Source organism: Diceros bicornis, chromosome 40 (genome assembly GCF_020826845.1).
Source record: "Diceros bicornis minor isolate mBicDic1 chromosome 40, mDicBic1.mat.cur, whole genome shotgun sequence".
Taxonomy (NCBI): Eukaryota; Metazoa; Chordata; class Mammalia; order Perissodactyla; family Rhinocerotidae; genus Diceros; species Diceros bicornis.
In genome coordinates this window covers 8,383,230-8,527,408 of record NC_080779.1, presented here as the reverse complement: position 1 = coordinate 8,527,408, position 144,179 = coordinate 8,383,230, and the positions used below count along the sequence as shown (strand labels likewise).

The 144,179-nt window shown below is 44.2% G+C and overlaps 2 protein-coding genes across 2 annotated transcripts; one reads left to right on the top strand and one right to left on the bottom strand.

Moving 5' to 3' along the window:
- The first annotated feature begins 64,701 nt into the window (after positions 1–64,701).
- GPR45 (G protein-coupled receptor 45) lies at positions 64,702–67,011 on the top strand. Its single transcript, XM_058534656.1, has one exon. The coding sequence runs from the start codon at positions 64,931–64,933 to the stop codon at positions 66,050–66,052; it is 1,122 nt and encodes a 373-aa protein (XP_058390639.1). The 5' UTR covers positions 64,702–64,930; the 3' UTR covers positions 66,053–67,011.
- Positions 67,012–78,727: 11,716 nt separating this feature from the next.
- Positions 78,728–143,956, bottom strand: TGFBRAP1 (transforming growth factor beta receptor associated protein 1). The gene is made up of 12 exons (XM_058534375.1): positions 143,897–143,956; positions 116,582–117,283; positions 107,353–107,547; positions 105,083–105,237; positions 96,415–96,497; positions 92,834–93,175; positions 90,990–91,047; positions 88,672–88,815; positions 88,065–88,211; positions 87,355–87,514; positions 83,517–83,950; positions 78,728–81,471 (listed from the first exon to the last, which is right to left on the bottom strand). Exons 2-12 carry the CDS (start codon positions 117,267–117,269, stop codon positions 81,295–81,297), a joined length of 2,583 nt encoding a protein of 860 aa, XP_058390358.1. The 5' UTR covers positions 117,270–117,283; positions 143,897–143,956; the 3' UTR covers positions 78,728–81,294.
- Between the last annotated feature and the right edge of the window lie 223 nt (positions 143,957–144,179).

The following is a 144,179-nucleotide window of genomic DNA, read 5'->3' as shown; positions in this document are numbered from 1 at the left end:
GAAATAATTGTTGTGCTTTTTAAAAAATGCAGCTGCCTGGGCCTCCCCTGAAGCCAATGCAAACAGAATGTCAGAGGGCGGGACCTGACCATCTGTATTTGTTGAACTCCCCAGGTGATTCTGCTGTGCCCAGGGCTGGGAATCACTGTGACTGCCAGGGCCTGGGGGATCCCCTGGAGAGCCAGCCATCCCTCCTCTGGGCGCTCTCTTAGCAGAGAGAGGAGGAAGCAAGTAATTATACTTGTACTTTTTCTGCACAGAAACTGGAGAAAAGCCAAAATGCTAGGAATCTTTCTGCCAATCTGAGATTTCCTGGTTCCTGGAGAGCCTCCCTGCAGGCGCAGGCTGCCTGCCAGCTCACTCCCGGCTCATCTCCGGCTCACCTGGCCCCCAACCTGGCCAGTCCTGAATCCAGCTTCTCAATGAGGCCGTTAGGCATCACTGGGCTTCAGTGTTGCCTGCTCTCCCGGAGACAGGACACCTCCAGAGTAAGGCGATTGTGAGGGACAAATTCAATGCAAATACCACCCATAGTGCCTGGAACACACTGAGGCCTCCACAAAGGCTGTTGCTACTATTACTAGTCAATGATAACTTTTATAACAGCGACATTGTGGCTGAATACGTGCATGCCTTTAGCTAAGTCAACACGTTCTGCAGATGCATTTGTTCAATGCCTTTGGGTAGATTTACTGTCCCCCTCTGGGAAGCTATGTTCATTTGGTCAGTCAGTAAATGTGTATTATTCACGTACTTCCAGCCAGGTGCTATTCTAGGCGTTGGGACAGGCTCGTGGGTAATAAAAGATCAAGTCCTGCCCTTCGTGGTGCATATGGAGAGACAAAATAAGTCAAAAAACAAACAGATCTATAAGGTAGTGTTAACAGAGGTGTGTGGTTGGAAGAGAACTAAAGCAAGGTAGAAGGACAGACAGAACCCGGGAGTGCTAGCTAGCCAGGGGTGAAGGAGGTGACATTTGAGCAGAGCTGTGAATGAGGTGAAGGAGTGAACCATGGCACGATTTAGAGAATATTCCAGGCAGGGAACCACAATGCAAACGCCCTGGAGTAGACACACTCTTGGCTCTTCTAGGAATGATAGGGCCCCGTGGCTGCAGAGAAGTGAAGGGGGCCCAATAGCGCAGGAGGTAAAGGGGTTGGGATCTGGATTTTTATTCTGAGTGCAATGGGAAGGCTTGGAAAGTTTTGAAGGAGGTGGGGGTAGCATACATTTACTAGAGGTAAAAAGGTCTAGTAAAGCCTAGTGAATTGTGGGGGACAGGGTGAGGGTGCTGCATAGAGGTCCCTGCTGAGGGGACACAGGGCTCTGCCCCGGCCACAGAAGCCTTCTACCCACTCCCTTTTCATCCTCCAGCCCCAGAAGTCAAATCACCTCTGAGAACACTTACCTGAGCCCAGTAGGGCCTGGTGTTGGGGGTGGGACTCACTGCTGTAAGAACTGGGCTCCCACAGCAGCTCTCGGTGGCCTGGCCAGGCCACCATAGGCATCCATGAGCTTCTTAGGGCCTGGCTGAACCTGCTGCCAACACTCTCTTTTCTCCCAGAAATTCTTTTCTCAGCCATCATATGAACTGCGGGGAGAGTTTAGCTTTTCCATTTTCTCTGTTAAAAGAAAGACGAGAAGGCCAGAGGAGTTAGAAGCAGAATTTCTAAACCAGTGGATGATTGAAATGATGTCAGTGTTCAGGGTGTTCACCTCCTCCAGGTGCCAAGCTTCAGTGTAAGGGATGCCCCTCTCTCCTGTCAGTGGTTCGACAGCAATTGCACACTCCGCTGTGGCTGGGGCCTCCTGTCCTCTGTCAGTGCTGGTTTTTCCCCCGGCCTGACATATTTACTCACTATTCTGGTACTTGCCAGTCTGTGCTCTGACGGAGCTCCTGGGATTAGGCCAGGCTGAGGTGGCCGTGGGGAAGCAGGGTCAGTGTCTATGGAAACTTCCTGTGTGCAGGCTCGGGAGGGAAGGCCAGAGCACAGGGCAGAGGAGTCGTGAAAGGATGCACAAATACGTGTTGTTAGGGACGGAATGTCTGTGCCCCCCCAAAATTCACGTGTTGAAATCCTAACCCCCAGAGTGATGGATTAGGAGGTGGGGCCTTTGGGAGGTGATTCGGTCCTGAGGGTGGAGCCCTCATGAAGGGGATTAGTGCCCTGATAAGAGAGATCCCGGCGAGCTCTCTCCCTTTCTTTCCACCAAGTGAGGATTAAGGAGAAGTTTGCAACCCAGAGGGGAGCTCTCATGCTGGCTCCCTGACGTCAGACTTCCAGCCTCCAGAACTATGAGAAGCAGATTTCAGTTGTTTATAAGCCACCCAGTCTGCCGTACTTTGTTACAGCAGCACAGAGGGGACTAAGACACATGTTCAGCCTCCACCTCGTGCCAGACTATCCCAGGTGTGTGGGGAACGCAGTGAACAAAACTGACTGGGGCCCCTGCCTTTGGGGTGCTGCTAGGCCAGGGGGAGACTGTACCCCAAGCTGAGCTCCTGCCACTTTCTGCCCAAGTAAAGTTTCTGCTGTCTTGACGAAGGGATCGGAGATGCTCCACCAAAGGCTTGCGCGCAGCCTTTCCCCACATCTTTCAAAAGAAGTCAGTTCAAAAGCATCACGACAACGATAAAATTGCTCTTCAGCATTTGTTCCTCAGATCCGCATCGTGTGTCTACTTTGTGCTGGGCACTGGTCTGTGCAGAGAGTTCACTGCCATTCATTTGATTTTTAAAAACATTATCATTTGATCTGTATTGAATTTGTATTTTTGCTGGGTTTTCTGGCTAAGAGACACAAGCATAAGTAGTTTACACCAACGTCTATATTTGTGCATATTTAATAACATCATAATTAAAGTAACTTAGGTCAAGGAGGGTCTGTACCTTCCTTGAGTCTAACAGTGTCTGAACTTGAGGGAAGAGCTTGGGGAGAAACTGCAAACTGAAAAGGGAGGCTGGGGCAAGGTTTCCCCCTGGCAACACCTTTTATTACCCTTCGATCGGACCTCTTGGTGAACTGCCGTCTCAGCAAAAACGGAGACAGCCCCGAATCTCAGGCGATACAGAGATAACTTGGAGACTTCTGCTCTCGTCTGGACTTTCCTTTCACTCATGAGGGTGCCCCAGGGACCGTCAGTGTACCAGAGTAGGGACAGATCCCTGACACCTTCACCACACGCCCTTCCCAAGAGCTGCTAACCTTGGGCTTTGTGCATAGTTAGTACCTAATGAATGCATGTAACCCGAATTTTACACATTTTTGTTTATTTGTTCTGACCAACCACAGGAGAATTCAGCCTTTGAGGGAGCTTCTGGAAAAGCAACCATTTGCTCTGTGAAATTATATCATCTTCACTTGTCTGTATCAATAGAGTATCTTCCCCTTTTTCTTCTAGCCTTTTCTGTTTGGTCCCACATCATCTTCTTATTGGGGAAATCAATCAGAGGTTGCTTTTTATAACCTTTCTCACTCTGGTTGATTTAGCTATTATTGGAACATTTTTATTTCTTCCTAAAGTATTCAGATTTAATTACATGTTTTTCTTCTGCCTTTGGTTCAAGTGTGCTAATTATGCAGTATTTAGTCTGTCTCAAGTTTATTATTAGACTTTTCATTGTCCCTGCATTTGCTAAATTGCAGAGAATTTGTATTTTTAGGGCTCTTTCCATTCATGGTGTTATTACTTGAGGAAAAATAATGTCTATAGATATATGAAAGCAGGCTTAACTTAACTCAGTATTTCCAATTCCAGATATAGAACTCTATTTACTGAACCGAGCTGGTTAATTCTGTTGTCAACCAGCTTATGAGCATCACTTTAGTAAAGTCAACTCAGTACTAGAGCTTTTTCTTACAATGAATGGTTGGAAAACCAGAGGAACTGAGATACTGAAATGTTTCATCACTGGCTTTTGTACCTTCGGTGTGGTTCCTGCTTTAAAACCTTGCCGTGAAGATGAATACACCACATAACGACGGTTAGGTCAACGATGGGCCACGTACACAACAGTGGTTCCATGACATCAGTACCATATAGCCTAGGTGTGTAGTAGGCTATACCATCTAGGTTTGTGTAAGTACACTCTATAATGTTTGCACAAGGACAAAATTGCCTAATGACACATTTCTCAGAACACATCCACTTCATTAAGAGACGCGTGACTGTGTCAAGTTCTCCACATGGATAAACGGTGGCCTGGTTCAGAACCTGTGACTCTACTATCCCACTGTGGGTTTCTGGTATAAGGAGGCAGTTGGCCGTCAACTGTTACTGTGGCCCTTCCCTTCAGCATCAAGAGAGCCCCGCCTGCCCACCTCTGCCCTGTTTTTGGCCATCTCATAGCTTATTAGCAGCTGTGCCATTGGACAGTTAGGGGACTGAGTACTGTCGCTACTATTCTCACTTGACTCATTTGTTCAGTCATTCATACCTTCAGTCAACAGCTACCTGCTGAGGGGCGGCTGTGTTGGGTGCTGAGGCTAGAACTGTGTACAGAACAATGAACATCCCTGCTCTCCTCAAATTATATTACAGTGTCAGAAAAAGTGAAAACAGTTGAAAATATAGTATGTCAAGTGGTGTGGTAGCTGGAGCATCGTTCCCCGGTTCCTCACACCCTGCTGGTGTTAGAGTCGTGTACCGCACTTTGCCTTGGACAGTGTGGATCCTTCCACAGGAGGTAGAATACGTTTCCCTTAATGTTGGGCTTGGCTGTGTGACTCCCTTTGGCCTTTGGGAGATTTGTCAGCCTGATGTAAGCAGAGGCCTGGAATATGCTTGTGGCGTTTGGTCTGCCTCTTCTACTTCTGCCATTGCTGTGAGAGCATGCCCTGAGTAGTTTCTGGTCTCAGAATAACGAGACACTTGTGGAGCTGACTTGAGCCCAACCTGCAGCCTGGACACGAGCCCAGCAGGCCTCCAGACAGAAGCAGAGCCGCTCAGCTGAGCCCAGCTCAGATCAACCCGTCCCAGATCTGTGAGCATGAGAATAAAGGCCTGCTCCTGGAAGCAACTGAGTTTGAGGGGTGATTTGCTACAGAGCATCATCACTGAAAGAGCTGACTAATTAATAGAAGTGGTGGTAAGGGCTAAAAGAAAAATAAAGCAGAGTAAGGGAGGGAAAGTACCCACTGCAGGGAAAGAGGAGTAATATTTTCTTTAGGACAGCCATGCAGGCTTTCTGGACATGGTGACATCTGAGCAGGAACTTGTGGCACTCACGTTTGTTGAGCAGTTATTACATACCAGACACTGAGTTGTCTCATTTATTGTTCATCTGTTGTATGTGGTAGGTACTGCTAATGTTGTCATTTTTTAGCTAAGGAAACTCAGGCACAGAGAGGTTTTGTGACTTGCCCAAAGTCTCACATATAGTAAGTGGGAAGACTGAGATTCTCTTCTGTTTCAACCCCAACTCGATCTATTGCAATGCAGTTCTTGCACTAACCACCTGAGGTAGCAAGTTAGAGTTAGTTGGACCCCACGAGTTAAAGGGCATGGTCCCCAACCAAACTCCCCTTGTTTCAGATGCCGGCTGCACTTTGGGGCTGCACAGGCCGCTGGCACTTTTGACTGATTGACTATGAGTTCAGGGGTTTACATGACCCCCTCAGGTTCAATAATTTGCTAGAATAACCCACAGAAATCAGGAAAGTGCTAAGCTTATGATTACAGTTTATTATAAAGGACATTAGTGAGGAGGACAAGCCAAATAAAAGGATTCATGGAGGCAAGTTCTGAGGGACTCAGAGTGTCTGAGCTCTCTCCTCATGGAGTTAGGGGTGTCACCCTCCCGGCACATCAGTGTGTTCACCAACTAGGAAACCTTGGTGTCCAGTTTATATTGAAGTTTCATTAGGTAGGCATGACTGATTGAGTCATCCACCATATGGCTGAACTCAATATCCAGCCCCCGCTTCCTCCCTGAATGTCGGGTGACTAAAGCCCCAACCCTCTAACCACATGGTTGGTCTTTCTGGTGACCAGCCCGCATCCTGAAGCTATCTAGGGACCTCCCATGAGTTTCCCCATTAGCATAACAAAGACACTCCTATCAGAAATTAAGGGGGTTTTAAAGCTCTGTGCCAGGAACATGTGAATGAAAAAAGTAATAATTGAAACTCCCTGGACAGATTAAATAGCAGAATAGACTCTGCAAAAGAACGACTTTGTAAACTGGAAGAAAAACCTGAAGAAAGCACCCAGAATGCACAACTGAGAGATGATGAAATGGAAAATGAGAGGTTCAGAGACCAGAGAATAAAGTAAGAATGTCCCTCAAGTGTCTAACTAAGGTGGCAGAAAGAAGAAAGATAAAGAAGGAGAAAGAAGCAAAATTTGATGACATAATGTTTGAGAATTTCTAGAAATGGAAGGAAAGCTAACTTCCTCAGCTTCAGGAAGCCTAACTAATGTCAAGTAGGATATTTAAAAAACCATCTGCATCTGAGCATAACGTAGAGAAGTCCCAAAGATGAAAGATCTTAAAATCATCCAGAGAGAGAGAGAAAAAAACAGATTACGCACAAAGGAGTTACGGTTAGACTGACAGCTGATTTCTCAAATTACAATGAAGCAAGAAGACTGTGGAAGGATAAGTGCTAAAACTGTTGATCTAGAAAGGACTAGAATGAGGAAGTGCCATCAATTGGACATGTAGGTTAAAGAATAGGTATTCTTCAAGCACAGTTCTAAGGTTTTCGTGTTGATTTCCTGAATTACAGTGTTGCCAATGTCAGAAATTGGAAGTCAGGGAGGACAGATTTGGAGGAAATGAGGATGAATTTAAGGACTTTGTTGTTGTCATTACTATCGTTTCTGATTTTAAATGTAAAACAAGATCTAGATAACGTACATGAGTGCTCATTTTAAAAATCTCTGTAATTTCTGTAGGCCGAAATCTTTTGTAATATCTTTTAAAAATAAAGTGACACGTCCAGGGAAGAACATTAAGGAATAACCAAAATACACCAAAGAAAAATTTAACCACTCATGACTAAAGGGTTAACTACTGTTAAAACTTTGTGGTTGGGGACTTTGCACACCTCGGTGTCCTGATACCAGAGGAACACCCAGGCAGGCGTTTAGCAGTACCAGCAAGTGTAGATGCTGATTAATTTTTGATGGTTGGCTGAGCATTTGTTTAATCTCTGGTTGAGACGTTTGCACTTCAGGCAGAAGGGGGAAAGCAGGAAGCGACGTTCCCAGCACTTCCCCGCAGGCCGCATGCCCCCTGCAGCGAACGGGCATTCACAAGGCAAACGTCAGTCATGAGCACGGTCACCTCGTTTCCCTGGGAACCACCGAGCGGAGGGGAGAACGCCGGTCACAGCCAGCAGCCTGCTACGTGTAAGGCAATTAGTTCCAGGACTTGTCAGATGATGGTTCTATTTTTGAGCACTTTGCTATCGATTAGGAGCAAAATATCTGACGTGCAGAGATTTCTCAGCAGCTTGGGTCGCGAGTTAGTTTATAAGCACCAGGAAGGCAAGTTCGGACCGCCTGTACAAAGATCGGTATAATTTGTTGTTCTCAGTGGAGGGTCTTGAAGGATCAACTCAGGGTGCGGATACAAGCAAGGGCTGAAAACGCTGATGTTCCTCTTGCGCTCCTCAGAAGGAAAACAGATTGTGCTGGACAGCTGCTTGACCTTAAAAGGTGGCACACACAGGTGTTCAGCGTTTTGCTCTGGAAATTAACAGTGGTGAAGATTATGAAGTAGTTCCATGTCAATCATCTGGGTTTGGGAAAGCTGTGAGCACGAATAATAAAAATAATCACAGCAACCGCAGCCGTGTATGGAGTACTATGTGCCAGGCGGTGGGCTATACACGTACATCCGTCGCATCGTCTCATCGCCCCACCAGCCCTGTGTGGAGGGTCTGATGAGGACAGATTGGCCTCGAGTATTAGCACGATAAAAGGAAGCAATGAAAGCCACGAAGAACTCCTAAGCCAGAAGTTCCATTTACGTGCGTATTGTATATATTTTAAATTTTCTGCATATTGTGATGTTTTGACATTTTAAAAACCCTTTCTGGCTGGGGAGAGACTACCCTTCCAGGGCTAGCCAGTTCTTCGAGACAGCAAAGGGCCAGCCAGGAGCAGGCCCTTGAAATGCAGACTGACCAGTCCAGAGCCAGACCTCCTCTCTCTGGCCCCTGCAGCCCAGCAGGTGATATTCCTCTGTCAATCTCCCAAGGCCAGGTGCCAGGCAACTAGAGACAGTCCTATGGTCCAAAGCCCACCAAAATTATTCAAACTAGCCAATCCCAGGATGTTCGCCCCACCCTGCCTTGCCCTTCCCGTGGAGACCCCAGTCAAGGCCATGGCCTAAACCTTCCCCTCCTCCTGTCTTCTGCCGCTGACCACTCTGGTGTCCTCCCCATGTGGGCCTGCGTAGCGTGGCATGCCCGCCCTCCTGTCTCTAGGACCTGTGAGCATCATCAACTTTGTTTTCCTGAGCCCCTCCTCTGTCTGTCTTGTGGGCACACCTGACTGACCATCTCATAGAAGAACAAAAAGCAGTGTGGATGATAGACTTTATCCACGAACTTACCATGCACTTATGCCCATTTTAAGAAAACTGAGACTTAAGAGCAGAAGGCTGTATAGTCAAGGGCAGAGCAGAATTTGAGCTGAGTTTTGTCTGTCTGCAAGCCACACTCAGTCTCCTTCCTGCTCACTACTCAGAGCGTGGGCCCTGACCAGCCACAGGGCTGCCCCTGGGAGCTTGGTAGGAGTGCAGAACTTCCGCCCCCCTCAGACTGAGTGAATTAGATTCTGCATTATAGCCAGGTCCCAGGCGGTCCCAAGGGAAGCTTGAGAGGCTATGCTCCTCACCAATGCAGGCCAGCACAGTTGAGAGGGGAGGTGGGAACCACAGGGCATCGCAGGGAGTGAGATAAATGAAGGGCCAAATAGAGAGGGCCTGCATCTTAGAGAAGGCAGCTGGTGTCGAGGGCTGGGATGGTCAGGAAAATCTACCCAAAGGAGGTAAACCTGGAGGGAATAGTTAGGATTCAAATCCATTAGCACTTAAAAAATGTTATAAGACATCCCCCTTACTGGACTACCCCCCACCTCCACACACAGGCGCCTTGAGGTCTCCAAATCGCCCTCAGCACCATGTTTTCCTGGAGTTCCCCATTTTTCCTCTATCTGGTGCCTGCCTTCACTGGACAGCAGTACTAGGTGGGCAGACAGCTCAGGGGACAGGAGGGGGACTGTCTCCCAGACTTGGTGGGACAGGAGGACGTCCACACTGCAGTCTCACGTCCTATTTGGAAGGAGGTGTGGTGAGGAGAGTTGCTCATCTACCCATCCCTGTGTCTCTCTCCAAGCCATCTAGGAGGCAAAGTTAGAAAAAGTCTGCTCCAAGGAGCACTTTCTATGTTTAAATTCAAGGATGAAATAGGCATTTGAAGAGAACATGCACATGTTTAGGCACAGACAATGATTTCAGTTCATCTGCTAAGATAAGGAATTTTTGTAATCACGTGATTCTTTCTCTGTGTGCATTGAAGAGTCCTGTCCCGCGTTTGTTCAGATGCCTATTTACAAAAGAGATAAAAGATGTATTGATGCCAACTAAACATCAAAAGGTCAAATCTAAGACCTCGGCCTGTTTCCTCAGCACCTGTGGTCCGTCAGCCTATACGGCCTGTTCCCTCAGGAAATCATCACCACGCCCCACCTCCACCAGGCTTTCCAGATGACCACCCGGTCACTCAAAGATCCAGGCCTTCCCATGGGCCTCCCACTCCTGCTGTGTCCCCTTCACGGCACTCACCTCCATCCAGCTGTCGTTGTCACGTGCAGTTGTCCCCTTTGTCTGTTTATAGTCTTCTCCCTGTTACTTTCTTGAACGCAAGGACTCTCGTGATTTTCTTCACCACTGAATCTCCAGCATCTAAAATAATGTCTAGCACAATAACACAGGTTGAATAAATAAACGTGTATGTAAATAGAAAACTAAAAGAACATGCTGGTTAAAAGTCACTGAATGAGTGAGTGCCGTTTAGATATTGGAATGCCAAAAAGTTCACGCAGTGTAGGGAAGAATGCGGTGATGACAGGGACACCTCCCCGGCCTGGGGGTTGGCGTGTGCCTTATTAAATGTACCCCTGCAAGAAAAAGCGATGTAGGCAGGAAGGGAAAGAAAGGGTAGGCAGAAGCATCTGAGGAGACGGCCCAACAGGTGTGTTAGGAAGCCTGCAAGAGCACGCTGTCTCTTTTTGGCTGCACATTGCTGCTTGTGCTGCCCCAGAAAAGCTCTCAGACTGCCATCTGTGGACCTGAGGAGAACCTCCTGGTGCCACTGCCGAGAAGTTGTTGATGTTGCTTGCGTTTGTCATGGCAAGTGGCCCTGGAATATGCCCCATGAAGTGGGTTGAATGAACTCATTCCTTCTACGAGGGAGGGGAAGGGAAAGGGGGTACAGGACACTTGCCAAGGCCTGGTGACACAGCCTTGGCACCCGCAGTGGGGTGCCCCTGCCCCTGATCAGGACAGAGTGGAAATGCTATAGGCCTCCCTGGAGAGAAGTCAGGGGGTGTCTCCCAAAGAATACTCCATGGCACAGTCTTGGGAGATGTGGTGCAGGAATTAAGCGTTCCTGGGTCAAACATGATTTGGAAAGCTTGAGTTAACCAAGTTACAAGGGTTCTTCTGTGCAGGACTTCTCAGAGCCTTTAATATGCTAATTCAGGTTGTAATTCCTCCTATGGTTGTGGTCTAGAGAGAAATGGACAGTGGAAGAGAGGCTGGGGAGAAAATCAAGGGCATTGGTGATGAATTAGAAGGGAGTCTGATGTCCAGCCTGGCTCTATGGTTCTCTGACTCAGGCAGTGGGTGGATGGTGTGGTTATTTGCTGAGGAGACTGGGAGAGAGGGGCCGCTGTTTAGAGGAGAAGAGGGTGAATTTGGTTTGGGCGTGTTGAGTAAGAGAAGCCTTTGAGAGATGCAAGAAGAGATGACAATTACAACAGTGGAAATTTTGAACTCAGGGGAGAGCCTTGTTCTGCAGAATTGGGCATGACTGAGGGGTCTCCTCTGGGGAACCCCAGTGCTGTAAATCATCTCTGTAGGGTGCCATTTAGGGGCTCAGGGGCTGCCTTCTCCCTTTACCTCAACCCGTCTTGATGCTTCAGGTAAATTACAAACTACAGCTTCAGAATTCGGCATGGGATCAAAAGGTATACACTGAACTATTTTTAAACTAGGGATGGCAAATCACTGTCATTTCACATGCCAACTCCATTAATTGACAGTGGCTTCCTGGTGAATCATGGAGACTTCAGAGACCACGCCCAGGGCCATGACTGAGTAGTAATGTCTGCCGAGATCTCAGAAGGGAAGTGTGGAAAAAATCCACACCACAATCTTGCCATCCTAGGCCTAAGTCTTGTTGGAAGTCTTCAGCCAAGCTATCGGGCACCTTCCTGGGCCACTTTCCACGATGAAAGCAAGCAAAATCAGTGCCTACATCTGGGAGCTTTTTGTTGATGAACAATTGTTTGGCAATGGCTCCAGAAAGTTCTTCCCAGGCTCAGAGAATGGCAGAGAGATTGTCAAGATAAATTTGCATTGACTTAGAAATGTATACTTTTCTAAACAGAACTTGAGTTACTTCAATTCTGTCATTTTTGTGTGACCAACTGAGGTTTTTATTTGTGTTTAAAATTTAGAACAGTGCAATAGAGTGCAAACTGCAAGGTGTAATATTTTGGTTTGATAAGTGCAAATTTTAGTCATGAAATATACTGAATTTGAATACTTTGCAGTGGAAATTGATTCTTTTGTAAATTGTTTTAAAACTAGAGAATGAATCGAGAATACAATGATTATTACTGAATATAATTCTATTGTATGGAGGAAGGATTGTTAAAAACGATCTGCTTGGGTGTGGAATATGCTAGGAACGCCTCTCTCTGGAGGTCACTGGGTGACCTCAAAAAAAGCAGTTTTGCTGAAGTGGGAACGATCCAATAGTGAGAGAAAACAGATGATGCAAGAGCCAGAAAGGAGGTTTGCCGGCGTCCTTTTGTGGGGAAGGGTCGGCCTCAGGACCAAGGACAGGTCCGCCATGGTTGGGGAGGGCAGTCTGTGCACACACGCGGTCAGCGTGGCCGGTTTGTGCGGCAGCCTGGATAGGCTCTATTCCCATTGCTTCTGCTCACTGATAAGTAGGAAGCAAGATGCCCAGCATAAGGATGGGGAGGGAGTGACGGGGATTTGAGCAGAGAGGAAAAGGATTCCAGGAGAAAGGGAGGCTGAGCGGACATGTGGAACGTGTGTAGTGGGCCCCCTGGAGGTTCAGTCATGAATTGACAGTGAGAGCTACAGCATCCCAGCGCTCCTGGGCTGTGGCCCCAGGGCTTCCACTTACCAGCCGTGGCACCTTGGGCAGGTTCCTGAATGGCTGTGAGCCTCAGTTTCCTCATCTGCTGGATAGCAGTTAGAACCCTGCTTCATAGCTCTTTTCTGAGAAGTAAATGAGCTCGGTAAAGCCCCTAACACAGGATCTATTATTTGTTCACTGACATGAATGCTGCTTTCCTTTTCCCCCTCTTAGGTGATCCAAATGTGGGCTGCTCAGATGATGGGGCCATAGGAAACTAACCTTTGATTTGTTTCTTCTGGCAACTGGGCCCCTCAGTCCCCACCACCCTCCCCCAAACCCTCTGCATTGACTTAGAAATGTACACTCCCTACAGTCCGAAAGGACTGACACTCATCCCTCGTTCCAAACTAACCAGCCTTGTAGCCCCCGCGTTTCCCGAGCCCAGCTCACCTCATGCTGTGCCAGAGGCTGAGCACCACATCTGGGTGGGAAAATGTCCCCCCAGCCCAGTTTCTCCTACTGCCCCATAATACGACGTGGTAGTTATGGGAATGGGCTTGGGTTGAGATCTCGTCCCAGCTCAGCTACTTATTAGCTGGATCACTGAGGGCACGTTATTCAACCTTTCTAAGTGTGTGGCTTGGGCACAATACTCGCTCTCTCAACTTTAGTTACTTCCTCTGCAAAACGAGTCAACTAATTGTCCCTACCTCAGCAGGATGCGTTGCAATGATTAGGTGAAATAATATAAGTAATGAGCTTAATCCGGCATCTGGCACATAGTCATCAATAAATGGTAGTAGTTTTTTTTTTTTTAATTTTTAATTGTGGTAAAATCATAAAACATAAAATTTAGCATCTTAATCATTTTTAAGCATAGTTTAATAGCGTTAAGTGTTAAAGTACATTCACATTTTGTGCAGCAGATCTCTAGAACTCTTTTCATCTTGTAAAACTGAAACTCTGTACCCATTAAAAAACAACTTCCCCTTTTTCCTGCCCCCAGGCTCGGGCAACCACCGTTCTACTTTCTGTTTCTTTGAGGTTGATTACTTTAGATACTTTGTATAAGTGGAATCATACAGTATTTGTCTTGTTGTGACTGGCTTATTTCAGTTAGCATACGTTCATCCGTGTTGTAGCATATCACAGGATTTCCTTCTTTTTAAGGCTGAATAATATTTCACGGCATGTATATACCACATTTTGTTTATCCATTCATCCATTGATGGACATTTGGGTTGCTTCCATCTCTTGACTATTGTGATCACGCTGCAATGAACATGGATGCACAAACATCACTTTGAGATCCTGCTTTCAATCCTTCTGCATATATACCCAGAAATAAGATTGCTGGGTCAAATGGTAATTCATTTTTCAATTTTTTGAGGAACCTCCATCCTGCTTTCCATAGTGACTACACCATTTTATATTCCTACCAGTGGTGCACAAGGTCCCAATTTCTCCACATCCTCACCAACACTTTTACTTTCTGTTTTGTTTTTGTTTTTCGATACTAGCCTAATGGGTGTAAGGTGATATCTCGCTGTGCTTTTGATTTGCATTTCCCTGATGATTAGCCATGTTGAGCATCTTTTCTACACTTGTTGGCCATTTATATATCTTCTTTGGAGAAATGTCTATTCAACTCCTTTGCCTATTTTTCAATCTGATTATTTTTGTTGTTGTTGTTGTTGAGTTGTAGGAGTTCTTTATATATTCTGGATAGTAAATGCTTATTAGATGTATGATTTGCAAATATTTTCTCCCATTCTGTAGGTTGTGTTTTCACTCTGATTATTTCCTTTGTTATACAGAAGTTTTTAAGTTTGATGTAGTCCTATTTGTTTATTTTATTTTAATTTTTATTTCATTTTTTTTTTTTTGTGAGGAAGATCAGCCCTGAGCTAACATCTATGCCAATCCTCCTCTTTTTGCTGAGGAAGGCTGGCCCTGAGCTAACATCCGTGCCCATCTTCCTCCACTTTATCTGGGACGCGGCCACAGCATGGGCTAACAAGCGGTGAGTCAGTGCGCACCCGGGATCCGAACCTGGGCCGCCAGCAGCGGAGCTCGTGCACTTAATGACTATGCCATGGGGCCGGCCCCTATTTGTTTATTTTTGCTTTTGGTGTCATATCCAAGAAATCATTGCCAAATCCAATGTCATGAACCTTTTCCCCTATGTTTTCTTTCAGGAGTTTTATGGTTTCAGGTCTCATGTTTAAATCTTTAGGTTGTATTTGTCATAAATATTATTGTTATTACTTCTACTAATGCTTATGCTAACCACAAAAGGTTCTTGCTATTGATGTGGAAAATTAAGAATTTACTATCATGCATTTTAATCTAATAAATACTGATTGTGCTCACTCACATATGAATCTCTCTACTAACTTCTGGAGCAGGAATACAAAAGAAGTAGAAAGACATGATCCCTTCTCTCAAGGTCTAGTCCACAAGATAAAATATTAGACTTGTATATTCACAGTGCCACCTCTCTGCTCCCTGGCAGGCTCTGCTCTGGCTGCGGTGCAATTATTAGTTCCGTTTGTTGCTGCTACTAATGCTTAGCTTGCTTCCTCCACAGTCACTTTGTGTGAACTGCAGAGGTGCCTTATTACCACTGTGGCTCCAGCAATTAAGAGGGCATTTCCATCAGGCACTTGAACAAAATGAAAGGGCTCTGAAGAAGACGCACAAATTACCAATGTTACGAATGCTGGATCAAGCCTCACCTTTCAGAAACAGTTAATAATGGCAGAGAAGGGCCATCCGTTTCTGCTCCGTGTGTGCAGTCTCTATTTCCATTAAGTCGTTGGCAATGGAAAACACTTTCTTTTCAGCTCAGAAGTCCCACTGCAGCAATCCAGCCCCAGGCTCTTCCCTATGGTGATTTCTGGAGTCTGTGTAGACCAGAGAGACCATAGCATTTTGGCTACCTGCTCTCTGCAGGTGGAAAGCCAGCCTGATTTTCTCTCCCCGCTGGAACCCCAGTTTTCGGCTCTCCCTCTTCCCCATCGCCTTAATGGACCTGGGCTTTTCTATACAGGACAGAGTTTCCCTTACATCTTAGACTAGAAACAATATAGACCTACGTGAATCCAAATCCGAGAAAGAGGCAGCCTTCTGGCGAGTTAACTCAACAGGCAAAGACTTCAGGAAGCAGTGCCCAGAGGGAGTGCTTGAGCCAAGACGGAGCCCGGAGACCCCCTGGAAGGACTTCACAGGGTCACCAGTCTTCCCTACAGGGAAAGCCTGAGGAGGGCCACAGCTGTGGGGAATCCTAGAGGTCACTTCCTTGGAACAATTCCGAAGTGCCCAAGATTCTGGAGGCCTCACAGGATGCTGCATGGCCCCTGTACAGAGCTTGTGTTTTATCTGCCCATTAACTAGTTGGCCGCCCACAGGAGATGGTAACTTCCCTGTTTGTATTTCTCTCAGTGTCCTGGCACAGTATCTGCTACAAGGAAGACCTTCAAGATGAGCAGTCCATCAAACTCCATCCTTCTCCTTTGTTTCTCTTCTTATCCTTATTTATCTGTTTGTTGTCTCTTCCTCCCTAGACTGTAGGCTGTAGGAAGGCAGGACCTGCTTTGCTCACTGGGGAATCCCCAGTGCCTAGAGAGTTCCTTGTAGTCAGGATGGGTTATGTGGATGATGGGTGAGTGGATAGACGTGTGACCCGAAGCTTTCAGAATCACTTTGCCAGCTCTGAGTTTGGTGGGAGCACAAGAATCTTCTTTGATTCTTAGTACTCAGATGTTAGCCTAACTCCCCCAACCCCATCAATAAATAGTGCAGGAGAGCTATAATGATCAAAGCAGCCTCCTCCTTGCCCTTTCTCTCCTTGGTCACCTTCTGTACTAATTAGGGTTCTCCGGAGAAACAGAACCAATAGCGTGTGTGTGTGTCTGTGTATATATATATATATATACACAGACACACACATATGTATATATAGAGAGAGACAGAGACAGAGACAGAGAGAGAGAGGGAGAGAGAGAGAGATTTATTTTAAGGAATTGGCTCACACGATTGTGGGGGTATAAATCTGAATCCTGCAGGGTGTGATGGCAGGCTGGAGACCCAGGGGAGAGTTGATGTTGCAGCTCAAGTCTGGAGGCAGAATTCCCTCTTGCTCAGAAAGGTCAGTCTTTTTCTCTTAAGGCCTTCAGCTGATTGGATGAGGCCCACCCACATTGTGGAAGATAATCTGCTTTATTCAAAGTTTACTGAATTAAACGTTAATCTCATCTAAAAAATACCTTCACAGAGACCTCTAGAATAATGTTTGACCAATATCTGGGTAGTGTGGCCTAGTCAAGTTGACACCTAAAATTCACCATCACACCCACTTTGGTGAACTGGAGGGAAGACTTACCCACCCATTCTACTTCTCCCAACACAATCGGCCCCCTTCACCCATCCTCACCCCAAAGTGGGAAGGCCAAGTGGGCCCCTCATTTTCCTTACTTTCACAAATTTCTTATAGAAACCCCCTGAAAATCTGACCTCCAGACTTTTCCTGAGGAAAACAAAACCATGTTTTGTGCATGTTTTATATTAAATGTTTGGAGAGATGCAAAGACTCCCTCGCATGGTTTATATTAGCTTTCTCAAAGGTATTGGGTAAAATTATTTTGAACAAAGGCGATGGGTATTCGATTTCCCTGGGTCCAGCTGGCCACAGCTTCCCGCTCATTTCCCTCCCGGCTTCCAGCACGTCAGGAAATAGAGAACCCAGTGTCCTGGGAGGCTCGTGTGGCGCTGGCATCAGATAAGCGGAACAACCGGAGGCTAACGGGGATGATAAAGCAGGAGCTACTGGCTCTTTAATTATTTCCTCAACCTGAATGGTCACTGAAGAAAACTGTCTATCGCTGGGGGGATGTTTGCCAGACACAGAAGCTCACAATATACATAAAGGAAAAAGAAAAAGAAACAAATGCAAAAAGTGCATCATGTGGATTAATGGTTTTAAAAAGTCCTCTTTATTTCCTTAGGATGCTTTGACCCACTCATTAGCCCCCCGGGTTTTTGACGGTTGCCTGATCCTGGTTCCCCACCCCCACCCAGGGCCCTGCCTAGTGAAGCCTTCCGGGGAGTTGGAGGACCCCAGCTCTGTCTCAGCGAGCCCCCTTACCCTTCCTCGTCACCACCGAGGGGATCGCCACAGCTGCCTCCCGGCTGTGAGCCCCTGTACGGGGAACCCACACCGTCAGCCTCAAGGTTGTCTGTCCATCCTTCCAACAACTCGGGCGCAGATCTTATCACCCTTTTCAGGTGAGTAAATGTGATTGGGAGGATTATGTGCCTTGAGCAGGGCGACCCAGGCAGGCAGGGGCAGGGCGAGGCTCGGGACTGGGGCCGGCCGACCCTGAAGCCCTCGGTCCCCACCACACTGACGCAGAAGTGGGAGAATATCCTGCCAGCCCCACTTCCTCCTCTTCCTTCTCTCTCAAACTTCTGGAATTCTCTAGTTCCTTCCCCTTGGGCCCAACACCATTTTATTCTAGAAAGAATTAAAAAGGAATGACTGTGAATTAATGAACTAATGAGGTGTGAATAACTGATGTTTACAATGTATTCTTTCTCCCCCGGGGGTAGGTGCTTCAAGAGCTTGGCAGTGCCCCTGTGTCTGGCTTAGGCCTGAGGAAAGACACCTTGTCATTGCCCAAAAATATTAACGTTCTGAGTAAATCATGGGTTTCATATCTATTTCATATGAAATATAAATATAATTTTCATATATAAATTTCATGTAAAATATAAGATTTCCATGCTGGAAATCACCTGCTGAAATCCAGCATGTGAGCTGGAGGAGGTTTTGTTTGGTTTTTATTTGGGTCACAAAAGAAGCTTCCTTAATGCGCTCACATCGCCCTGTAGGAGGCTTTGCTCATGAGCTAGCTTGTGCGTCCTTCCTCGTGATACAGCCCTGCTGCAGAGATCAGGGATGCATTATCCCCGAATTCAAGACAGTGACGCTGCCTTGTTTGTTTCTGTGTGTCCACAGGGTCTTGCTCATCAGAAGGGCCAAACAACCCTTGCTTAAATAACCCTTAAATTAATGAAGGGGCTCAACTGTTTGTTCAATCAACACGTAGTCATTGAGTACCTTCTGGATGTTGGACACTCTGCTTTGTGTTGGGGATAGAGGTGAAAAGGGAGATGTAACTTCTGCCCTAATGGAGCCAACAGCAGGAAAGCAGACACAAAACAGGGGATTGCACTACAGTGTGATGTGTGCCATGATGGGGAAAGACAGGATGTTGTGGGGACATACGGCAGGTGATGTACCTTTGCCTAGGGGCCAAGGGAGGTGTCTATGAAGGAGAGACACTTAAGCTGAGATCTGAAGAGTAAGAACTAGCTGTGCAAGGTCAGGGTGGGGCAGGGTTGGGTGGGTGCAGGGCAAGCCAAGAACTTCAGGGAAAGAGAACAGCATGTGCAAAGGACCAGACATAGCAGACAGCTGAGTGTTTGAGATCCTACATGTGACTGGAGAATGTTGGAAGGAGGGGAAGGAAGTGGATGCCTGGAGAGTTGGTCCAGGGCTAGATCAGAAAACGTCTTGTTTACTAGTGTGTTTCAACCTTGTCTTCACTACCACTCACGGTAAGAAATACATCTTATGTCATAACTCAGGACACACATGTGTGTGAAACAACAGTCCCAAACATCACTCGCTCGACCTGCACAAAGTGCTCCATTTCTATTCTATTCTATGTTTTTCAGTGCTGCTTATGACCCCAAAAGTTGATTTCCCAACCTTTTTATGAGTCTCCACACACCCTTGCAAATCATGGTAGGGAGTTTGGGTTTATCCCAAGGTTAGTAGCAAGCCATTGATGGGCTTCAAGGCGAGAGCAGCCTGGTCTAGTTTCCTTTGTGGAATGACGCTCCAGCTGCAGCAGAGTGCGGACTGTGGTGGGAGTGAGGACGGGCACCCCACGGCCGGTTGGTTGCCGTGACCTGGTTGAGAGATGAGGGCACCCCAAACGCAAGCAGTGGCAGTATGGACAGAGAGAAGTGGATTAATTTTTGATATTCTTAAGACAGAGAATAGAGGATTGGTTGGAGGCATGGAGTGAGGGGGAGGGAGAGGCCAAGAATGACTCCAGGATTCTGCTTTGGTAACTCGGAGGACAATGATGCTGATTGTGGAGATACAGAGCAATGGCAGAGGGCCCCATTTGGGGTTGACGGTGCTGAGTTCCGATTTGGGTATGTGGGGTGTGAGATATCCAAGAGTTGATGTTCCATGGACTTTGGAACTCAAGAAAGAGTGCTGGGTTGGGTTTGTGGAATTGGGATTGAGCAGTATCTTGGGGATGTTTGGAATCTTGGAAGAGAAGAGATCTCTGAGGGAGGATACATGAGAAAAGCAAAGACAGACCCTGGGACATTCACAGTTCCTTCTCTGGAATGATCTTTGTCTCGAGTAAGAATCAAGTCATCATCTTCTATATACCCCAGACTTTTGGATAATATTACTCAAAGGAGGTTAACACAGAACAGGTTTGTGTGTTTGAGCTGATTGTTAAACATTATCTCAGAAAACCTGAACTGAGCCTCCGTAATGGCAAATGAACCTTTTCTCCCGGCTGCATATGGAGGAAGCCCACATGGAAATGGCTAACCTGGGGGCTGGTTCAGCCCTATGGCTCAGCCATGTACATCAAATGTTTTCCATCTTGGCTGTTTTTGAACTAAATGTGTTCCTCATGCTGGAGAAGACATGTGTTTGATGTTATTAGAAACCTAAATAATAAAAATATGTTGGAAATTATTAGAAGTTGGAGCAGCTGGTATTGAATATTTTGGCCCTAGGTTTAAATTAGTACATTGGCTTTCTTGATAAGGAGCAGTATTAAATTCTAGCCCCTTGATTCAGCAGAGGATTTGGCTGTTGTCTAGGAGATGGCCTGAAATAACAGGTTCTGCCTGTCTTCCTTTCCCTCCCTCCCTCTCACTGTCTCTGTTTTCCATTCCTGCCCATCACAGCTGTGTATCTGCAGTTCAAAACAGAAATGGTATAAAACTGAGACACACAGATATAATGATACTCATTTTTTAAATTGACCTTTTTTCTTATTAGAAAAAATAGAGTATGTTACCTACAGAAAGCTTAGAACATAGAAATTAGCAATGGAAGAAAAGTAAAATAATTCATCCATTCAATAAATGTTTACTGAGCAGCTACTAAATTCCAGAAATTGTTATAGGTGCTGGAGATATAAAAATGACCAAAATCGACAGGCTCTCTACCTTCTTGTATGATAATGATAAGTACTAAGAAGTGGGGGATGGGGGCTATGAACAGTCAGTGGGAGTTGTTAACATTGTAGATATGACAGACAGGTAAGGACCCACTGAGAAGGTGACTTTGAAGAAAGTGAGGGAAGGAGGCATGAGGATATCTGGGGCAAGAATTTTCTGGACAGAGGGAAAGGCAAGTGCAAAGGCCCTGAGGCAGGAGCATACCCCATTTGTTGGAGGCACAGCAAGGACATCAGTGTGGAGGAGCAGAGTGAGGGAGAAGGGAGCAGGGGGACGTGGTGATGTAGAGGGAACTTGAGGCTGGGGGGCAAACCATGTGAGTCTTTCTAGATTAAGTAACACACTTGGATTTCACTCTTGTTTCCGAGTGAGTTTGGAGCCAGTGGAGAATTTGAAGCACAAAAGTGACTTGATCTGACTTGCATTTTCCCAGGAGTCTCCTGGCCACCGTGCTGAGGGGTTGCTGCAGGAAGGGGAGGCAGAGGCGGGGAGACCAGCAGGGAGATTGCCAAAGGGAACCCTTGAAAATGGTCTTTAGTTTTAACACATACATTTACAAATGAAGGATCAAACTCTGTAAACTATTCTTTAACCTCCTTTTATCACTTGCTATCTCATGAACATCTTTCCATCCGTCGAATATTTGTCTACAGCGTTATTTTTGAGCCTGATACAATTCTGTCTTGGGACATTATGTGGCAAAGCAGAAGTAATAAAGCTAGCCTGCACCCAGTGGTCAGCATAGTCGAGGCGCTGCGGCACTCCTCCCAAGAGCACTGTGGGAGACGGAGTCTCACTGTGCTGTTTTCAGAGCAGGAAACCGAGGGCAAGTAACTTACCCGGGTTCATAAGGCTCTCAAATGGCAGAGTCAATATTTAACCCAAATGCTGCAACTCCAGGTCCTGCCGTCCCCGCTGCTCCTAACTGCCTTACTGTCACTGGACTTACAATCCGTTTCTGCCTTTAATGAATGACATTGCCGTAAGCACCCCGCTGCTAAATCTTTGCGTGTATCAATAATTGTTTCCCTAGAATCCATTCTTGGAGGTGGAATTTCTAAGTCAATTCTTTTAAGGTGACAATAAACTATATTTGTTTTGTAAATTAAACAAGCATGAACAAATTGTTGCAGATGCTCCAAGGGAGCGTATATGGCACTGAACACGATGGACGATGGTCAGTTTGAAAGCAGTCATTACCACTGGTCTGTCAGGCTTTCTCTGAGACGGGACTCCTGATTTATCTCCAGAACAAGACCTCGCCGAGCCTTAGCAGGACCTCTCTAGATTCAGCTCTTTGCTCGAGCGTGCTCAAGGTTGGTGGCAGCACTAGAGCAGATGCTCACACCAGATCCCGTCTCTTGGCCATCCAGGCAGGCCTTTCCTGAGGGGAAGGAAGTAAGCTGGGGAGGAGGGGGTTGTGACATCCTAGGTGTCCCCCAGCCCAGGGACAAAAGATGGACAGTGTTAGGGTCAGTCGAAGGGGCCTTCAAAGACTGACTCAGCCACTTACCAGCGCGGCCAGCCTGGGCAGGCAAGTTGTTCAATCTCTCTAAGGAGAAATAAGGCCTACCTGTGGGTTTGTGGTAAAGGTTAAATCAGACAGTCTGCTATGCTAACATCTGGCCCAAACAAGGCTCTCGGTAAACTGTAGCTAATATCATCATCAGCTCCACCCAGATTTACCATCCTGAGCCCCTCTCTCCTCTTCTCAGGCCCACTTGTCTCCTCCCAGCCCACTCCTACCAGAATATCAACATGTGTTAAAACGAAATAATGTGTTTATATGAGGTTCCTAGAGCAGTCAAATGCACAGAAACAGAGAATAGAATGCTGGTTGCCAGGGCCTAGAGGGGAGGAGATGGGGAGTTGTTTAATGGTTACAGAGTTTCAGTTTTACAACAGGAAAAAGTTCTGGAGCTTGAACAACAATGTAAATACAGTTATATTACTAAACTATACACTTAAACACGTGTAAGATGGTAAATTTTATGTTAAGTGTATTTTACTACAATTTTTTTGAAGTAAAAAAAATTTTAAGGAAATAATGTGCTTATACCATAAATTTCCCATTGCAATGTTAATTTTGATGGTCAAGGCATGGACACACTTTATGTTTTCAGGTGATACTTTCCAAGCTCCTTCATAGCCTTCTTCTCGCTGGTCCCTCAGCAACCACAAGAGACGGGTCACTCTCCCCTCGTTTTGTAAAGTGCTGAGAGGCTCATCTGTCCCAGGCTGCTCAGCTCCTACACTTGGAGCTGGGCCCCCCACCCCACGCCTTCAGACCCCAAAGTCCCCTCTCACCTCTGCGGCATCCATGTCCCTTGCCAGCCATTTTTCACAAATGTAAATGTAATCGCAAGTCTTTTACAACTCTATGAAATAGATATTATTATGATTTAGAGAAAAACAAGACTTTTGCTGGCCCCCTGCCCCCAGCCAGCCTGCGGCATTTGCCCTGCTCTCGCCCACCACTGTTCACAATGCCCCACTCTCCAACGGCTCTCCCACGTCCAGCAGCCCAGCTTGCCTCTCCCCATTTTAAAATGTAGGGTTTTTTTAATCATCAGATAAGGTGAGGTCAACAGATCAGGAGACAATTGCCACTGAAAAGAGAGTTTGTTACTCACAGACCCCAAGAAAAGTGGCATGTCACACCACAGGGGCCACACGAGGAGGCACGTGGGTGGGTGAGGAGGCAGAGGGAGAGGGCGGATGGCGGGCAGGAACCTGTATTGTGGTTCCAGCGGAAGGAATGGGCGAGCAGGGTAAGCAGCTTAGGAATGGCTGATTTGAATGATTTCAGTGGGTGCCGGGGCATAGGGGCTGTCTCTAGCTGTCTGGTCTGGTCCTGGGTGGATTAGGGCAGAGTGGGAGAGCCAGAGCCTGGGGGGGGGGGGGGGGCTGGATTGGTTGGTTTGTATTTGGAAGGCTCAGTCATGCTGAGTCGTGTATCCTCTCTAGGAACTGGCAGAGCCTGACAGGGCCGTCTCCCCAGGGTCAGACGGTAAGGCCCAGATGCCGGAGCCTCAGAATACAGAAACTAAGATAATACAGTTAATACGCTCCCCACTCCTCCCCATTGTACTGAGGGCACTGCTGCTTCCTAACCACGAATCCACTGTTTTCCTCCTAGGGTTCGCCCTATTTGATATCCTCCATCACAGGGGTTCTCATCCCTGGCTGCCCCTAGAAATCACCGGAGGGGATTTAAAATCCCAATGCCCAGGTCTCACCCTTGTCCAATGACATCTCTCTGGGGAGGGGCCCAGGAGCCGGTGGTTTTACAGTTCCCATGATTCCCAAGTGCCCAACGTTGAACTTCACCCCTCTTCATTCCGACAACCTCCCTCTCTCTGTCTTGCTCCTCCTCCCACCACTCTCAGGCTGCTCCTTCCCAGGAGTGGGATGTCAGGTCCAGAGCAGCACAGCCTGCAGATCTGCTAAAGGCACTGCACAAGCAACGGGGGCCAGGAGTTCTCCTCACCGGGTCACTTAGGACTCACCTGGGTGAGTGCGTGCAGCCCCGGACCCACCCCAAGGTGCTGATCCCGGAGGGTGGAGCCTGGCCCCGGAATCTGCTCTTCTAGAAAGCACCCAGAACAGGTCCTGAGGATGTAACGTACAGCATGGTGACTATAGTTAATAATACTGTATTGTATATTTGAAGTTGCGAAGACAGTAGATCTTGCAAGTTCTTGTTACAAAAAAAAAATTTTGTAACTCTGTGTGGTGAGGGATGTTAATTAGACTTACTGTGGTGATAGTTTTACAATGTGTACAAATATCAAATCATGTTGTACACCTGAAACTAATATTCTATGTCAATTACATCTCAAAAAAGAATAATGAGAAATAAATAAATAGCACACAATTTGTCCCGTGCCACCCCTCGGTCCACAGTGTGCTTTCTGCCCTCTTCCTCTTGGAATCAAGGTACTACAGAGACCAAATGTTCTGCTAAAAACTTCATCAAAAAAAATAATAAATCCTTATCAGAAGTTGTAGCAAACACAGAAGCTTGAGTCCCAAACAGGGTGACTACACATTTCAAGACATACCCTTAAGACTGATATATTTCCCAAAGCTTATTTGCTCTTTGTTTCCTTCTTTTTAATTTAAATGCTTTTCACTATTTCTTTCAACTACAGTCACATCAATTGCTCTTATAACAGGCTTCAAAAGTTTGGCAGCTGGATACACATCAAATCATAGCTTGACCCAAATGCCCATATTTTGCTATAATACATTTTTCTGGAAAAAGTTATAGGAAAAAACTAATATTGTTTTCTATTAATTTTTTATAATTTTTCATCTCCCAGGCAAATCAGTGTACTGCCACTAACTCCTTATAAGAGCATGGAGAGATAGGGATGAGAAAGAGAAAACGACAGAGAAAGAGAGAGACAGAGAAAGAGAGAGAGAGAGAAGGGTGAAAGAAGCAGAGAAATTTTTTAGGAAATTAAAACTAAAATATTACTTTGCTCTTAAATAATAGTAATTTTTTTTTCTTTTTTCATTGAGGTCACATTGGTTCATAACATTGTGTAAATTTCAGGTGTATATCATCCTATTTTGACTTCTGTATAGACTGCATCATGTTTACCATCACAAGTCTAGTTTTTATCTATCACGGTACAAATGTTCCCCTTTTAGTCCTTTTGCCCTCCCCCTACCCTCTTCCCCTCTGGTAACCACTAATATGTTCTGTGTATCTATGTGTTTTTTATTTTTTATTGAGGAAATACTGAGTTATAACATTATGTAAATTTCAGGTATAGTAATTTTCTTTACATAGTAATATTCCAGATCAGGAAGATTTTAGGTGCATTCTTCTATATTATTATGAATTATCTGTTGCCATATTTCGGAGTTATTTTTTTTCAGTTGGGTTCTTTTCAACTCACAGAACTAAAGGGCAATATTTGTGTTATTTATTTCAAGAACATCCCCAGAAACTGTTCTTCGAACAGAGAAACATATATAATAATTCCAGAGGACATTTGTCCAAATTAGTTTGCATAGTTAGCAGTTTGAGGATTTTCAAAATGGTCTTGGAGTCCTGGTCGGCAGTAAAGATGTCTGCAGCACTTCAGCTGGTCCCCCCACCCCTCTGTGCCTCCCCTGTGCAGGGGGGCCTTTGGAGGATGGAGTCAGAGAGAGAACAGACCAGGTCGTTCTGACTGATGGTGAGAACTTGCTGTGCTGAACGTCAACAACTCTGTGTTGGGCTGAACAGTGTCACCCCCAAATGCATGTCTACCCAGAACCTCAGAATGTGACTGTATTTGGAAATACGGTCATTGAAGATGTAATCAGCTTAAGATGAGGTCATCCTGGAGTAGGGTGGACCCTAAATCCAATGACTGGTGTCCTTAGAAGAAGAGGAGAGAACACACAGAGACACAGAGAAGGCGGCCATGTGAAGACGAAGGCAGAGATTGGAGTGATGCAGCCACAGCCAGGGAACACTAAGGATTTCCAGGAGCCACCAGAAGCTGGCAGAACCAAGGAAGGATTCTTCCCTAGGGCTTTCAGAGGGAACATGGCCCTGCTGACAACTTGATTTCAGACTTTTGACTTCAGAACTGTGAGAGTATAAATTTCTGTTGTTTTAAGCCACCCAAGCTTGTGGTAATTTGCTACAGCAGCCTTAGATACTAATAGATTCCAAAAAGCCAAAGAGCACGGGCTCAGGTCGGGGTCTGTAGATGCTACAGGTGAGGCGGCGGCCTGTGACCGCCACATGGAGAGCACCAAGTCCTCTCGGATCACAGAGCCTGGGATGAGGAGGAGCAGGAGGAGGGTGATGAGGGGGAGGGGGAGGAGGACACAATATCGTAATAATAATAGCAAGAGTAGTGACAGTCACTCTGCTAAGCATTTTACAGACTGCATTATTTAGTTGATTCCTTAGAACAACTCCCGGGAGTGAACGTTATTGTCCACATTTGTATAGCAGGAGAATGTGGTTGGGGTAAGGGCTTTCCTCCAGTCCTGCAGCTGGTAAGGAGCAACTCCATGGCCCACCCGGCACTGCCCACTGTGCAGCACTTCCAGAGGCTTCCAAAGCAGCCAGCCTCCTAGTGCTAACCCCTCGAGAAACAAACCACGTAACGAGGGTCACTTCTCGGTGAATTTAGATGACCATTTAATAAGCTACATCACTGGGCACCCTACCTCTAGCTGGGGTGTTTCTAGAAGGTCCGGATGGATAGATGAACTCCAGAGTTGATGCTGTCTTCCCATCATTAGCAAACACCCCAATGTCACCGAGGAGGTCAGCCTGACATCAGCACTCTACATTTAAAATGATGGCTGTTTAAAAAGTGACAGTGTGCATGGTACAATCTGGCAGGCAGGTCTCCATGCAGGAGGGGCACGTGATCCCCCAGCATACCTTGTGAGTTACGTCTTTCAGAGCTTCTCATTTCCTCAAAAGTCTGGCACAAGTGCATCGTTGTATAGAATACAAATTCTCTTTGCAGGATGAGACCGATTGTGCAGCATGCGGTAGATCCCAGCCCACCTTCCACCTCTCTGTTATTATCTGTTATCATCCAATGCCAGTCTCAAAGGGTGGGAGCACTAGGAGTCCCCTGGGAGCAGATTCCTGGTCCCCAACCAGGGATGTTGATCCGGTGATCTGAGCTTGGGCCCCAGAATCTGCCCTCTCAAAAAGCAGCCTGTGTCGTCTTTATGCAGCTCATCCACAGACCACGCTGGGAGAAAAACAGATGAGACTATAAACCACTAAGGGGCAGAGCTCACTGTGACTCCCTAATGCCTGTCCATGGTAACTGCCCACTAAATATTTGTTAAACAAATGAGTAAATTAATTTCTTGCCCAGGGTTTTAGAAATTTGACCAAAGTTGGAATTTTACATCCAAGTTCTTTTTCTTTTTTGACATGACAGAAAAAGAAAATGGCATGGTGTGAAAGTTTCTAACATCTACTGAGACTAACATAGCTCAACTGTACTGATAAAAAATGTACATACTGGGGGCCGGCCAGGTGGCAGTTAACTTCATGTTAACTGTAGTTAACTTGTAGTTAACATGTAGTGGTTAACTTCATGTGCTCTGTTTCGGTGGCCCAGCGTTCACAGGTTCGGATCCCAGGTGCAGATCTATGCACTGCTCATCAAGCCATGCTGTGGCAGCGTCCCACATATAAAATAGAGGAAGATGGGCACAGATGTTAGCTCAAGGCCAATTTTCCTCAGCAAAGAGAGGAAGATTGGCAGCAGATGTTAGGTCAGGGCTAATCTTCCTCACCAAAAAAAAAAAAAATCAGAAAAAAAATGTACATACTGAATGACACGTGGCAAAGATGGTGAACTGACTGTATTCAGGACCGTGGCGATAGGAATCGGGACCTCTGCAGTGGGGGAGAGAGATGGGCTCAACCTCGAATACAACAACGGCAAGTGGGGATTATAGCCAAGGAGCAGGGTGGGAGTCAGTGGATGGGCAATTACTAAGAGGAAACATCAGCGGTAATGGGGGTTCCGGCTAAAGTGACTAACGGGATTCTTGATGAAGACAGGCCAGGTGACCAGACGTCACCTGGGGGATGGTGGAGGATGAAGAACCTGGTCAGATATGGGGGGGATCAGATATTGAGGGTGGGGGCTTCTGGTTAAACTGACTTAACCAGGTTTTTGCTAAAATTGAATTTTACAAGGAAGTGCACAGATGGGTCTGGGAGAAGGTTCAGGATCCGGTCTAAAGTTTGGTCCAGCAAAGAATCTTGTCAGTACTAAGACACAATTTTCTTCACATTCTAACATCTCTGAAGCTGGGATGCATCTTACAACCATGACTGTTGGCCAAGGTGGCTGTCGTCTACGTGCCGTCACCCGTGTGTGGGGGGATGTTGGAGTTCACGTTGCCATCACTTCACTTTACAGTTGAGTAACGAGCATCGCTGGCACCACCCTGTTTAAATTGTTTTCAGAAAGATGATATCCTAATTCTGTGCCAAAACAGAAGTTACTGGCGCGCATGCAAAGACACAAACGGAAACAACACAGTGGGGGGTACCTTTCATATTAGGAAAGCAGAAATTTGTCATTCGAGGAATGACTTCAATTCCACATTTTCTTGCAACACAAAAACCAAATGCTTTATGGGACCTAAGAAAGGAAGAAACGCACACACAGATGGTTCTGTATTCTTTTATGAGATGGTCAGTCAGGTGTGTCCACAAGACAGACAGAGGAGGGGCTCAGGAAAACAAAGTTGATGATGCTCACAGGCCCTAGAGACAGGAGGCAGGGCATGCCATGCCACGCAGGCCCACATGGGAAGGACACCAGAGTGGTCAGGGGCAGAAGACAGGAGGAGGGGAAGGTTTAGGCCATGGCTTTGACTGGGGTCTCCATGGGAAGGGCAAGGCAGGGTGGGGCGAACATCCTAGGATTGGCTGGTTTGAATAATTTCGGTGGGCTTTGGACCATGGGGGTGTCTTTAGTTGCCTGGTGCCTGGCCCTGGGAGATTAAGACAAAGAAATATCACCTGCTGGGCTGCAGGGTCCAGAGAGAGGAAGTCTGGCTCTGGACTGGTCAGTCTGCATTTCAAGGGCCTGCGCCTGGCTGGCCCTTTGCTGTCTTGAAGAACTGGCTAGCCCTGGAAGGGTAGTCTCTCCCCAGCCAGAAAGGTTTTTTAAAATATGAAAACATCACAATACACAGAAAATTTAAAATATTTGCAATATACAGATGAAGATATGTTGTGTTTTATTACCAAGATACATGCAAAAAAAAAATGCCTATCATACACCAAAATGATGCAATTGTCAGATACTCAGGATGGATGAAAGAAATCACAAAGCAAGGCGAGGCATGGTGGCCGTTCACGCTGGGCACAGGACTGCTGTTAAGATGCTGTGTCAGGGTTTACTCCACAGCATTTTTACCTTCTTAGTGTGTGTAAAACAATGAAGCATCTTAAAATCAATGGCCCTTAGAGTCACTGAAAGACAAAATGTGTATGTTTTACATTCTTTTTCTCATTTAGTTCTTACAACCTGAAGAGACAGGTATTTTTATCCTCATTTCACAGATCGTGTTGCTGAGGCTCATAAAACATCAATACTTTGAGCAACTGACACATGGCCGAGCAGGAAGATCAAATACTGAGTATGATAGACTTTGAAATCCCCAACACTTAAAGTCCCACCCCTGCCACCGTGTCACTCCTAATATCTTCAGCCCCAGAGGATTTCCCTCACAGGAGACACTGCATTTCTATCCATCATGTCACTCAAGCAACAATGGGCAAGGTCATGGACAAATTGGATCATGTCATAGTATGTGCCTTAAATACCAGTGGGCTGTGCCAGAGAGCAGTGCGCTCAAACGCTGCTAAGAGAAAAGTTTGATGCTCCTTGAAATTCTGGAGTCATGCTTTCTGCCAGCTGTAGGGTTCTCACCCTGTGTCAGAGAAGAATCACAAAGGTCAAACTTGAAGGAACTTAAAAGGGACGACTCAGGTGCCAAGTCCCAGCTTCACTACGCACGTGCTTGGTGACCTCAAGGGCATATGAATGGCACAAGTAATAGGGTCATGAAATGCTTTGCAAAGCATAGATGCCTTGCATCTAAAATTGAGTTTATTCAGAAGCAAAACCCTCAGGAAGACCTCAGGACAGCACCTCCAGGAACCCATACACCCACAATGGCTCAAACTGCCCCCCAAACCCAGTATGTGATTGGAACTGAACTCACCATCTGCCCTGATCGAGGCCCCTCCCTACCCTTGCCTCATGCCTTGTGATCAGCAAGGTGCTTTTCCAAATGTTGAATCTTCACCACAGCCCTGTGAGGTAAGTACAAAGGAAGGATCGGAGTCTGAGCAGTTGGGAATTTTTCCCCAGGTTATAAGGCTAAGAAGAAGCAGAGCCAGACCACAGTCTAGATCTTCTGGTGTTTACCTTACTGCCCGGGTCCCACTGCCTCCTGTACGTCATCGGTTCATCATGACTTTACGTTAGTTGGTTGGTGTTTTGGTGGAGGCATGGGTAAATAAGTTAAAATTTCCCTGCTCCCTGCCCAACTAATACTTGTTAATTCAGGGTCATGAATATCAACGTAGGCCAAGGCCCAAGGACTAAAATGATTTAAATGATTTTTCACCTCTCTTAGGAAGGTAGCCTCTTCAACACCACCTCACTCCATATGTCATGGGCCAGGTAGGAATGTAAAACTAGGGGCTTCTAGAACTCTAGAACCAGCTCTCCATGAGAATTGTCAAGTTCTCGGGTAGTATTGGGAATTCTGTTTTGGAAAATAAACTGAAACCTCTGTTAAAAAATTCAATCAGTTGACTGCAAACAGATATGAGAGATCTTTTTGGGGGTGATGGAAATCCACCACAAAGTGGATTGTGGGGACAGTTGCACAGCATTATAAATTGACTAAAAATCACTGAATTGTAAACTTACAATGGGCAAATTTTATGATGTGTAAATAATGTCTCAATAAAGCTGTTAAAAACATTAAAATATTATCAAAAATAATTTTAATCAAATACATAAGCTATATCTGTCTTCTTTATTACAAATGAAAAAGCATATTTTTGCCAGATTTAGGTTTGCTGGGTTTTTTTTCAGAATATGGGCATAAAATGTTAGAAAAATTGCAAAAGGTACAAAAAAGTTTAAAATTGTCTTTTGAGAAAGGCAAGTAAAGAGCGGGGAGGGGTGCCTGCAGATGTGATTTTGGAGAAGGAAAAAGTTTTTGCAAAGCAGCCTTGCTGCAACGATTTGAGTGAGCCACAGCTGTCCTGGGAGCCTCTAGGTGCAGGCTCCTTGGGACGTCACGTGTTCTGCCCACAGAAACTCAACATTGACAGGTCTTATTTTTTAGCATCTTGCAAAAGTGCTAAGTGTCTCAGATTTCATTAAAATATCAAGCTATATCCATTTTTAAACAAGCACCATATGCTTTGTGCCTCTAGCAAAATCTTCCTACATGGTTCAGGGACTTTAAAAACCCCACCTTAGACGCAACACCTCTAAACTACTTCAGAAAGGAAAAAAAAGTTGGCTTTTAACAGTTAACTGCACAAACAAAATTCTCAAGGATTCCCTTGGAAATTAATGCCCCTGAGTGAGTCATAGGCTTCAGCCTCCTCTAAAGAAAAGGGGTAACATAAAGACAAAAAACCAGCATTTTATGAGTGTTGGGAGGGTTATTTTGGACTTTTCAGAAGTACTTAAAATGCCAATTGTTCCTTCTCATAACTAGAGCAAGTGTAGGCAGTTAGTGGATCTGAATCATAATCTGAATTTGCAGAAAGGAATTTGTCCACACAATGGAACCCTGAATACACTGAGTGGGTGTCTCTGTCCGGGGCCGACCCAGGCAGAGGAAAGGAAAAAGGAGCCTAAGAGTAGGAGAAGACAGGACTGGACACCCTCTTCTTCCACTTGTAGCATCTTAAGCAAATCAATTAATCATATTGATTACGTTGCCTCATCTGTAAATGGGAATAATAATATATCCTCAGGTGGCTGTGAGAAAGACAGAAGAGCACATTTTTAGAACATTCGTTTTTTTTTGGTGAGATCAGCCCTGTGCTAGCATCTGCCAATCCTCCTCTTTTTGCTGAGGAAGACTGGCCCTGGGCTAACATCCGTGCCCATTTTCCTCCACTTTATATGGGACGCCGCCACAGCATGGCCTGACAAGTGGTGCGTCTGTGCGCGCCCGGGATCCGAACAGGTGAACCCCGAGCCGCCGCAGCAGAGCACGTGCACTTAACCGCTTGCGCCAGTGGGCCAGCCCTAGAACATTTTGCATATTTTAAAATCTTATCCAAACACTAGATATTACTGCTGTTTCTTTGGTCAGAGCAAAACTTCAGCCTGCATTAGACCCCGTATATGTACAAGCCCTAAAAGTTGGCTGTTTAAACTACTTTCCCAGCCAGGGAGCATGGCCCTGGAGCAGTGAATGGGCTCCTGGTGTGTCCCAGGCACTAACCATCTCAGCCCTCTGAGCCTTGTCACTCTGGTACACCACACAAATATTTTCTATCTGTGTCCTGTGGAAGCACCAAGGATTGAGCAGAAACTGGATAGTGGCCGAGTCCCCATGCTACCCTGCGTGTCTCACGGATCTAGCATTAAATCCTCACTCTCGACAGCCAGCAGATTTTAAATTTGAGGTGACAAGTAAGTCCCATCTACATTTGCTCCAGAAGCTTCTGTGAGAGCTCATCCATCTGGGGCACAGAGTGTAATACAGGTCAGAGGGCAGCCTGGTGTCCTGGGGCCTGTCCGTGACTGCCCGTGGCCCTGCTAGCTTGGCCCTTGCCCATCCTACAGAGAGTCCTTACACCCACTTCCCTCGCTTCTTCTGTTCTTGCTGAAAGACGTCATTGCTCTTGTTCTGAAATACTAACTCATTGCAAATATAAAAGTCAGACACGAACTCCCACTTACATCATATGGAAGTGGCATAGCCCAGGACTTAAACCAGACCTCTTGGGTTCTAAGGCTGGTGACTCCACTACTTTCTAGGTAAAGAACTGCTCATCAGTTTCCTCCTCTGTAAAACTGAGTCAGTAGCAGAGGTCAATGAGATGAGTCAATGGCAGGTTCAATGAGATAAACTAGGTCAGTAATTCCCACAAGTTCCCAGATGACGCTGATGCTTCAGGTCCAGAGAACCACTGAGCTATGTGAAGGGCTTAGCCTGGCACATAAGAAGCATACAATCAATTTTAGGCATTACTCAGAAAAAGAGTCAATACAGATTTGCTTAATTAGAAAGCTTCCCAATTCTGCTCTATTTGAAAATTTTCCCCCCAAGAGTGTTTCCTGAGTGGAGAAATAAAAAATCTGGTCTCTTTGAGCTCACTTTTCTAAGAAGTTGAGACACGTGGCGTAACACCTGTTTCTAAACACAGCTATTTGATGCATTACTTTTGGCAGGTCTTGCAGATTTTTTCATTGCCAATAAAGTTATTGAAATTGAAATATACCATCTGTTTGAGAGTTTGTAGCAAAAAGACAGGTGACAGGGCTGCAAGTAATGACAGAGTCAAGCTGTCTCCACAGAAAACTTTCCCGTCTGCCCAAATTGACTTCATTTCTTAGATGTGGCATTTGTGAACCAATATGTTCTTCTGGAATAGGAATTAAAAATCCAGTATCACAAACACTAATTAGTTACCTGAAGCAATATTAACCACTGCGGAGAGAGAGTCCACCAAACTTCCCTCCATTTGGCTGGATTAGATCCAGCAGTAACCGCAAATTCTATTGGAGATATATATACACACACATACACACATATGTAAATGTGTGTATGTATTTCTAAATCTGTGAATTAAAATGTAGATGTACCTGAGCACCTGACTTTTTTTAATGTTTTGTGTAAAATATTTCAAAAAAGACCCCATACCCCCAGGGCGGCGTAGTGGGCGTTTTGTTCTGGGGGGGGCTACTCCCACCCCAAGAACACACACTGGGCGGGGCCGCAACCCACACGGTCAAGGCTGGAGGGCACCCAGGTGCACAGGAGCCCCTGTGAAGCTTACCGCCGGGGGTGTTCCAGGAGGCTCAGGGACAGAGCCCTGTGGGAAGAGGGCAGGGACAACGACTGCTTTGCTCGAGGGGCGCGGAGCGCCTGCAGCAGCGACGGGAGGTGCGCGGAGGACGGCGCTGGGGATCGAAAGACGGGGGAGCGGCTGGTGGTGTGGGAAGACCCACTCATCTGCCTGAACCCCCCAACCCTGGTGCCGGGGGCTTTGTGCGCTGGACCGGACCTCAGACATTTAATCATGTGTGCGCTGCCTCTGCGCAGATCCGCCTTTTGGCTCTTCTGCTATAGAGGCATCAAGGAGGGAGATCTGAGCCGCCCGTGGAAAAGCCACGCTGGGGCTTGAGCGCCCCAGTGGCCAGGAAGTCGTCCTGGCACACAGGACACCGCCCGCTGCGGCTGCACCTGCTCCCCTGACGCCGATCTCCCTGAGCCACTCGCCTGTGCTGCCCGCCCGCCGCCCCCGGCTCCGCCGTTCTGGCTTCTGCCCACACGCTGCTCGCCCCTCTTCTCCCCAGGTGTTATCCCTCTGTTTCAAGTTTACAGCCTGATTGGTCCTTTCACAGCTGACCTTGAGGATGAGAAAGGAAGAAAGACTTTTCGGACTTGCTCCTTCCCACCGAGGTAAAGCCAAACATATTCCCAGCCAAAGACGAGATTTGCTGCCTGAAACTGGAGGTTTGCAAAACAGATGGCAACATGCGATCCGGGACCCATCTCTGGCGTAGGTGTATCATTAGGACAGGTCACATCCTTGGAGAGGCACCTTCTAGAACCCCATCTCCGTCTGCGGCCCCCCTTCCTCTAGGAACCTCTCCTAGAGGGGGCATTCGTCTCCTTGACCATCAGGGCACTCCTCTACCTCGCAGCCTGGCATCTCTCTCCAAGAAAACCCGACAGAATCTCCTCACCGTATTGGGAACAAAAGCCTGAACAGGAGGTGTTCGGGGACAAGGAAGGGCAGAGCTGTGCCCGCTTAAATGGAAGGCAGTGGGAAAAACATACCTCAAAAGCTTGGCCAAATGGGGCTCTGTTATACTAGTTTTTCTACATTTCTATAGGCTTGAAATGTACCATGGTAAAAAGTTTTTAACAGTTAGCAAAGAAAGAGACAAACGCAGAGATACAGATAGTGAGGGAGAGAGGATGGGAGGGAAGGGGGAGAAAGGGAGGGAGGGAGGGAGGAAAGACGGAAGGACAGAGTTGGCAGGGCAAGTCACCAGTGCTTCCCAGCAACCTGTCCCCACCCTTCCCCTAGGGAACTCCTCAGGGCGCCAGCTGGTGTTCCCACATAGAGGTGTCCTATTAGAGAGCAGAGAAAAAGATTCCTTCCCTCACCCTCACAGATTATTAACCACTGAAGCTGTTTTCAAAGTCCCTTCTTTGCCTACTGGAAATGAGAACAGGGTGTGACCTCATCTGAAGGTTTTCTGTACCTCCACTTGGGTGGTTTGGGGGTGAGGGGTTTGTTTTTCCTTTCTCCATGCTTGTCAGTGTCGTAGACATGAAACCACCTTCGCTCTCGCTGTGATGCTTACCACAGACTGGTCCCTCCTTTGGCGTCTCAGTACCAGAAACCTGGTTTCCATTCCTGCTTCCACTTTTTACTACTTTTATGACCTTGGGCTGGTTGTGGCTGTATCTGAGCTTCCCTTTCTTTATTTCCCTGCCTCTCTCCCCCAGCTGTGAGGACGACATGAGAGGGCGTACTTGGATGGTGTGGAAAGGAATGACCCGCTGTGCAGAGGCAGGGCGGCGGGACAGTGGGGTGGCAGCTGTAGTTGAAGGACTTCAGAAGACATTGCAGTAAACTCAGTGTGTGGATCGCGGCGTTTCCTCTTTGCGCACTGTCACAAGCTCCTTCTATCCTGTGCGTGGAGACAACTCAGTGAGGATATTGTCAGTGTGCTTCTGCTGACACCACAGGACACAGCCTGTGCACAGGCTGGCCCTTTCCTTAGTTCTTTAATTACACTTCAGTTCCAGATGCTTACTCATCTTCTACACCTGCACGACTGCCCAGTGCCAAGGTGAGATCATTTGGATAGGAGCTATGATAAGTACATTGAAACGGTTCTGTTCCCGACTTGGTTCTTCTCTGGCTTATAATTCACATCACGGCTCCCATTCCTCAAAGTGAAAACCACCAGAGAGATGGGTTTCAAACTGAAAGAATGGCAGGAGAGCATTTCTTGTTCACGTGTTACCTTTTACTTTGATCTTTAACATGCTGGTAAAGGTAAGTGCCTGGTAATAAAAGTGCTGTTGATTTGGATATTAACAACAGGACTGTGACTGAAACGCTAAATTAAAATATCGAAGACAAGTTGTTGCCCAGAAGCCCAAACAATTTTAATCTGATTCAACCTCAAGACACACGCATTAAAAAAAATTCCTTGCACTATTTGTTCCTTTGGTTAAGCATGAAATCACTCCCTGTAATTATAACTGTAGGCAAAATCCAACCCTACAGCATAGAGAAGGGTGCAGCTGAAGGATTCACCACCAGCTAGGATGGATAGGCACACGGACACACAAGGGTGTGCTTTTTACTCAGTGGCCCCTAATTCTGTGCTCCAGGAGGAGCTTAATCCGTGAGAGCTCCATACATGCGTGTCATTATATGCATGCTCTTTAATCCGAGAGAAAGAAATCCATGAACTTGAAACAATGAGGGATGTGGAGTTAATTTATTCATTAGTAGTTTATTAATTATTTATTAATGCCCTTCTTTGTAACAGGCATTGAACGTGTTATTTTACAACTCTGGGGGTAAATACATACTTATCTCCACTTCACAGATCAGAAAACTGAAGCACAGAAGTATCATACCATGCTAACATAAGCATTTGTGGTCTGCGTGAGAGGTATTTCTCACTTATAAAATAACACACCAGAGTTCTGATTATGCAACTCAGCCTCCGTGAGTTTGGATAACTGTACCCACCACTGAGAGGTGAACTCGTTCTGGCCAAATCAGGCTCTAGACCTGGAACACGGGGTTGGTTGAATCTCAACTGAGATAACACCACCAAGGCATTGCCACCCACAGAGCCTTTAGGCTAGCTTGCCTGGTCTGAGGTCTCCTGGATTTTTACATCACCCACATCCCTTCAATTTGAGACATCTGTAATACTGACCATAAGGGGCTTAGAAAAAGAGAAGCTTCTTGCAAGCACAGAGGAAGAAGTGGGCATTAATAAGGGGAAAACAGGACGGGGGTTCCAAATAAAAGCATGAGCTAAAGTATGTTCCTGAGACACCTCTGGAAGGCTAATTCTCATCGGCCTAATTCTCACCCAGTTCACGTGTTTTGTTTCTGATAGAAGACAGAGGAAGAAGAAACAGTTCGAGTGTCCTTTTAATGCTTTCATTCTGGTCGCATTATCTATGATCTAAGCTGATTCCTGCCCGTGGGATCCCGCGCCACAGCCAAGGGAGATTCTCCAGGTGACGTGGTGGGGCCAGAGCTGCTGCCGCCTCTCCCGCGTGGTTCCGTGGCCACTCCATTCTCCTTGCATTCTCAACTACATCTTTTTATTGAAATTATTATACATTTATTTCTCAAGGGAAAAGAAATGGGCCTATAAAAAGAAAATTTAATCAAATTGTTGACTCATTAGATTCTTACATTTTTAAATTTTATTATACTTTTATATAATAAACAAAGTACTTTTGAATGAAGTAACAAATGACATATTGTTAACAATTCAAAGGCTTCTTTCATCTTAAGGACGTTTTGCCGAGCTAAATGAATCCTCCATCCTTGTACCAAAAACAAATTAGTGGACATCAGCAAAATGGTGGTTTAGGGATTTCTAGCACCCATCTTCTCCTGGAAATATCAATTTGAACAAACATCCATGTACGAAAATACTTTCACAGGAGCTAAGGATTCCAGGTGAGGGATTGCAGCACCTGGATGAAGCACAGAAATGAGAAAAGATGCATTTAGGAGGGAAGGAAAGATAGATTCACATCACCTGCATTACCACTCCACGCCTGGCAGCCCAGCATGGAGAGAGACACCCTCCCCTTGGGAGAAGGAGCATAAAGTGAGCACCCATTCACCAGAGACCCCAGCACCAGCCACCCCAGCGCAGGCCAATTCCCGCAGCCCTAGGTGGCTCCTAGGGCACCAGGCTCCCAGCTCACCCCAGCACCAGGCCAACTACCGTGGACCCAGGCCCATGGCCCACCCCAGCACCAAGGTAGCCCCCATGGACTCGGACCCCACACTGGCTCCCACAGACACAGGCAGACTCAAGCCAGGCTCACCTCAGTGAACCCAGGCTCCAGGCTGGTCCCCAGTGTACCCAAGCGCCAGACCTGCCCACCTGCTGACCCAGGCACCAGACCTGTCTGCCCAAAGACTCCAATAGCAAACTTGCCAGCTGACACCACTAGACAACCCACCCAGAATCTCTGCATGGGCTGACTGCTGAAGAGCTTGGCCTGCTGACGCCAGTGTGTAAAGACCGGAAGTGGTGCCTGCTTCCTCAAATGCGCAGACACCAACTCAAGACCACAAGGATCAGGAATAATCAAGGAAACACCACACCACCAACGGAAACTGATAAAGACCCTGAATAGCCAAAGCAATCCTGAGAAAGGAGAACAAAGCTGGAGGCATCACACTTCCTGATTTTAAACTATATTACAAGGCTATAATAATCAAAACAGTATGGTACTGACATAAAAACAGACATAAACACCAGTGGAACAGAACTGAGAGCCCAGAAATAAACCCGTGCATATATGGTCACCTAATATTTGACAAGGAATACTCAGTGGGGAAAGGATAATCTTTTTAATAAATAGTGTTGAGTAAACTAGATATTCACATACAAAAGAATGAAATTGGACCCCTATCTTACACCCCTCACAAAAATTAACTTGAAATGGATTAAAGACTTAAATGTAAGACCTAAAATTATAAAACTGCTAGAAGAAAACATAGGGAAATGGCTCCTTGACATGGGTCTTGGCAATGATATTTTGAATTTGACACCCAAAGCACAAGCAACAAAAACAAAAATAAACAAGTGAAACTACATCAAACTAAAAAGCTTCTGTACAGCAAATAAAACAATCAGCAAAATAGAAAGGCAACCTATGAAATGAGAGAAAATATTTGCAAGCCACATATCTGATAAAGGGTTAATGTCCAAAATATGTAAGGAACTCGTACAACTCAATAGTGAAAAAACAAACAACCCAATTAAAAAATGGGCAAAGGAAGGGAGAGGTCAAGATAGCAGCCTAGGCGGACTCTGAACTCACCTCCTCCCCTGGACACAGCAGACTTATAACTACTCTTGGAACAATTATGCCTGGGAGAGAACTGAAAACTAGATAAGAGGAGCCCCTGCAACAAACAACAGTCCTGACTGAGGTGGAAGAGGCAGAAATTCCCTTCTGGAGAGAAAAAATGCCACCTCACAAGCTGCAGCAGTTCATGGCCGCCTGCCCGGGAGCAACCCAGAGGTACGCAGCCCTCCCTGGAGGAGTGGGGGATCTGAGCCAGGGAGCGTTGCTGCTATAAGCATTTTTTGGACCCAGTACAATCAAGACGAGTGTCATAATATCGGCCTTTTTTGGCTACTAACAACAACAGGGAATACCCCCAGAAAAACTGGGACATAAGGAAATTAGGGGCCAGCCCCCTGGCATAGCGGTTAAGTGCGCGCGCTCCGCTGCTGGCGGCCCAGGTTCAGATCCCAGGTGTACACCGATGCACAGCTTGTCAGGCCATGCTGTGGTGGCGTCCCACATAAAGTGGAGGAAGATGAGCACAGATGTTAGCCCAGGGCCAGTCTTCCTCAGCAAAAAGTGGAGGATTGGCGTGGATGTTAGCTCAGGGCTGATCTTCCTCACAAAAAAATTAAAAAAAATAAAAAATAAATAAAACAGTCACAAATTAAAAAAAAAAAAAAAGGAAATTAAAGCTGGCTCTGAAAGGGCACACACACGAACTTACCCATTTTGGAAAGCAACCTAACTTCACCAGAAAGAAAGGTGCACAGTACTTTGGTGAAAAGAGACCCACTTGATAGGCTCTGAGTGCATCTCAGTGAAAGGTGAGACCTCTTGAGGGACTGGGACATTGGCGGCGGCCATTGTTGTGACCTGGTGTGGGTGTGCTGACACAGACACTGGCAGATGCCATTAGAGTTCTGCCCCTGGCCTCTCTGCCCAGGGTCTGCCCCACCCACTAGAGCACCAATTTAATCCAGCTCAGCTAAGGAAAGCAGCCTGCCCTAGGGTCTGGCCCCACCCACCAAGCCCCCGAGCAACTTGTGGGCCTGCATAGGCTACATACCTGGATTGTCTGAAGCCTGGGGAGTGGGTCCACCTTTCCAGGGCAGGGCATGTGCAAGGAGTGGGTGGAGTGTATGGGGCCTCTTCCATGGGGTGACTGGGTCTGCTTCACGGGGTTGGGACACATGCATGGGGCAGAACTGTGTTGACTATGTTTGTGGCCCTGTTGGCACTGGGGTTTGTCAGCTGCAGAAGACTTGTGCTTCTCAAACAGCCACATAGGGGATTGGCCCCACCTTCCAAAGCTTGAAACAATTGGGTGCTCCTATGCCTCAATCCAGCCCCACCCCACTGCAATATTCAGAGAGCTGACAAGAGCCTTATAGGCTGGAGGCCTATAGCAATTGTAGGCCCCTGAGCCTAACAAACAGCCATGCTGGGGGCTTATCCACTTAATAGAAAAACTGCAACAGGATTGTGCTATTAGACCTTGCAACCAACTGTGCTGGGGCTCCCCCCACCCAGTAAAGAGACTGAATGGTCCATGATAACCACATGCAGCTGAGCATTAAAACCAGCCAGCCAGGGGGACAGCTCAGCCTCCCTCGGTACCTACAGCAACAGCAACCCTGCCACAACAGGACACATGTAACCCACACAGGGGTCACTCCTGGAACATTTGGAACTGGTGACGAGAGGGAAGCACACTGCTGGGCCTCATAAGGCATCACTTACATAAGGTCACCTCTCCAAGATCAGGAGACCCGTAGCTGACCTACCTAATATACAGACAGAAGCACAGAGAAAGAGGCAAAATGAGGAGGCAAAGGAGTACGTTCAAAGTAAGGGAACAGGACAAAACCCCAGAAAAGGAACTAAATGGAACAGAAATGAGCAACCTACCTGACAGAGAGTTCAAACAAAGAGTCATAAGGATGCTCACTGATCTTGGGAGAAGAATGAAGAAACTCAGTGAGAACGTCAACAAAGAAATGGAAGATATAAAAAAGAACCAATCAGAAATGAAGAATACAATACTGGAAATGAAAAATTCACTAGAGGGACTCAACAGTAGAGTAGAGGATACAGAAGAACAGATCAGTGAGCTGGACAAAAGACTAGAGGAAATCACCCAAGCGGAACAGATAAAAGAAAAAAAATAAAAAAGAATGAGGACAGTCTAAGGGACCTCTGGGATAACATCAAGTACACTAACATCCGTGTTATAGGTGTCCCAGAAGGAGAAAAGAGAGACAAAGGGGCAGAGAATCTATTTGAAGAAATAATAGCTAAAAACTTCCCTAACCTAAGGAAGGAAACAGACATCCAGGTACAGGAAGCACAGAGAGCACCAAAAAATATAAACCCAAAGAGGCCCACACCAAGACACATCATAACTAAATTGTCCAGAATTAAAGATAAAGAGAGAATCCTAAAAGCTGCAAGAGAAAGGGAACAAGTTACATACAAAGGAAAGCCCATAAGGCTATCAGCTGACTTCTCAGCAGAAACCTTACAGGCTAGACGAGAGTGACACAATATATTTAAAGTGCTAAAAGGAAAAAACCTACAGCCAAGAATACTCTACCCAGCAAGGTTATCATTCAGAATGGAAGGAGAGATAAAGAGTTTCCCAGACAAGCAAAAATTAAAGGAGTTTATCACCAAGAAACTAGTCCTATAAGAAATGCTAAAAGGACTTATTTAAGGGGGAAAGAGAAGACCACAAATAGGAAAAAATGATCTATTTCCATGATAAGAGGGTAACAGATACAAACGCACAAAAAAGAGGTTAGATATGATATCAAAAACATAAAATGTGGGAAGAGGGGAGTAAAAGAGTAGAGCTTTTAGAAAGAGGTCAAACTAAAGAGAGATCAACTTAATATAGATTGTTGTATACGTAGGTTATTATATAAGACCCTCATGGTAATCACAAGCCAGAAACCTACAATAAATACACAAAAAACTAAGAGAAAGGAACCTAAACATAATACTAAAGAAAGCCATCAAACCACAAGAGAAGAGAGCAAGAGAAGAAGAAAGGAACAGAGAAGAACTACTAAAACACCCAGAAAAAAAAGTTAAAAAATAGCAATAAGTACATACTTATCAATAGCTACTTTAAATGTCAATGGACTAAATGCTCCAGTCAAAAGGTATAGGGTGGCTGATTGGATTAAAAAACGAGACCCATATATATACTTCAGACCTAAAGACACTCACAAACTGAAAGTGAAGGGATGGAAAAAGACATTCCATGCAAATGGCAATGAAAAGAAAGCTGAGGTAGCAATGGTCATATCAGACAAAATAGACTTTAAAACAAAAACCGTCACAAGAGACAATGAAGGGGAATACATACATAATGATCAAGGGAACAATCCAACAAGAGGATATAATACACATAAATATCTATGTACCCAACATAGGAGCACCTAAATATATATAGCAATTATTAACAGACATAAAAGGAGAAATAGACAGTAACACAATAGTAGTACAGGACTTGAACACCCCACTTACACCAATGGATAGATCATCCAAACAGAAGATCAATAAGGAAACATTGGCCTTAGATGACACACTAGATTGGATGGACTCAGTAGATATACACAGAATGTTCCATCCAAAAACCAAATAATACACATTCTTTTCAAATGTACATGGAACATTCTCCAGGATTGATCACATATTAGGCCACAAAACAAGTGTCCATAAATTTAAGAAGTTGCAATAATACCAAGCATCTTTTCTGATCACAATGGTATGAAACTAGAAATCAACTATAGGAAGAAAACCAGAAAAGCCACAAACATGTGGAGCTTAAATAAAATGCTATTGAACAACAATTGGGTCAATGAAGAAATCATAGGAGAAATAAAAAAATACCTGGAGACAAGAGAAAATGAAAATAGGACATGCCAGAATTTACGGGATACAGCAAAAGTGGTTCTAAGAGGGAAGTTTATAGAAATACAGGCCTATTTCAAAAAACAAGAAAAATCTCAAATAAACAATCTGACAGTTCACCTAAAGGAACTGGAAAAGAAGAACAAACAAAGCCCAAAATTAGTAGAAGGTGGGAAAGAATAAAAATCAGAGCAGAACTAAATGAAATAGAGAATAAAAAAATAGAGAATAGAAAAAAATCAGTGAAACCAAGAGCTGGTTCTTTGAAAGGATAAACAAAACTGACAAACCTTTAGCTAGACTCACCAAAAATAAAAGAGAAAAGGCTCAAATAAGTAAAATCAGAAATGAAAGAGGAGAAATTACAACAGACATCTCAGAAATACAAAAGATTATAAGAAAATACTATAAAAAACTATATGCCAACAAATTGGATAATCTAGAAGAAACGGATAAATTCTTAGAATCATACAACCTTCCAAAACTGAATCCCGAAGAAATAGAGAATTTGAATAGACCAATCACCAGTAGGGAGATCAAAACAGTAATCAAAAACCTCCCAAAAAGTAAAAGTCCAGGACCAGACAGCTTCCCTGGTGAATTCTACCAAACATTCAAAGAAGACTTTATGCCTATCCTTCTCAAACTCTTCCAAAAAGTGGAAGAGGGAGGGAAGCTTCCTAACTCATTCTACGAAGCCAACGTTACCATGGTACCAAAACCAGACAAGGACAACACACACACAAAAAAATTACAGGCCAATATCACTGATGAACATTGATGCAAAAATCCTCAACAAAAGGCTAGCAAATTGAGTAAAACAATACATTAAAAAGATCATACACCATGATCAAGTGGGATTTATTCCAGGGATGCAGGGATGGTTCAGCATCTGCAAATCAATCAACATGATACACCACATTAACAAAATGAAGAATAAGAATTACATAATCATCTCAATAGACGCAGAGAAAGCATTTGACAAGATACAGCATTTATTTATGATAAAAACTCTGAATAAAATGGGTATGGAAGGAAAGTACCTCAACATAATATAGGCCATATATGACAAACCCACAGCTAATATCATCCTCAATGGTGAAAAACTGAAAGCTATCCCTGTAAGAACAGGAACCAGACAAGGATGCACACTTTCACCACTCCTATTTAACAGAGTATTGGAAGTCCTAGCTAGAGCAATCAGGCAAGAAAAATAAATGAAAGGGATTGAAATTGGAAAGGAAGTAGTGAAACCATCACTATTTGCAGATGACATGATTTTATATATAGATAACTCTAAAGAATGCACCAAAATACTTTTAGAAATAATAAATGAATACAGTACAGTTGCAGGATACAAAATCAACATACAAAAATCAGTTGCATTTCTATACACTAACAACAAAGTCGCAGAAAGAGAAATTAAGAATACAATCCCATTTACAATTGCTACAAAAATAATGAAGTACCTAGGAATAAACTTAACCAAAGAGGTGAAAGATCTGTACACTGGAAACTATAAAACATTGTTGAAAGAAATTGAAGAAGACACAAAGAAATGGAAAAGATATGCCGTGCTCGCGGATGGAAGAATTAACATAGTTAAAATGTCCATACTTCCTACAACAATCTATAGATTCAATGCAATCCCTATCAAAGTTCCAAAAACATTTTTCACAGAGATAGGATAAAGAATCCTAAAATTTATGTGAAACAACAAAAGACCCTGAATAGCTAAAGCAATCCTGAGAAAAAGGAACAAAGCTGGAGGCATCACACTCCCTGATTTCAAAATATACTACAAAGCTATAGTAACCAAAACAGCATGGTACTGGCACAAAACAGGCACACAGATCAATGGAACAGAACTGAGAGCCCAGAAATAAACCCACACATCTATGGACAGCTAATTTTCAACAAAGGAGCCAAAAACATACAGTGGAGAAAGGAAAGTCTCTTCAATAAATGGTGTTGGAAAAACTGGACAGCCACATGCAAAAAAATGAAAGTAGACCATTATCTTATACCCTACACAAAAATTAACTCAAAATGGATTAAAGACTTGAACGTAAGACCTGAAACCATGAAACTTCTAGGAAAAAACATAGGCAGTATGTTCTTCGACATCGGTCTTAGCAACATATTTTCAAGTACAGTGTCTGATTGGGCAAGGGAAACAATAGAAAAAATAAACAAATGGAACTACGTCAAACTAAAGCTTCTGCACAGCAAAGGAAACCATCAAGAAAACAAAAAGACAACCTAACAATTGGGAGAAGATATTTGCAAACTATATATCTAGTAAAGTGTTAATCTCCAAAATATATAAAGACTTCATACATGTCAACAACAAAAAAACTAACAACCCAATTAAAACATGGGCAAAAGAGCTGAAGAGACATTTCTCCAAAGAAGATATACAGATGGCCAACAGACACATGAAAAGATGTTCAACATCATTAACTATCAGGGAAATACACATCAAAACTACAATGAGATATCACCTCACACCCGTCAGAATGGCTATAATTAACAACACAGGAAACAACAAGTGTTGGGGAGGATGTGGAGAGAAGGGAACTCGCATACACTGCTAGTGGGAGTGCAAACTGGTGCAGCCACTATGGAAAAGAGTATGGAGATTCCTCAAAAAATTAAGAATAGAACTATCATACGATCTAGCTATTCCACTGCTGGGTATTTATCCAAAGAACTTGAAAACACCAATGCATAAAGATACATGCATCCCTGTGTTCATTGCAGCGTTATTCACAATAGCCAAGACTTGGAAGCAACCTAAGTGCCCATCAAGGGACGAATGGATGAAGAAGCTGTGGTATATATACACAATGGAATACTACTCAGCCATAAGAAACGATGAAATCCAGCCATTTGTGACAACATGGATGGACATTGAGGGTATTATGCAAAGTGAAATAAGTCAGAGGGAGAAGGTCAAATACTGTATGATCTTACTCATAAGTAGAAGATAAAAACAACAAACAAACACACACATAGAGACAGAAATTGGATTGGTGGTTACGAGAGGGGAAGAAGGGAGGGAGGAGGGCGACAGGGATGATTAAGGCACATGTGTGTGGTGATGGATTGTAATTAGCATTTTGGTGGTGAACAGGATGTAATCTATGCAGAAATAGAAGTATAATGATGTACATCTGAAATTTATACAATGTTATAAAGCAATGTTACCGCAATAAAAAATAAATAAATAAATAATGAATAAATAAATAAATAAAAACACTGATTCAAAGAGATGTCTGTACCCCCATGCTCCTTGCAGCTTTATTCACAATAGCCAACACACGGAACCAACCTAAGTGTCCATCAATGGATGAATGGATAAAGAAAATGTTGGACTGGAATATTATTTGGCCATAAAAAAGAAGGAAATTCTGCCGTTTGCGACAACATGGATGGACCTTGAGGGCATTATGCTAAGTGAAATAAGTCAGACAGAGAAAGACAAATACTGTATGTTCTCACTTATTTGTGGAATCTAAAAAAGCCAAACACACCAGGGGTTAGGGGGGTGGGGGAAATGGGGAGATGCTGGTCAAAGTGTACAAACTTTCAGTTATAAGATGCGTAAGTTCTGGGGAGCTAATGTCCAGCACGCTGACTGTAGTTAACAATACTCTATTATATACTTGAAAGTTAAGAGAGTAAATCATAAGCAGTATCACCACACACAAAAAAATGGTAATTATGTGAGGTGATGGAGGTGTTAACTAACTTTATTGTGGTGATAATTTCACAATGTATCAAGTCATCCCATTGTACACCTTAAACTTACATATGTTATATGTCAGTAATATCTCAATAAAGTCAGGAAAAAAAGAAAACAGATTACCAGCTCATGCACATGAACTGCTACTGTGTACTCAGCACCTCAAGTCCATTTCCTCACGTGCTTTTCACACTCTCTCTCTCTGGTAGGTACTGTTGTTATCCCCATTTTACAGATGAAGAATTGAAGTCTTAGAGAAATTAAGGAGCGATCACCAGTTAGTAGGATCTATCTGATCCAGGACTGGGTTCTTACCCCCTATTATATACTTAGGACTTCTTACAGGTGAGTGGTGAGGTTGGTATAATCCTTGTACATTATGTGAAATACTTATTTAACATCTGCACTGGAAAAACAGAAACTCATTCAAACCAATTTTTTTTTATTGATGTTTTAATGGTTTCTAACATTGTGAAATTTTGGGTTGTACACTTTTGTTTGTCCATCACCATATATATGACTCCCTTCACCCCTTGTGCCCACCCCCCACATCCCACCCCACTGCCCCTGGTAACCACAGTCCAGTTTTCTCTGTCCATGTGTTGGTTTATATTCCACATATGAGTGAGATCATACAGTGTTTGTCTTTCTCTTTCTGGCTTATTTCACTTAACATAATATGCTCCAGGCCCATCCATGTTGTTGCAAATGGGACGATTTTGTCTTTTTTTATGGCTGAGTAGTATTCCATTGTATATATATATCACATCTTCTTAATCCAATCGTCAGTCGAGGGACACTTAGGTTGCTTCCACTTCTTGGCTATGGTGAATAATGCTGCAATGAACATAGGGGTGCATAAGCCTCTTTGGATTGTTGATTTCAGGTGCGTTGGATAGATTCCCAGTAGTGGGATGGCTGGATCATAGGGCATCTCTATTTTTAATTCTTTGAGGAATCTCCATACCGTTTTCCATAGAGGCTGCACCAATTTGCATTCCCACCAGCTGTGTATGAGGGTTCCTGTTTCTCCACATCCTCTCCAACATTTGTTGTTTTTTGTCTTGGTGATTATAGCCATTCTAACGGGCGTGAGGTGGTATCTTAGTGTTGTTTTGATTTGCATTTCCCTGATGATTAGTGATGTTGAGCATCTTTTCATGTGCCTATTGGCCATCTGTATATCTTCTTTGGAGAAGTGTCTGTTCATTTCCTCTGCCCATTTTTTGATCAGGTTGTTTGTTTTTTTGTTGTTCAGTTGTGTGAGTTCTTTATCAACCCCTTGTCTGATGTATGTTTTGCAAATATTCTCTCCCAGCTGGTGGGTTGTCTGTTCATCTCGATTCTGGTTTCATTTGTCTTATAAAAGCTCTTTAATCTGATAAAGTCCCACTTGTTTATTTTTTCTTTAGTTTCCCTAGTCTGGGTAGGCATGTCATCCGAAAAGATTCCTTTAAACCCAATGTCAAATAGTGTGTTGCCTATATTTTCTTCTATGAGTTTTATAGTTTCAGGTCTCACCTTCAGGTCTTTGATCCATTTTGAGTTAATTTTTGTGAATGGCGATAGCACATGGTCCACTTTCATTCTTTTGCATGTGGCTGTCCAGTTTTCCCAACACCATTTATTGAAGAGACTTTCCTTTCTCCATTGCATGTTCTTAGCACCTTTTTCAAAAATTAGCTGTCCGTATATGTGTGGTTTTATTTCTGGGCTTTCAATTCTGTTCCATTGATCTGTGTGTCTGTTTTTGTACCAGTACCATGCTGTTTTGATTACTATTGCTTTGTAGTATGTTTTGAAGTCAGGGATTGTGATGCCTCCTGCTTTGTTCTTTTTTTTTTAGGATTTCTTTAGCTATTCGGGGTCTTTTGTTGCCCCATATAAATTTTAGTATTCTTTTTTCTATTTCTGTGAAGAATGTCATTGGGATTCTGATTGGGATTGCATTGAATCTGTAGATTGCTTTAGGTAATATAGACATTTTAACTATGTTTATTCTTCCAATCCACGTGCATGGGATATCTTTCCATTTCTTTATGTCATCATGGATTTCTTTCAATAATGTCTTGTAGTTCTCATTGTATAGGTCCTTCACCTCCTTGGTAAGATTTATTCCTAGGTATTTTATTCTTTTTGATGCAATTGTAAATGGTATTACCTTTTTGAGCTCTCTTTCTGTTAGTTCATTATTAGCATATAGAAATGCAACTGATTTTTGTAGATTGATTTTGTACCCTGCAACTTTGCTGTAGTTGTTGATTGTTTCTAATAGTTTTCCAACAGATTCTTTAGGGTTTTCTATATATAAAATCATGTCATCTGCAAATAGTGAGAGTTTCACTTCTTCGTTACCTATTTGGATTCCTTTTATTCCTTTTTCTTGCCTAATTGCTCTGGCCAAAACCTCCAGTATTATGATGAACAGGAGTGGTGACAGTGGGCAGCCCTGCCTCGTTCCTGTTCTCAGAGGAATGGCTTTCAGTCTTTCCCCGTTGAGTATGATGTTGGCTGTGGGTTTGTCATATATGGCCTTTATTATGCTGAGATACTTTCCTTCTATTCCCATTTTGTTGAGAGTTTTTATCATAAATGGATGTTGTATCTTGTCAAATGCCTTCTCTGCGTCTATTGAGATGATCATGTGGTTTTTATTCTTTGTTTTGTTGATGTGATGTATCATGTTGATTGATTTGCGGATGTTGAACCATCCCTCCATCCCTGGTATAAATCCCACTTGATCACGGTGTATGATCTTTTTAATGTATTGTTGTATTCGGTTTGCCAATATTTTGTTGAGGATTTTTGCATCAATGTTCATCAGCGATATTGGCCTGTAATTTTCTTTCTTTGTATTGTCTTTGTCTGGTTTTGGTATCAGGGTGATGTTGGCCTCGTAGAATGATTTAGGAAGTGTTCCATCTTCCTCTATTTTTTGGAATAGTTTGAGAAGGATGGGTATTAAATCTTCTTTGAATGCTTGGTAAAATTCACTGGAGAAACCATCTGGTCCTGGACTTTTATTTTTTGGGAGGTTTTTGATTACTATTTCAATCTCTTTACTTGTGATTGGTCTATTCAGATTCTCCATTTCTTCTTGGTTCAATTTTGGGAGGTTGTATAAGTCTAAGAATTTATCCATTTCTTCTAGATTGTCCAATTTGTTGGCATATAATTTCTCATAGTATTCTCTTATAATCCTCTGTATTTTCATAGTATCTGTTGTAATTTCTCCTCTTTCATTTCTAATTTTATTTACTTGAGCCTTTTCTCTTTTTTTCTTAGTAAGCCTGGCTAAGGGTTTGTCTATTTTGTTTATCTTCTTGAAGAACCAACTCTTTGTTTCATTAATCCTTTCTACTGTTTTTTTGGTCTCAATTTCATTTATTTCTGCTCTGATTTTTATTATTTCTCTCCTTCTGCTGGCTTTGGGCTTTGTTTGTTCTTCTTTTTCTAGTTCTGTTAGGTGTAATTTAAGGTTGCCTATTAGGGCTTTTTCTTGTTTGTTAAGGTGTGCTTGTATCGCTATGAGTTTCCCTCTCAGGACCGCTTTTGCTGCATCCCATATGGTTTGATATGGCATATTATCATTTTCGTTTGTTTCCAGATAGTTTTTGATTTCTCCTTTAATTTCATCAATGATCCATTGGTTGTTCAGTAGCATGTTGTTTAATCTCCACATTTTTGTCACTTTCCCAGTTTTTTTTTCATGGTTCATTTCCAGTTTCATAGCCTTATGGTCTGAAAAGATGCCTTTTATGATTTCAATCTTCTTAAATTTATTGAGGCTTGCTTTGTTTCCCAACATATGGTCTATCCTAGAGAATGTTCCATGCGCGCTTGAGAAGAATGTGTAGTCAACTGTTTTTGGATGGAGTGCTCTGTGTATGTCTACTAGGTCCATCTCGTCCAGTTTTTCATTTAAGTCTACTATTTCTTTATTGACTTTTTGTCTGGATGATCTATCCATTGCTGTAAGTGGGGTGTTAAGATCCCCTACTATTATTGTGTTGTTGTTGATTTCTCCTTTTAGGTTTGTTAATAGTTGCTTTATGTACATTGGTGCTCCTATGTTGGGTGCATATATATTTATAAGTGATATGTCTTCTTGATGGAGTGTCCCTTTTATCATTATATATTTCCTTTCTTTGTCTTTCTTAACCTGTTTTATCTTGAAGTCTACTTTGTCTGATATGAGTATGGCAACACCTGCTTTCTTTTGTTTGCCATTAGCTTGGAGTATTGTCTTCCATCCTTTCACTCTGAGCCTGTGCTTGTCTTTAGTGCTAAGATGTGTTTCCTGAAGGCAGCATATTGTTGGGTCTTGCTTTTTAATCCATCCTGCCACTCTGTATCTTTTTATTGGAGAGTTCAATCCATTTACATTTAGGGTAATTATTGATATATGAGGGCTTAATGTTGCTGTTTTGTCACTTATTTTCTGGTTCTTTTGCATTTCCTTTGTTTCTTGTCCCATTTGTTTTGGACTGCCAATTCAGTTTGGTTGTTCTGTCTTATGACTCTTCTAGTTTTCTCTTTGTTTATCATATGAGGTTTTGTTTTGATTATTTGTTTAGTGGTTACCTTGAGGTTTGGGCAAAAAATCTTGTTATGAGATAGTCCATTATCTGATAGCCTCCTATTTCCTTATACTAAGTCAATTCAGTCACTTTCCTCTTCCCCTTCTAAGTTGCTCTTGTTATACCTTATTCTATCTTGTGTTGTGGCTGTGTGTTTACAGTGATGAGGTTAAATTTATTTTTGGTGAATTTCTTCCTTTGATCTTTGAATTTAGTATTTAAGTGGTTGCTAACCTATTCCAGTAAAGATCTACTGTTTTTCTGAGTTTGTCTACCTACCTTTCTCCTTGCTCCAAGCTTTCTGTTCCCTTTCTCTTCTTTTTTTCAGGCCTGAGGGCCTTCTTGAGTATTTCTTGTAGTGGGGGTCTCGTGGCCATGAACTCCCTTAGCTTTTGTTGATCTGGGAGAGTTACTATGTCTCCATCATATTTGAAGGATATTTTTGCTTGATAGAGTATTCTTGGCTGAAAGTTTTTGTCTTTCAGTATTTTGAATATATCATTCCAGTCTCTCCTAGCCTGTAAAGTTTCTGTTGAGAAATCCGCTAGAGCCTGATGGGAGTTCCTTTGTACGTTATTTTTTGTTTTTGTCTAGCTGCCCTTAATATGGTTTCTTTGTCGTTGACCCTGGCTAGCCTTACCACTAGGTGTCGTGGTGAAGGCCTTTGTCTGTTAATATATATAGGTGTCCTGTTGGCTTCGCTTACTGGTATTTCCTGCTCCTTCCCCAGATTTGGGAAATTCTCAGCTATTATTTCCTTGAATAGGCTCTCTGTTCCTCTTTCCCTCTCCTCTCCCTCAGGAATACCTATAATTCTTATGTTACATTTTCTAATAGAGTCAGATATTTCTCGGAGTCTTTCTTCATTTCTTTTTAGTCTTAGTTCTCTCTCCTCTTCCATCTGGAGTATATCTGTATTCCTATCCTCTAAGGTTCTAATTCTTTCCTCCATATTGTCAGCTCTGTTCTTTAGAGATTCCAGATTCTCCTTTATCTCCTCCATTGTGTTCTTCATCTCCATCAGCACTGATTGGTTTTTCTTTATGATTTCAATCTCTTTTGTGAAGAAACTCCTAATCTCATTGAATTGTTTGTCTGTGTTGTCTCGTATTTCGTTGAGTGTTTTTTTTTTATTGATATTTTAATGGTTTCTAACATTGTGAAATTTTGGGTTGTACATTTTTGTTTGTCCATCACCCCATATATGACTCCCTTCACCCCTTGTGCCCACCCCCCACCCCCACTTCCCGGGTAACCACAGTCCAGTTTTCTCTGTCCATGTGTTGGTTTATATTCCACATATGAGTGAGATCATACAGTGTTTGTCTTTCTCTTTCTGGCTTATTTCACTTAACATAATACGCTCCAGGCCCATCCATGTTGTTGCAAATGGGACGATTTTGTCTTTTTTTTTGGCTGAGTAGTATTCCATTGTATATATATATACCACATTTTCTTAATCCAATCGTCAGTCGAGGGACACTTAGGTTGCTTCCACTTCTTGGCTATGGTGAATAATGCTGCAATGAACATAGGGGTGCATAAGCCTCTTTGGATTGTTGATTTCAGGTGCGTTGGATAGATTCCCAGTAGTGGGATGGCTGGATCATAGGGCATCTCTATTTTTAATTCTTTGAGGAATCTCCATACCGTTTTCCATAGAGGCTGCACCAATTTGCATTCCCACCAGCTGTGTATGAGGGTTCCTGTTTCTCCACATCCTCTCCAACATTTGTTGTTTTTTGTCTTGGTGATTATAGCCATTCTAATGGGCGTGAGGTGGTATCTTAGTGTTGTTTTGATTTGCATTTCCCTGATGATTAGTGATGTTGAGCATCTTTTCATGTGCCTATTGGCCATGTGTATATCTTCCTTGGAGAAGTGTCTGTTCATTTCCTCTGCCCATTTTTTGATCGGGTTGTTTGTTTTTTTGTTGTTCAATTGTGTGAGTTCTTTATATATTATGGAGATCAACCCCTTGTCAGATGTATGTTTTGCAAATATTCTCTCCCAGCTGGTTGGTTGTTTGTTCATCTTGATTCTGGTTTCATTTGTCTTATAAAAGCTCTTTAGTCTGATAAAGTCCCACTTGTTTATTTTTTCTTTAGTTTCCCTAGTCTGGGTAGGCATGTCATCCGAAAAGATTCCTTTAAACCCAATGTCAAATAGTGTGTTGCCTATATTTTCTTCTATGAGTTTTATAGTTTCAGGTCTCACCTTCAGGTCTTTGATCCATTTTGAGTTAATTTTTGTGAATGGCGATAGCACATGGTCCACTTTCATTCTTTTGCATGTGGCTGTCCAGTTTTCCCAACACCATTTATTGAAGAGACTTTCCTTTCTCCATTGCATGTCCTTAGCACCTTTGTCGAAAATTAGCTGTCCGTATATGTGTGGTTTTATTTCTGGGCTTTCAATTCTGTTCCATTGATCTGTGTGTCTGTTTTTGTACCAGTACCATGCTGTTTTGATTACTATTGCTTTGTAGTATGTTTTGAAGTCAGGAATTGTGATGCCTCCTGCTTTGTTCTTTTTCTTTAGGATTTCTTTAGCTATTCGGGGTCTTTTGTTGCCCCATATAAATTTTAGTATTCTTTTTTCTATTTCTGTGAAGAATGTCATTGGGATTCTGATTGGGATTGCATTGAATCTGTAGATTGCTTTAGGTAATATAGACATTTTAACTATGTTTATTCTTCCAATCCACGTGCATGGGATATCTTTCCATTTCTTTATGTCATCGTAGATTTCCCTCAATAATGTCTTGTAGTTCTCATTGTATAGGTCCTTCACCTCCTTGGTAAGATTTATTCCTAGGTATTTTATTCTTTTTGATGCAATTGTAAATGGTATTACCTTTTTGAGCTCTCTTTCTGTTAGTTCATTATTAGCATATAGAAATGCAACTGATTTTTGTAGATTGATTTTGTACCCTGCAACTTTGCTGTAGTTGTTGATTGTTTCTAACAGTTTTCCAACAGATTCTTTAGGGTTTTCTATATATACAATCATGTCATCTGCAAATAGTGAGAGTTTCACTTCTTCGTTACCTATTTGGATTCCTTTTATTCCTTTTTCTTGCCTAATTGCTCTGGCCAAAACCTCCAGTACTATGTTGAACAGGAGTGGTGAGAGTGGGCAGCCCTGCCTCGTTCCTGTTCTCAGAGGAATGGCTTTCAGTCTTTCCCCGTTGAGTACGATGTTAGCTGTGGGTTTGTCATATATGGCCTTTATTATGTTGAGGTACTTTCCTTCTATTCCCATTTTATTGAGAGTTTTTATCATAAATGGATGTTGTATCTTGTCAAATGCCTTCTCTGCGTCTATTGAGACGATCATGTGGTTTTTATTCTTTGTTTTGTTGATGTGATGTATCACGTTGATTGATTTGCGGATGTTGAACCATCCCTGCGTCTCTGGTATAAATCCCACTTGATCATGGTGTATGATCTTTTTAATATATTGTTGTATTCGGTTTGCCAATATTTTGTTGAGGATTTTTGCATCAATGTTCATCAGCGATATTGGCCTGTAATTTTCTTTCTTTGTATTGTCTTTGTCTGGTTTTGGTATCAGGGTGATGTTGGCCTCATAGAATGATTCAGGAAGTGTTCCATCTTCCTCTATTTTTTGGAATAGTTTGAGGAGGATGGGTATTAAATCTTCTTTGAATGTTTGGTAAAATTCACTGGAGAAGCCATCTGGTCCTGGACTTTTATTTTTTGGGAGGTTTTTGATTACTGTTTCAATCTCTTTACTTGTGATTGGTCTATTCAGATTCTCCATTTCTTCTTGGTTCAGTTTTGGGAGGTTGTATAAGTCTAAGAATTTATCCATTTCTTCTAGATTGTCCAATTTGTTGGCATATAATTTCTCATAGTATTCTCTTATAATCCTCTGTATTTCCATGGTATCCGTTGTAATTTCTCCTCTTTCATTTCTAATTTTATTTACTTGAGCCTTTTCTCTTTTTTTCTTAGTTAGCCTGGCTAAGGGTTTGTCTATTTTGTTTATCTTCTCGAAGAACCAACTCTTTGTTTCATTAATCCTTTCTACTGTTTTTTTGGTCTCAATATCATTTATTTCTGCTCTGATTTTTATTATTTCTCTCCTTCTGCTAGCTTTGGGCTTTGTTTGTTCTTCTTTTTCTAGTTCTGTTAGGTGTAATTTAAGGTTGCCTATTAGGGCTTTTTCTTGTTTGTTAAGGTGGGCTTGTATCGCTATGAGTTTCCCTCTCAGGACCGCTTTTGCTGCGTCCCATATGGTTTGATATGGCATGTTATCATTTTCGTTTGTTTCCAGATAGTTTTTGATTTCTCCTTTAATTTCATCAATGATCCATTGGTTGTTCAGTAGCATGTTGTTTAATCTCCACATTTTTGTCACTTTCCCAGTTTTTTTTCCTGGTTCATTTCCAGTTTCATAGCCTTGTGGTCTGAAAAGATGCTTGTTATGATTTCAATCTTCTTAAATTTATTGAGGCTTGCTTTGTTTCCCAACATATGGTATATCCTAGAGAATGTTCCATGCGCGCTTGAGAAGAATGTGTAGTCAGCTGTTTTTGGGTGGAGTGCTCTGTATATGTCTACTAGGTCCATCTCGTCCAGTGTTTCATTTAAGTCTAATATTTCTTTATTAACTTTTTGTCTGAATGATCTATCCATTGCTGTAAGTGGGGTGTTAAGATCCCCTACTATTATTGTGTTGTTGTTGATTTCTCCTTTTAGGTTTGTTAATAGTTGTTTTATGTACATTGGTGCTCCTATGTTGGGTGCATATATATTTATAAGTGATATGTCTTCTTGATGGAGTGTCCCTTTTATCATTATATATTTCCCTTCTTTGTCTTTCTTAACCTGTTTTATCTTGAAGTCTACTTTGTCTGATATGAGTATGGCAACACCTGCTTTCTTTTGTTTGCCATTAGCTTGGAGTATTGTCTTCCATCCTTTCACTCTGAGCCTGTGCTTGTCTTTAGTGCTAAGATGTGTTTCCTGAAGGCAGCATATTGTTGGGTCTTGCTTTTTAATCCATCCTGCCACTCTGTATCTTTTGATTGGAGAGTTCAATCCATTTACATTTAGAGTAATTATTGAAATATGAGGGTTGAATGTTGCTGTTTTGTCACTTATTTTCTGGTTCTTTTGCATTTCCTTTGTTTCTTGTCCCATTTGTTTTGGACTGCCAATTCAGTTTGGTTGTTCTGTCTTATGATTCTTCTAGTTTTCTCTTTGTTTATCATATGTGGTTTTAATTTGATTATTTGTTTAGTGGTTACCTTGAGGTTTGGGCGAAAAATCTTCTGTATGAGATAGTCCATTATCTGATAGCCTCCTATTTCCTTATACTAAGTCAATTCAGTCACTTTCCTCTTCCCCTTCTAAGTTGCTCTTGTTATACCTTATTCTATCTTGTGTTGTGGCTGTGTGTTTACAGTGATGAGGTTAAATTTATTTTTGGTGAATTTCTTCCTTTGATCTTTGAGTTTAGTATTTAAGTGGTTGCTAACCTATTCCGGTAAAGATCTACTATTTCTCTGATTTTGTCTACCTACTTTTCTCCTTACTCCAAGCTTTGTGTTCCCTTTCTCTTCTTGTTTTCAGGCCTGAGGGCCTTCTTGAGTATTTCTTGTAGTGGCGGTCTCGTGGCCATGAACTCCCTTAGCTTTTGTTTATCTGGGAGAGTTACTATTTCTCCATCATATTTGAAGGATATTTTTGCTGGATAGAGTATTCTTGGCTGAAAGTTTTTGTCTTTTAGTATTTTGAATATATCATTCCAGTCTCTTCTAGCCTGAAAAGTTTCTGTTGAGAAATCCGCTGAGAGCCTGATGGGAGTTCCTTTGTACGTTATTTTTTGTTTTTGTCTAGCTGCCCTTAATATTGTTTCTTTGTCGTTGACCCTGGCTAGCCTTACCACTAGGTGTCGTGGTGAAGGCCTTTGTCTGTTAATATATATAGGAGTCCTGTTGGCTTCGCTTACTGGTATTTCCTGCTCCTTCCCCAGATTTGGGAAATTCTCAGCTATTATTTCCTTGAATAGGCTCTCTGTTCCTCTTTCCCTCTCCTCTCCCTCAGGGATACCTATAATTCTTATGTTACATTTTCTAATAGAGTCCGATATTTCTCGGAGTCTTTCTTCATTTCTTTTTAGTCTTAGTTCTCTCTCTTCTTCCATCTGGAGTATATCTGTATTCCTATCCTCTAAAGTACTAATTCTTTCCTCCATATTGTCAGCTCTGTTCTTTAAAGATTCCAGATTCTCCTTTATCTCCTCCATTGTGTTCTTCATCTCCATCAGCCCTGATAGGTTTTTCTTTATGATTTCAATCTCTTTTGTGAAGAAACTCCTAATCTCATTTAATTGTTTGTCTGTGTTGTCTCGTATTTCGTTGAGTGTTTTTATGATAGCTATTTTGAAATCTCTGTCATTTAGTTTATGGATTTCTGTGTCTTCGGGGTTGATTTCTGGGTGCTTGTCATTTTGTTTCTGGTCTGGTGATTTCATATATTTTTGCATTGTGGTTCCTGTGTTGGTTTTGATTTTCCTCATCCTGGAAGTCTCTGGTTGCAATTTCCACCTGCCGCCACTGTCTGGTGGTAAAGGGCTGTGTAGTCTAAGCCCCCTGCGCTCTGCCCCAGTTTTTCTGCTGCGATCCGCAGTTTTGTTTTGTTTTGTTTTGTTTCTTTTCCCCACTGCGATCCACGGGTCCAGTCCAGTTTATTCAGGTCTGCCTCGGACCGCTAGATCTGGTCGAGCTGCAGACTCCGGGTTGCGGGGAGGGGGGAGCTCTCTCTTTTGCCCTCTGGGTCCCTGATGTGGGAGGCTTCTCGTTTGCCCCTCTTTATCCGCTCTCTGGGTTGCTCAGATGTTGATGGTAGCCCTGTGGCTCCTCTGAGCCCTCTGTGCGGGAGTTTCCCACTGGCTGAGAGAGCCCGAAGAGCTACAGTTTCCCGCCGAGGGCCGCCCCTCCCCCCTCTCTGGGAGCCGCGCGGACCGGATCGCTGATCTGATGGGGAGGGAGCGGAGTTCTCCTTACCTCTCCCCACTTCCTCCGGGGGCCCAGCACGTTCCGCTCTCAGATGTGCGGCAGTGTGGATCCCTCCACTCCAGCTTTTCACTGTCTGGGATTCCGTTGTTGGACTGTGGCTGTTACTTTTGTTGTATCTTGTGGGGGAAGAATTCACGGGAAAGCTCACTCCGCCATGATGCTGACGTCACTCCCGAGAGGTTTGTTTTTTAATGTAGCCCGTTCAGCATCCTGCCCTGTGCGAGTCCTGGTCTGCCCCGGGGGACGCTCCCGCCGGCGCTCAGTACGGGCGATTGGCGTCTTTGGGCCGCTTCAGCTGCACCTTGAGCCTCTTCATGCCGATCTGGAAGCCGTTCATGGCCCGGATCTTTGTTGAGTGTTTTTATGATAGCTATTTTGAAATCTCTGTCATTTAGTTTATGGATTTCTGTGTCTTCGGGGTTGATTTCTGGATGCTTGTCATTTTGTTTCTGGTCTGGTGATTTCATATATTTTTGCATTGTGGTTCCTGTGTTGGTTTTGTTTTTCCTCATCCTGGAAATCTCTGGTTGCAATTTCCACCTGCTGCCACTGTCTGGTGGTAAAGGGCTGTGTGGTCTAAGCCCCCTGTGCTCTGCCCCGGTTTTTCTGCTGTGATCCGCAGTTTTGTTTTTTTTCCCCGCTGCGATCCACTGGTCCAGTCATTTGATCTGGTCTGCCGCGGATCGCTTGGTCTGGTCTGTCGCGGGTCACTTGGTCTGGTCTGCCAGGATCGCTAGGTCTGGTCTAGTCGGTTGAGCTGCAGAGTCCGGTTTGTGGGGAGGGGGGAGCTCTCTCTTTTGCCCTCTGGGTCCCTGATGTGGGAGGCTTCTCGTTTGCCCCTCTTTATCCGCTCTCTGGGTTGCTCAGATGTTGATGGTAGCCCTGTGGCTCCTCTGAGTCCTCTGTGCCAGAGTTTCCCACTGGCTGAGAGAGTCCGAAGAGCCACGGTTTCCCCGCCGAGGGCCGCCCCTCCCCCCTCTCTGGGAGCCGCGTGGACTGGGATCGCTGATCTGATGGGAAGGGAGAGGAGTTCTCCTTACCTCTCCCCACTTCCTCCGGGGGCCCAGCACGTTCTGCTCTCAGACGTGCGGCAGTGTGGATCCCTCCGCTCTAGCTTTTCACTGTCTGGGATTCCGTTGTTGGTCTGTGACTGTTCCTTTTGTTGTATCTTGTCGGGGGAAGAGTTCATGGGAAAGCTCACTCCGCCATGATGCTGACGCCCCAAACCAATTTTTTTTAAAGGGAGATTCACTGTATGTGAAGTTCAGGCTACATATATTTATATCCTCCCCTAGACAAAAAGTAGGGGACTCTTCAATGAATGTGTTGAACAATGCTATTGGCGGTAGTGAAGGTTTACAGTGTGGATGATGGGATCCCAGAGGGAAGCCGTACTCTTCCTGGCACTGGGAAGCTCTCAGCTCCAAGGCTGGCTCCTCATCCATTCACCCTGACACAAGGCCTGACCTACACTGGGCTACCCATGGGCATGCCACTCAGTGAGAGAGCTTGTGGAGAAACTCACCCGCAGCAGCTAGCCAGCCCTTAGAACTTAGCCTGATCACTAGCCATGAGGAGAACCAGCAGTCTTAAAGAGAAAGGTGAGATAAACTGAGGCCCTGACTCCAGAGAAACCAAATAAAATTCAGAAAAAAGAAGAGAACCCAAAATAAAATCTCTAATAACCCCAGAGAGTTTTGAGAGTATAGTACATCCATAAACAAGAAGGAGTTGCTATGCAAAAGGCATAGAAAATAAGAACCCTATTAGATTTTTAAAATATGATCACCAAAATTAGAAATTAAATAGGACTAAACATAAGGTTTAAAAAATCCCCCAGAGCCTAGGGGGTAAAAAAAGGACCAAAAACTGAGACAAAAATAAAAATATACATAAAGGGAAAGAAATGAAAAATTAGGCCCAGTCACTGAGGTCTATCATCTAATTGGTAAGTGTCCCCCAGAGAGATGAGAGGAAGTAAACTATGAAGCTATGAAGAAGGGACTTTCCCAGAGTTGAGATGCACATGGCTTTGGATTTAAAAGACCCACTGAGTACCCAGCACTATAAATGAGAAAAGACTCAAATCTAGATACACCCTTGTAAAACCATTTTCAGAAAGAAAATATCAAATCTTTAAGAGACAAAAACTTGTCACCTATGAAGGAAAAGAATCAAATCCACTTCAAACCTAATACCAGCAACATTGAATGTTAGAAGGGTCAACCTTCCCAGTGTCTGAGGGAGCACTGTGTCAGCCTAAATTCTATAGCCCACCAAGCCATCCGTCAGTGGGATGGCAGAGGAAAGATTTTCAGATATGCAAGGACTCAGAAAGCTTACCTCCTCTAAGCCCTTTCTTAGCAAGTAATTTGAGGATATTGTCCAGCAAAATAAAGAAAACAAGAAAGAAGATGACAAAGGGTTAGGAACAAGTGGCCTTCTTCACAGAGGAGCCGTGAAAGGCGGTTCCCGATGGAGCTGTGCCACCCACCCAGAGGGCAAAGAGCCAGAGCTGGAGCAGAGGCAAAAGCTCCAGGAGGGATAGCCTTGGGAAGAAGGACCATCTGCAGAGAAAGCAGGACTGAAAAAACTAGATAAAGCAAAAGGAAAAAGGAGAAAGGCAACAAGAAACTCAAGGAAAACAACACGCTGCACAAGAAAGTCACGGGCCGCATAGGAAACAAACTGGGATATGGCAGGTTTGCAGCATCAAAGCTTCGAGGAGTCGTCAGGAAAGAGACTCCATTTGACCTTGCTGCTAGGACTGTGCTCCTTGCACGGATGACCCCTCTAGGATCCTGTTAAACCGGTCCGGGAGAAGTAATTCCAGCACAGACAATCCGTCCGCACCCCAGACAATATTACACAGTCATAAAAATGTAAACCCATTTAATGGGAGTTAAATTCTTAAAGTCAATGGATGAAAAAGCACAGAAGACCTCATTGTGGATGCAGAGAGAAGGTGACTATTGATGACCTAACTGGGTAAAAGTAAAGACGTGATTGATAACAGAATGGATGTGACAGGGAGAGAGGAGAGGTGGCAAAAGGAGAGAGGTACTGATTCCATGTCTTATAGAGTAGAGAGGAAGAGATACTGTCCATATTTCATGGAATACCATACAGACATTTAAGTATATTCTTTACAGTTACAATGGTAACTCAATTATTTTAAAAAGAGTAAGTCATCAATCATTAGGCAGTGAGTAATGAGGCAGTGCAGCACAAGCTCAACCTTCATCTTTCATATGGTGACGGCACAGAGCGTCTAAAGTGAGTAGATCAAGAAGTAAGAGAGAAGTGAATCATGTAGAGTTATGGGTGTTAGACATCAGCAAAACTGAAACCAGAAAACGTTCAAGAGAGGCTGTCTCTGAGAGGTGATGGGAAAGGTCGGCGTAAGAGATTAGACAAGAATGAAAAGCTCAACATTCAACTAAAAGCAAAGAAAGGAGCCAATATTGATATGAATGTGGAAATGCAACTTTCACCGGAAACCTGTCAGGAACTGAAGCAGATTTCTCTGTTTGTTTCCTTACACACACACATACGGAACTTTTCTCTGCCTCCTACCATCTGCTTACTCTCAGTCTCTGCTTCCTCATAGCTTCAACATGCCGGGACCCCTTGTATCAGTCAGGATGCAGAGAGGAAAGAGACCAGACCCTGATGAATAAGAGATTCTTTTTTTTTTCTTGTTATGTGACCTTGGGCATTTAAAAAAAAATTATTTTATTGAGGTCACATTGGTTTATAACATTGTGTAAATTTCAGGTGTACGTTATTATATTTCAGCTTCTGTATTGACTATATTGTGTTCACCACCAATAGTCTAGTTTTTATCCTTCACCATACATATGTGCCCCTTTACCCCTTTCACCCTCCACCCCAGCCTCTTCCTCTCTGGTAACTATTAATCTGTTCTTGTTATCTATGTGTTTGTTTGTTCATCTGCCACATATGAGTGAGATCATACGGTATTTGTCTTTCTCTGTCTAACTTATTTCCCTTAACATAATACCCTCAAGGTCCATCTATGAATTTGCAAATGGCACAGTTTTGACTTTTTTTATGGCTGAGTAGTATTCCATTGTGTATATATACCACATCTTCTTTACCCAGTCATTCATTGATGGGCACTTGGGTTGCTTCCACGTCTTGGCTATCGTGAATAATGCTGTGATGAACATAGAGGTGCATAGATTTTTTTTGAATTATTGATTTCATGTTCTTTGGATAAATACCCAGTAGTGGGATAGCTGGATCATATGGTATTTCTATTTTTAATTTTTTGAGAAATCTCCGTACTGTTTTCCATAGTGGCTGCACCAGTTTGCATTCTTGTCAGAGGAGAGGCCAGGTGAAGGGAAGCCAGTGAGGCCTGGAGCAGCACGCTGGGGCCAGCAGCGGTAGGGAGCCCATCACCCCTAAGCCTGCAAGCTGAGGTGGGAATAGTCAGGGAACTTAGAGAGAGGGCCGGGCGGAGGGAGGGCTGCCCTGGACGGGCTGAGACCTTGGAGAGGAATGAACTGCTGCTGACCACAACAGGTGGGAGGGAGCAAGAGCAAGAAAGATCCCGCCTCTCTCCCCTCCCACCTAAGGGTAGGGGGCCCAGTCTCCCAGGTCGAGGCCAGCAGAGAGAGTGGCCAGGAGGCTTGGAGGGGTAAATGGAGACTATCGGACAGACCTTTGTGGCCTGGCTACACCTTGAGGCTTCTTTCTATATACCCCTCTGTTACATCCCATCATGGGCCAGGCTACGGATTAGCTGCCCTTGGGTCACTGCCTGGTTCAATCAGCTATATTGGAAATGGCTGGGGGTGAGGGATTGGGAAACGAACCGGAAACATCCCTGCTCTGGATGGAGCCGCTTCACCTGTTGGCAGATCTAGAACAGAGCAAACATGCGTGTGTGTATAGCATATAAATGAAGCACTAGCCATTGTAACGTTGTAATTGGTTTGCTTCAGGGCTCAAATGCCTCAGGGCTCAAATGCCTCAGGGCTCAAACGCTTATTGAGATCCGCCTGTGATCCAGGCGTGGTAAAACACTTTATTATTCTCTCATCTACTCTTCGAAGCTCCTCTGTAAGTAGGCCCGATTATTACTCCTACCTTACAGAGGAAGAGGTCACACAAGCAGAGGTTGGTGCCCAGTGATAGTAAGTGGTGGGGGCTGGATTTCACCCTGCCCAGGCACTCAGACTCCAGACCTGAGCTACTGACCATGATTCTTGCTACATCTGAGAGAAACAAAATAAAAATTAACATTCGTCTTTGAAAAGGCCTTATCTTTGGGGACAGTTTTCTCCTTCCCATCAGCATGTCCAAAAGTAATGCTATAGCAGCACTACAGTTATCCAAGATTAGGGAAAACTGGGTGAAGGGTATATGGGATCTTGCCAGATTATTTCTTACAACTGAATGTGAATCTCCACTTATCTCAGAACAAAGTTAAACAAATGTTATTGTAGCAGCATCAACTACCATTTATTCATCAACTTCAACTCAACACTGGGCATCTCCTGTGTTCCAGGCCCTCTTCTAGGTGCTGGGGCTCCAGCAGAGAACAGACAGAACTCCCTACCCTCATGGGGCGGGCATTCTCAAGGAAGTTGGCTTGTCCAAAGCTTCACTCGGTCAGGTTGCTTTTAATCCAAGTTATTAAACACCTGCTCTTTACATAAATATCAGTTGCAAAGCACTCACTTCCTCATGCCCCATGAAGTAAGTCTGATTAGGTTTCCCTGGGCTACTTGACAAGACTCATGATACTGGTGAATATCAAGCCTCGTCTCAAATGGTAAAGAAATGAGTCATTCTTTCTCAACACTCTAGTGTTTAGAATACCTGGAAAATTTAAAACACCGCCTCCACACGTGCTTGGAAAGTCTAACTCCCTTCTCTTTCGTGCTCATCTGTGCTCTAGGCTACCAAAAGCCTCCGAGAACAAAGCGGTGGACACAATTGGTTGTCGTGGAGATGATGAGGATGTGATCAATGGATTGCAAACCCTGGCTAGTGCTCCCAAAGAAAGATGTTGCTCTCCACCATTCCAGTGTCCTAGAGATGCAAGACATCGGGGAAGAAGATGCAACCGGCAGACAGAAAACAGCAGCCATCAAAGCGCTGAGGGAGCACTTCCAGTCATCTCTGTCCCAGCTCCAAGTTTTTCTCCATGATGGCCTGTAACAGCACGTCCATTGAGACTTACGAATACTTGCTGCGGAATGGGAGCAATTTGTTGGATTTTGGGGTGACCGCAGCTCCCGCCCCCCTCAGGACATCCTTGGCAATAATCATGATGCTGATGGTTGTGGTCGGATTCCTTGGCAACGCTGTCGTCTGCATCATCGTGTATCAGAGGCCAGCCATGCGCTCTGCCATCAACCTGTTGCTGGCCACGCTGGCCTTCTCCGACATCATGCTGTCCTTATGCTGCCTGCCCTTCACCGCTGTCACCCTGATCACCGTCCACTGGCACTTTGGGAATTACTTTTGCCGGCTCTCGGCCACACTTTACTGGTTTTTTGTCCTGGAGGGCGTGGCCATCCTGCTCATCATCAGCGTGGACCGCTTTCTCATCATTGTCCAACGCCAGGACAAGCTGAACCCACGGAGGGCCAAGGCGATCATCGCCATCTCCTGGGCTCTGTCTTTCTGTGTCTCTGCTCCCTTGCTTGCAGGCTGGACGTTCGTGGAGGTGCCTGCGCGGGCCCCTCAGTGCGTGCTGGGCTACACCGAGTTCCCTGCCGACCGTGCCTATGTGGTGACGCTGGTGGTGGCTGTGTTCTTCGTGCCCTTTGGCGTCATGCTGTGCTCCTACCTGTGCATCCTCCACACGGTCCGGAAGAACGCCATCCGTGTCCACAACCAGTCCGACAGCCTGGACCTGCGACAGCTCACCAGGGCTGGCCTGCGGCGGCTCCAGCGGCAACAGCAGGTCAGCGTGGACTTGAGCTTCAAAACCAAGGCCTTCACCACCATCCTGATCCTCTTCGTGGGCTTCTCGCTCTGCTGGTTGCCGCACTCGGTCTACAGCCTCCTGTCTGTGTTCAGCAGGAGGTTCTACTGCAGCTCCTCCTTCTACACCACTAGCTCCTGCGTCCTCTGGCTCAGCTACCTCAAGTCTGTCTTCAACCCCATCGTCTACTGCTGGAGAATCAAAAAATTCCGCGAGGCCTGCGTAGAATTGCTGCCCCAGAGCTTCCAAATCCTCCCCAGAGTGCCTGAGCGCATCCGAAGGAGAATCCAGCCAAGCACCGTCTATGTGTGCAATGAAAACCAGTCTGCTGTTTAGGGGAGAGGCAGGAGGACCACGCAGTGGGCTCCAGGACCGAGCTTGTCTGTCCTTCCGCCCTGCTTCCTGGCGCTGTAGTTGCAGTCAGCATTTTGTGGTGGTGATTTAAGCGCAAAGGTACTCATTTGTTACCAGATGAGCTGCAGCTCCCAAGTTTGCAAGATGAATTGTTTTTATTTCTTATCGCAGAAGAACAGTGTGGGGGTCTGATGCAACTGGAAGGTAGTTAAGACAAAGTAGGAACGGGTGGGGGAGTGCGGAAGCTGGGCAGAAATTTAGGGAGGAGGAGGGGAGCAGGGAGTGAAGTTGGTTGAGTGTGGGACAGGGGGAGGGTTCTGTCTAAGGAGCTCCCTCCACATCTGCTTACGAGAAAGCCGGTGGGGCCATATTCCGAGGTGAGAAACCCAAGTAGGCGTCATCTCATGGGTTATCCTTCACTGTATTCGACGCCAGCATTCTTCAGAGGTGTTTATGTTTGTGGTGTATGGGGAAACGTGCAAGCTTCCTTATGTTGGTCATTTCTGACCATGCCAAATCATCCGTTCTATAAACCAAAGTCACGCCAGGGAGCAGTGAGCCCCATGCTTCTTAGTTCCTCCGTATGACACATGGGAGGCCTCAGTGGCTAGAAGCCCAGAGAATGTTTAGGGGCAGCTCAGCTGAAATGGGAAGCCCACTCAAGTTCTCGTGCATGTACCCACCCCTCCTGCCTGGCCCGGCCCACCCGGCCCTGCTCCCTGATGCCCGCCACCCTCCACTCTGCCGTGATAGTCCCTCTGCCCTTCCCTCTTTCCCTCCACTGCTCCCCACGCCTCCCTTTGTTTTCATTCTGTCTGTCCCAGTGCACAGAAAGAACACTCTCCTCCTGTAATTCATCTTCCAGCAAGTGTTTGTGGTGACTTGCTCTCAGTTTCAGCCGTGGTCATGGGCGTTATTGACCTTCCTCTTGCCCCCTGAGGCTGAAGTCCTTGTGAGTCGCAGCAGGGGGGATAATAAACACCCGGCAGGCTGGGGAGCTCTCCACCGAGCCCTGTGTTCCTCCTACCTCGTTCAGATCTGGGAATTTGACTGCTGCCATCTGGGCTGCCTACCTGGCCCCTGGTCCTCCGAGCTGGGCAGGGCTGGGATCTGGGACGGAGCTGCCTAGGGGGACCTTGCTGCTTTTGCCGCATGTACGGCCGCGCTGCCAGGGCCACCCCTACCACCGGGAGCTTCGGAGGTTGGGGGATGATTTCCCTGAATTCAGGGCCCGCCACTGAGTCCATTGAGCTCTCTCTACAGTTTCAGATGTGAAGAGAGTCAGAAATTTAAGGAGAAATTCAGAAAATCTGATTCCAAGTCTAACTCTATCAGGAACTAGTCATGTGAACTTGTTCGTTTCACTTCATGCTCTGGGCCTCAGTTTCCCCATTTGCCAAGCGAGGAAGCAGGTCTAGATGATCTCCAACGTTCCTGTCATCTCTCAAACACTCCGATTCTAGAATGTATATGTTTTCTACTTGTAGTCACCAGATACCCTGCATTCGTTCCTTTATCCATGCAATCAGCATTTGTTAAGTGCCTACTGAATGCAAGGCACTGTGGGGACATAGTGATGACTAAGGCGTGGGCTGTGCCCAAAAGCAGTCGTCCAACTTATCTCAGGATAATCGTAACCCAAATTCCGCCTAAGAGCACAGAAGCTCCCTTTGTATTTCTCCTCTCATTTCCTTTCCAAGGTTGTAGTAAGAGGCCAGCTCTCCATTTTCATGCTCTCTCCCCGGGGTACAGATGGTGACGGAGGCCGGAGAGAGCGTGAATGTCATTTACATTAGTCTAAGCCTAGGGAAGAAAGAGTTTGTCAAGAAAATATTTGACACCTTTTCTCACCAACTCCCCCCTCCTTTTACACCCAGACATGACAGAGACGCTGAGGGTGGGCAATTGGTGTGGGATTGATTGACGTGGGTCCTGTCAATTCTGTGTCCCCAGCGCACCCAGCAAGGCCAGGGTTTGCCTTCAAACCCACGAGGCAGAGCTGCATGGCCTCAGTGGTGTCCAACAGCACAGCCAGACCACCAACGGGACCAGGCCACTGGGCGCCCTCCCCTTAATGTTCTTCAAGAGCCTTGAGCAAAAGAGAAATCACAAATTGAATGAATGAAGGTACCAAAATTCACATCAATCAGTGTTCTTTGATGTATGCTGGACTGTAATATATATGTTTTAAAGTAATAATTTTGTATATATTTTAAATAAAATATTATTGCTCTTTCAGTGTATAAGCCTCTGTTCTTGCCAAAATTAGCACCAAGGCCATGAACAGTAAGCCAAGAATCTGGAGTCCGGCACCTCCTAAGATAAGACAACTTCAGGAAGTCTAGGACCTTAAAGTTACTAACCAAGCTGGAATGACTCATGAAGGACGTTAACGGTAAGACGACAACCAGGAGACTGTTTAACAATGGGGGTCACAACTGGGGTGCCCCGATTTTATTTTTAATCACGGCCCCACTAAGTAACTCCAGCCAGTTAGTCTTCACCTCTGACTCTGTTTGCCACCCTCAGAATTCTCTCAGCATCCTTGACCCTTTGATGAACTTGGCTTTCCTAAGATACTACGTAGATACGGCGTCTTGTTTTCACTTTCTCTTTAGCCCCAGGGTTCACTCAAACCCTGGGCACCTGAATTGTTTCTGTGGGGCCACGGGAGGTGACTGTGGTAATGGCTGCCATGGAGGCCGGCCCCGGCTCCTTGAGAGAGCCTAGCCTCGGAAAATAAGACACGAGTAAGGCTCAGAAGTGTCATCCTAATTCAGACTACCCGTGAAAATCCACCACCTTTTCATCTGGAATCTTGATCCCTGCCGTTGGAGTGAAATAAAAGCAAGGGTTCTCTAGGAACCAACTGTTCTGACAACCGAGATGAGCAACACAAATCGAGATCAATTCCTATTTTGCTATTCGGAGCCCTGAGTGTCTTTTCCCCAACATGATTGACAGCACACGCTTTTTTTGGACTGAAAACTCCACTATGTTAAGTATTTCCGACATTGCTCTTGTCACCTTGCTTGAGCAGTCGGCAGCCCTGCCTCCAGAGCCCCTGAAGGCTCGGGAATGCCCAGCACCCAGGTTTCTGCTCCTGTGGAAATGCACGGGCAGTGGTGCAGACAGGGCATGTGGTCCAGAATGGGCAGTCCAAACCCCAGGGCCGCCTTGCTCTCTGTGTGATGCCGGGAAGTCAGGGAGCGTTTTTGAGCCCCAGCTTTCTCATCTCCTAAACGGTGGAATTACTCCCAGCCAGAGGGCCCCGTGAAGAATAAGTGAAATAAGGTATATAAAGGATCTAGCCCAATGCCTGGTCCACGGTAGAAGCTGAATATACAGTGTTACTAATGACTACAGTTGTCCTGTCAACTTGCTTTATGGCCAGGGTTTGTCCTTGTTGGGCAAAGGTAGAAATGTGTTTCAGAAACTGGCTGTTCAGTCCATTTCCTCATCCTCATGTGGTCATAAGATTTCAGGGTTCAGTTGACAAGAATACAACACCCACTGAAGCCAGGAGCATGGATTTGACTTTAAGGAGCAAAATTCACGATGGCCTGAATGGCACCACTTAATTCCATTGGAAACTCTCCCTGGGCTGTAAGTTGGCCTCACAGGGCTGCCAGGGGATGGGATGGATGGGAGGGTGTAACGCCATTCCCATGCCTGGATAAACAATGGAATGTGCCCATCTCGCTGTTCTGAGGGCAGTTCTGAAGTCGCAGAGAGTAGCATAATTGGGAATGCAGGGAGGCAGGAGGGAGAAAGGAATGTGGATTAGGGTAAAAAGCTAAGGCTGCTATAACAAACAGACCCAACACCAAAGTGGCTTGAAAAAATAGCCTTGTTTCCCTCTCATTAAGGTCCAGGGCAGCTAGGTGGGCTCTCTGCTCATGCGGTTGTTCAGGGCTCAGGTTCCTTCCATCCAGTCTCCTATTAACCCCTGGGGCATTGTCCTCATCTTTGTGGTCAGTCTGGGCTGCAGCCAGGTCTGTGCTCCAGCTCCTGAGGAGGGAAAGAGTATGGAGGAGCAGTGGGAGAAGACACACTCACACTCTCTTGGTCTTCCAGGGTTGGGAGCTGAGTCACGTGACCACACCCAGCTGCAAAGGAGGCTGGGAAAGGGAGTCCCTAGTTGGAAGGCCAGGTGCCCAGCTATAGCTTTCTTAACGTGGAAGGAGAGGAGAAGGATGTGGTGATTCCCAGTAGTCTCTGCTAAAACACCATGATTTTGAAAAACAAGAGATCCTAGCACACACACAAATTCTGAAGTCTTAAGTACAAATTTTACAAGGGAGACTTTGCTCATTGTAAAACAGACACATCTCTATCACATCAACCCAAGATGTTTGCTTCTCTCTTTACCTCACATCCAGATACAGAAACTGCACCCGTCTATACCTGTCCTAAGGAGATAAAGTCACCACATTTAATCTTTTAGACACAAAAGAAGGGAGACATGAAAGCTAAACTGTTTGAAAATTTGCAGCCACAAAGGGATGAATTTTTCCCTTTAAGATAAGAAAAAAAAATTGCTATTTAAAACAACAAACAATCAACAGTAATTGAGACCAACTCTACCTAAGATTTCATTATGTTAAAGGCAAGAGGGTAATTTCAAAGCTTTGCCTGTTGAGAGTGGAGACTGGTTGCCGATGGCAAGGTGGACCACAACCGAGTGTGGGAGGGGGCTCGGGCCAGGCCCCGGCAATTTAACTTGTCAAGGGAAGGGAGGGCTTGGGGACCCTACCTGGGAGGTTAGCATCTGGATTCTGTAAAAATAAAAGGCTGTTTGAATGCAAAGGCATGGTGTGTGTGCATGCGCGCGCGTGTTTGTGTGCGTTATCTTGGCAGGCATCTGAGGTTACTGTGGCAGACAGTTCCAATTTACCTTCTGCTCTCTTGCCTTTCATCTTGGAGGAGCAAGGTGTCGTAGGAACAAGACAGGTGCCCGAGATTTCCTGGCTCAGAGAGGGAACCAAGAGTGGCTGTAGCTCAGATAGATTTTCCTAATTAGTCTGATAGGAACAGAAAGAACTTATCTGTATGAGAAACACATAGATGCAACCAGAACCTTACCTTCTGCAATCATGAATCTGAGGGCACTAATATGCAAGTTCAGCCACCTGAGGTGCTCAGGTAAACGCCTAAAGATCCCCAAAGCCTGGGCAATAAGAACAAATTCCGTGCGCTGGATCTGCATGTTCCATCTCCTCTGTGTGCTCTCCTGCTGCCTCTGGCATTGTTGTCCCTTTGCCAAGCATTCCAGTCGAGGAAAAAGTAGCCAAGCTCGTATTCAGAAGCATTTTTTAAAAGACAGGTTTGCTGCTCCTTATTAACTGTCCATGTGGGGACCATCTTTCTCGTTTCCTCCCTCATTGAAATGCTGCTGCCATATTCCCTCGTTACAGGCTTTCGCTGTGGTGTCAGGAAGACTTCGAATGTTTTATTAAACCATAAAGAGAGGGTCACTAGCCTCACCACAAAAGACAAACATGACTGAATAATTTAAAACATCCATATGGAAAAATGGAAAGCTTAATTTGCTTTCAAAGCATGAACAGAGGTGAAGGAGAAACACCATGGGACACAGGAGGCTTCTTCCCACGACTTCCCATTCCCTCTGGGATTTGCTGGGCTCCCGGGAAGCAGTTGACTAGGCTACTCGGAAAGTGCTTCCCCATCTCTGGGAGCTCTGGGGCTGCTGAACGCATCCACTTGCAACCTGCACAGGTGGTTGGGGACTCTTGTGGGTTTCCCTCCAGCCAGGCCCAGATGAGTGCCCCTGGTTGCTTCCCCATTCTCCACAGTGCCAGTGTCCCACAAGCTTTTCATCACGTAGAATCTAAGTCTGTCCTCCACCTCACGTGAGCTCTTTCTGCCTACAGGTCCTCTCCATTACCTGGCCCCCTCCTTTGTTTTCTCAGATCTTTCCTTCTTCTCAAACAATGAGATAAGCAGATATGGCTAAGCCCTTAACTAGACATGAGGTGACACTAATATATTAGAGTTTAGATCTAGATTCTGTAAAAGAATGGTGTATTTTCCATCCTTATGAATAAATTCCCTTGTCCTAAGAAAAGTTTTAAAAATATTATAATTTTTTTCAATTATAGAGGTAATTTACCACTTGTAGAAATAAAAACATAACAATTAATATGTTTATTGGATTTTTTTTACCCAGAAGCATAAAGAAAATTAAAGATTTTTTAGTCTTGTTTATTATACATAAAAAAATGTATATTTTCCTTTGCAAAATTCAGTTCATACTATACCACACCACAACTGTGTAGCCTAGATTTTTGGGTTTTTTTTGTTTTCATGTTTTGAAGTGATTTCTGATGGCTGGAAGTCTTCCATTGTGTGGATGCACCACAAGCTAAGTTATTTAAGTACTCCCTGTTTTTCAGGTTTTTTCTATTTTTCACTATTTTAAAAAAATCTTGTAATGAACATTCCTGGCATAAATTTCTTTGCCTAGCCACTGATTGTTTTCCTAAAATAAAATTCTAAAAGTGAAATGAGTGGCTTTTCATGCAACAATAAAATGTTTTTTACAGAAAGTTTGTGGCAATTTATTCTTTCACCAGCTGTGCTTGAGAACTATCAAAATCTTGGGAAACTGTTTGGATAGGTCATGAAGCACTTCCCACCAGCCACCAATGGGCCCTCCACTAACAGGCTGGGCCCTGTTAGTTCTTTTGGGCCACAGCTGGACTATGAATTGGGGCATGAAGGTACTGGGGTGAGAAAAAATACAGCCATTGATTGAGGAGGCATTATCCAAGAGCTTTATAGTTTTGCAGTTTTGCTATTAATATATATTCACTAATTATATATAGAAAAGTGTACGAGAAATAACTATTAAAGGTATTTTACACCCCTCCAGAAACCAATTTGGGCTGAAAGGGCTATTCGAGGCAATTACAGGCCAACTTGAATGATCCAGACTCAAGAAACCCTTTGAACACAGCAGAAGTCTGGCTGGCTGGCGGGCTGACCTACAAAGGGTTTCCAGACCATCCTATGTCCCATTTCTCACCCTATGCTCATCTGAGGCAAACTTTCCTACCCTGCTGTAAGAAGTATATTATATTTTTGATGTTCAATTCTCTGTCCTGAGAAGTACAGTAGAATACAATTGTGGCTGCCCCAGTGACCTGATCAAAAGGACGTATGGACCACGTCTTTTATTTTCTGTGTTCTAATGCATTGACATCAGGGGCCTTGCTGACCCTGGAGGGACTGCCCCTCCCCGGGCTAGCTAACTCCTAGAGAGTAAACCACATGCCTGCCAGCACACCTCTCAGATACAAACCAACCAATCCAGAGCCCACACCCCCACTGCCTCCATCTCCCTGCCCTAATCACCCCAGAACCAGGTACCAGACAACCAGAGACAGCCCCTGTGCCCCGGAGCCTGCTGAAATCATTCCAGCTAGCCAATCCTCAGCCTGCTTACCCGCCTCCGCCATTCCTTCCTACAGAAACCACAATAAAGACTCTCAGGCCCCTTCCTTCAGCCTCCTGACTGACCCTGGTGCTACCTCATGTGGCCCCGTGGCATGGTGTGTCCCCTCCTCTTGGGATCTGGGAGAACGAAAGCTATCTTTTCAATGGCTATCATCTCCTGATTTGTTGGACTTAATTTTCTATTAATACCGCTATATTTTAAAACAAAGGATTCTCCAAATAAACTGGCTGAAACATTTTGTACTCTGCCCTTTTCTGTGTGTGTCTGTGTGTGGGGGGGGGTCCTTTCCCACGTCATTAAAAACTACAAAAAGACCAAGACGAATGAGCAAAATACTAGATGGAATCGTCGGCAGCGGTTGCCCCTGGGTCGTGGGACTGCTGTATTTCTACAGCTCAAGTGCTTGCATTTTCGTCTGCTGAGAAGCGGGATGAAGCCTCAGCACAAGCCTCATCTGCCACCATCCTCTCCCTACTTCGCAAGCTTCAGCCAAACTGAACATCTTTCTCTCCATTTCCAAGGGGCCAGAATCCCTCTCACCTCCAGGCCTGGCCCCGCTGTTCCCTCTGCCCGGAGCACTTTCTTTCGCACGCAGGGCTTCTCCTCTGCTTCTGGCTTACCTGCACTGCCTACCCTTGGCATTTGTCCCACTGTGTTGTAATCATCTCCATGGTGAGCTCCAGCAGGGCAGAGACTAGACATGTCTTTTTCACCATTTTATCCACAGAACTTAACACAGTGCCTGGCACATAGCAGTCTTCCAACATATACTTGTGGAATGAATGAATAATTGAATAAATGAATGCATGAATTGAAAAAGGAAAACCGCCCCCTTAGCATTAAGTACAGCTCTTGGTAACGTGAGTCCTTTAGCCCCTCAGCTGCCTCCCTCTGTGGCAAGGTCAGCTGTTTCTGCAGTTGCACGAACATGACAGTAAACTTGAAGTAGGTGACGGAGGCTGTGACCAGCTGGGAGGGAACATGGCCACTCCCCACAGAGGACAGCCCCAGACAGTTGCTGCGTAGAGAGAGACTTCCAGCCTCCTGGCCCACTGGATGTCCATCCTGGCACAGCCATGGCAGGTTGGGAGTGGCTGACCTTCTCTGTCGGCTGCTAGGAAGCAGCTCATTTTCTAGTATTTGTATAAACACAAAATATCTGAAAATTATGCCAGTAGGTGCAAATTTAGCACAAATAGGAAATTGGCGCAGCCCCTGCACGTTTCCAGCCTTCAGTTGCGTGAAATTACAGTTCCGGAGGCAGAGATGATGAAGGGTTACAGAATGCTCACACATTTGATGTGTCAGGACATCCAACATTCCACATGTAATTAGATAACCTTTGCTGTGTGTTCCCCAGGAACCAGGTCTGCAGCAAAGGTGTGGAAACGTGTTAGAAATGCCCAGCACCAAGACTCCTCACAGCGGTGGAGGAAGGAGGAAGGAAAACAGGCCGGTTCTAACTCACTGTGGCACTGCTTCCTGGATTCCCATCTTTGGAAGAAGTGGCGACGACCGGCCCTCATGATCCCAGATCCAGACACACACACACACAATGCTGTCGATACTGCCTACTGAGTCACTTTCTTGCTCTCCCAGGAGAGAGAGGAGAATGCCCCCTTCCTACCCTGCGTTCAGCTTCATCAGGCTGTCGGCACTCCCGTAATGCCATTTAGTGACCACCTTGAGGCAGGAACTGGAGTCCTAATAACTGGAGTGGCCGCCTAAGCAGGGGCATGACCAGGGCTTTGAGGACAGGCACACCTCCTTCCCTTCCCGAAAGACGCTAGGTTGGAGAAGTGATAGAAAACGTGCACACCTTCGCCAGGAGGCCCCCCACGGAGGGGCACCCCCCAGATGCTCAGCCACGCACTCCGGGCCCCGGGGCAGCTGCCCCGGCTCTGGTCACTTCCTGTTATAGGTAAGGCTGGCCCTGGGTTCTGAACCAGCTTTCTGCAGATCCTTGCAGATGTCCAAGAGTCACATCGTGATGGGGAATCTTTGTGTCTTGCCTTGTGCTGATTTTAACCCATTTTCAAGGACCTGCATTAGACCATTTGCGAGCTTGGTTTGTTGCTCTGTTTTAACCCAATGGAAGAGATTAGGACAATAAATGGATGACTTCTAGATGGCTGCCATAGGGTTAGAGTTTACAGGTTGATAAGAATACATAAAATAGCAATGCCAATGTTATATAAAATACATATAAGCAAATCGTCTGGTATACACACTTTGGGGAACTACACTATTTTAAAGCCATGCAATGGAATATTATTCAGCCTTACAAAGGAAGGAAATTCTGACACACGCTACAACATGGATGAACCTTGAGCATATTATGCTAAGTGAGATAAGCCAGTCACAAAAAGACAAATACTGTGTGATTCCACTATACAGCTACCTAGAGCAGTCACAGTCATAGAGACAGAAAGTAGAATGGTGGTTGCCAGGGGCTGGGGAGAGGGTGATGGGGAGTTGTTGTTTAATGGGTATAGAGTTTCAGCTTTTGGAAAGATGAAAAAGTTCTGGAGATGGATGGTGGTGATGGTTGCACAACACTGTGAATGTACTTAAGGCCACTGAACTCTACACTGAAGAATGGTTAAAATGGTATGTTTTATGTTACGTGTATTTTACCACAATAAAAAAATCCATGATAATGACTAGAAGACTAACATACGTGGAAAATGTATTAAATATAGCCATACTAGTAATACAGTAACCTGTCCTTTTTGGATAGAAAATTGAGTTTCTGACCATGTTTACTCATATAAAGCAAACAAATTAACTGAAATCAAAGAAATCTAATACCTTTGGAAGTCTAAAGAACAACTGGGGAAATGCTCTCCTTAATTCTCAAGACAGGAAAAGTTTAACATTTCAGTTATATTTATTTACAAGCTTAAGTCAACAGTTGCCTGTAAATGTGCAGTGTACTGACAAACAATTTAGAAACAGAGCTGGGGGTTTTCCTGTAAGGTGCTGACTGCAGAGGAGGCGGGGGGTGGCAGCCAGAGTACCCTAGCTCTAGTGTGCACACCAGCTGCTCTGGGTAAATCATACACATGTGGTGACAAGACAGAGGTAGAGGCTGGGATGAGTCAGTCCGACGAGCAGCAGTGGTGCAGTGTGCTGTGTCGTGGAAGCTCACATTCCTATTGAGATTAGGTTGGAATCTGCCTCCTTGGCTTAGTCGGAAACCAACGGAATTGGAAATGGAAAAACTGGTATTTCAAATGAGATGAATGGAAAACATTCTCTAGAGAAAGATGACCATAATGGTGAAGGACTGTGGAAGCCAGAGCACATGAGGAAAGGCAAAGGGATTCTTAGCCAAGACTGGAAGACACTGGAGGAAAGGGGCGTCTGAAAGCCAGCTATTGAAAAGGGCATGTAGACCGACTCCTGAACCAGCGTGTGTGGGCTACAGAGAGACACTTTTCCACTAATTACAACAATGCAGCGAGATTGTGGGCGTGCTCAGACACCTCCTCGGGGACGCTGCAGAAGAGTTCCTGTGCTGGGTGCTATCCTGAGACCCGAGATCCTATAGGGCGGCATTTGGTTTCAAAGGCTGGACCATACCCACTACTTTGCCCTGATTTCCCACACTTGGAACAGAGGGTCAATGCCGGAAGGGTTCTCAGATACCACCCAGCTCCACCTCAAGTCTATGGATGACACCACCAAGGTCCAGGGGACGAGACTTGCAGGACCACAGTTGAGTGTGCCCGAGACCCAGCTTTTCCCGAATCTAGTGGTAACATTTTACTTTGCAAGTCACACTCGGCCTGTTGAGTTGTAAGTGTTGCTGTCTAATCCCTTCTTGCCATGTGCCTCGTTTAACTAATTTACGACTCTGGACTGCAGACTGTATTATAGCTATTTGTTTCCCTTCCCTAGGCTTCATTAATTCCGTGCTTATCTCTGAACAAGGTATTAACAAGCTTTTAGATGGTGCTCCAGCCATTTAGCTTTTTCGCAAAGGTGAAAGGGCCTCTGGTCCATATGGTCTGGATTCTTGTACATTTTCATTTCAAACGCTAAGCTTGACAGATCTGCTAAGAGCAAATGGGGTGTCAGTTAATATCTAATTACTCCTCACACGAGTCACAGCCCATTTACCTGAGTCAGGCGCCAGCCTCTGCCTCCACCAACAGACACCTTCAGTTCATCAATTTACACTCTTTTCTCTCGCAGCCACTTGGCCTGTATTCTTCTCCCAGGCAGTGTGAGTACACCACTTCTTCCTTTCTAGTCGGGCCTGTAAACCCAAGCACCCCCTGTTAATCTCTAATATGCTAATGAACCATGGGATACCAATGGTATAGGAATGAGAAAAGGAGAGTCAAGTTGATACTTTGTGATTTTCTGCTTAAGTACAGCCCGCCCTGGGTTGGTTTCTTGTTTTTCTCTTTCATTTGTGGTGGAAGCACCAGTTGGGAAGCCTGCGGGTGGGGACTCTAGCTCTGGCGTGGGGGACTCAAATGCCAAGAGAATCACGCCAGCAACCTGGGCCTCAGTTTCTTCAACTTGACACACAGATGACTCATGACACCTCACCTCCACTATCACCCACACATATTCAGAATTTACCAGCCCACCGAATGCAGAACAGGGAGAGCAGAGTCAGGGGCTGCCCGCTGTGTTAGCACCCTCGCCTCAGGGCCAGCCCAGCACCCCGAGGGAGACAACGAACCCGGGAAGTGCCGTGAAACTCACTCAACAGGATTTCTCAAAGACAGCCATACACAAGGTTCTCAGGGACGAATTAAAATTTAAAAGGTGAGATTAAAAAAAAGTTATATTCCTTAAATATATTCAGGGTTAGAAATCCAAGGCTTATTTAGGAGCACTTGACTAAAGGGCAAAACATGTAAGAAATAACCAGAAATCTCCTTTGCTCAAGTTCTCAGGGCACGATTAATCGGAAGGCAACACACGTCAAGGAGCGCCTTCAGAATATGTGGGAGATAAATTCAGAAGTGGATCATTTAAAATTCAGCAAACGACTAACAAAGAATTTAAGGAGTGCCACCGTAAGTCCTCTGCAGGTGCTGGGAAGAGTCGCCAGGTCCAGATGACTAGGTTCTAGAACTCTTCAGGCTAGGGATCATGAGAGTGGAAACCGTCATGTCACCAAGATAGTTTTTATTTAAAAAAAATTACAGAAGGAACCAAGAATTAAAAGAATTTTAATAAAATCAACAAGTTTACATTTGTACATCTTGGTTATCTGGGACCCAGCCAGGGGCGAAGGATAAAGTTGCAAGGACAAAGGTTTCCACAGGAGAGAGAAAAATGCAACAGCTACCCCCATGGTGTGACAGGCATGGATTGATGGCGCGCCCCGGGGCCGCCTGCGCTCCCTGCACTCCTGAAGGACGCCCACATACCCAAGCCCACGGGCACGGGCTCTCTAGCTCTGTGCTCAGGCCCGGGGCTCCACAGCCTACACCACACTCCCACATTAATACTTGATAGGCAACAGAAGACAAACAGTTCATAAAATTAAATAGTATTGCCCACAGAATATTAATGTCAGCCGAGTTCAGTTCATGCTGTTTTAACTAGAATGGTTACACGGAACCTAACGAGGGAAAAAAGGGCTGAGTGATGGTTCTAATTGCTCTATTCAACGGCACAATCACAAAACAGCAGGCCTTAGAAAGAACCATGTATTTCTTTTAAAAATATGATTTGAGAAAAGGACCTTGTGGGAGTTAGAGAAAGGCATAGTTTTTAACACAGGAGGCAATTCTGCACAGTCTCATAGAATTCTGCCCGTGCTGGGATTCGGTAGAGATGGAAAACAGTTCAACTTGAATTCTCATTATTCTAGAGGATTAACAAACATTTCAAAATATTGATCAATGTTCAGAGAAAAAAGAGACTAGTGTCCCCAAGTTAGGAATGAGCAATCACAAGTCTTTTTCAAGATTTCACCCATTTTGTGTACAGAGAAACAGTGCTTTTAAAAGTGCAATATTGCATAACTCATTCTTCAAGGAATAAATGCAAACTCATAAGTTGTAATGATAACGTACATAGCAACACGACCATTCCGTAACAGTCATCCACAGGGTGAAACTCACGCCTGGGCTTTGAATTCACACCAATGTACACAGCGTGGGGCTGAGTTACAAGAACTTCTTCATCATTTATTCTTTAGATAATCGAGACATAGTTAGGAAAGAATGCATGGATGCCTTCACTTTCTTTGCCCCCTTAGAATCACAAAACGAAAATGAATACTGACCATTATTAGCTCAGGAAAACATTTTTTAAAGAATGGGGAATGAGCTCTTCTTCCTCCCCCTCCCCGTCCCGGGGCTTGGGCTGACAGTGCAGGGTCCTCCCCTGTCACACACAGACGCTGATACTTGTTTTCCAAGCGTTACTGCAGGGGATACAGTGTCTTGATTGTTAGTTCCTAATAGAATCAATATGCACAATGAAGAAATTCAAAAGAGGGCAGTGAAGCAACACTACCTTCAGTTTCTCAGAGATGTCAAACAGAAACACACTGAATTCCCAGTCCGTGGTGAACAGGAGGCATTTTTCCTGTGTGTTCAGGAAACCTCAGAGCAGGCGTGTCAAGTGCTGGCAGGTAAGGCAGCCCGACTGGACTTCCCCGCAGGGTATGCAGAAGCAGCCACCAGGAAAGACGGCGTCTCTGTCACGTGCAAAGGCAGCTGTCACCACTGCCCGCCCTGCTGAGAGTGTGAGGCTAAAACCGACCTCCCCTGAAAATACGCTCCGTTTGTGCTCACAATGTTTCCCTTTTAATTTCCCGAGTATTCAACAGGAGGTACGTTAACAAGAAAAAATGTCCCTAACCAATATGACAGGGGAATTTCTAAACAAGAGAAAAACTACAAAGATGATATAACTTCGAATAAAAATTTTTAGTCAAACGTGTTAATCATGGAGTTTCAAGTAAGCAGATGAGGCGACAGTAAAGGAACATACACTGGGCCCTCACCCGCCCTGGTTTCCTGTCCGCTGTCATCTAAGATGGGCACGCAGCTTCTCTCTTCGAGCTTTACCAGTTTCTGACAGGTCTTCACTTGCTAGGCAGCCAGAAGCATACGAATTTGCCCAAAAGGGAGAGCTTGGGTAAACAAGGCAGAATCTTTCAGGGGTTGAGAGCCAGATGGGAAGCAGGAAGGAACACAAACACTTCCCTAAGGTCAGCCATTTCCAAGAGCAAAGGCAGAGCCCCCGAGGTAATCTCGAGAAACAGACAGGACCCCAGCGGCTGTGCCTTGTGGATGGAGAACGCACTTACACGGGAAGGGAAGGCGCATCACGTGAAACCCACCTGCCACAGGGCTCTGTGTCCCGGCCACTCGCCCGGCCGAGATGGGGTTTCACCTCTCTGCCGCCCTGAAGCAAATGTTTCCCGTGCAAATGCGTGTTTAAAGATCGGGGAGTGGGGCTGGGGGCCCAGTTTGTCTGGGTTGCACAGGGAAGGCTCATCTTTCAAAGCAGACATCTGTTGTGGACTACTGGGTACCTGGACGGCGCAGTCTCGCAGTCTCTGTTTCCGGGGTTTCCATTTCCATTCAAAGCAGAGTGGTCAGCAGCGGAGAGGCCCTGTTTCACACTGACTGAGGCTCCCCAGCACCCAGATGTCATCCCTCTGTCTTGGCTGACACAAGTGCAGTGGCTTTCTGCTCTCTGCACCCAGCAGGCCTGGTCATGAACTCGGGGTCCCCCTCGTGCCCTCGGGCGGGCCTCTTCAAGTCCGGGCACCGGGGCTGGGGGAGCTGGGGTTCGTGTGTCTGCCGGCAGCGCAGTGGGTGTGGACGAGACCTCCATTTGGATACCTAACAAACACGGGCTCACAAAAGGGATTTTGGCACATCTGGCAGAGCTTTTTGTCTGAAAGCAGAACTGAGCGTCCTTTCAACTTCATCTGCAAAAAGAAATAAAGACTGTGGGTCTCTCACATAAAGCTACGTCAGGTTTTCAGAGTTGATACGTATTAGCCCATGGATTATTATCATGGATGAGGACTGCTTTACCATTCACTTGTTGACACAGAATATTAGCAGTGAAAATAAACAAAAATATCCTTAGTAAATTGAAAAGTAAAAAAAAAATTGTAAAGCCGGTTTCTTATCTCACAAAAGTAGCCTGCTGCTTGTGTGGCCAAGGCCTTTCCAACCAGGACCCTCCCTCACGTTCCCTGAGCGCCGGCACGTTTAACAAGGCCTGTTATAAAGTCATGTGATGTGAGAGCCGAATAAGACCGTGTAAATCATCCAATTCCCTGGTCCTCTCATTTGCAAACAAAAAAAGTAAGGTACAAACAGAGACTTAGTCAAGCCATATGGCTATTGATTACTGGCACATTTCTGCCAGGTCCTAGGAAAGAATTTCGTTTCTTTAAAGGTAACTAAGAAAACTGAGCCGTGATTCCATTGCTCCCTGTCCCACACATAGGACTTGAGTTTTGCAAGTTAAAAAGCCTTTCTTCACAATTCATTTGTGTCAACACAGGCAAGTCAGCCTATGGGCAGGATTGAATAGCAACTTAGTGAATTCACTCTGTACTCATTAATTTCATCAGTCATTCAACAAACATTTACTAAATGCCTTCAAGATGCCAGGCTGGGCTCTAGGAATACTGAGGTAAATAAATGAAGTTCCCTGCTCTCAAAGAACCAAAGTCCAACAGTAAAGGGAGACCATTATGAATGCATGCACACAGTACAGGAGTAGGCAAAAGAGATGGTTAGTCTGCTTAAAGGGATATGAAGGTTTCACAAAGGAAAAACACTTAGGCTGGGTTTCAAGGAGGCATTCACCAGGCACAAAAGGAAAAGGTAAGAATATCTCAGTCAGAGGGCAGGGCCGGGACAAAGGCCGTATGTATGAAACAACACGTCACGTGGGGAGGCTCCACGCATCCAGACAAGCAGCGAGAGATGGACAGAGACAGGCCAAAGGAGGTGACTTAATCTTCCAGGCCTCGATTCCTCCACTGAGGAGTCACCGAAGGCTTCCAAGTGGGAGGAACACATCGGATTCCTGCTCTGGAAAGATCGCTCCGCCAGCCGCATGGAATACAGGCCTCACAAGAGAGAAGTCTCCAGAAGGGTGTGAGCCCGGGGACTGTTATGGACTGAATGTTTGTGTCCCCCCTCAAATTTGTACGTTGAAGCCTAATTCCCAATGCAATGGTATTCGGAGGTGGGGCCTTGGGAGGTGATTAAGGTGAGGTCAGGAGGGTAGGGCTCCCAGGATGGGATTAGGGCCGTTATAAGAAGAGGAAGAGAGACCAGAGCTCGCTCTCTCTCTGCCATGTGAGGACACAGAGAGAAAGGGCCTATCTACAAGCCAGGAAGAGAGTCCTCACCAGGCACCAGGTACCGAATCTGCCGGCACCTTGATCTTGAAATTCCAGACTCTAGAACTGTGAGAAATCAACGTCTGTTGTTTAAATCACTCAGTCTATGGTATTTGTTATAGCAGCCCGAGCTGCCTAATACAGCGACCAAGAACGTGGAGCTCTGAACTGGCCTGGAACTCGCATCTGGGCTCCTCCATTTACTGGGCGACTTCTCTGTGCCTCACTTTCCTCCTCTGTGAAACGGAGATATAATGGTAGATGCTGCATAAAACTGTTGTGCTGATGAAATGATATCATGATGTAAAGTGTAGATCCGTGCCTGGCACACAGTATGTACGCCATAAGTAAGTGCTAGCCTTCCCACATGCTCTCTTGAACACCGGGGTCTAGAAGGGGAGGAAAATGACACCAACGTTCCCCCTGCCAGCCTAGCCTCTGCCTCTGCTCACATGATCTCTGTTTCTCTATGAGTAGAATCACACATTTGAGGTGCTGAAGTGGTGGAGAGAAAAACTGACACAGAATATTTCCACAGGTAAAATCTACCTCAAATAAAACATCGACTGGTCAGGAGGCTGGCTTGCCTAGAAGGGCCAGGCTCTCACCTTGTCGTATTTGTAGATTAAGTTTTCAGACTTGGCCAGGCCAAGAGCCACCTGCGTTGTCCTCCTGGTGTGGACACTGTCCCTCATGGCCCCCATCAGGAACGGGCAGAGGAGCTGCACTGACCAGCTGCCGGGCAGCAGCTGCAGAACCTGGGCGGCATCAAATTCGGCGGCGCGGTGGTTCAGGAGGTCCACGGCAGCCACGGTCAGCTCATGCGCGGAGGGCCCGGGGCCGAGGTAAATGGCCAGCAGCGTGTGGAAAAGCCGCTGCCGGTAGGGCGGGTCCCTGCCCTCGGAGCGCCACAGGCAGTAGTCCTCAGCCGCCGAGAAGTCCCTCAGCTCGTGTACCAGGATGCGCAGGGCTTTCTCGTGCTCCTCCAGCTTCCCGTGCAGGATGGCGCTCTCCATGGGAAGGCCGGCGCCCTGGATTCTATCTGTTGGGCAGAATCCACAAGGTAGAAACAGGCATGGCCTGAGCCACTCGGCCTGCCAATCCAAGGCCACAGCCTGGTGCTTGTAGCCTAAGACAGGGCAAACCAAACCCAGCTGCCTAGACCCTGCTAAAGACCGCCCCCGAGACGATGAAGAGGGGGTGCTCTTGTATTCTCATGCTTCCAATCTGGGTGTTAGCAACACTGAAGCCAGACTCTACTTACAAGGAGAGCCAGATCTCAGTCTAACGATGAATAAAACAAATGACCCATGATGTCAGAAGGCCCCAGGGAAACAGTGAGTGTCACAGTTGCAGGCCTCCAACTCATCCACCATTATTCCTATTTTTCCAGTATGGGACCTTTTGACTAAAGCAGAAAGGCACTATATTCACTTGAATCCAGACTATACCACCACCCCCAAAAGTGTGGCGAACTCCTTTATTCCAATTTAAAATATATTTCATGGGAAGGAATATGGCTTCATATTGTTAAAAATCCATATCTACATCATTCTAAAGATCTCCTTTTGTTTCTTCTGCAATTTCAGTTTCCAGGTCATAAGTAAAATGAGAACACCAAAGGGAGCCTTAGTTCTGACCCGGGCTGCCCTTCGTGGGCTGTCTCTCACTGGTAGAGGCCCTTTGCTTTCCATCGCTCTGTAAAATAGGAAGAGATCTTACTTTCTCTTCCTAATGTGAAGGGATATTCCGAGGACAACTCCTATTTCAGGGGCCAAGGTTAATTCTCAATTTATAGGCATTCTGCATTTAAAGTTGGCTACGCTCAGGCCTGATGTACACGGCAGACACCACTAGTCCTGGAGCAAAGGGCTGGCTCTACCACACAGGTCACCTACAGCACTAAACACACAGGCTGCAACGCGCATCACCATCATCCTCCCAAAGAATGTCAGCAAATAATTACTAAGTGGCTACCACACTTAAGGCACAAGCAGAGGTGCAAAGAGGGTGAAGAAAAGGTCACTGTAGTGATCTACACTTTTCACACCCATCTTCTCATTTATATTTGATTCTCATAGCCACCCCGAGTGGGTAGGCTGGACAGGAACCCTTATCGCAACATGCCAAGACTATACCCCCCAAGTCACCTGACTAGCAAGGGGACAGAGTATGTCTCTGAGTTTCCAGTGCTCATCCACAGTGCCTTGGGGGACGCCCCATTTCCTACAAGCTCCCCAGTTTTCCCTGCAAGCCCAGATTTATCCTTTATGACTGCTCAAACAGGACCTCCTCTGGGAGGCTCTCCCTGCCCCTTCACCCCAGCGCACGGCTCGTTGCTCCCTCGGCCCTGCACAGAGTATCTATCAGCCCTTATCTGCATTCTCGTTAAACTGAAGACAAGAACCAAGTTACATCCACCCTTATAAGCTTGGTGCAGTGTCCGACACACGACACATGTTCAAAAACGGTAGCTGAATGAGAACACTGATCACCAACTCACGACCAGCAGGAGATTTTTAGAAGGGGATTTGTGAAGCATGAAGTATGGAATAAGTCAGGGATGATAGTAAAACTGTTGAGTGACCAGTATAGCATGGGCACCAACAATCAGAATGGACAGCAGCTGTGAGAGACCAGTGTGGCTGACAAGCACGGCACCTGCACGTCAGCCCCGGGGCAAGTGCTGTTCAGGTGCCGTATCAACCCCAGCTAGTGTTCTGGAGCTACTGCTCACGAGCTGTGTGACCTGGGGCAAGTTGGAGAACTTCTCTAAGCTTCAATTTACTCTCCTGTAAAAATAATAATAGGAGCAGCCTGGTGGCATAGTGGTTAATTAAGTGCACGTGCTCTGCTTCGGCAGCTCTGGGTTCGTGGGTTCGGATCCTGGGCATGGACATACACATCGCTCCTCAAGCTATGCTTTGGCTTTGTCCCACATACAAAATAGAGGAAGACTGGCACAGATGTTACCTCAGGGACAATCTTTCTCACCAAAAAAAAAAAATTAAACAGTACAGACCTTCAAATAAACAACTGCATTAAAAACACATACATTAAAAAAAAATAATAAAAATAATTTAAAAATAGGGCTTGCTTCATAGGGTATTATGGAAATTAGTATCTTAATCATGCTCAGTTTTGACCCATGCCGACCATATACAGTCAATTCTCATTATTCACAGATTCTGTATTTGCGAATTCACCTACTCACCAAAATTTATCTGTAACCCCAAAATCAATACTCCTGGTGCTTTTGTGGTCGTTTGCGGACATGCACAGAGTGCCAAAAAATGTGAGTGGCCTGACACGCATGTTTCCAGCTGAGGTCAACAAGGCCATGCCCTGCGTCCTTGCTGCAGCTCTCCTGTAAACAAGTGTCCTCTTCATGGTATACTGCGCGCCACGGTTTTTGCATTTTTGTGCTTTTTGTTGGTGATTTCACCATTTAAAATGGCACCAAGTGCAGTGCTGAAGTGTTGCCCAGTGTTTCTATGCACAAGGAAGCTGGGATGTGCCTTACAGAGAAAATGTGTGTTAGATGAGCTTCCTTCAGGCCTGAGTTACAGGGCTGCTGGCTGTGAGTTCAGCGTTAATGAGTCAACAATACACATTAAATAAGGTATCCTTAAACAGAAACACTCATAAAACAAGGTTATGTATGGATCGGTTGTGGAAATGTTGTGACCAGAGGCTCACGGGAACCTAACCCTGTACTTCCTCTAGGAGCAGCGGTTCAGGATTCACTAACTCAGTGTCTGCGGCGACTTTCCAGAACATAACTACTGAGAATAATGAGAATCGACTGTAGTTAATGGTCAAAAATGGTGTCAAGTGCTGCTGAAGAGAAATTTGTTACTAATCCCAGTCAGAACAAATCTAGAAATTCTATCATGTCACATACAGCAAGAGACAAGTGAATTCTACCAGGTGTGAGCACCATGCTGTTTTGTGGCTCTTTACACACTACAGAAACCGCGGTCTCTGCATCCCGAGGAAACGAAAACCACACTCCCCTCCAAGACACCGGCACTGCCCCCCTCTGGCTCTGAGCCTTGGGCAGTCCGTGAGTGGGCTGCTCTGGGCAGTGCCGGCTAGCAAAGCCTGGATCAAACGCTGGAGTCACCAGAAGGAACTCTGATTCCAATGCTTCAAAGTCAAACAAGGAAAGTTAAATGAAGGTATGCTCAACAGACATGCAGACTCCCACACCCACCAGGGCAGCTTTTGTGTCATCAGTTAAAGGGCCAACGTCCATTTCTAGGGGGTGGAGGCATGAGAAGCTTTGCCCCACCCTCCAGGAAGGCTGACTTTATGCCAAAAGAGGCTCAAGGAATCCCCCCATGGACTCAAAACACGGAGCTATGCAGAGCCTTCACCTCTGCTTCCCCCTCCTGGGGGCCTCGGTGGAGCTGATCCGCGCAGAGACCCTGAGAGCCTCCTCACCTAGCAGAAAGTGGACTCGGTACAAGTCGGATTTCTGGAGCAGGTGTCGTAGCTTCGCCTGCGTCTCGGTCACTTCTGCACCCTTGCCGCTGGCGCCGGGCCCCTGTCGCAGCACCTCGTCCAGGTAGAGTAGAGCTAAGCGCGTGTGGTACTCTTCCTTCTGCAGGAAAGGGCATCCGAGCAGACAGACAGTGTTGGCGAGAGGGACGCTGGGGACGCCCGGTCAGCAGTGCTCTCGAGACCGGACTGTGCTGAGCTGCGCGGGGGCAGAGGCTCAAGGAAAATTAACACAACACACCCATGATTGAAAACCTCTCCGAAACCACCAAACAGAGAAGGTGAATTTAAAATCAGTGGGAAAAATATAAAAGGGCTACTTCTTATTTTGAGAAGGGCCACAGGATTTAAGTATTCTCCAAAAAGGGGTAGCTTCTCTCAGTTCCTTGAAGAAGAATAACAAGGCAGGAACAGGGAAGAAACAGAATAAGCTGAGTGGACATGAGATGGAGGGCAAGAACAAGCGACTTATGCTTCTGGTCTCTTTCACAAACCTCCAGCTCCCCCCAGACCATCAAGTAAAGCCCGAACCCTCGGGGAACACATAACACGACATTAGTGCCGTCCGCCAACAGATGCATAGTTGAATCCCATCTCTCAGTGACGACGGGAGCCCGCAGCCGCACCCTCAGCCTAAGCTCTGAAGGGCTCACCTGCAGGTTCCTGTCCACAACCAGGTGCTCCAGATACTTCACAAGAGCTTTAGGATATTTCTTAAGGCAGGTGATAACATCTTCCGGATTAAAACTATCCTTCTCCTGTTCGGTCAAAGGCCTCTTGGTGAAAACTTGAACTCCAATCTGAAAGAAGAGTAGCGGGTATGGGCTCTCTGAGCAGTGTCCCTCAGTTTCTTGAATACACTATGGAACGGTTGTTTTGTTTAGAAACCAGAGAATACGCTGACACCTCATGGTAGTGACTTGGGATGGTAGGGTCCAGAGAGTCAGTGTAACTTTCTAAAAGGTTAAGCAAAAGAGAAGGGTTCCAGCAAATAGTTCAATATCTCAAGAGTTTGGCTTAATTTAGTTATTACGCTTTTCACAGTCACCAGCATCTCCAGGATGCAGGATGTCTCAGAAGCACCGAAAGGCAGGCCTTCCTCAAGAGCTGGGATTCAGATGGCTCAAGGAGATGTACTGAATAGATAACAAAGGAAGTGGAGGGAGAGAGTGAAGCACGGCTTGTTTTCCCACCTAAAATCAAGTTTTCTGTCTGTTTTTACTGGTCCCCCAAAAAAGAACGCATCTGTGAAGCACGAACCTCCTCACTTTTCTGCAAGACCCAGTCAGCATACTTCCACACGAGCTCCCGGTCTAAGCTGTAGGTGAGGAAGTCAACGATGTATTCGTAAAGGTCTGAGCGCGTGGAGTCCTGAATGTCCCCGTTCACGATGTTCACCCACAACTGGAAAGGAGTAAAAAATTAAAACAAATGGAAGGTTACATACCTTTTAGAATTAGCTTAGAAAGGGCACATGTTTACTTACTTGGCTTCTTAATACTTAAAACTAGTAGGACAAATTTTAAATGCTTAAATCAATTTAAATTTTTTCAGAGAAATATAGAAATGTAGAAGACATGTTCCAGCAAATCAAGAAAATAAAGCACCAAGTTCTTTTTCTTTCCTTTTAAATGATATCACAGTAATACAAATAGTAAATATAATACACGGGAAGAGGTGGATGTATTAAAAATGTTTTTCCATGAAATAAACAAAATGATCACTGACAACATCCAACACAGAAGAAATTCACTGGCATCCATCAGTTAGGCTGTTTCCACCTTCTCCATCACAGGAATTCTTGATTTTGCAGTCCATTTTGGACTGTGAGAGTCAGATATTATGCTTTCAAAAACTTTCGTGATTCTGTCCCCTAGGTTCTGACTGTCTTTTGCACAGGGGCTCATGACAGACTTACAGTCCTTTGCTATTTGATCCAGAAATTTCCCTGCCATGTAAACCGAGGTTTACTTTCAGAACCCCAGAATGAGGCGACGCCATGTGGGGGGGAAGAGATGGAGGCTGTCCACACGGCATCACCTGTGTCGTGTACCTCCTCCACCTATCCGCCGTGCTGCACTTGTGAATCATGGCACGAACAAGAAGCCCAGGAAACAGGGCGGGCAACGTAAATTCTGACATCAGCATATGAACTTTTTTTTTACGGTACTAGTTTCTTCAACACTGAATTCCCCACGCCAAATAACCTACTCACATACATACTGAAATGTGTCATTTTTTTATAGCAGAATTCTGCCATATATGGAGATTTATTTCCTATTATTTCAATTTTTCAAATCTTTCTCTCTATAGCTCTGCCAATGTTATTATTACACTTATATCAAACTGTAATTCTCAGAACTATGCGATTTAAAAAATCAGGGGCTGGCCCACTGGCATAGTGGTTAAGTTTGGCGAGCTTCACTTTGGCAGCCTAGAGTTCGAGGGTCCTACTCCACTCATCAAGGCGTGCTGTGGCAGCATCCCACATACAAAATAGAGGAAGACTGGCACAGATGTTAGCTCAGGGACAATCTTCCTCAAGCAAAAAGAGGAAGATTGGCAACAGGTGTTAGCTCAGGGCCCATCTTCCTCACCAAAAAAATCAAATCAAATAAAACAAATAAATAAATAAAAGAAAATGAAAAGATAAGCCACGGACTGGGAGAAAATATTAAAAATAAAATCAAACTTTTATCTTTGTCACCCAAATCTACTCTTAGCCATTGGGTACATGATGATGGGAACCCATTTTTTTTTAACCCACTCTGCAACCATGTTACCATGACAGTTTCTCAAAGCAACCGAATACATGTGTGGTTTTGCAAAGTCATAAAGATGACTTTAACTTTGTGAGTACCGCTGATGTTCCTGTTCGCTCACAAAACAAAACAAAAAACGCACGTGAGGAAACTGCGATACAAAGCACTACCAGTGGATGACAAATGACAGAAGGGGAGACGGTCTCGTGAAAGAGTGAGATGAAGTTTGCTCAAGACCAGGTATGAGATGTGAGATTCAAGACAAGAGACAAAGCTAGAAATTGATGCCATTTTCAGTTCAGGTGTGGGACCCCTGCCAGGGCCACCTAGAGACTGCTTCTAATCCCAGCTCTACCACTGGCCAGTGGTGTGACCCTGGGCAAGTGACTGGCTTGGGTCAGCTTTAGTTTTGTCACAGATGATGTGGGGATCATAATTTACCCAGCTCACTGGCAACAGCTATTGTCATTAATAGTGGAAATTATAAACAAACTTATTCACATGCTTAACCGTCTGATAAGGCAGTGATATCACATGCCTCGTGGCTCAGTAAAAAATCATATTTCTATTTCTTAATTTTCAAAAACTCAACCTTGATAATGTTCTTTAAAGAGATGTAAAGACAAAGAAAAGAAAACTCTTGGCCAACATTTCTCAAGAAATTCACTTTCTAAAATAGTACTGTTTTTGTTCTGTAAAAACGGTTATAGATCAGGCAAAAGTGGTCTCTATCATGATGTTTGTGATTTTTTCTCAAATAACACAAAGCGAAATGGTACTGATTTTTAAATAATGCTCAGATGCTTTGGAACTAACCTGAACGGCAGCAGCGTCCTGGTTATTATAATGATAGAGCAGTCCCAGCGCAAAATACCTGGAAGGAAACAGCGTGGTGAGTGCACCCTGTCCCCACCGTCTGCTGCAGGAGGCAGCCACACAGCGACACCCCTGGCCCTGGTCCCCTACTCCTGCTCTGTATTCTATTCAACTCAGCGTTCAACAACAAATTTCAAGCAACAAAAAGATCCTCATTTCTGTTTATTTACTTATGGTATAAAAATGTGCGCCCTGTCAGCGTCCAAAGAGGATCATATTCAAGTCTAAGATAAACTGAAATATAATTATGATTATACTATGGAAAAATCACATTTGGAATTGCTTTATAATTTGCTTCAAATATTAATTTAAATTGTTTCATACCTCTTCAGCTAACCATTATTAACCCATCACAAGGTGTTAAATGAATATTCGGAAGGTATGCTATCTGAGTCATTATGGAAAGAGAGGGTAAGGAGTCTGAGTATGAACAGCAACAAAGGCCAACAGAATCCAGGCATCACAGAGAACAGAGAGTCAGGGAGAGCCCTGGGGAGGGCACCCAGAGTTCAAGGACCCGAGTTTCAATATGGGCTTCACTACTAATGGACTGTATGACCTCGAGCAAGTTGATTACCTTCCCTGGCCCTCCATTTCCTCAGTTATAAGGGGAAGGATGTGCAATAACATTGGCATCGCCTGGGCAGTGAGCCGTTCCCGCCCTCCCCAAGTTCTGCAGGTGGGTCCCGCTCCCGGTCCTCCTCCTCCCCAGCAGGTGACTGGGGCAAGCTGACCCACGGGGAGGTCAGATCTCTTCCCTCAGAGAGCAAACTCTCAAGATATTGAACTATTTGCAGGAACCCTTCTTTTTTCTTTAATCGTTCAGCAAGTTACACTTACTCTCCGGACTCTACCATCCCAAGGCACTACCAAGAGACATGAGTGTATTTTTTGGTTCCTAAACAAAATAACTCCATTTCACAGTGTGCTTGAAACTGAGGGAAACTGCTGAGAGAGCCAAAACCCTCATGGAGACCAGTCACAAGCCTGTATTGTCGCGGCATCTGAACAGGACTGCGCACTGGAACCCCCGCAGTCTCCATGGGGTTTCATCAGCACTTTTCCCATTTCAAATACATAATAAAAATCATAGACAAAGAGTCCTATTGCCTAGTGGAGTTCAGGGATCACCCAACCCCCCTCATTTTTAAAGAAAAAACTCCTGAGGCCTAGAAGGGTCATACGACTTGACCATCTGCCCAGGATGAAGAAGATGCTGGCTCTTATCTAGTCAGTCACTACAGACAAGTCGCCCTGGTGCATAAAGTAGGGGGCTGGCTGCCTACCAACTCACGCACATAATGAAGGCAGAGTTTTAAGCCATAACCTTTTATCAAGAAGCCTCCCTTTTTATCTATTTATCCTGAAGTGTATCTATCCATTCAATCTACTCATCAATGAGTAAACTGCATGATTAATTTTACAACATACATGTGGCATCTTCCACAGGTCAATCCTAGATGGAATACGGAGAAAGATTAAGAATCACTTCATTTACTAACAAGGCCTATGCCTAGGTCTAAACTGTATTCTCTATCACTGAAGAAATGGTCTGAGAGTTAATGCCCTCCAAGACCCCTTCAGTTGGTCTGCAGACCACGACAAGGTGATATAACCTGAGGGAGGGCGCTGGGCTGTCACCATGATTTCGAGGTTGTCACCTGATGAATCTCTTGGGAACTCACACATCACACTGGCTACCTCAGCTTCACAACAGTCTCCCCACTGGGTGGGGAAGGGCTAGGCACGAAGCCCCTGACTGCATCCGGAAAGAGAACACTCACTTTTTGTGCTTCTCTAGCCAGGCAGCGCTGTCTGTCAGGAGACAGAAGTTCTCAGTGACCAGGAGGTCCAGCAGACTGTCATGGTCGGCCTCCGCGTACAGCTTGAGCAAGGCTGTGTCAATGTCCTCTTTGTAGCCATTGGCTACCTCTGTGCTGCGGACTTCGTTCAAGTAGCTCATGAGGAAGCGCTTGCACTTGGCCATCTTCTCCTGGTCCCCTTGGGTCAGCTGGTTCAGGTCTGCATACTCATGGAGAGGAGGGTGAGACCGTGTGAATGAAGAGGAGGTGGGCAACAGGAAGGGGTAGAGAGAGATCAGCTCCCGGACATCAAGCTGGCCGCTTCTGCAATTACAGTGTCAAACTAAATGAAGCAAAAAGAAAGAAAGAGTACACATAGGCACACAAAACAACACTGGAGGGGTGTGCATGTCTGCACATGCTAATGGGGAGCTGGATATGCGGGTAAACATGGCAGAGCAACTGTCCTAATTTGCAAGTGCAGCAAAGCACTACTGAGCTGTGTGCCACCACTTGCTTCCAGAAAGACCAGAGGGGAGCACAGAGAAAGACACGCACACGACCAGCGTGGAAGCGGAGTATCAAAACGCCTGAGGCGAGCTGAACACCGAGCTAGCACAGACTCCCCGGAAACCAGGGCGAAGACAGCACACACAGGAAACACAGCATCACTGTCTGATCACAGGCCGAGGACGGTCCTTCTGAAACCACTAAATTACAAACGAATTTGTTGAATGGTCCACAAAGGAGGGACTTTACAAGAACATAACTTACGATTTCCTCATCAATGATCTTACAACAGAAGACAGAGAAGCATTCACGTGGCCATTTCTGTGGTGACTCTCATTAGTGTTTCAGAGCCTAACATTAGGATGCAACTCAGTGGCCAGCGTAGTGTCCGAAGCTTGTAAGGCCCAGGAAGCCATATGGAGTGAGGTTCCATCTCTAATTCACTGTTGGTCCCTTTCCCACCTCCTCCCCTCCAGCCTGCTCGTCCTGTCTACAATGGTAAGTTAATGGTGGCATCCCTTAGCTGTGGACCGCAACCCTGGCCCAGCACCAGATCCACCTGTGGGACATCTCTGGAGGAAACAGAAGCAGCGGCCCGACCCCAGACACACTGAGTGGGAACCTCTGAGGGAGGACCCAGGATCTATACTTTCTGTGACGGCCACTGCCTTCCTTCAAGCTCTGATCGTCTCTCCTCCACTCGCCTGGCTTCCTGCCTCTGGTCTCCTTCCTTCCACTCTGCTCTCTCCATCTTCGCCCTCTCCTGACCCTCAGTGGTTCTGTACTACTCACAAGATACCTTTCAAACCTCTTAGCCTGGCATTCGAGACCCTTTCTAAACTGATCCCAAAACACCTTACAACTTCAGCGTCAACCATCCCTCCATGCACCAACACTGAACTCTCCCTCATTATTTTGCCAGTTGCTACATTTCATACCTCTTAGCCTTTGCTGTTGCCTCTGCCTGAAGCAGTGGTTCTCAACAGGAAGCAGTTTTGCTCCCTGGGGGACATCTGGCAATGTCTGGAGACATTCTGTCATGACTGGAGGGTGCTGTTGGCACCTAGCGGGTAGAGGCCAGGGCTGCAGCTACACATCCTACCATGCAGGAGAAAGCCCCCACAACAAGGAATTACCCAGCCCAAAACGTCAACAGTGCCCCAGTTGAAAAATCCTTGCCTAAAGTACGATTCTCAATTTGGGAAACTTCTGCTCATCATTTACGGTCCAGGACAAATCCCGATGTAAGTCACGCTCTGCAATGCTCCCACAGCACTCCACTCACACTGCAGAGCGGCACCCACGCCGTACGACAGGGACACATCCATCTTCCGAACTAGTGTGGGCACGCCACGAGAGCAGGGCGCTCTCTCACCCTTTCATCCTAGCTCCGACGCTTAGGCCAAGTTCGCTAAACGCAAGAAGTGCTGACGGTGACCGGGTACAAGGACAGGCTGCACAACATCTAGAGGAACAGACACAGAGCGTAGGTCCCCACGACATGAACGATAAACAGTTTCTATCTTAGGCACCAACCATGATTAGCACTGAACTGAGGAGGAATCTGAGGACAAGTCTCAGATCAATGAGAAAAAACAATGCTGAGTTATTAGCAACGTTTGCTGTGGGCACAGGAAGGGGAAGCGGAATCGTCCTTGTCTAGGAGTGTCTTCTTCAAGTATCAACTTGCTCAGTCACACTTTTGAGACGAGCTGAGCAGCAGGCAATTTCAAGTTGAGCTATTGAGAGGCTGAAGTATGAAGCGCAGGAACCTTGAACTCATGACTGACAGGCTCTACACTTATTTTCCTACAAAATCAGTGAACTTTCCTAGGAATGCAGCTGTGGCCGTTTACCTAGTGTTTCGAATTAATCCATCAGAAAAGGATGTAATGGGAGGCACCCATGAGCCAGTTGAAGAGGTCTTCCACATTGGACGGATAAAACAAGATAGGACAGAGAAGAGTCTAGGTCCAAAGGGGCAAAGAATATATTTAAACCCCAAAGCTACTGATCTTCCCAGGAACAGATGAGAACAGCACACAGAATTTACATAAGTGAAAGTTACAGAGAACATCACTATTCAATAGGTGATTCCTTCTTTACTCAGAAATCTCTTCTCTACAACCGATTTTGTGACAGGACAGGAGACCAGAGCCACTTTGGCTGTAAATGCGGCCTGGGTTGTACTGCAAACATCCCACAGAACAGGTGGTAGACAGCGTGCTTCAGCGAGTCTTCCTGCTTGTCGTTACCTAGATGAAAGGATCTACTTGGAGGCTTCGTATGTATCTTATCTCTTAGGTGGCTCTGAACTGTGCAGAATCTAGTTAGACATTCTGAAAACTTAATCTATAGGCAATACTTTAGTAGGATATTTAAAGACCATCATTGCAGGTTTAAGCTAATCTTCTGTAAGGAGTGCTGAGTGAGCACGTCAACAACCACTGTCTCACTGAGCCCACCAGCCTGAGAGGAATGTGGATGTGACAGTGAAGGTGTGCAGGTGGGACAGGCGTGGGGGGTGGTGGGAGCTGGCCCACGGGGTACAGGATGAATCACAATGCCAGAAGGGACCCTCATAACAGAAACTCAACTTTCTGAGAGAGCTAACCAGGAACATGCCATTTAAAAAGTTTTCAGAAGAATAGTTTTCATGAGTCATCCCAGAAGCACCTGCTGCTTTCCTAAACTCATAGCTTCTTATAAAATCTCTGGAGAAAAGAAAAAGTGAGCAATAGTATTTCCCTAGGAATCCTTCACATGTTACCAAGTTCACTCTTCAGAATTCCCTCCTCCTCTCCTCACAGGACTACAATGCACGCCCCTCAGCAGCCCCACTCTTTTCAAGATACAGGACAGCTGAACTCCGGCTGAGGGTGGGGGAGTCCGGGAATGAGCATGGGTGATGTCTGATAGTAGACACGGGCCTTGTCGTTTCTACCTGAAGCCCAGTCTAATGGCGGCTGCACTTCCCACCACAGCGTCACAGCTGAAGAGGACTCTGACCACAGAGGGACACTTGAAGTCTTGCTACCAACACCTCAAATTACCTGAAGAGCTCTTTCGCCTCCAGGAACTGGAGTTGTGCAAACTGTATGAACCCCGCCTGCTGCAGAATCCTTCTGTACATTACCTGCAACGAAAGACAGGTTTAGACTCTTAGAGATACCTTAAAATCATTACTGTAGGGAGAAACTAAATTTCTAATCATAAACCAAGCTAAATGTTAATTATTACATAGAAATTTGAAATTACAAGGTAAGGAAAAAGCAAGGCATACACAAAATTATTTTCAACATATACATATATACATATGTCGATCAACCCCTCATTCTTGAAATAAAGTTGTTCTCTATTTAACTATTCTTCCTTCTCCTTCATGGATTTTTTTCATAAATCCCAATCCTTCCCAAATACATTCCTTATCTTCTATTCTCTCCTCATTAATTCGCAGGGCTTCAATGACTGCTCCTATTTTAACTTCCGGTTGCTCAGATGGATAGTAACACCTCTGGTGTTTCTGGCAGTCTAGCAGCAGCTCATCCTTCTTCCACTCTTCTGGAATTGACATCTCACAGCAGCACTTCTGAGCACCCCTCAGAGCACCAGGCCAATCCCATTTAATAAATCAATAGGCTTTCCTAGCCAACACGGGAAACGCTGTGTATTCTGTCTCCTCCTGGTGATGCACAGCCCACACTAACATTACAGTCTGGGAGTTCCTCCAAAAAGGTGCCGGTTTATCTTTGTTTAATACAGTACTCCCCAAACACTTTAGGAAGTTGTCTTGTGGTGTCTTTACTTTCACCGCCTCCCTGTCACTGCCCAATCTGGTCAGTTTTCAAGTTTTGTCCATCCTTTGTTTGAAATAGCTATTGGACACGTCTCTTCACTCTGTTCTTACTGGTTCCATCATCAGTGCCCAGGCCCTCATCACCTCACAATTAAAGACTCTAATTGTGTTTAAGACTCTGTGACTTCTTAATTCCTCCTCCTTCCAATCCATCATGCTAGGTTTATTTATTTTTTTTCTGGTGAAGAATGGCCCTGAGCTAACAACTGTCACCAAACTTCCTCTTTTTGCTTGAGGAAGATCGGCCCTGAGCTAGCATCTGTGCCTATCTTCCTTTATTTTGTATGTGGGACGCTGCCACAGCATGGCTTGATGAGCTGTACGCAGGTCTGTGCCTAGGATCTGAACCCCTGAATTCCGGGCTGCCAAAGCGGAGTACACAAACTTAACCACTACGCCACCAGGCCAGCCCCCAACATGCTGTTTTATAAGCCATAAATTCCTTGAAGGCAAGGTACACACATTATTCATCTTAGTATCCCCACACCCTTAGCATAGTATCTGCTATTTAGTAAGCGCTTATTGACCTGAAGAACTAGCTGATCAATTTTTATGAATGTCTACTTTCATTGTCACTCACTATCCCCATTTTACAGATAGGAACATTCTGCTCAGAGATATTAAGTTTTTAGCCCAAAGTTACTAAAGTAATAAGTGGCTGAGCCAGGATTTAAAACTAGATCTTTCTGATTCTAGAGCCCAATTCCTTCCACCCACTGATTCCTCCAGGTACACAGCAGGCAGTTATTGCTGGCACCTGCTGAAGAAAGAAGGTGGGTGGAGACGGTCGGGATCTACAGGCTATCACTCCTGCTCCCTCAAATCAGCTTTAAAATGTGCTTTTGCTCTAGTATTAGAGAGTTCTCAAAAGCACACAACAGTTACTCCCCGTCCCCATGGAAATTCCTTTAGAGATGTCAGAAAAGGCAGGCTGCCTTTTCATGCCTCTTCTCATCACCTGCCTTCATCTTTCTTCCCTGACACCAGCCATTTCTGACCTAAAAACCGGCCTATTTACACCACCCAACAAGAAGCAGACAGGAGCAGGTCACGGTTCTGTTGCATGGGAATGCCAGTTCATTTCTGAAAGCAGAAATAAGAGAGGCCATCCACTTAGCAAAAAGGAAAAAAGGGCCATCAGCTGTGGTAGAAGAATTCTCAATCACACCCAGCATGCTGGATGAGAGATCAGCTAAACGACAATTTATTCCTCATGGCTGCAGGATTCAAATGTCATCTATTCTTCCTCTTCCTAAAGAGAAATGAAAACTACTTTTGCTAACACTCTCAATCTCTAAGCACAGGTGGGTTATTTTCTGTATTCTAGTCTGGGAATGCTATATGTAGATTTGGAAGAGGCATGCAGAGAGATTCCTTCGTCCTGGATATAAGCACTGGATGCTGAAACCGTGGATGATACAGAGAACGCCACGTAACCTGACCTGAAACACGGATCTGAAACTTTACCAAGCTCAGCCAATTCTTGGTTCTCTGAAAATGACTGCCTCCTTTCGAGATTGTCCACCATGACTGACAGCTCCTGCTCTCTGCTCAGGTGATGCTGAACTTTTATAAAACCTGGAGCCAGGTAGGCTGGCAGGAAAAGGACTAGAAGGATGACTACAAGGGGAGGACAGAGAACAAGGGCGTCTGTTTATCTCCCCAACACTGGAGCTAACTCCACAATGGAGTCTTCAGCTTTCTTTCTACATTACTAGCTTGTCCTTCAGAACAAGGCAGCTATCAGAACAGCAGGTGAAGAGAGTGAATTAGCAAAACACATCTGTAAGCAGTGCCACTCAATGTCTACTCTGTACGAAGGTTGAGGGCCCAACACAAGCCAGGCTTACGAGGTCGCATGTATTCTGGGAGCAAGATGAAACTGAAGTCAAAACCCATGTTATTAGTTATAATACTATAATAGTTAAATACTTCTGAATTGAGATTTCTAACTTCTATGATTTGGGGCACTAAAAATTTTGTGAAACAGAAGATTCTATTCTAGAGATTTCTAAATCTGCTTTCAAGGCTGTATTAAATATCACACAAGAGCTTCTGAAGAGAACAGTTCTTCCTAGCACTAAATTCAAATGTACCTTGTTTTACAGCTCCTCCATAACATGCACTGCCTAAATGAAATACAACCTTCTCCAACAAATGGGATATTATTCAGCCTTAAAAAGGAAGGAAATTCCGACACACACTACAACATGGAAGAACCTTGCAGACATTATGCAAAGTGAAATAAACCAATCACAAAAAGACACTGTATGATTGCACTTACACGAGGGACCTAAAGACGCCAAATTCATAGAGACAGAAAGTAGAATGGCGGTTAGCACGGGTTGGGGAGAGGGGGTACGGGAGTTGTCCGATCGGTACACAGTTTATATTTGGGGTGATAAAAAACATTCTGGAAATGGATAGTGGTGACGGTTGCACAACATTGCAAATGTACTTAACGCTGCTCAACTGTACACTTAAAAACAGTTAAAATAGTAAATTTTATGTTATGTGTATTTTACCATAAGTAAAAAAACCAAACAGAACAACTGGGATAGCAAAACCAAAAACTCACTGACCACATTTATTACGATACTGGTGACAAGGCATGCCCACAAACAGGAAAGTATGAGCCCCTGGAAAAAATCCCCAACTCCAGGACATGGGTGGTATCAGAGACTACGGGAAGAAGTGGAGAAGGGAAAAGTGGCATTGAGGCCACGAAAGCCAGAGTCCCTAAACTGCCATCAGGAACCACCAGGAAACATGGCAGGCCATTGAGAACAGCAGAGGAAAGTTGGGGGGACTTCACAGGCTCCAGTTTTCCAGTAAGTACTAACCCTAAGATACTGGACTCTAAAGAAAAAGAAAAAATCCTTTGGGTATTTAAGCAAAAACACCAATTCACTATAAGGGAAAGAAATTCACATTGTCATCAGATTTTTGACTGTCGATGCTTTATGCCAAAAGATAACGGTGGAAGTTACTTAAGTTTCTCAATGAAAGAAAATGTGAGTCAAAGATTTTAGATCCAGCCCAACTGGCCTTCCAGTATAAAGGCTGCAGGTGAACTGTTACCAACATGCAGAAACTCAGGATAGTGTTCCCATACGCCCCTCCTGAAATATCTGCCAGAGGATGGCTTCAGAAAACCACATGACTGGAGAGTAATCCATCCAAATTCAACACAGAACTGAGACGAATAGACAAAAGGAGGAAGTGTAGTATGTGATGGCTATATGCTCTGAAAAAGTAGAGACAATATAACCATCAAAAAACAGGGGAGATGGGACCGGCCCCATGGCTTGGCGGTTAAGTGCGCGTGCTCCGCTAGTGGTGGCCCGGGTTCGGATCCCGGGCGCGCACCGACACACCGCTTCTCTGGCCATGCTGAGGCCGCGTCCCACATACAGCAACTAAGAAGGATGTACAACTATGACATACAACTATTTACTGGGGCTTTGGGGAGAAAAAGGGAAAAAAAGGAGGACTGGCAATAGATGTTAGCCCAGGGCCAGTCTTCCTCAGCAAAAAGAGGAGGATTGGCATGGATGTTAGCTCAGGGCTGATCTTCCTCACAAAAAAAAAGACAGGGGAGAATGGGGAGATGCCACAAAAAGTACAGCATGTGTGCAGACTGCCTACAGGAATTAACCCGGAATAAAGGGATATCACGTTAACACAGATGCTGGGAAAGGTGACGAAGAGGTCATTTGCTAATTTCAAATATTGCTCAAAGTGGGGACCCACCAGACAATAAGACCCTCCCCCCCAGCAAAAAGAGAAAACCAAAGGACTTTTGTAAAGTTAATACTATTAAGGTTATCATTAAAACAAACATACCAACCCTCACATCAAAAGACAGACAGAGAGGAAGGAAGGAGGGGGGCGAAAACATGCGGTGAAGGGAGAGAAAGAAGGTGGACTTCCGTGAAGACACTTCGTTGTGTTGATTTGACTTTTGAACTATGCTAATATTTTATGTAATTACAAAAGAATTAAATTTTAAAAAGCAATCCCTATAAAACAAAAGTCAAATGAAACAAATGAACCTAATAATTTATATAGAAGCATTGGTGGCAGAACTACACAGAGAACTATCCCAAGTGACTCTAAAAACAGAGTAACTGGACTCTCCAATCCTGGCAGGATTTTCCCTAAGGATAAGAAGAACGCCAAGACACACACATTTATTGGACAACTGGGGAAATGGGAACACTATGGGATGCTCCGGGATATGAAAGAATTGGTGTTGATTTGGGGGAGTGATGTTGATGGTACTGTGGTTACATTTAAAAGGGGGCATCTTTGTCTTTTAAAGATAAATACTGAAATATTTTCAGATGAAATAGAAAAAAAATTATCAGAGTTCAAGCTTAAATATGAATATCATCCACAATACCTGATACAAATCAAGAAAATTTTTCTTAACACAAACCTTTGTCTGTAAAGCAAGCTGTCTCCTTGCTGCCTCTTTTTTTATAGCATCCTAAACCTTAATATAATTTAAGCCTGCTTTCCTCAAGTTCTAAACAGCTCTCTGACCCTTTTGGATCTCTAGAAGAAATATTCCTTTAATCCTAGTCCCACAGTTAAACTTTTTGATAAATCCCTCACTAGTTCAGAACCAGCCAGCCTTGATGATCTAGTGGTTAAGATTCGGTGCTCTCACCACCATGACCTGGGTTCATTTCCTGGTCAGGGAACCACATCACCATCTGTGGGTTGTCATACTGTGGCGGCTGCGTGTGGCTGTGATGCTGCAAGCTATGCCACTAGTATTTCAAATACCAGCAGGGTCACCCATGATGGATGGGTTTCAGTGGAGCTTCCAGACTAGACAGACTAGGAAGAAGGACCTGGCCAGCCACCTCCGAAAAAATTGGCCAAGAAAACCCCATGAATAGCAGCAGAGCACTGTCTGATGTAGCACCAGAAGGTGAGAGGATGGTGCAAAAAGACATGGCAGGGTTCCGCTCTGCTGGACACAGGGTTGCTAAGAGTCAGAATCGGCTCAACCACAATAACAACCAAGTTCAGAACTCAGTGAAGCAAAACCAATACCTATTTTTAAATGAAGAGAAAGGAGTGAAATGGTAAAGACCCAGGCTTCTGAACTTCTGGTCTCTTTTCCTCTCCCTTTCTGGTTTCTCTAGGCCTAGAGTCTAGCATTTGGTTGCAAGCATTCTAAAATTAAAATAAGTAATGTACTTAATTATTGTAAGAGTCACATCTAATCCTTAAAAACACATACACATTCAGGAAAAGTCATCTTCAAGCCTTTTTTTTCAATATTGCCTTATTTTTCTCTTATGGTTCTATTTTAAACAAAAACCTTCTGCTTCACAATTCATTACATCGCAGCTCTGTTTGAAGAGCAGTTCAAAGCTCTGAGTTACCCATTCATCCATTCCTTTGTATTTCAGCCCAGGGATGAGCTGGGTGTGAACAATAGAAGGAGGGAGGAGTCTACCTAGGAACTCAGGGAGGGAATGCTGGGAGCCGAGGAGTAAACGGATGTGTGTTAAATGTAACATATATAACGCAGAAGCACAGAGGAGTTATTAGCCCTGCCTGGAGGAAGGCAAATGATTCAGAAAGAGGACACATTTAAGCAAGGTACTGAAATAGTATTTTATCAAGTAGGGAAGCACAGTCCAGTACCAGAACTAACATAAGTAACAAGTAAAGAAAAGGGAGAGGGCAGAGGCGTGTGAAACGCACAGCATGTTCTGCTAAATGGGGGGGGGGGGGGCAGGGGCAAGGCACGCGGGGCAAAGGGCACCATCCTAGATGGCTGGCCCTCCTGTACCAGCCATGTGTCCAGAGGCAAAACGAGCTAAGCTGCCATGTCTTCAGTGTGTTCAGATAGTGGTACCGCTTATTTCAGAATTGTTTTTAGGATCAAAGATGTTTTAAAATGCCTTGCAGAGGGCTTGCATATTGTAGGGCTCGATCACAGTTAGTTCCCTTTGTCCTCCATCCTTTGAGGCGGGAATGTAGGGTTCAGGCATGTTCCATAGGAGTGGCAGAGGGCAGCAGAAGACGAGGCCACAGAGGTGGGCTGGGCCAGAACACGCAGTGCTTGAGGGTCTGCACTTTACCTCGGGCAACGAGGCACCCACTGAAGTATTTAAAGCACAGGATTTGGTCTATATTTAGAAAGATCATTCTTGTTCTCTAATCTGCACCCTCCATGCCTGTAGTGGCAAGGAGGATGGACTACAGACACACAGGAATGAGGCTGTTAAAATAATTCAGGCAAAATAGGAGAAAGGTCTGCACATCAGCAGTAACAACGGGCTCTAAGAAAGGGCTGAACTCAAGATCATTCTGAGGGTGTATTTTCAGGGATGGATGTATGAATTTGGAGCAACAGGGAGAAGGCAGGAAGCATGTTAGAAAGGAAAAATCTCCAACTGAGACAGCAGATTAGAGAACAAGATGACTATTGATATTGTCTAATATTGACTGCATTTCTCTACTCTTGGCAAAAAGGGGAGAAAAAGCAAAACTCACACAAAGAATGTGAAAGCCTCTTTAAGAAAATGTTACACACTTAAAAGTGTGCACATGTGTGTGCAAGGAGGGGGCACGCCAACACGTGGCTCGTCCAGACATCCAAGATATCCACAGACGGCAGCTCGCGGGCCACACTCCATAGGAGAGAGAAGGAGCCGGGAGCCTGTGTGGCAGAGGTGGTCGATCCCGCACCCTTCTTGGCACGGCCGCACCCGGGGAGGGGTGAGTAAACCCTGCAGAAGCGGTGCTCTCAGCCCAGCGCCCGGCCCTGGACAAACAGGCGCTTTCTTCTTTTTGCTTTTGCTGCCCCCTGCTGAACGCTAACAGATCAGTCTTACTTTAAAAAATGAGAAACAAAGATGAAAAGTTCATCAATATTTAAATACAGAAAAGATGCCCTCTTTCGTATCCCATAACCATAAATTACACAGCCTGTCTTCTCTCACTTTCAGAGCCTACCCTTTGCAGCATAAAGCAACTGAGGCCAAAAAAGCATCACTTCACCCCACAACAATCACAAAGTCATGGGAAAATCTGCCTGATGGGTAACAATCAGGGGGATCCTTATTAACTCATGAGAACATTTAATGACCGATTTAGATATTCATATGAAGTGTACACACACCGATATTATGTTTTATTACTCTCAAATACATAGAGTAACCTGAACTAACCTAATAACTGATCAAAGCAATTTTTAGGGAACCTGATTTCATCGGGCATAAGAATAATTTGTGATTATTATATCAATCATATTTATCATACCAACTATATTAAAGTTAGTGTTTCTTACGTGCATTAAAGGTTTTCTCCTAAGGAAATTAATTAGAAGGATTCCTGCAACGTTAGAGAGTTTATCAGTATGGGTAACAAAGCTTTTCCTGTAGATAATATAAATCTAAACTTTTAAAATTCAACCCCATCCCAATAAATACAAATTCTAAATTAGGAGAGAGATTAACCTGACATTATTCTTTTGGTTTATTAGAACTATGCCCCTGGTTCTTCTCTGACTATGCCCCTGGTTCTTCTCTGAAGGTGCAATGAAGAAGAAAATTGATAAGAAGTACAACTTGGGATATTAAGCATGGCAATTAATCAGAGGTTCAAAATCTGACTTCGCCTCTGCTAGCAGGGCAATCTCAGTTCAGCTGTTCAACTGCTCTGCAACCTGTTTCCTTATCTGCACATGTGGATGTGCTGAGAAAATTAAATAACAGATACCACAGCAATCTGCAAGGTCTGCCACACAGGGAGGGCCGAAGTAGCTTAGTTAGATCCGAATGTTTGCTAACTGGTGGCCTGGAGGCATGCTTTCTTGTGATCAGCTAATTACAAACCTGAAATTTTTCTTTTGGAATGTTCCTCCGGGCTCCTTTCGCTAAAATCAAAGCCTCTTCCACTCTCCGGCTTGCTAGAAGATCCTGTATTTGTTTTTCCAGAGGTAATGGAACCAAGATGTAAACTCCTTTACTTGTGGCGACAATCACTCTTCCTGGGAAGAAATTCAACACCGTTGGAAAAGGAGAGAACATATTGCCTGCAAGAAAGCATACTGCTGCCCCAAAACAGGATTGTTATCTGATTTGCTGATTAATTTCATCATAGTTTTCCCAACACAGAATTCCTATAGAAATTATAAATTACAATGCTTCTCTTTTCTTCTTCCCATAGTGTCAACTGTCAGAAAAGGGGGAACACTTAGTACTACATTTCCAAAGTATAAAATATGCTTTTTTGCCTTTTTTTCTTCGAAAGTGCTGATAAATTCCAAATCAGTTGGGTAGATACATAATGTATAGTTCCAATGAGGTTGTAGAGATCAATTATGGAACATTATCTATAAGAATTATGATATACCTCATATAAAATTTTTAAAAATTCTTTTCTCTCCATGTTAGTTCACAGGAAACTAAGATTACAATGCAGCATTCTGAACCATGAGATAACACCTCATACTCATCCAAATACACCCAAGTCTTGGCGTTACCTTGTTCATTTCCCCACAGTCCTGAGTTAACTGACCCGTGGCCAACACGGCCATCCTCACTCCACCTGTGAGACCTGGCACAGGCAGGCCACTCAAGAGACAGAACCGCAATCCAAGACGAGCTCCTCCTACGCAGCTCTTAAAGTGAGTTCTGCTCCCTTCTGGAGACACCTTTTAAACTCACTAGGACCTGTTCACAGGAAGCAGTGCAACGTTCTTCTCGTTCCATCTGAAGGATTATTAGTGTCAGCCAAGCCTTTCCTGCTCCCTCTGCTCTTCTCTCCTGGCATCCTTCATGTCCCCTCCAGTCCCAGTGACTGGTTTAACAGGAGCCCTCATGCTTTCTTGCCTGTACCCTTGACCCATCTTCCATCCTGGTCTTCCTAATCTGCTCCCTGGTCTAAATTACCTGTCTTCTAAATCACAACCAAAGTAATGTTTCTCATCTCAGATGAGATTCTGTCCCTCCTCTGTGCTGGTGTCCCTTTCTCCAGGAAGCCTTCCCTTGTTTCACGGAGGGTGGGTCATGTCATCAGCCTCCATATGCCCATGACTGCTGTGCCCCCGCCAGCACTCACTGTAACACTGTTATGAAATATGCTCCCCCAGTGCGTGTGTCAGGGCCCCCAACTGGAATCTGATGTGCTTAATGTGGGCGCTGTGAGTCTTAGTGAGTTTCTATCCCCAGCATCTCAAACAGGAAGGGCGATGGTTGGTGAGCTAAAATCCTTAAATGGCAAATCCAATGTATAAATCTAGATTAGTTCCTAATTTGAAGAAAATATCATAAAAGGCATCCTTAGGACAACTTGGGAAACTTGAACATGGGTAGGACATTAGAGTTCATTTTCTAAGGTGTGAAAATAGCTTTGTGGTTATGTAGCAAAATGCCCTTATTCTTAGGAGATGCTGGCTGAAGTATTTTGGATTAAGCATAACATCTTCAACTTACCTTACAATGGCTCAGCAAAACATTAACATGTGTTGAATCTAGGTGACTGGTGTATGGGGGTTCACTTTTTCTTTCAACTTTTCAGTACATTTGAATACATTCATAATTTTAGGAAAAGCAGAATAAATCCCTCTCCTGGCTCACCGATGCACACAAGAGGAAGTCCCTCCCTGACTGCCCTGGTCTGCTGCAGCCTCATCTCACTCCCTCCCTCCTCACACACCATGCACGACAGTCACACTGAACTGCCCGCGTGGCCTGAAGCCCAGGGGTCCCTCTTGTGCAGATCTGCCACACCTTTCTCTCTACCTGAAGGTTATCTCCCACATCTGCTTGGCTGACTCCTACTCATCCTTAAAGGTTTGGCTCAGATATCACTTCCTTCAGGAAGCCCTCCCTCATATTTCTAGGAAATACTTCCTCCTTTGCTCTCCCAATTGGCCTTATTTTGTTTCTATCTAAACTGCTGGAGCTATCTGTTTAAATGTCTGTCTCCCCATTAACCCTGGAGCTCCTGAAGCACAGACTGTATTACCATCACCTGTGTATCTTCTACGCTTAGCAAAAGGCCCAGTTCCTAACGGGCCCTTACGAACATTTACTGAAGAAATATCATCATGAAAGGGTCGATAACCAAACCTCGTGAAGACTTCTGTGTAAACCAGTACCTTCAAAATCCTGTAGAATGTGGCCTTCCTTAAAGGGCAGGGTCTGCTTTTGCTGCTGATCCAACATGCTGTGCACCGTGATGAACTCCTCATCGAGCGCAATGACGTAGGGGAAGCAGACGGCCGCCCCGACCACGTTCTCCGACCAGTGCACAGGGGCCCGCTGCGATATCCCAGCGACGGTGGCGAACATGCCTAGAAAAAGAGGAAGACTCAGGGGGGCTTGCAGGTCACGCTGGCGTGTCTTTTTCTGTAGATGTGTCTGGAGGTAGAATACCCCTTGCATCATTACATGTCAAGATAGGAAAGATAATGGAATAGGAGAACCCTACAGGACTTTATTTTTGTGAAGAGAACTACCTTTCTCAGAACGAATATGTTATATTTACTTCCAATTAAAAATGAGGTTAAAAAAATGTTTACATACACTCACATGAAGGTTTATAAAGCACATGTCCCCACATGTGGGGAAAAAGTTACTTTCAAACAATTTCAGCTTTGCAAGCTTTCTTTCATATCCAGTCCTCCAACCAGTCTGCATCTCTAAGACACAGCTCTTCCTTCCTTATACATCCATTCAATAATAGTGAATACGTTCATGCGAATATTTCCTGAGTATCTCCTATGTGCCAGGCACGCTCCACGGCGTCCTACCAGGAACCGTCCTGCTCAGACCTGAACTCTCACTGTGGATGCACGTACTCCATAAGACAGGGGTAAAACCAATTTTGCAATTCAAGACAGACTGCTGTTAAGTCTTTGTCAATAATAACGTCCACATTAAATGACAGTTTATCTATCTTGTACATAAAGCACTAAACTAGCCATTTCCAAACGAGCTGTATACAGTCCACAGATATTGGAGTTTCCGAAAATTAATACATTCACCAAGTAAAGTCAATCCATTTTAACTTAAAGTAGTTGACATAAAACACCTTTAAAAACAGCATGCTCTTGCCTGCAAACGATTACATGCTGCTGCAGGAGACAGTTTTCACTACACACAACCGAGAAGGGGGGGAGAGAGAGAGATGCAGGATACTTTAAGATGAAAAGAATGGAAAGTATCTCAAATACATTATATGAGCAAAATTCCTAAACCCATGAAATCACTGACCCTCCTACATACTCTGTGGTTACAAAGACTGATGTGTATTGAACTCAATCAGGTACAAACAGAGCTCTTCTCCTCTAAGTTAGGCTGTTCCCTGGGGATCCCACACATGTGCACACGGCTTGCTCTCACCTACCACACTCCGAGCCCTCCCTGCAGCAAGGCACTGGGCTTGGAACACCTGTTTGGCCTGATTAACACTTTAAATATTGGCTCCTGGCACGTGAAGCAGCACCAGCTGAAACTCTGTCAAGATGAAAGGACAATAAGCCTCATGAGCGTGTGTGAGTGAGAGAAAGTGTATGTGTGTGCACGTTTCCCACGAAGGAGTCACAACTGCCTAACACGAACCATTCTTTCCCCGTAAGTATTGCCCTTTGACCCTTTAAAGTCTCTAAAAATCATTATGAAAAAGACCAACAACTCAACAGAAAAATAGAGTATGAATCAGTAATTCACAGAAGACAAATGCAAATGGATAATAAATTCATGAAGAGATTTCCACACTCATTAGTAACCAGGGGAACACAAATTTAAAGGAAAAAAGTAAAAAACCAACTTCTACTCATCAGATCGGCCAAGGTTATAGACTGATAGTACTGAGCATTGGTACAGAGTGAGGAAACAGTTTTGGTATTATCTAACAAAACTGAATATATACTTACATTTTAATTCAGTGATTCTACTCTTAAATCTATCACCAATTGATAAGTACAAGGATGGTCACCATGGTACTTTTAATAATAACATAAAATTGAGTATAATACTCCAAAAGAGTATAGGACTCTGGGTGAACTCATCATGAACAGAAAAAAAGCTCATTTATTAAATGAGTACATACAAAAAGAAAAATGATAAGTTAGCATGTTGAGCATCAACTTAAATTCAATAAACATTTGCTAAGTGCTTACTACATATCGAGCACCGAGTTAGGTATCAAGAGACAAACTGAGGCACATTCTAGGAACTCACAGCGGTGAAGGGGTTACAGAAAACACACAAGTAATTACCACACGGGAGAAAAACCAGGGCATAGGAACGGTGTAAAAAGCTTTCCTGGCACCGATGGGAGGAAAAGTCCAGAGGGAGCTGAGTGCTCAGAGACATGGCACGCATGGGGAAAACGTCACCCGAGGCCGGGTGAGGCTCCGGGAAGGCAGGGAAGAGGGGATGTGTCCCCAGAATAGGGCAAACCCTGCGTGGGGCGGGGAGGGTAGAAAGTCAAGTCAGGGTCAGAGCAGGAAGCGCTGCCCAGGAAAGGCAGGCTGAGGAGTGCCAGCTGAATGCTACAGGCTCCCAGGTGCTTTAGAAAGGCCCCTGGCGGGAGGGTGAAGGCTGCATAGAAGGAAGGAGAGACCCAGACACAGGGGAGGCCAGGTAGGTGCCTGCCACCAGGAAGGAGGCCTCGGTGGGGCCAGGGCCAGGGGTACAACAGAGGAAGGGGGGCTAATTCCAGAGGCGAATGAGGGAACCTGGCACCTGACTCTGGGAGCAAGAGAGAGGGAAGTCAAAGGCCACCATGCACTGTTCGCCTCAGGGTCAGCAGGACAGGACTGAGCCTAAAACAAAACAGGGGTCAGGACGCAGGGCTGGTGACGAGGCAATGTCTGCCCTTCATGGAACTGGAGGTCAGACTTCTGGGAGAGGGGGGCCTGGAGTTCAAGCGCTTTCTCAGGGGTAACAGCACCCTTCCTGAAGGGGAGGAATTGATCCGCGGAGCACACGAGACCCCAGAGCAGAATGTAAGAGGATGGAGAGAACACGTTTCTGCAGAGCACCACCAAGCTCCCCAGGCTGGTGAGGCCTCCTGTTCTCATTTCGTTCCAGAGCAGAGGAGACGCGGAAAACTACACCGAGATGACTCAGAGCTAAAAGGTGAGAGCGGATAATAAGGGCAGTCTGGTCGTGTTGCAGAGCTGGCACAATGCACAAAACTGAAGGCATGGGGCCCGGCATTTACAACGTTTTGCAGTAACAGAGAAGACGTAATTAAAGCGTGAATTAACCCAGCAATTCTCACGCCCAGGTCCTCAAACAGCATTAAAAAATGCTGAAGGAGAGGAACACGAGGTGCAAAGCCACTGAGCCTCAGCTCTGGAGGGAGACATTAGGTTTGCACTAGCCTGAATTTTCCACGCGTTTAGAACCAGCTAGCTAAAGAGAGCCTAAAGGCACAGAGGTGCACACCCCCTTCGCCCGGGTGATTGGCAAAACGTAAACTAGTGAAGGGCAAGCATACAGCAACCCTGAGGATTCTGCTGAATTTCGGGTCAAATAACCGTGTTCTGTATAGCACAACTCTCACGCGAACAGGACACCAAGACGCTGTGCAGTCTTGTCCTGGAATTAAATCAGGGTCACTGCTTCTACCTGCTTAAGGCTGGGCATCGGCGCCCCAGGAACTGTGCAGTGCAGAGGCCCTGACATGAGCGCTCTTGAAATGAAAAGGGCAGAGCCAGAGGTCAAGAAGAAAGGCTTCCACACAGAAAGAAAACCAGAGTATTTCACCAGAATAAGAGAGCAGAGCAATAACTGGCAACTGGGGGTCCAGGCCACACAGTTATAAGGGGCCACAGACCCACTTAGGAACAGAGGCTACTGTTATGAACACCCACCAGCTAATCATGTTCTTGCTAAGTAGGTGATAAATTATTGTTTCTATCTTATTAAAGCAGTGCAAGTACTGTCAACATGCAAATATAACAAAGTTGTAAATGGTACACCTTTAAAAACCATTATTTTCAATTGTGTCCCCTCTGAATATCAGTGGACCCCCTTATCTGAGCTGGGAGGAGGATGGGGGCCTTCACTTTTCATGAAGCATTATCAAAGGATAGAGTTTAAAGTCACAATAATCAATTATAATTATGGAATTTTCAACAAAGTATTGCTTAAAAGAGTAAAATTTAAACTAAGGCAAAAAGTTAAGAGCAATTTCTCACCCCATGGGAATGGGCATGTGTGATCCTCAGGGAGAAAGTGCTGGCAAAATGAAAATATGTAGCTTTCATATATTTAAAGGTGGAGATGCATCCATTATAGTAATTTGTTTCAACTTAATTTCTGAAGCCATATAATGATGGTAGTGATTACTATGTTACATACAGAATCTGCATATAGGTAACGTATAAGAGAGCTTACAGGAGATCTTCCACTTTGCTTATAATCGTATCAATTACAAGCAGAACAATAATTAAGAGGGTTGGTTCATTTAGCCTGATGTCCACATAGTTACAGTGTAAGCCTGGGGGAAAATGAGTCCTAAGTATGACTATTATTTCCCTTCAATCCTAACACTAAAGCCAACAAAGGGATATTGGAGTCAAATGTTTTCACTTAAGTCTTTAAAACTAAAACAGTTAGATATTGGTGCATGAACAGGCCTACAGACAGATGGAACAAAACAGGAAATCCAGAGACAGACCCAAGGGCATAAGGAAATTGAGTGTACATTAAAGGCAGCCACCTAAATGAGTGAGGAAAAGATGGAAGCTTTAATCAGTTTGTTGGGATAACGGGCAGCCACATAGAATAAGATAACATTGAATCCATTCCTTACACTCTTCAACCTAAGAAATGAAACCATACCAGCACTGGCAGAACACAGGCTGAATTTGTGTATAACCTGGAAGAGGGGAAAACCCATCCCTAACTATGACTCAAAATCAAGAAGCAATGAAGTAAAAAGGTTAATACATTGGATTATTTAGAAATGTTTAGAAAAAGCTTTTGCATGGTAAAAACTGGAAACAAATATTTGAAACATATAACAGACAAGTTATCTCAAATATATAAAGAACACTAAAATAAACGGCTAGAGAGAACAGATAATTCCCATCAAAAGAAATGCAAATGGCTCTTAAATATATGAAAAATGTTCAGTCTTGTTCTTGCTCATAATAGGAGAAATGCAATTAACTACACTGAGACACCATTTCTCATGTACCAGACTGGTAAAAACACAGAAGTTGGTCAACGTACTCTACTCTGTTGGCAAAGCTGAGGGGGAGCAGGCACTGTCATACATTGCTGGGGATGACCTTCATCAAGGGGAATATGACAACACCTAGCAAATTTTCACATGCATCTACACTCTGACTCAGAATCCCACCTCCAGGGGCTGGCGCGGCAGCATAGCTGTTAAGTTCGAGTGTTTCACTTCGGCAGCCCAGGGTTCACCACTTCGGATCCTGGGCGTGGACCTACGCACTGCTCATCAAGCCATGCTGGGGTGGTGTTCCACATAGAAGAACGAGAAGGACCTACAACTAGGATATACAACTATGTACTGGGGCTTTGGGGAGAAAAAGGGAAAAAAAGAGGAAGATTGGCAACAGATATTAGCTCAGGACCAATCTTCCCCCACGCCCCCCACCCCCCCCAAAAGAATCCCACTTCCCAAAAGTTTTCCCACAGATACACTGGAAAATACAAAAAGATAAGTCCTATTAATACCATCAGACTGGAAAAAAGCCAAATGTCCACCAACACCAACAGGGGACTGACTGAATAAACTACGGTACCTCCACACAACAGAGTAGATGAGCTGCAAAAATGAATGAGGAATATCTCTACGTTATACTATGAAGTGATCTCCATAATACACTATTAAGTAAAAAAGCCCACGAAAGAGGGAGATACAAATATTTACATATGTTTGTATTTTTTATTTAAAAATGAAAGTATAGCCATAAAAATAAAGGTTACCTATGGGGGAAGGAGAGCCTAGGTGAAGGAGACAGGATATAAGCTCTTTGAATACACCTTGCTGTATCCAGCTGACTTAGTACCTTGTAAATATTTACATAGTAAAAAAATAAGGCAATTTCTAAAAATCTAAAGTAACATGAAACAAATTAATCTAACTGTATATCCAGTTGGTGACATAACCACACAGAGGGGAACTACTTTAAGTGACTTTAAAGCACAGCGCTGTGACTGCACATTCCTAATGAGTTAAACATACCTTACCCTAAGGACAAAAAGAACTATAAACAATCCAACTTTTTTCAGTAATTAGATTGTGGGAACAGTAGTGCTGGTATTGTTATTCTGTTCCGTGTCCTGTGGAATGAGTCAAAGGATGGGGTAAAGGTTGGGGTGGTGGTTTACTCATTTGCGGTGTGGGTGAAAGAAGAGATAGGTATGCAGACGGATGGGGTCAGTGCCCTGTTCCATCAGTATGATCTCATAGTGGATTTTATCTTTGAAAAATGCCTACTTCCTAGCTCTGTCTACTGAAAAGGCCTGGAAACAACGGACGGCTAGCACCTCTAGCATCCAGACTGTGGCCTCTAAACATCAGGGTCCTTGGAGAAACGTCTAAAGCGAACCTGGAACCCTTGTCACACCAGAAGGCAAGGGAGCTCTCCAAGTTCTAGGGTCGTGTGAAAAGCACTCAGCAGTCAACCCGCCTAAACTCCCACCAAGCACGGATGCACCGAACCACACCACATACATTTACATCCATGATTCATAACGACACTTTTAAAACAGTCACTGCTGGAAGACTGAAGGGATCATCTTACTGAAAACCGTCTCATCCTGCCTTTCTTATACAACGTACCCGGGGCAACCAAACAGTTAATGAAAAGTTACTCTTCACCTAAGCATTCCAGTTAACATAGGAAGGAGGAATGGACAGAAATAGAATGTTGCCATTGGGCAGCCCTAATGATTTAAAGGATCGAGGCATCCTCATTAATAGCTATTAACATCACTCAGAGAGGGCCGGCCCAGTGGCTTGGTGGTTAAGTGTGCGCGCTCCGCTGCTGGCGGCCCGGGTTCGGATCCCCAGCGCGCACCTACGCGCCACTTTTCTGGCCATGCTGAGGTCGAGTCCCACATACAGCAACTAGAAGGATGTGCAGCTATGACATACAACTATCTATTGGGGCTTTGGGGGAAAAAATAAAAATAAATAAAAAATAAAAATTATAAAAAAAAAACATCACTCAGAGAGAGAAAGGAAATGATGTAATCCTGACAGGGGTCCTCCGTTGCCTCTGGAGAAGGTGTGCCTCTCCTCAACAGAAGCACATACAACAACACTTGACGGAGAAAACCTGTCATCCTGATTACCAGTTTGCAGGAAACACAGAGGTCAGCCTGACATCCTAAACAACACAAGAGGATGAAATCACCAAAACCCAGACCGTGGGACGCTATAGGTGAAGGCATCCAATTTCTTCAACAAAAAATTAAAGAAAGATAAAAAAAGGAGAGGAAACCTCAAGATAAGAGAAATAACAGATCTACCAACCAATTGCAATGTGCAGGCTTTCCGTGGAATCTGGTTCAAATAAACCGAAAAATAGACATACACTTAAACATAAATGTATGTATATATGTACTTATGTATGCCTCTGTATGCATACTAATAGAAATAGGACACGCCTTGAGATTTAATGATATTAAGGAATTACTGTCAAATTTTTTTAGGTATTCAACGGTATTATGGTTTTCTCTTCTTTTTGTAAGTAACTTAGGAATACATACTGAAATGTTTACAGATGCAATGCTGTGATGTCTGTGATTAGCTTCAAAATACAGGGGGAGTGGTTAGGTGTATAAATCACACAACTGGAAAGGAACTGGCATGGCTGGAGGGGGGTGATGGGGACATCGGGTTCATTATAATATTCTCTTTACTACATATGTTTATATGTAGTATAACATAATTTTTTTCCATAATAAAAAAATTTCACTAAAATTGGAATTTTTTGTTAAAGAAAAAACTGTTTGGGATGAAGAATTTTTTTTTTCAAAAAGTAAAAATCTGAAGTATCAAGCCATGAAAAGACATGGAGGAAACTTAGGTGCATATTACTGAGTGAAAGAAGCCAACGTGAAAAGGCTACGCACTGCATGGCTTCCACAATGTGACACTCTGGAAAGATTGGTGGTTGCCAGGGGTTGGGGCAGGGGAGTGAACAGACAGAGCACAGAGGATTTCCAGGGCATGAAAATACTCTGTATGATAGTATAATGATGGGTATACATCATTATACATTTGCCCAAACTCACAGAAATGTACAGCACCAAGAGTGACCTTAATGTAAACTATGGACTTTGGGTGATGATGATGTGTCAGTGTAGGCTCATCGATTGTAATAAATGTACCACTCTGTCGGGGGATGTTGGTAATGGAGGTGGCTATGCATATACGGATGGGGGTACATGGGAACTCTACTTTCCACTCGATTTTGCTGTGAACCTAAAACTGCTCTAAAAAGTAAAGTCTATTAAAAAAAGAAGTAAAAATCAAGAAGTGTATACTAACTAGCTCATGACCTGAATTTTTGTTACTATAAGAAAATGTATTTGTACCTATCACTTTGAAATGAGATGCTCACACATGCACTGTCTAAGGTTAAAGAATACTAGTGTTAAGATGGACTCACTCTCGCCAGCACCTGTGGATCACAGACACACACACTAATTTTAAATCTGAGCCATCCACAACCAAAGGAAAATACCAGGAGACACCATTGAAGTTAACAGCTTGGATCCTTAATCTCAACAAGGCAGCACAGAGAACCAGTAAGACTATACAAAATAGCCAAAGCCCTTTCAAGGAGCTAGCTGCTATAAGCTTTTTTGTGGGTGAAACTGTAGTCAATAAAAGAGAAAATTATGGACATAACATTGAAGTCTCCACATCTGAAAATACGTATAAGTGAGCCATCTCAACTCTGTTTTAGAATGACAAGTTAAAACAATCAACTGACAAACCCACCCACAAGAAAAGATCTTATACGGAAGTCTTACAGATTTTAATTTCTGTAGTTATTTACTCAACGGAATTTTCTCCCCAGAGCCATCTTCAAGCTTCACTTTAGCACAAAATAAAACTACTTTTATGACTGGCCAATATTGTTCCATGAACTCCACATTCACAAAACAATCTAATGAAATTTCAGCAAACACTGGTTACACAGTTCTGTTTCTATCTTGCCACATATCCTCAATGTTGGCAAATACTCTCCACAAGCATCTATTTTTTCACAACTAAAATCTCCCTCTCAGGTTTCAGCATGAATTCATGGCGATAAGGCAAAGAGAATGGGCAGATCAGAGGCAGAGGTCAGTGGAGGCCTACAGCATCCCGCTCACCCAGCCCTCCGGGGCCTGCCAGCAGGAACTCCTGTCTCCCTATCCTCTTGACGATCGGGCGCTTCTCCTCACTGCAGTAAGGAAACAGGTCCTGGGCGACACCTGTGCTGTAGTTCAGGATGATGTACTGGGTGGTCAGAGCCAGGCACAAGAAGTGACCGTCCACAGCCACGGCCAGGGGCTGCTCCGGCGTCGACACTTCCCTGACAATCTGAACCCGGTCCTCGTACACCATGAACACCTGAATGGTTCTGCGTTTGACAGAGATGATGCAGACTTCCACGCAGAATGGGTCCCCGCTCACAGGGTTCTCGTTCAAGGCAAACGCCATGGCCCCTTTGATGCGAGCCCCTGAGGGGACAGGCTCCAGGCTCAACATGTTGATCAGAGTTATGGAGTTGTCACAGAGCACCAGCAGCCTGTTGAGGGCGGACGCGGCTCGCAGCTCATTCACTGCCTTCTTGAAACCCAGGTGTCTGTGCAGCTGCTTCGTGGCGGTGAATGTGGCTGTCCCTGCGGGCAGAGCGTTCTCCTCCAGCAGGAAGTGGTGAATGAAGCAGTCACTGGTGCCCACGTAGAGGTTCCTGCCACAGCACTCCACGCAGTCTATGTTGACACGCTCCCTGTCGCCCATCAGCAGCTCCCGCTCAACAGCGGAGACCAACGTAAAGGCCTTGGTGCTCATCATGTCTGCTGGCTGACCTGCAGAAGAGGAAAAGAAGAGTCAACTTAGAGTGACAAGGAATAAGCAGAACCATTTCAGGTTACAAAAAATAGACACTGATTCCTCAGTTATAATTTCAGTGAAAGGAGATCATTTGACACTTAAAAAATAGTAAAGGAAAAAAAAGATTTCCCACTTGGTGTCCTCCCACCAGACAAATGGGAGAGCCCAGCAGGAGAGCACACACGTGTGCTTCTAATTAAGTGCCATCCTGCTCATTCTCAACAGAGCTGAGACTTGTATGGAGTTTCCTGACACTCTTCGTGGGAGGCAGACCTGTAGGTAGAAGACAAGCGTAATATTCACTCACAGACAACATAATAAAAACAAAAACAATTGTGGAAAAAGGCAAAAAATGATCCTCACTGGTCTTCCTAAGCTTCTCCAGCCCCTGGATTTTAAGTGAATGGTGGGACGCAACTACATCGTGCTGTTAAGTCCTGCCCCTGGATCTTTTCAGAAACACCGAGGCAGAAACCACACCCTGAATTCCTTTGTATTCTTCGCAATGAAGCATGCACGCTGGCCCCACCACCATACTTGGTTCTTAGCGTAAATGTGCTCATGCAGAGCAGTCAAGATGTGCCTCGAATTTCCAAGTCTTTCAGGTGGGGAGTTGAGATGGTTTGTGAGAAGGTTGTTGATATGTCAGTTAATAGATTACTCCCACTGGAAGAGAGACTGCCCCACACCCTAACCCTTGGTTTCCTAATTCTTCCTCTGAAGAGGACTCTGGTTTCACACTCCACAAAGTCAGAGGCAGCAGAAATGGGCGAGACAGGCTTTCCCTGAGTTTTTAGCCAGCTGGAAAGGAGACACACACATGGCAGTCCCTGGTATCCTCCAGCAAGAGAGAGAGATCAGGTAGCTCTCAGGAGAACTGGAGAAGACTGATGGGCATTAAAGGGAGGCTGGCTAGACTTTTCTATCACTTCAAGCTGTCCAAAAATAGGGTTGCCTCACGAGAGATTAAATTCCTTAATCCTTGAAGGCATTCCAGCAGAGGCTGGAAAACCTCTTGGAAATACTTGAGAAAGATTCATGCATCAGGGAAGGGGAGGAATGCGAGAACCTCTTGGGTGCCTTTCAACCCAAAGATTTTAGAACTCTACAATTTCTTATATCCCACATCCACTGGGGCGGTGACAGCTACACATGAGGGAGACTCTGGTTCCCTTCCCTGAGTCAACAAAATTCCCAGGAAGGAGGGTGTACAGGTCTGGGGATGAGATTTTCCCACTGGACACCATCAGAGTTCCTTCCCATCCCTCTCCTGTCACTTACTAGTTAAGTGACCCTGGGAAACTCTCTTGGCTTCTCCATGCCTCCGTTTCCTCAACTGTACCATGAGCCTAACAGAGGCATCTACTTCATACAATTCTTTGAGGGCTGAGTAAAGCTCATGTAAAATGCTGAATACCTGGCACATAGAAAGCACTCAGTAGAATTAGGCCTGACCTTATCATTAATGCATTCCCCTCATGACCCAGCCTACTTTCGGTTTCTATTTCCCAAGTTGGGGGAATGAAACGATGCTGTCTTCTGCCCTCAGCTGTGGGCAATCTGTGTCCACCTCCTCGGAAAAGACAGACTGAAAGGTAAGCCAGACACACGCATCCCCCCAGGCATTTCCATGCTCATTTACATGAGCTCATCTTCACAGAGCCCATGGAAAAGAGGCAGGAAAGTGAGGAATGATGCTCAGAAGGCATCACAGAGAAAGAATTGTGTCCATCTATCTCGGAGCTGCAGGAACTCCCCGGGGTCCCAGGGAAAGCCTAGAGTTGAGAGAAGAGTGGGTTTCTAATCTCTGACACAAACAATTCTTAAACACCACCATCTGTCTGTGTTGACTAAAGAGAGTCACCAAACCCCAACCTACATATTTTTTCCATTTAAATGCTAATGAATAAAACCCAGATATTGAAACCTAGGCTTTGAAACATCCAAGTCTGTGAAAGCAAAGTAATATGAAATACTTCTTCACTCACTGATCAATCAGGGTTGTTTTTTAAAATGGCAAGATATGGGCCGGCCCCATGGTGTAGTGATTAAGTGCGCGCGCTCCACTGCTGGCGGCCCAGGTTTGGATCCTGGGCGCGCACTGATGCACCGCTTGTCAGGCCATGCTGTGGTGGAGTCCCACATATAAGTGGAGGAAGATCTGCACAGATGTTAGCTCAGGGCCAGTCTTCCTCAGCAAAAAGAGGAGAATTGGCATGGATGTTAGCTCAGGGCTGATCTTCCTCACACACACACACACACACAAAAATAGAGTGATTCTTCTATTTATTTTTTATTTATTTAAACTAAAAAACAAAAATAAAAACAGTTCACCCATTTCTCACATGCCCCAACTCCCACCTCTGGCAACCACCAATCTGTTCTCTCTATCTGTGAACTTGGTTTTTTATTTATTTCTTTATTTAGATTCCACATATAAGTGCTATCATACGGTATTTGTCTTTCTCTGTCTTATTTCATCTAGCATAATGCCCTCAAGATCCATCCATGTTGTTGCAAATGGCAAGATTTCATTCTTTTTAAGGGTGAATGATATTCCATTATATATTTACACCACCATTTCTTCATACATTCAACCATTGATAGACACTTAGGTTGTTTCCATGTCTTGGCTATTGTAAATAATGTTGCAATGAACACAGGGCTGCAGACATCTTTTCAAGTTAGTGTTTTCATTTTCTTTGGATAAATATCCACAAGTGGAATTGCTGGATCATATGATAGTTCTATTTTTAATTTTTTGAGGAGCCTCCATTTTATTTTCCATAGTGGCTGCACAAATTTATATTCCTACAACAGTGCACAAGGGTTCCCTTTTCTCCACATCCTTACTAATACTTGTTATTTCTAGTCTTTTTGATAACAGCCATTCTAACAAGTGTGAGGTGATATCTCATGGTGGTCTTGATCTGCATTTCCCTGAGGATTAGTGAGGTAGAGCATCTTTTCATGGACCTGTTGACCATCTGTATGTCTTCTTTGGAAAAACGTCTATTCAGATCTTCTACCCATTTTTTAACCAAATTGTTTTTTCACTCTTGAGTTGTATGAGTTCTTTATATATTTTGAATATTAGCCTCTTATCAGATATATGATTTGCAATTATTTTCTCCCATTCTGTAGGTTGCCTTTTCATTCTGTTGATGGTTTCCTTTCCTGTGCAGAAGCTTTTTAGTTTGGTAGTCCCACTCAACTTTTGCTTTTGGTGTCAGGATTCTGCTACTTAAAATGTGAATTGTAGGGCCAGCCCCGGTGGCCTAGTGGGTAAGTTCAGCATGCTCTGCTTCGGTGGCCCAGGTTCGGTTCCTGGGCGCAGAGCTGCACCACACGTCTGTCAGTGGCCATGCTATGGTGGCGGCTCACATTCAAAAAGAGAAAGACTGGTAACAGATGTTAGCTCAGGGCAAATCTTCCCTAGCAAAAAAATAAAAAATAAATAAAATAAAATGTGAATTGTATCTCTCCCTTCGCAGAAGAAACAGAGAAACAAGTTTTGAGCACTCATAATCAAACTCCTCTATTTAACTTTTTAAATGTATATGGTCCATAATTCTAGCCTCTGCCTGCACTTAGTGTAAGGGATAAAATAACCATAGTTGCAGTGAAAAATATATGGAAAGAATCAAACACCTCATATTTAGTCTAAGTACTGGGGTAAACAGAGAAGAAGGAGGGGAGGGAGTCATAAGAAAAGCATTTGGTATATTAACAAGTCGTAACTCCATAATATTTTAAAAGAAATGCAATATTGTTTCATTACTTGGTAACTAGTTAGTCAAGTCTTGCTAAAGATAAGTTTCCCACTATAGGCCTTTAAATAAAGGATCTGTTTTAACAATTAAATGATAATTTCTAAAAATTAGAAGGAGAGTGATGTCACCATCATGGTGGCGTAAGACATTCCTCTTTTATCACCCTTTTTAAACAACAAATTATACATCTGTGAACAAAAGCACCTTTGTGGGTGTTGTGGAATCTAGCACCGTATGAAGAGGGACCCAGGAGGAGTCTTGCCCACCTGTGCATCTAGTAATAGGCAGAGAGAACTTGGTATAGGCTGCAGAGACAGTGGAGCCAGCAAACCTGCCCAGACCCCTCTTGCTATAGTTGGGAAAGAATCTGGAGAGTAATGAACTGGGGAGACACCCATACCCACACACAAGACAGAATTTGCAGAAGTCTAGCCTTCCTGAGGAGAGATTCCAGCATGCCATTAAAGCAAAAAAAAAAAAAAAAAAAGCAAGCTTGGTCATAGCAGAAGCAGTGGTAACAGAAACTTTGAGAGCATCGCACCCCCAACCCCCACAAGGAAACAGTGCACGGGGCTAAACTATCCTGCTGCAGTGACCTCTCCTGCAGGGGGAAAACCATAGCAGTGAGTGAGTGCCTGGCTACCCCAGTTGTGCAGGACAAGGCTGGAGAAACCCTTTTTTCTCCAGGAGGACCCAGAGTACTGAGGCAGGCCCTCCATGACTCGGGGGAGGGAAGAGATTAGGAAAGAGGCAGATAAGAATTTCAAAAGGCATTAAAGGGATGCAGTTCCTGCCGAATGCACTTAGCAAGAGCCTCTGTAAGTACCACACCCATGGATCTTCATTCTGGGTCCACGGGCACCCCCAACACCCTGAGTACTAAACCCACACCTCCCCCAGTTCTGTGGCTGGCTCCTTGTGTGGGCCTGTGTGTGTGGTGGTGAGAGAGAGCTCTGGTGGACAGGGAGCATGCTCAGAAGACAGGCCACAGTCCGTGCACAAGGGATAAACCACAAACTTGACCTATAGCTTCACTTCTGGACACAAAAGAGAGGTTTTTAGGAGCCAGCATGGTGAATCGTAAGAACCAAAGAAGACAGAAAAGCTTAAGAGTCATGCCTAAAGGGGGAGCAAGAAGAGTGCAGCAAGTGTACCCACACGAAGACAGAGAAAACTGCAGACAACACCACCATCCAAAAAATACCCCACCTGAAGCCAACTAGTAAAGAGGTAAGGAGATGTCTCCTACTTCAAATGCAAAAGTGGCAATGCAAAACTATAAGAAACAGGAAAAGTCAAGGAGACATACCATCAGAAAAAGAAAATAATAATTCTCCAATAATCAACCTCAAAGGCATGCAATTTGTGATCCAGCTGATAAAGAATTCAAAATAGCTGTTCTGAAGAAACTCAATGAGCTACAAGAAAACTTAGAAAGAAAATTCAACAAAATCTCAAAAAATATACATGATCAAAATGAGATTTTTATCAAAGAGATAGAAATCATAAAAAGAACCAAGCAGAAATTCTGGAGCTGAAGAACTCAATGAATGAAAAGAAAAATGCAATAGAGAGCATACGCATCAGAGTAGAGCAAATGGAAGACAGAATAAGTGAGCTAGAAGACAGGAATTTTGAAGTAACCCAGCTAGAGGAGAACAAAGAAAAAAGAATGAAAAAGAATGAAGAACGCCTACGTGACCTAAAGGATTTCACCAAAAGATCAAATATTAGAATAACTGGGATTCAAGAAGGAGAAGAGAGGGAGAAGGGAACAGAAAATTTTCTTAAAGAATGAATAGCTGAGAATTTCCAAAACCTGGGGAGAGAACTGGACATCCGAGTTCACAAAGCTAACAGATCACCCTATTATCTCAATGCAAAAAGACCTTCTCCAGGATGTACTATAATGAAACTGTCAAAAATCAAGGATAAAGAGTGGAATGACATATTCAAAGTGTTGAAAGAAAAAAACTGCTAGCCAAGAATACTCTATCTAGCAGTTAACCCTCAGATATGAAGGAGAAATAAAGACTTCCCAGATAAACAAAAACTGAGGGAGTTCATCACCACTAGACCTGACTTGCAAGAAATGCTGAAAGTTCTTCAAGCTAACATGAAAAGATGCTAATCAGCGACAGGAAAACATACAAAAGTATACAACACACTGGCAAAGGTAAATATATAGTCAGACTTAGAAAACTAAATAGGTAATAGGATGGTGTGTTAACCACTTAACTATAGTATAAAGATCAAAGGAAAGCGTATTAAAAATAATGATAGCTACTATAATGTGTTAATGAATGAACCATATAAAAAGGTAAATAATGACATCAAAAATATAAAAGGTGGGGAGTAAAAGGGTGATGCTTTTGTAGACAATCTAAGGTAAGCTGCTATCAGCTTAAAATGAACTATTTCATCTATGAGATGTTTCATGTAAGCCTCACAGTAACCATAAAGCAAAAACCTAGAGCAGATGCACAGAAGATAAAGGGGAAACAGAGCATATCACCACAGAAAATCACCAGTTTACAAATGTAAGTGAAAATGGAGGGAAAAAGAAACAATGGCAATATAAAACAATGAGAAAACAACTACTAAGATGGCATTAGTAAGTCTTCACATATCAATAATAACTCTAAATGCAAATGGATTGAGTTCACCAATCAAAAGGCACAGAGTAGCTGGATGGATTAAAAAAATAAGACCCAACTATAAGCTACCTACAAGAGACTCACTTCAGCTTTAAGGACACAGATAGACTCAAAGAGAAAGGATAGAAAAAGATATTCCATGCAAGTGAAACCAAAAGAGAGCAAGAGATAGCTATACTTACAGCAGACAAAATAGACTTTAAGCCAAAAATGGTAATAAGAGACAAAGAAGGTCATTATATAATGATAAAGGGGTCTATTCATTTAAGAAGATATGATAATCATAAATATATACACACCCAACACTGAAGCACCTAAATATATTAAGCAAATACAAATGGATCTGAAGAGAGAAACAGACAACAAAACAATAATAGTAGGGGACTTCAATACCCCTTTCAGCAATAGATAGGTCATCCAGACAGATAATCCGCAAGGAAACAATGGACTTGAACCATACATAGGACCAAATGGACCTAACAGACATTTACAGAACATTCCACCCAACAGAAGCAGAATACACATTCTTCTCAAGTGCACGTGGAACATGCTCCAGGGTAGACTATATGATAGGACACAAAACAAGTCTTAGCAAATTTAAGAAGACTGAAATCATACCAAGTATCTCTTCCAACCACAATGGTATGAAATGAGAAATCAACAACAAGAGGAAAGCTTGGAAAATCTACAAATATATGGAAATTAAATAACACACTCCTAAGCTACTGTGGTGTCAAAGAAGAAATCAAAAGCAAAATCAAAAAATATCTCAGGGGCTGGCCCGGTGGCGCAAGCGGTTAAGTGCGCACGCTCCGCTGTGGCAGCCGGGGTTTGCCAGTTCAGATCTCGGGCACGCACTGATGCACTGCTTGGCAAACCATGCTGTGGCGGCGTCCCATATAAAGTGGAGGAAGATGGACATGGATGTTAGCACAGGGCTGATCTCCTCACACACACACACACACACACACACACAAATCTCAAAACAAATGAAAACGTAAACACAACATACCAAAACCTATGAGATGCTGTAAAAGCAATTTTGAGAGGGAAGTTTACATCAATAAATGTATATATCAAGAAAATAGAAAGATCTCTCAAATAAATAACCTAAATTTACACCTCAAAGAACTAGAGAAAGAAGAATAAAATAAGCCCAAAGTTAGGAGAAGGAAGGAAATAACAAAGATCAGAGAAGAAATAAATGAAATAGAGACCAGAAAAATAATAGACAAAAATCAATGAAGCTAAGAGCTATTTTTTCAAAAAGATAAACAAAATTGAAAAATCTGTAGCTAGATTAACTAGGGAAAAAAAAAGAGAAGACTCAAATAAATAAAATCAGAAATGAAAGAAGAGACATTTCAACTGATACTACAAAAATACAAAGATTCCTAAGAGACTACTATGAACAATTATACATCAATAAATTGGATAAACTAGGAGAAACGGATACATTCCTAGAAACATACGACCTACCAAAACTGAATCAGAAAGAAACAAAAAATCAGAATAGACCAATAATGAGTAACGAGATTAAATCAGTAATGAAAAATTTCCAAACTCAGAAAAGCCCAGGTCCAGATGGCTTTGCTGATGAATTCTACCAAACATTTAAAGAAGAATTAATGCTAATCCTTCACAAACTCTTCCAAAAAACTGTAGAGGAGGGAGCACTTTCAAACTCATTTTATGAGGCAAGCATTACCCTAATACTGAAGGCAGAAGAGGACACTACAAGAAAAGAAAACTATAGACCAGTATCCCGGATGAATACAGATGCAAAAATTCTCAACAACATATTAGCAAACCAAATTCAACAATGCATCATAAGGATCATACATCACGACGAAGTGGGATTTATCCCTGAGATGCAAGGATGGTTCAACATGAACAAATCAATAAATGTGATACACCATATTAATAGAATGAAAGATAAAAATCATATGATTATCTCAATAGATGCAGAAAAAGCATTTGACAAAATACAACACACTTTCTTGACTAAAACTCTGAATAAACTAGGTATAGAAGGAACATACCTCAACATAATAAAGGCCACATACAACAAACCAACAGCTAACATCATACTCAATGGTGAAAAATTGAAAGCTTTCCCTCTAAGATTAGCAATAAGATGAGGGTGCTCACTCTCATCACTCCTATTCAACATAGTACTGGAAGACCTAGCTAGAGCAATTAGGCAAGACAAAGAAATAAAAAGCATCCAAATTGGAAAGAAAGAAGTAAAACTGTCATTATTTGCAGATGATATGATCTTAAATATAGAAAATCCTAAAGACTCAACCAAAAAACTGCTGGAACTAACCAACAATTCAGTAAAGTTACAGGACATAAAATCAACATACAGAAATTAGTTGTATTTCTGCATGAAACATCTGAAAATAAAGAAAACTATCTAATTTACAATAGCATCAAAAACAATAAAATACTTAAGAATGAATTTAACCAACAAAGTGAAAGATTTGTACAATGAAAACTACAAGATCTTGATGAAAGTAATTGAAGAAGACACAATAATGGAAAGATATCTCATGTTCTCAGATTGGAAGAATTCATATTGTTAAACTGTCCATATTATCCAAAGCCATTTATAGATTCAACACAATCTCTATTGAAATGCCAATGGCATTTTTCTCAGAAACAGAAAAAAATCCTAAAATTTGTATGGAACCACAAAAGACCCCAAATAGCCAAAGCAGCCATGAGAAAAAAGCCAGAGGCGTCACACGTCCTGATTTCAAACTATACTTCAAAGCTAGAGTAATGAAAACAGTATAGTTCTCACATAAAAATAGACACATAGACCAACGGAACAGAATAGAGACTCCAGAAATAAACCCCCGCTTATATGGTCAGCTACTATTTGACAAGGGAGCCAAGAACATTCAATAGGGACAGGACAGTCTCCTCAACAAAGAGTGCTGGGATAATCACATGCAGAAAAATGAAAATGGACGCCTCTCTTACACTACTCACAAAAATTAACTCAAAATGGATTAAAGACTTAAATAAAAGACCTCTTTCATAAAACTCCTAGAAGAAAATATAAGGAAAAAAACTCCTTGATATTGAACTGGGCAATGATTTTTTGGATATAACACAAAGAATACAAGCAATAAAAGGGAAAATCTACAAGTGGAACTACATCAAACTAAAAAGCTTCTGCACAGCAAAAGAAACAAGCAACAAAATGAAAAGGCAATCTAAAGAATGGCAGAAAACATTTGCAAACCATGTATCAGATGAGGGGTTAATATCCAAAATATATGAAGAACTTATACAAATCAACAACAAAAAACAATCTGATTAAAAAATGGGCAGAGGAACTAAATAGACATTTTTCCAAAGAAGATATCCAAATGGCCAACAGGTACATGAAAATATGCTCAACATCATTAATCATTAGGGAAATGCAAATCAAAACCATGAGATATCACTTCACAGCTGCTAAAATGGCTATCATCAAGAAGACAAGAGATGAGTGTTGGAGAGAATATGGAAATAAGGGAACACTTGCGCACTGTTGGTGGAAATGTAGATTGGTTCAGCCATGATGGAAAACAATATGGAGGTTCCTCAAAAAATTAAAAATAGAGCTACCATATGACCCAGCAATTCCACTTCTGGGTATTTATCCAAAGGAATAAAAACAGGAGTTCCAAGAGATCTATGCATTCTCTTGTTTATTGCAGTATTATTCACAATAGCCAAGATACGGAAACAACCTGTCAATGAATGAATGGATAAAGAAAACAAGGTATATATAAATATACAATGCAATATTGTCCAGCCATGGGATAGAAGGAAAGCCTGCCATTTCTGACAACATGGCTGGACCTTGAGGGCATTAGGCTAAGTGAGATAAGTCAAACAGAGGAGAACAAATACTGTATGATCTCACTTATATGTGGAATCGAAAAAAGCCAAACTCATAAAAACAGAGAGTAGAATGGTTGTTAACAGAGGCTAGCAGGTGGGGGAAATGGAGAGATGTTGTTTAAGGGTACAAACTTGCTTCTAGTAGATAAATAAGTCCTGGAGAGCTAAGGCACAGCATAGTGATTATAAACAATACTGTGTTATAAACCTCAAGGTTGCTAAAATAGAATTACATGGAGGTAAATGAAAGCTGATAAAGTAACATTGTGGTACTTAAAAATGGTTAAAATTTCTCCATGCTCTAATTTACCTGATAAATTTACTTAGGTAAAATATGAATTATAAAAAGATAAACTTTAGGCCATACCTCTCTGTACTATCATTAAGACCCCAACTTACTGGGGTCTGAATTCGGAGAGGTTTTAACATGGTAATAAAATTAAGAATTTCTCTAAGGTGCGCAATTCATAGTGTATTGTGTGGTCTCAAACTGATCTAAAATTTAAACCAACTTTTTGTTAGAACTTCATCTTAAAAGCATGATTATAGGGCCGGCCCCGTGGCTTAGCGGTTAAGTGCACGCGCTCCGCTGCTGGGGGCCCGGGTTCGGATCCCGGGCGCGCACCGAGGCACCACTTCTCCGGCCATGCTGAGGCCACGTCCCACATACAGCAACTAGAAGGATGTGCAACTATGACATACAACTATCTACTGGGGCTTTGGGGGGGAAAAATAAATAAATAAAATCTAAAAAAAAAAAAAGCATGATTATAATGTAAAAGATCAATATTTTCATATTTTTCTCAAAACCACAGAATACATACACAGGGGAAGAGAGTGAAAACTATTAGTATTCATGGATAATACTGTAAATAAAGATAACATTACATACACAACAAGCACCTCTAAGTGTGCAAAAAAAAAGTTACAAGACACTGTTTCATTCTCCAAGAGTCTCCCAATCTCCTTAAGGAAATAGAACTAGAAAAATAAAATAAACAAGCAACAGTATAAAGCAATATGTGCTAAGGGCCAAAATTAACATATTAGTAATTATTTTCTACCAAATAAGAATATACACTCTGCTGTTTTAAAGCAACTACCACTAGTGATAATTAGAATCTAAGAGTCTTTGAAAACGCTAACATAAAAATACTGACTTTTTTCTATAGATGTACACAGAAGCATTATTTTTAGGTAACACCTGTAGCTACTGTTAAAAGAATTTGTTGCTTTTGGCATCTTCTGTTAGGCTCTTTAGGTTTCCTAAACCACAGCTTGAAGTGACAATTCCATTCTTTCTGGCTACAGAGCTGGGTAGCAGAGATTTTGATATTACCATAACCTTAAAAAATGTTTTTCTGTGTGCTTTACTTGGGGACCTGTTACAACAGCCACGTGGGCTGTAGAGGCCCTATTTCTTTTCATAGCACACAGCCAAGCCCAGGAAAGCTGATTTGGATGAGTTGATGAGCAATGCAAGAGCACCAGCTGTATTCTGATTTCATGGACACTGTATGTCCCATAAAGTAAACACCAGGTCCACGTGGTTCTCCTAGCAAATTCCACCAAACATCTAGGAATCACATAATTCCAATTTTACATAATACATTTCTCTGAGAATAAAAAAAAAGAGGGAACATATCCCACTTTATTTTATGAAGCCAGTATAAAGTATAACTTTGATATCCAAGCCAGATAAGGATATAGGGAAAAAGAAAACCATAGATCATTCTTACTCATGAATAAACATGAAAAAGTATTAAATATTAGCACACTGAATCAACCAATAGATATATTTAAAAAATAGAATATGACTAAGTTGGAATGTAGTATTGGTTTATGGTAATAAAGTCTGTTGGTTTAATTCACTATATTTACAAATTAAAAGAGAAAAAACATAATTATTTCCATAGATGCAAGACAGCGTTAAATACAATTCAGCACCTATTCATGACAAAAAGTTGTAGCATATTATCCTGCTAAAGCTATCTACAGTAAACAAACAAACAAAAACCCTAATAGCAAAATTTTAAAAGCATTCACTTTAAAACAAGGAACAAGACAAGGATGTCTGCTATTAGCATCTGCTATCCCCTCAAAACATGTTGAAGTCCTAACTCTCAGTACCTGTGAATATGACCTCATGTGGAAATAGGGTCCCTGCAGATGATCAAGTTAAAATGAGGTCATTAGGGTGGGTTCTAATCCAATATGACTGGTGTCCTTATAAAAAGGGGAAATTTAGACATGGACACACAAAGAGGAAAGACATGTGAAGATACAGGGAGAAGACGGCCAGCTATAAGCCAATGAACACTGGAGGCCACAGAAGCTGGGGGAGGCCTGAACAGATTCTCCCTGAGAACGCTCAAAAGGAACCAACACTGTCGACAGCCTGACCTTAGACTTCTACACTCCAAAACTGTGAGACACTAAATATATGTTGCTTAAGCCACCCGGTTTATGGTGCTTTGTTATGGTAGCCATAGCAAACATTAATACACCATCTCTATTCAATATTGTACTGGAAGTCTGTGCCAGTTGAAAAAGAAGAATAGTAATAAAGAATTGAAAACAAAGACATAATGTCATCTGTGAATAATTATAGCTTTACTGTTTGCATGGAAACTCACAAATAATCTATTAGAATTAATAAAAATTTAGAAATATTCTTTAATTTTTAAAAATCAATATACCAAAGTAATCTGCATTTCTATACACAAACAATAAACAAAAACTTCACTCTTAAAAAAAGACATTTATGGGGCCAGCCCAGTGGTGTAGCAGTTAACTGCTTCTGCGGCCCAGGGTTTACTGGTTTGGATCCTAGGCGAGGACCCACGCACCGCTTATCAAAGCCATGCTGTGGCGGTGTCCCATATAAAGTAGAGAAAGATGGGTACGGATGTTAGCCCAGGGCCAATCTTCCTCAGCAAAAAAGAGGAGGATTGGCAACAGATGTTAGCTCGGGGCTAATCTTCCTTAAAATAAAAAAAAAAAAAGACATTTACAATAGTATTAAAAAATTAGGTATGAAGGAATTATCTAACAAAGATGTATAAGATCTTAATGAAGAAAAAAAAATCTTATTATTAGACATTAAGGAAGACCTAATTATAACCCCAGCAGACCTTTCTGCAGAAATTGACAAGTTGGTTTTAAAATTTAAATGGAAATCAAAGTACCTAGAATTGTCAAAACAATCTTGAAAATGAAGAGCAAAGTTGAAGGACCTACACTAACCGATTTCAGAAATTGCTATAAAACTGCAGTAATTAAGACATGAAGATAGACAAACAGATCAATGGAATAGAAGAGAAAGTCTAAAATTAGACCCACATATTTCAGGTGCCTCCTGACAAAGGCACCAATGCAATTCAATGGGGAAAGGACAATTGTTTCAATAAATGGTGCTGGGAACAACTGGATAACCTTATGGGGGAAATAATTAACCTTAATTATCCCTACCTCACACCATATTCAAAAATTAACTTGAGATACATCAAATTATTTTAAAACTATAAAGCTTCCAGAGGAAAACATAGAAGAATATCTTTGGGGACCTTGGGGTACATAAAGACTTCTTAGGATATAAAAAGTGCTAACCAGGGCACTGACGCACTGCTTGGCAAGCCATGCTGTGGCAGCATCCCATATAAATTGGAGGAAGATGGGCACAGATGTCAGCCCACGGCTAGTCTTCCTCAGCAAAAAAAAAAGAGGGGGATTGGCAGATGTTAGCACAGGGCTGATCTTCCTCACACACAAAAAAAGTGCTAACCATAAAAGAAAAAAGTTGATAAACTGGATTTTATAAAAATTAAAAACTTATTTCGGGCCGGCCCCGTGGCTTAGCGGTTAAGTGCTCACACTCCACTGCTGGCGGCCCGGGTTCGGACCCCGGGCGTGCGCCGACGCACCGCTTCTCCGGCGGTGCTGGGGCCGCGTCCCACATGCAGCGACTGGAAGGATGTGCAGCTATGACGTGCAACAATCTACTGGGGCTTTGGGGGGGAAAAAATAAATAAAAAAAATCTTAAAAAAAAAAAAAACTTATAGGGGCCGGCCCTGTGGCTTAGCGGTTAAGTGCGCGTGCTCCGCTACTGGCGGCCCGGAGTTCGCATCCCGGGCGCGCACCAATGCACCGCTTCTCCGGCCATGCTGAGGCCCCATCCCACATACAGCAACTAGAAGGATGTGCAACTATGACATACAACTATCTACTGGGGCTTTGGGGGAAAAAAAGGAGGAGGATTGGCAATAGATGTTAGCTCAGAGCCGGTCTTCCTCAGCAAAAGGAGGAGGATTAGCATGGATGTTAGCTCAGGGCTGATCTTCCTCAAAAAAAAAAAAAAAGAAATCTCATACTTTGTTGGAAGGAGTATAAAATGGTAGCATTACTTTGGAAATCTGGTGGTTTTTATAAAGTTAAACATGTATTTATCCTATTACCCCACAATTCCACTCTTAATGTTTTCCATTTCTCTTGAGTGTATACCAATATTCACACAAAGACTTGTACAAGACTGTGCATAGCAGCCTTATACGTAACAGCCAAAAACAGGGAACTTCTCAGTTTTACCCATTTGCACCCATTTAAATGTGGTGTATTCACACAGTGGAATACAATTTGGAAATAAAAAGGAATAAACTGCTGCTGAAGGCAACAACACGGGCGAATCTCAAAAACACCGAATGAGGGGCTGGCCCGGTAGCGGAGCGGTTAAGTGCGCGTGCTCTGTTTTGGCGGCCCAGGGTTCGCAGGCTCGGATCCCTGGCGCGGACCCATGCACCGCTTGTCAAACCATGCTGTGGCAGCGTCCCATATAAAGTAGAGAAAGATGGGCATGGATGTTAGCCCAGGGCCAGTCTTCCTCAGCAAAAAGAGGAGGATTGGCCTTGGATGTTAGCCCAGGGCTGGTCTTCCTCAGCAAAAAGAGGATTGGCCTCGGATGTTAGCTCAGGGCTGGTCTTCCTCAGCAAAAAGAGGAGGATTGGCCTCGGATGTTAGCCCAGGGCTGGTCTTCCTCAGCAAAAAGAGGAGGATTGGCCTCGGATGTTAGCTCAGGGCTGGTCTTCCTCACACACACACACAGAAAAAAAACAAAACACTGAATGAAAGAAGCCATACACATCCTGTCTGTTTCCAGCTATATGAAGTTCAAAAGTAGGCAACACTACTCGATAGTGAGAGAAATCAGAACAGTGTTCACTTCGGAGGGAAAGGGGTGACTAAATGGAAAGGGACCCAAGGGAACTTCCAGGGTGATAGAAATAGTCTGTATCTTGTCTGAGGTACAGGTTACACAGGTGCATAGATTAGTCAAAATTCATTCAACTGTGCACTTAGGTTCTGTGTATTTTACTATACCAAAATCATGCTTTAATGAAAAGAAAAGTTTCCCCTAGCTGAAGCAGAGAAAAAATGCAATTCCAATAAAAATTTTAACAGGTATACATGTGTGTGTCTGTGTGTGTAACTCAACAAGAAGATTCTAAAATTCATATGGCAAAGAAGGGCGAAAAAAAGTAAGACAGTTCTGAAAAAGATAAGGTTAAAGGGACTGACTCAACAGGTAAGACATGATATAAAGCTAAGGTTATTACGATAATGTGGTACTGGTAGGAGGTGAGACCAAGAGATCATATCTGGGTGTCCAGAAACAGACCGTGCACATACAGAACACTGAAATATGACAAGAGTGGCACTATATATCATGAGGTGTACACAGAGCATATATATGTTTAATAAACAGTGCTGGGACAATGGATATCCATATAGAAGATAAAAAAGAAACTAGATTCCTACCTTGTACCATGCATCAAAGTTATTCCAGATGAATTAAGATTCTTGAGTATGGAAGGCATAACTTTAAAATGTTGAGAAGAAAATATGGAAAAATATCTTTTTGCCCTTAGGGTAAGAAAGAATTTCTAAAATAAGATATAAAAAAGTACAAACCCTAGGGAAAAAGATAAATTCATCCACATTAAAATGTAAAACCTCGTTCTTCAAAAGATACCTTAAAGCAAGTGAAAAGTGAAAGCAGAAAATATGGGGATGGGAGGAGAAGACAATGACATCACCTAACTGACAAAAAAGATATCTCGATGATACAGGGAACTCCTGTAGAAAGAAAACAACAATAATCTAATCAAAGAATGGGCAGAATACAGGAACAGGCTTCTCACAGAAGAGGAAATATGAATGGCCAACAGACATGAGAGAATGCTCAACCTGATTAATCATCTGGAATTGCAAACCATCCTACAATGAAACTTCATTTCATACCCATTAAATTGAGAAAATATTTGAGGTCTGATGACATGAGGTGTTTGCAAGAACATAGAGCAATGAAAACTCTCCACACTGCTGGTGGAAGCTTCTCAACTGGCAAGACCATTCTGGCATTCTCTAGGAAACCCTTGACATTCCTGAGTAAGCCAGAGATTCCACTTCTGAGCATATGCCCTACAGAATTTATGTTCGCCAGGGCATAAGCAACAAAGCTGGCAGCAGTCTTGTTTGAGATAAGGGAAAACTGGAAACAACTCAAGTTTCCTCGACAGGATGGACTACTATAAAGGATGAGAGAATAAACACAGTTACCTACAAGGATAAATCTCAATGCTGAGGAGGAAAGTTGCAGAACACTCTAGACTGAATGATATGTAAGGCTTTGTAAGACTCGAAAACATGAAAATCCAACTAACATAGTATTTAGGGTTTCAGCCATACACAGATCATAAAGGAAAGTACGAGAGTGATGCACACAAATGCAGGGAAGCCAGGACACGATGAGGGGTAGACACTAGACTTCTAAGGTATTAGGAATGTTTTTTTCTTAAGCTGAAGTTGCTTTTATTATTATTCTCTATAGCTTATACAAACTATAAATATTCTTGTAAATGTATTAAATATTATTTAAAATTATACATATGTAAAAATAAAATTCTACTAATTTCCTCAAACCAGCTTACCCTGGAAATAGATACAGAAACTCAGTGTAATCAACTTGGTAGGATTCACAAAATGTACGTTCCTTGTTTAAAATTTCATTTAACGGAAACATTTATCATTTACATAAGTGATTTACCTGTAATTTCTTAGTGCATTTAAGCCAATGCTTAGTTTACATTTTAACCATATTTACAAAGCCCAACATCGGGCATCCTATCAATTATTTCCACAAATCCCATAGATTATCAGAAGATGGAGGAAGACACTGGCATGGGATAGAACACTCAGGAGGGAAAATGTCCTGCTCGGGGTCAGAGTCTGCACCAGGCTCTTACTCCCTGCACCGCCACCTGGCTGCAGCTTCCACGGCTGTACAAGGATCTCCACTCTTACTTTTCAGCCAGTGCAGGACTGCTGGGACTCACCGCCTTGCTGCCCTTTCCATTTTCTCTGTACTCAATCTCACCAAGGCCAGGCCGCATAAAAAAAGTCACAGCAGAAAGAACAAACTGGGAATAATAGCAACAGTAGACAGATTATCTAGACGTAGAAAGAGGCCTGTAGGGCCAGTGTTATAAGATTAAAGCAAAAAATATATATATATAGACTCTTGATCTAAGACAGAAATAACTATATTCTGCTAAAAGAATGCTATGACAAAGTGGCATTTATTAAGATGGGATCCTTACCAGTAATAACTATTCTTGAACCAAAGAATGACACTCTGTTATCTCCTGTCACAGAATGTGCACACAATATGAGAGCAACCTTAATTAAGATGGGCATGGTGTCCTATGTGTTCCCCAAAATTTCCCATTTGAGAATTACATCAACACTTTAAAATTAAACAAACTCTTTAGAGCCCTACGCAGCTATATGTGCACCAGAGATTCACCACTTCAGAGGGAGAAACTCAAAAACTCATCCATGGGTATTACAGCCCTGTAACAGGAGGCCCTTTACTATGAACAAACTAAAGATTATTCTTCATCTACATTTTAAAAAATGACACTCTACTTAAAGTTAGATTTGCTATTGTCTCATTTTACATTAATGTTTTTTAGTTTCTGATAGTCCATTATAAGTAAACAGAGATCAAATGGTCACTCTAATGTTGGGACCAAAGCCAGGAGAGATTCAAGTCAATACACAAAGATGGGAAGGAAGGTGGACCTCAAACCTCAAACATCATGTTGTTACCCTCCTTCAAAGGCTTTGGAAAGTATGCCGCTGCCTAAAAGATATCCAAACCCAGTGTAAATGTGAAGCCCTGGGAAATCTAACCTCAGCCAACCTTTCCTGTTATTTATAAAGAGGAGTTACAGCTATTAACCTGTTCATACTATTTCACATTAGTCCCTTGTTTTACTAGCTACATTCAGTTCTTAATTCTTGAATTAGCTAGCCGCTTGAGTTGGAAAGAGCCCGTCATCTAAGTCTGCAAGCGTCCAAGGTACTCTACAAACCAACCAGCTGTCCAAAGGGATCCTGAGCAAAAGCTATTCCCTGGGCACCTTTTCAAGGGACTGAAACTATAAGTTAGAAAACAGTCATCATTAACTATAATGGTTGATTGAATGTAACAACACAATAATCTCTAAAGTAAAAAACACTGCCTCATTCTCATCTGCCTGTGGCGTTGCTTGTGCATATGCAAAGTTTGGGGGGGGATGTCAAGGCTAGCGTCAGAAGTGGGCATGGGGAGGACTGCACAGACCTACCCATAACCCATCGCTGACCGGCCGATCACAGGCATCCAGTCTTTCGGGGTAAGTGTGCTTGCTTTCTTTGAATCTTCCTGTGATTTGCAGTGTTTCTATCAATACAATGACTTTTTAAAAGTTTATATTTTGCCATTTTAATAAAAGACTTTCCTTTTATAGGAAAAAAAATGTTCCTTAAGAAGTTTCTCAATTAACCTGGGTAAACATATTATTAAGACTCTGAAGCCATAGACAGATACCAATATCCATTACAGGGGAAAATCTCTGAGAAAACTGAATATGTCAGTTCTAAAAACCAAACCTACACGGGAATTAACAAAAGTTGCCATATTCTGACACTCTTGGGAAGGGCTGGGAAGCGCACAGAACCTCCCAGGCTTCATCAGCTGTTTTCAGCTCCATTTACTATGCTGGTCCCACATGATCAGGAGAGGCAGCTAAAGCGCAGAGGACAGAGCTGAGAGACGATTTCACCATGGTGAAGAGGAGCGGCCAGAACGGAGTGCTCTGAACACAGCAGAACACGTCCTTACTCCCTGTGTCGTTTCAGGCTGGTCCTGAGAGATGTGCAAGGGAGGAAAACTTAGAAGCAAGTGCGGGGGCCGATTTTTCCACGGAGCCCGCAAGGAGGCTGACCTGATACCTGGATTGGGACAGCCTGGAAAAGTCAGGTGTGGACTCAGTTGGATGGAGGGCGTATGCTGGCATCGGCCTGGCTTGGGTCAGCTTGCTAAATAAAGCAGAAACAGTGTGGGCAGTTACCAAGGGGCCTGCTGCCCAATGTCCAGCCTCTGTATTTGCATCCCTGTGGCACTGAGCACAAACTCTGACCGTCGCATTCTCCTGTCTCACCCAGGCCCAACCCCATGCTCATCCTTCCTCTCCCGGCCACCTAGTTGTGGCTATCAAGGAGGACAGGTAGGTATGACTGGACACATATTTTTTCCTTTGGCCTGGAAATCTCTATTTCTTATGTTATGTTCATGACTGAATGATCAGCCAAATCACAGGCTCAAAATTCTTTATTGGGCAAGAGGAGGCAAACCTTGCTAGCAAAATTGTTTCCATCCCAAGCTACCTTCAGATGCTCTCTCTGTGCTAAACTAGCGCAATACAATGTTAACTGAAGTCCTCTACTAAAATCCAACCACTGAATACCTCTAATTCCTATGAGGGACTCCACAGGTGCTCTGACAATTGCCTTTGTAGTATACAGAAATAAAACATTCAATAAACCATATCAATGTCTCAAAACTTCAGTTCGCACCTAAAAGATGAATTTTGGTAGCTTTATGGGCTGATTAGCTTTCTTCTTAGGATATAAATTGACTAATTATAACTACAATCAACATCATCTCAAGATTAAGAAAAATATGATCTTAGTGACCACTCTAAAGTCAGATAAGATGTGATGTGACTTAAAGGCTCAGTGGTCACAAATATAACTTTGTGTGTGTGTGATAAGAAGGCTTAAAATTTTTGTTTTTAATTTTTTTATTTATTTATTTTTTGTGAGGAAGATCACCCCTGAGCTAACATCCGATGCCAATCCTCTTCTTTTTGCCGAGGAAGAATGGCCCTGGGCTAACATCTGTGCCCATCTTCCTCTACTTTATATGGGATGCCGCCACAGCATGGCTTGACAAGCGGTGTGTCGGTCTGCACCCGGGATCCGAACCTGTGACCCCTTGGGCCGCCAAAGTGGAGCGCATGCACTTAACCCAGCCGGCCCTGAAATTTTTGTTTGTTAAACTGCAGTTGGCTTCTCGGAAAAAAATCTCTCCTAAATCCTCAAGGAAATATAACAGGGTAATTGGGGGACTGGGCACATGGAAATAAAACAGAAACAGGGCAGGAACAAGAGGACATTTATGTCCTGGCTCACCAGGGGCAGGGGAGGGAGAATTGCTTCCTGGGCACCAGCGAATTTCCTGATGACAGCAGAGCCACTAGGACCCAGCGGAGTTTCATCAGAGTTGTTCCTGATGCTTGGTGGGGAGAGGGGGGAGGCATGGGGTGAATCCCAACATTACATTAAAATGTAATTGAGGCATGTCGCCACTGTGGTATTCTTGACAAAATCTATCACCACAACCTAATCACGAGAAAATGCCAGACAAACCCAAACTGAGGGACAGTCGACAAAGTCCTGACTCCCTTCAATGGTGTTCAGGTCGTGAAAAATGAGGAAAGACAGAGGAAGTGTCACAGATTAGAGACCAAGGAGACCTGACAATGAAATGCAATGTGGGGAAACTGGATCAGAAACAGAATCATGGAACAGAAAAAAGACATTAGCGGACAAACTGATGAAATCAAATAAAGTCTGTCCTTTGGCTAATAGTACTGATGTTAATTTATTAGTTCTGATCACTGTACTACGGTCATTCAAGACGTCAACAACAGGGGAAGCTGGGTAAACGGTAAATGTGAGCCCTGTGTTACTTTTCAGCTCTTCAGTGAGCCCAGTTACCTCAAAACAGGAAGTGAAAATAAAAAGGTAAATGTAATCACAGTTTGTTGGTTTATCATCTTTCCTTAGAGTAATCAAAAAAGAGCAAAGAGAGCTGAGAGTCTCCTTTTCTAGCAGGAAAGGAGATGTTCAGAACCATCTGAGTGTCAGTAACCGAAAAGGACCAAACAGAACAGGCAGTGAGCAGCAGAAAGGGAGCGGAAAGCTCCCTCAGTGCCTCAGGCTCCTGGGGCAATGTTACCATCTTTTACTTACTGAGTTACTTTTGAAGGTGACTCTTCCCAAGTTTAGTATCTCAGCTTAAAATTACAGATACGAATAATACCTACAAATTAAGTGTTTTCTCCTGAGAATGCATTTCAAAGAGGAGAATCTGAGACTTTTGCTCATTTGAAATATTTCTCCCATAGATGAGTTCAGACTGGATTGGAGTAAACGTGAGCTGACTCCTGCTGGGTCCAAAATCTGATACACCATGAGCTTCAGGAGAACCTGGCGGGAGAGAGGCTCTGATGGCGAGCAGCAGGGCTGCGGGTAAGCAGAGCTGGGCAAGGGCAGAGGCACAAGCCTTCTAAACGCCCTCGTGAGGATCAAAGCCCCAGAGCTAACCTGGGCCACCTGGGGAGCAGTGGTAAAGTGGGCACAGCGCAAAGCAGACATTCTCAAGATTAACCTGGGGATCCTGAGCTCTAGTGGTTGGCCACTTGCTTGTGATCTTGGGCAAGTCACTTAAAGCCTCTGGGCCTGTCACCTCCTTGTAAAATAGGAATTTGGACTGGACTACATGCTTCCCCAGGACTATTCTCTAGCTCCTCTGGAGGACAGGGTGGTAACAACACTATTGTAGGGCAGCTACAACTTCTAGAATGCTCATTATGTGTCAGACTGTACTAACTGCTCTCTTCATGCTCACGGCGAGCCTATAACGTGAGTACTGTCATAATTCCATTCTGCAGGAGGTTTAGAAAGGTTAAATGACCACAGAGAGCTGGGATTCCAACCCAGGCAGCTGACTCAAGAGCACACACCCTTAACCACTGAACCACACTGCCCACCCAGGGATAAAGGCTGCTCCAAGTCTGAATGAAGGATGGGAACCAACTGACTGTGGCCCTGGCCTATGCCTGATGGCCACCTCTTTAGAGCACCTGAGCACTGGGTTTGGTCGGATACTGCGCACTTGACATAAATGATTCCCTTTCACTTTCACGATTCCTCTGAGAGGTGGGTATTATTACAGGCATACAGAGATCTTCGGCGGCTAGCTCAAGGTTACACAGCCACAAGGCGATGAAACAGACTTCAACCCCAGTTTCTGTTTCTGACTCCAAGGCCATATTCCTTCCACTCTATTGACCGAAGGGGGAAGTGTGATTTCAGAGCCTCTCTTAGAATACAGTCCTCCTGAAGAAAGCGACAACTCCAAACATTAGGCCACTTTGGTGGGGCCTACAGAAGACCATCATGCTTTCGCTCCTCCTAAGGGACCCTTGTTATCAGCAGGGCCCTCACTTTCTCATCCTGAGTCTAGAAGAGGAATCCTATCATCCTCCCTCATCCTACCTCCTTAGGTTTCTCTGCTGCCAAAATGGCTTACCCCTGCCCTATGGCCCCTAAACAACTTTTGTCACAAATAAATACTTCTCACCAAGTGGGGTTCAGCATCAGCACTCCCTTGCTGAATTTCAGATATGGAATGACACGTTTACACATTTCTCCACTAACCCAGTAATCTTATCAAAACAGGGTATACGTTTACATGACATAAATGGCTCTCACGGAACTGCACCCCACTGGCCCCACATTTTCTCTAAATTCCCATAGTTCTCTGCTTACTGACTCAATCTTGAAATTTGCCAGCAATCAACAACAAATTTATTGACTTGTACCAAAGACAACTTTTCCACCTTTTGAAAATTAGGACACTACTTGACAACCATTTCATGTTATCTTTTGCGCTCATGTGACAGAAACAGCGTTAAGACCAGTTATAGCACAATAAACCTGTTTCAATGACCTGAAAGAGTATCTAAAAAAAGAAGAAAAAAAAAGAAGACAGCTAAAGTCTAACATCTAGCTTGTCATCTTGATGTTATCCTAATACATACCTACATGTAACTATTCATAGTTACATTTAAATACATATATATGTAAATATACATACATATGTGTATATATACACCATATACAGTATATACACACCACATATATATACATACCACATATATTAACACACCACACATATAGGTACATTCATATATACACACCACACAGATATATATACACACACACATATATATGTGGTGTGTGTATATATATCTATATCTAGGTGTATAAATATGTACCTATATATGTGGTGTCTCTATGTGTATGCACACACTGTACGTGTGTACATATATATGTATACATCATATACATCCTAGACTAGAAACATCAGCAGTTATAACAGAAGAAGGTATCTGGGAAGGGAGGGGGAGGTAGAAGAGGAGCAGAGGGGGACTGTGAGTCTCCAGGGTATTTGCTTCATAACATCTTCCTCAATATGGGACCTTCCAACAGCCACAAAACATTATTGAGCGCCTACTGGATGCTAAGCAACTGTCCTCTTTTACAAACATTACTTTTCTTGAATCTTTAATTTACTCAACAGCAGCCACTTGACTATCAAGAAAAGACCTTGATCTCAAACCATCTGGAAGGTTTCACAACACGCTTAATGATTGCTCCTGCTCTTCTGCATGAAGCACTCAAGCTCGTTTGGGGTAGCCTCAAACTAATTTGTTACTTCTACCTTCACTTAGTAGTTATGTATTTTTTAATAAAGGAAAAAGCGGTCAGGTTTGCCACAGAGGAGATGAGTTGTAAAATACGGGCCAAGTTATTTGGCAGTATCTAAACACCTGGCCGCCACAAATAATTAATGTATTTCTGAGGAAGACTGAAGTCAGACCAAGATGAAGATGCTTAACCCATTAAGCAAAATTTCCTCAAGTTTTCTTAAAGAATCTTTCTTAAATTTTTAATATTAGCATGAAGGAATAAGCCGTAAGAACTACTTTTTTTTTTTCTTAACAGACATGCTAACTGCAAATCAGGCCTCTAGAAAATTTAGCATTTTTTTAAACAGTGAGCTCTGTACTTTTAAGACTTGTCAACTGGAGCTGCCGGATGGAAGAATGGGCCCTTAAAATCCCTGTCGCTGGAGGGTTAGGCAGAGCGGGAAGCATCCTGGGAGCCTGCAGTGGTGGAAAAGCTCCCCCCAACTCTGGGACCAGAGAACTGCTGCTCATGGTTGTGAGCAGAGGAGAAAAGGCAGAGTACCCGAAGGCGATGGGTATCACCATACCTCTCACCTCACACCTCTGTAAAATGTATACCGTCATGTGTACAGCAAATTAGAATTCAGAACCCAAAAGGATCTAACTCCAGAGCAAAGCATTCACTCGGGTAACAAATACTCAGAGCATAAAACCACTGATTTTCAGAGCCGAGAGACAGAGCCCAACATCCTTGTTTATATTTATTAATAATTTATTGAGCACCTACTAAGTGCCAGGCCCTGTGCCAAATGCTAATTTCCTTATTAGGATGCATGCATCTTTTCTAATAATACCTGTATTTTGATTGAGGAAGTTGAGACTCAGAATGTGCAGTAAATTGCTCAAAGCTCACAGTTAGGAAGTGGCAGGGCCAGGGTTTGAACCCACAGCTCCATGCCCATCACCACCATGGAGCAGCACTGCCCCATTTCGTAGATGAACTGGGGCCTACGAAGGGCCAGTAGCAGAAAGTTCCAGGGGATTCCGGTCAGTGCTCTGTGTAGCATCAAACACCAAAGAGGCCACTTCAGTGACTGCTGAGGCTGCTTGTCTGGGAGAAACGGAAGGAAAAAGAAAAGGAAGCAGCTGACCAGATGTTCCTTTCTATCTGCCCAGAGTGCTGGGAGCCCTCAGTTGCCCGCCAGCTGCCGGCTGACCAACAGAGAAGAGGGCCCACAAGGAGGAAGTAGTGGGCACCGGCAGGCTCCTCCAGCCATGCTTTCTGACTTCAGGTAAGCCAGCTCACACTGCAGCCGGACCCTCCTCCCACACTTGCCTCAGTGCCTTAACCTGTCACTCCAATCTCCTGCAGCTGCCTTCCCTCCGGATGGCCAGGGGCCTGCCCACAAGCACTTCATCAGAGATTAAACTCTCTGGGACAGGTTTTGACCCCAGCACCCAATACAGTCCACTGGCATTAAGAAGCACTGGGTGAACCCCCATTTCCAGCAGCCAGGTAGGGCCCCCAGAGCAGCCTAGGGGACTTTGTGAGAGTCATCTAACAGCGCTTGGTCAGAAGCAATGACAGGCGCAGACAACTGGAGACCACAGCTTCTGTCTTTAAAAGTCATCCCCATATAACACATAGGAGGCAAGCAGGAAACCCAACTTCACCTGCACCTCCAGACGGCAATGGAAAGGAAAAATCCCACGGGGTGGCAGCAGCCAGCCCTTGATCTCGGCTGAGAACAGGGGCGAGGCGACTTCCCTCCTCCCCAACACACCCCTGCCCAGTCTCCCAATTTAGAGCAACAATTCAGGCCCGAACGTGACCCGGAATCTGAGCTCTCAAATCCCAAGAGCTCCAGGAAACATCAATTTCAGCGACAAAACCATTCCATACACGGAGAGGAGGCAAGGGGCCCAGGGTGAGGTCCTTCTGCACCCCTCCCTCCAGAAAACCAAAAGCCTCCCCCAAACCAAGGACTACTCAGATCTTCCCCCGCCCTAAACACACACACACACACTCCACACCCTCTCTCTCCTCACACGACCCAACACCCACATCTGCTGACCCCACGCGGGGGCACACCTGCCCCCAGCCCACACACACGTGCACCTCTACTCACCCCAACAAGCACCCGGCCCCCCACTCCTGCACACCGGCCCCCGGCTGTCCAGGCACCTGCCCCCCACCCCTGCAGTCCTGCCGGCGCGCACACACCTGCCCGCTCACGCCCTCCCCCAGCCCGCCCCAGCTCGCCCCCCCCCGCCCGCAGGCGCCCGCTCCAGCCCACGCCTCCCGCGCCCCGCGGCCGCCGCCCTCCGCACTCACCGGCGCGGCGCCCGCCCGCCTCCGCCGCCCCGCGCCGGCCCCGCGGCCTGGGCCCGCGCCGCCCGCCGCCCGCGCCCGGCCCGCCGCCGCTTCCCGTCACGTGGGGCGCCGCCCGGCGCCGGCGGAGGGCGGGAGCGCGGCCTGGCCGCCGCCCGGACCTCCCGCGCGTCAGGAACCCGCTCCGTGCCCGGCCCGGCAGGCCACCCCTCTTGGCCTCCGCTTCCTCCGGTGTGCAGGGATCACAACAGCGCCTGCCGGGGGCGGCGGTCGGAGGGTGAACTGA

What these genes read in the sequence shown, in the direction of transcription:
- GPR45 (XM_058534656.1), top strand. Translation starts at nt 64,931, where the DNA reads ATGATGGCCTGTAACAGCACGTCCATTGAGACTTACGAATACTTGCTG.
- TGFBRAP1 (XM_058534375.1), bottom strand. Translation starts at nt 117,269, where the DNA reads ATGATGAGCACCAAGGCCTTTACGTTGGTCTCCGCTGTTGAGCGGGAG. An exon ending in TGGCTAGAGAAGCACAAAAA is followed by an intron (nt 91,048 to 92,833) that starts GTGAGTGTTCTC and finishes GTTTCCTTCCAG; the next exon opens with GTATTTTGCGCTGGGACTGC. An exon ending in AGGACGCTGCTGCCGTTCAG is followed by an intron (nt 88,816 to 90,989) that starts GTTAGTTCCAAA and finishes ACTCCTTTCCAG; the next exon opens with TTGTGGGTGAACATCGTGAA.